General features: G+C 45.6%; 1 protein-coding gene across 4 annotated transcripts; it reads left to right on the plus strand.

Annotated features, from left to right (window-relative positions):
• Window positions 1-50587: 50587 nt before the first annotated feature.
• PELI1 (pellino E3 ubiquitin protein ligase 1) lies at window positions 50588-120391 on the plus strand. Of its 4 annotated transcripts, none has more exons than XM_083175778.1 (7): window positions 50588-51233; window positions 108522-108662; window positions 111805-111934; window positions 113937-114038; window positions 116092-116289; window positions 116371-116559; window positions 117688-120391. In XM_083175778.1, exons 1-7 carry the CDS (start codon window positions 51223-51225, stop codon window positions 118252-118254), a joined length of 1338 nt encoding a protein of 445 aa, XP_083031904.1. In that variant the 5' UTR covers window positions 50588-51222; the 3' UTR covers window positions 118255-120391. The 4 variants fall into 4 exon arrangements, with proteins under 4 accessions (XP_083031904.1, XP_083031905.1, XP_083031908.1 ...); XM_083175779.1 differs by lacking the exon at window positions 50588-51233 and adding an exon at window positions 72755-73536; XM_083175782.1 differs by lacking the exon at window positions 50588-51233 and adding an exon at window positions 76429-76581.
• Window positions 120392-121896: the final 1505 nt, after the last annotated feature.

The following is a 121896-nucleotide window of genomic DNA, read 5'->3' on the forward strand; positions in this document are numbered from 1 at the left end:
GTATGAGGACTGGTGTCTGACGAGTTCACTTGTAACAGAACAACAACAAATATTATTATATAATAGCAACCGGTGGTCGAAGTGGGAATTTTTAAGTGGTGCCGATTTACACCTTATTACATGGATGCAAATTTGCAGCAGCCAGTTAGCATTTTTCCAGACACTCAAAGGGCCAGATGTACTAAGCTTTAAAAGCGATAAAATGTAGATTGATAAACAACCAGCCAATCAGCTCCCAACTACCATGTCACAAATTGTGTCTGGAAAATGACAGGTAGGAGCTGATTGGTTGGTGGTTTATCACTCTCCATTTTAGGCTTACAGATGGGTCTGTTCCCATCTTTGCAGGGGATGACGCTGGCGTCACCAGCCGCCATCCCCCGCCAGCGCCATGGTGATCGTGAGAAGGGGACGCGCGCGCACGAGAGGCGCGCGCGCCCCCTTCCGACGGCGCTTCCAAACGTTTCCCCGGGTCCCCGCCGGCTTGCCGGCGGTAACCCGGGGTCCCCGCCGCCTGCCCGCATCCCCCCTAACCCCCCCCTAACCCCGTCCGTCTCCCTGAGGCGGAGACGGACAGGGTTTCCGCCACGCTAGCGACGGAGACTGAGACGCGCGTGCGCGTGAGACGCACGCGCGTCTCAGTCTCCTCGCTGGCGAGGCTGCTGGCGGGTCGCCAGCGCGTACGTTCTGGCGACCCGCCAGCAAGGATGTGCATAGGCACATACTGTACTTCGGCTTACCCTCAGTGTTTTTCCTGGCACGCATAGCATTTTTTTTGGTGCTCCCATGAAAAGGCCGTCTACCACCCCCAAACGCCTACTTCCTGTCAATCCTCTTGAGTACAGCCAGCAATCAAAAAAAGTAGCAGGACTTTATTGCAGCACAGACTTGCCAATGCGTGCCATGGGCCGTAGGCATGCGCATTCTATCGCTAATCATCCACCATGCGGATTGCAGGCCATGTGGTCAGGTCTGAAATACCCCATGGAACAAGATGTATTAAGCCTTGAAAAGGGAGAGTGATAAACCACCAAACAACCAGCTCCTGTCATTTTTCAAACAAAGCCTGAAACATGACCGTTAGGAGCTGATTGGCTGGTACTTTCAACTTTAGCACTTTTTGGGCGGGATGCAGTAAGGTAAAAATGCGGTAAACCCCCTGTTTCCAGGATACCCTATAGAACCCTATGGGTTTCTCTCGCCGCCTGTCGCAGACCGCAGAGTCTGACTCCCCTCCCCATCCTTCATCAAACTCCTCCTCCACCTAGCATGATGTCACAGACGGATATTCTTCGAGCTACAGGGGGGAGGAGGAAGCGTTGAGGACAGTCAGGGATGCGACGGAGACCCCCCGCACACAACATCACAGGTATCGCGGGGGGCCTCCGTCACTGCTTTGCGATGCTAGGTGCATATGTTAATACATATGTTCTAGCATCGCGGAGGTGGTGCAGCGAGGGGCGGCAATGTATTTTAATACATTGCGCCCTTTAAGGCTTAGCACATCTGACCCATGACCAGATCAAATAAAGGTATTATTTTTTCAAAAATATTAAAACTTTATTGACTAAAACAAAATATGCAAAGGGACAGTCTGACATATTATGATGAAGCACTGCCCAGGCCCCTGTCTTTGCTGCAGACTCACTTGACAGTTAGCAGCTCTTGGTGTTTGATCTTCATTCGCATCAAGTTAATATGGAAATGGACTCCAATAAGAACACCTTAGTGGGATCTATCATGCTATGGTATGAAGGAGAAGGTAGTAGGATGGAAGAAGAAGAATGTAATGAAAATATGGAATTCCAGGATGTAGTTCCTGAAGAAGAACCGCGCGCCAAAACTGGTGCTATAGCGGGATCTATGACTGAAAGAAACACAGAAGGCTGATTAAGCCTGAAGTGACATAAACCACTAAGGGTTCTCACAGGGTACACTCTGCTGTTGGTCACATGGCTATGATAATGAGGATGGGCACAAGGCCTATCAGAACAGGGGGGAGGGTCTAAGCAGGGTAGGAATGATCACGAGTTTAGAGTGATCTGCCCCTGTCCAAGAAGCCCCACCCACCCTTCCCTGTTTTTCTTTTCCTCTTCGGCGGCGGTAAAGAACGGTCATGCTTTAATAACTCTGTGTGTGTGTAGGTAGTGGGGTACACTCTCCCTCGACAACGATTGTCATGGGCCACGCTTCTGCCCGGGGGATGGCCGTCACCACCAGGCCTGGTGGCTGACCAGGGAGAGTGGTCATCCAGCGTTGTATGTATGATTTAGTGATCTTTAACCCCACCTTCCTATAATGACCGTTCTTTGGCGCCGCCACCATTCATAGTCTTAGTTTAATTTGTCAAATAAATTTGACATTCTGTTTTGAAACGCCAGCACTTGTGTCGTGTCTTTATTTTAGGTTAAGTTTTAGATAAGGTTATATATAAGTTGTATTTAAGTGTATCAACAGACAGGTGGGACCAGGGGGATACCCGATGGTGAGTTTATGTATTGGTGAATCCCAAAGTCTGGCACACCGCTACATATTAAGACCATTGGCGGTTCCAGCAAATGAGGAGGAATACCTGAGAGTCACCAAAGAGAGAGGAAAGCTGGATATAGCGATGTCCGGAGCAACTTCTGCAAATCATTATGATCGCTATGCTCCTCATAGGAATACATTGCAGCTGGACTACCTGTCAATGTGGATAATTGATGAGCAAGCAGATAGGGACACCACTGCTATCGATAAGTCTGACAGTGACCCAAAGGGTGACACCAGGATAGGAAACAGTGGCAGCCTGGTGGCCAATGAACAGTTGGAGGAAATGGTCTCTTCTCTTCCCAATGAGGACATGGTAGAGGCACTGGAACAACGTAAGAAAAAACGAAGTGCCAAAAGAAAAAAGAAAAAGGCGGAGCTGAAAGATGTACAGCATCAGAAGAGAGAGGTCAGCGCCAGAATCTGTGTCCAGACTGCTGCACGATTTGGGTGGCAGAGTCTGATAAGATGCATTAAAGATCTGTACAGAATGTCTTCCACCGGTGCATCTGATGCCCATTGCTCACGCATTACCAGTTGCAGACCATCTAACTGCAATGTGATGGTGTGTGGAGCATATTTATGCTAGGGGAGGGTGGAAGGGACTTGCAGAATATCGGGGTCCCTTGACGTGGGCTGCAAGCTTAAATATTTTAATCAAAATATGACAAAACATCCTCTATTCTATTTGCTCCATACACACAGATTTGCAGTATATTAGTCTCTTTTGTATAGTATATGGTATTAATATTGCCATGCAACTAGTACCATGTATAATATGGGTAACACCGAGCATGGGCAGATTTTTTCTGTTTTGTTTAAAAATTATTTGTCTGGTGCTATCATAGCAGCTTTTAGTTATGCTATAACCAGTGCAAGCCCTGTCAGCGCCCCAGGTGACCCCCCACACGCCCACCCGCCCCCCTCCGCTCCCCCTCTCCCATCTGCTCACTCGCTCTGACACTGATCGCCTGGCTCCACAGGGGGGGCGGGGGTGGTGTGAATGCCCCACTGCTCAACTGCTCACCACTCGCTCCGACCTGGTCCATGGGGGGGGGGGGATTTGCTGACACCGATCTCCTGCGGGGGATGCACGTGATGTATGCCGTGATCCATGGGCGGTGGGGGTGTGACTGTCCCACTGCGATTGTAGGGGAGGGGGGGTGGGTAGGAGGCAGTCCCGGTCTCCATGGGGGGACTGTGGGCACCGCTAACCTGGCTCAATGGTGGGTGCAGCGGCTGCCGCTTCCATACAAAGTGCCACCCTCCAGTGGCCGGCTCCCAAGGCAAATTCCTAAGCCTGCCTAGGCCCTGACTATAACAGGCCAAGTTGGGTGTGGCTCACAAGCCAGCCCTGTATACATGTCCGCCTCTATATCTGGGAGAGGAGAACATATAACTGCAATGTAATGGTGGGCCGAGCATATATGATAGTGTAATGGATTTCAGAATTTTGGGGTCGCTTGACGTGGGCTGCAAGCTTAAATGTTTTGATCAAAATATGACAAAATACCCCTCTATTTTATTATATTTTTTACATTCAGTATACACAGATTTACTATATATATTATTGTTAGTGCCCGGGGCACTTAAGACAGGGGTAAGTATGAGAATATCCTATACCAAGCCTCCCTCCCTGGCCTAATGTTAACCCCCCTGCATCTGTATACAGTATCTTAGGCTGTGACTACATGACACTAATGTTGTTAATAACGCACAGCTATCTCCTATCATTCAAAATGAGTGCTATTGTAAAAAATGGGGCAGATGTATTAAGCCTTAACAAGAGGGTGATAAAGGGAGATAAAGAGAGATAAATATCCAGCCAATCACATCCCAACTGCCATGTTACAGGCTATGTTTGAAAAAAGTCAGTAAGGAGCTGATTGGCTGGACGTTTATCTCTCTTTATCACCGTATCATTTATCTCTTGTTAAGGCTTAATACATCTGCCCCATTATGAGATAACTGCATATTACTATAAACATTACAGTGTCCACACACAACAGAATGACCACATCACTAGTCAGAATCTAAACCTATAGGAAAGATCAATAGAAAGGGTCCGTGTGAATGGAAGAAGTACAAGCTGGGTCATACACTGGAGGCAATATTAAACCGGTGAGGAATGCTGGGCAATAGGTATGTGAAGCCTAAACCTCTGCACTTTACTAATGGGTATCCTGACTGAAATTTGCTGCCGCACTGACACCAGTGATCACATGACCTCAAGTACGCTTCTTTGACAATGACCAGTATGTCAGCTGTGAAGAGGAATCAGAATGTTAGAAAAGTATAGCAGCAATAAAGGCAGAGCTTGATTAAGGGTACGAGATATTTTTTCCAGGAACCCCTCTGTCAAGGAACCTCCTGGTCAGAGAACCCTGACATCAAAGGACTCTCCCTCTTGTGCAGCAGCAGAAGGAACAAGCAGGCAGCCAGAATGCATGTAATATAGCACAGAGCTTCCCAACCAGAGGAGAGATGGGGGGGGGAAAGGGCAGTAAGTGATCCAAGCCCCCACCACCACCACCACCAACATACACAGCATGCTAAATTGATGTATCTTCTATATAACCTGTTATCTGATTCAAAGCAATTGGATTGCCAAGTGGGGGCATCACTGACAAGATGTGTTTGTGTGTGGGGGGGGGGGGCTCCATGTCTTAAGTGCCTCCAAGCCTTAATCTGGACCCTCTAAGTAATGTGCTGCCCGACATTATCCTCTGTTTAGGTGTGGACTTCAAAAACACTTTAAAAAAATTGGTAAGCACACGTGAAATCTGTGTTATAGATAAGGAACATGAGCGTTTTAGTTTTCACACAGCATCTCTCCTCTGGACCGTATACCTTCCAGCCAGCTAGAAGTTGCAGGAACCTCTGGAAATCTTTCAGTACAATATCTGTTTCACTTAATACTATCTTTGCTGTTGGACTCTGAACGAAGAAGAAGTTTTGATAAATGGAACCTGTTGATAACCAGAGGATTGAGCAGAGAAATATGAAACATGTTTGGGACTTTTGAAGAAGAAGGGAGATCCAGCAAGTTTACCACAGGATTAATAGGTTGTGAAATCTTGAAAGTCCAAAAATACCTGGAGAAGCGTATATCATGCTCCGCTGCATCACTCCTACCCATCTCTCCTCTGGGCGGGGGGTATGGAGGCCAGCAGGGGGTGTTCGCATGCATCTAGACATTATACTTTTATTTTCATAACCAAAACCCCTGAGTTTTTTTTTTTTAGCACTCCAGGGGTCTAGGAGGTGCAACACTCAGGGGTGCCGAGAGAGGGGGGGAGCAGGTACAATTTACCCGGGCCCGGGCCTGTCAGGGGGGACCTGGTTTGGGCACACAGGTTTTTTTTTTATTTGGTGGTAAGTCCCCCAACATGACCCATTCCATTAGGTACAATGGGGCAGATGTATTAAGCTTGGATAAGAGATAAATTGGAGATAAAGGGGAGATAAAGTGTAAGGAGATAACGCACCAGCCAATCAGCTGTGTTTGAAATATGACAGTTGTGAGTTGATTGGCTGGTGCGTTATCTACTTACACTTTATCTCCAGTTTATCTCTTCTCCAAGCTTAATACATCTTCCCCAAAATGCTCTGTTCCTGGACTTCCCTGCCAGTGGTAGTTACAGAGGTTGGACTCCAGCACAGTCCAAAATTCAAAGAGGGGCAGTCACATCAACTGCCAGTGAGTCCAGGACAGTGATGCTTGGGGTGGCAGTATATGTGACCCCCTCTTTTTGAATATTGGATTTTGCTGCAGGCTCACATCTGTAACTGCCACTGGCAGGGAAGTCCAGGAACAGAGCATTTTGTCACTAATGGAATGGGCCATGTTGGAGGGTATGTGTAAATCCTTTGCAAAGAGCATGTAACCCCTGGAAGAGCATGTTAACCCCTGGCAGAGCATGTAAATCAGGGCAGACAGGTAAATCCCTGGCAGAGAATGTTAAACCCTGGCAGAGCATGTTAACCCCTTAATATGCAATGAGCATTACGGTGTGTGGCATAACGTGTAATGAGCATTATGGCATGTGGTATAATATGTAATGGGTGTGTGACATGTGTAATAGGTGTACATTTTTGTACGTGTATCCACCTTGGAAGCAGTGGCGTAACAACGGGTCCGCAGAGTATGTGGGGAGCTTCGTCCGTGGGGGCCCCAGGAAGTTGTTGTACCGGGGCCCAGGATTTCTCTTGGCGGCCCTGGCAACACTTAATGTCACAAGTTGCGTCGTACAATCCTTGTGACACCACTGTTTATACAGTAAATGTCTTTGTTATACTCAGGGCCATCATCACCATCGCATCACACCACGGGGGAGGGGGGGGAGTGGTGGGTGATGCGGCAAGGGCCGCCGCGTTGCTCCACGGGGGTGGGGGGTGGCGGATGATGCGGCGAGGGCCACAAAGTCACTCCATGGGGAGGCAAATACCTACAGCTGCCTAGTGGTGGCGCCGGCCCTGGTTATATTCCTTTTACAACAAATTTATAATCTGGGTTATTGCCGGGGGAACCCAGGACCAGGTTTGGAGTGAAATATCTACCCCAATACTGACCATGTGTTGGGGTAGACCTATGTGCTACATGGCACAGCTTGTAACAGTCTCCAATAAACCAGGTTGTGTCCCACGTTTTTGGTGTGAAAAGGGTATTAGAGAACAGTGTGCTCCATCACTACCTACTGATCCTTCACTGTGAGAGAGGAGTGTCTCCAGCGCTCCCTCCTGCTCCTTCACTTTGAGAGCGAAGTGTGCTCCAGCACTACCTCCTGCTCCTTCACTGAGACAAGTGGGTACTTGTTTCCTAGCACGGCCACCACGATTTCTAGCCCCTCGTGGGCTTGACAGGTATCCGCGTCCCCTCGCGGGGCTCGCTGCGCTCACCACGCTTCGGGCTCGGTGGCTCGCTACACTCGCCACACTATATATTCTCAGCTCCATGCCGACGTGGATAGTAGGGGAATGAAAAGGTCGGAGGACACGCACCGCCGCCCCTCGTGGGCTCGCTGCGCTCGCCACGCTTCGGGTTCGCGTCAATTGTGGGGGTGGCGGTCACAATGGGGGGCCATTATTTTTTACACACATATGCCGGGGCCATACCCAATGAGAAATGGCCCATATTCGGCCATTTGCAATTTTTTCCTATGTTAAATGCACTCATTTTCAATGTTAAAATATTTTAACATTGAAGCCTATGGACAAATCGCGTCCATCGCATAGGCTTCAATGTTAAAATATTTTAACATTGAAGCCTATGGAGAAATCGGGGGCATCGCGTCGGACGCGCATAGGCTTCAATGTTAAAATATTTTAACATTGAAGCCTATGGGGAAATCGTGGGCATCGTGGGCATCGTGTGCCTTAAAGTTAAGGCACACGATGCCCGCGATTGTGGCCGTGCTAGGAAACAAGTACTGACAAGTGTGCTCCAGTGCTACCTATTGCTCCTATACAGTGAGAGACGAATGTGGTCCAGGACTACCTCCTTCTCCTTCACTGAGATTCAGTTCAAAATTCAAACAGGGGAACCACACCAACTGCCAATGATTCAGTTTGGAATGTCAGTGGAAGTTGGTGTTTCGGGGTTTGAATTTTGCTGCAGCATAAGTCACCAGGAAAATGGTTCAGCGGTCATTTCCCTGGTGTTTTGAAGTGCAGTGAGGAAATCACCGGGAAAATGTCCGCTGCACCATTTTCTTTTTTTTTTAATCAGGTATGTCTTTTATTAGATTTTTTTTTTCCTTTTAACATACATACAGAAACAAAAGAAAAAAGAGATAACAGGCATGACAATGCATTGTAGTACAGTGCTGTAAAATTTCAGTTACATGGTCTTGTAATGTATCTGTTGTATTATACATTTCTCAAACATTCTAGGATAAAATAAAAAGGTGGGACATTGTGCACTTTGTACTTGAATATATCAGTAAAACAATTACAATGAAGAAAGAAGAAGAAAAGAAAGAGAGAAAACAAAAGAAAACAAAAAGAAAAAGGAACATACATTGTAAATTAACCTAACAAATAAATTTATTAAATTTATTAAATTTGTGTCTTGGTCTTTTATTTGGCATACGGCCTGCTACTAAGTGATTTGGTAAGCCAAAGTAGTAAATAGAAAAAAGGATTTTTACAATTGGATGATTGTTTAGCGAGCATAAAGTTAAAAGTTACGGGGAGGTGGGGGGGGGTCAAGGGGGAGCCAATTAAATAACGAGTATCGTAATGGGGCCTCTTAATCATTATCAACCAGATCAGGGGGAGGACCAAGGGCCAGAGCGGAGTCATTCCATCTGTCCCATTTGGCGTGGTATTTTGGGAGGGATTCTCGTTGTTGAAAAAGAAAACGTTCGTGCTCTGATACTTGGTTAACTAGAGCACTCCAGTGTTGAACACTAGGAGCAGACACGGCACACCAGTTACGCGCCACAATTGTCTTAGCCAGAGTAATTAGACATAGTACGTACTTATATATAGCAGGGGAGCATGTTTCATCCAAGTCCAGAGCAAATATACACAGGGGGGGTGTGAATGAAGGGAGAGAGGGTACCGTCAAACGTATATTGTTCCACATTTTTTCCCAGAAGTCCAGCACCCTAGGGCACACCCACAGCATATGCCAGAAGTTGGCGTTCTCTGCACCGCACCTAGGGCAGTTCGAGTTGTCCCTAAGCCCAGCTCTATATAGTAGTGATGGGGTACGGTAGGACCTATGTAAAATGTAGAATGAGATCTGTTGAAATCTCACACATGGAGTCGAGGCTTTAACCGTCTCAAGTATTTGTGTCCATTGTTCGTCGGTAATAGGACCCAGATCCTCCTCCCAACCTCCCCTCAGCCTAACTAATGTTTCGGGGTTCGCCCGAGAGTTTAGGACCGCATAAATTGTTGAAACCCTTTTACGTTGTCCTAGTCCCAGTAGCATTTGTTTAACCGGTGAGTTGGACATAGCTGGCGTGATGCCATGAAACTGAGTCTGTACTGCATGTCTCAACTGAAAATATCTGAAGAAGGCCCTATTCGACACATGAAATTCCGTACTTAATTGTTGAAAGGATTTAAGGGTACCTTCCACAAATAGCTGTTGTATAGAGGTCACCCCCGCCCTCCGCCATATATTATCCTCGGAGATGGTAAGAAGCTCACCAAAGGTAGCATTGTCCCAGAGAGGAGCATCGCCATCTATGTCTTTCCAGTCAAACAGGACGTGGGCCTGTTTCCACACTAGCCTACACTGTCTAAATAGTGGAGGAAGTCCCCTTATTGAGCCACCCGCCAATAGAAAATGCAACGGGAGAAGACCTGCCCCCAAAAGTTCATCGCACATGCTAGGGAAAGTAGGGGCCCCCTTTCCGCTAATCCACTCCGAAATGTGAACTAACTGGGATGCCAAATAGTATAAGCGAAGATTTGGAAGGCCCAGCCCTCCCTCAGCACGGGTTCTAACAAGAGTTTTGAAAGCCACCCTAGGTGCCCCATTTCCCCAGATAAAGGAGATAATCAAACTGTTAATTTTAGTAAAGATTTTTTTAGGTACATATATAGGAGCATGCTGAAGGGCGTAAAGGTATTTAGGCTGGATAGCCATTTTAAGTAGGTTAATACGGCCGGTCACGGACAGGGGAAGTTTTTTCCAGACATGTATTTTATTTTGAAAAGTGCTCGTGATTGGGATTATATTATGGAGTACAAAGTCTTTACTAACAGGGGTAATCCAGATGCCCAGGTATTTAAAGCGGGTAGTCCACTGTAGAGGGGAGCTAACCGGTGGGTGTTCCGGTATTTTACCTGAGAGTGGGAAAATGTTGGATTTGTCCCAGTTGATTAATAAACCTGAGAACACCCCAAAAGTGTTGACTGTGTCAAGTAATGCCGTCAGGGAGGGGCCAGCATCATCCAGAAATAGCAACATATCATCTGCATATAATGCTACAACATCTGGATGCCCCCCTACCCGTATCCCCCTTATCGCAGAGTTATTCCTAATTAGGCAGGCCAGTGGCTCTATTGCAAGAGCAAACAGAGCCGGGGAGAGCGGGCAGCCCTGCCTGGTCCCCCTTCCCAGCTCAAACCCGTCAGACAGACAACCATTAACAGATAGCCGAGCTTTGGGTTCAAAATAGAGCAGGTTCACCCAACTTATGAAATTGGGGCCAAAAGCAAACCTACGCATGACCTCCCACAGGTATGACCATTCGACCGAGTCGAAGGCCTTGGCGGCGTCCAAGGACACCACCACTGCCCCCGACCCGACCACGTCACCTCTCTGCAAATGACAAAAGAGTCTGCGTAAGTTCTGCGTGGTCGATTTATTAGGCATAAAGCCAGTCTGGTCACTGTGAATGATCGATGAAATAAAGGTGTTGAGGCGAAGGGCGAGGATCTTTGCTAGTATTTTAATATCTGAGGTGAGAAGAGATATGGGACGATAGGATTCCGGGGCTGTGGGGTCCTTGCCTGGTTTCGGGATGACTATAATTGTTGCCTCCCTCATAGAGGGGGGGAGAGCTTCCTTCTCGAATAAGGCATTATATAATTTCAGCAGATAGGGAATAAAATGCTCTCTATACTTTTTATAGACTTCAATGGGAATGCCGTCTCCCCCGGGTGCCTTCCTGTTAGGGAAGGACGCCAATGCAGTCTCAATCTCAGTATGAGAAATCGGGGCCTCCAAGGCCGCCACCGAGGAGGATGACAGCCGGGGCAAAGACAGTTTATCCAAATAGCCGCTTAATTGCTCCAAGCTATAGTTGGCTTTGGTGGCATATAATTTTTCATAGTATGTTTTAAATTCCTGAGCTATCTCTGGGGTGGAGTACATAAGTTCACCATCGCTGTTTTTAACACACTGAATGGCGCCTGCTCCTCTCTCATCCCTACTCAGGTACGCCAGGTAGCTGCCCCCCACCTCCGCCTGAGCATACATAGAGTGTTGATTGAATAATAATTTACGCTTGGCCTTGTCTCTTAGATAGGTAGCCCATTGTCTTCTCGAAGTATTCCAAAGTATGCGGTCGGCCGGGGTCCTTGAGATAATATAGCCCTCCTCCCTAGATTTGCATTCTGCCTCCAATCTACGCTCTTCCCGCCTGCTAGTCTTCTTAATGTTGGCAATTTTTTTTATAAAAGTCCCTCTCATATATGCCTTAAAGGCGTCATGTTTTACAGTTGGATCATTATATGATTCATTGCAAGTCTCAAAAGTCTGCCAGTCATCCGTCAAACCCCTGTCGTCCTTCAGTAGTGTCAACCAGAAGGGGTTGAGCCTCCAGCTGCCAGACGGGGAGGTCCCCTGGTTCTCCATCACCACCAGCAACGGTGAGTGGTCGGAGATACCCCTTTGCAGGTAGATAACCTCCAGGACCCCCGGGGATAGGTCAGGGGATATAAGAGCGAGGTCAATTCTGGATAGGGCATTAACACTGGCCGAGTGGCACGAAAAGTGGCGTGTCAGGGGGTTCCGCACTCTCCATATATCTATAAGGCCCACCTCATCTATCAGTCTAGCAAACGGGGTAGGCTGAGCCTGAGGTAAGACACTAGGGGGCGTCAGTTCGTTCCATTTATCTAGCTGCTTATCTAAATAGTTGTTGAAGTCGCCCAAACATAACACTGGGGTGCCAGGGGACAGGGAAACAAATGACATAGCTAATTTCATTACCTCATTGTTGTAGGGGGGCGGTATGTACACCGCAAGGATATTTAATAGCTTGCGGTTAACATAGGCTCTTAAGAAAACGTATCTGCCATACTGATCAATTTGACTGTGAACCAGTTGGAAACTAACGGTTTTTCTAATTAAAACAGAGACCCCTCTAGCATTACTCGAGAAGGTTGAGTGGTACATAAAGCCCACCCACGGTTTCTTTAGTGCTAGGGTTTTGCTACCTGTGATGTGTGTTTCTGAAATACAGGCAATGTCCACTTTGTGGCTTTTAAGCTGATTGAAGACCAAGGCCCGTTTAATACGGTGATTCATCCCCCTTACATTCCAGCTAAGCAACCTCAAGCCGTTCCCGCGATCAGCCATGGATCTAGTTGCAAAAGATTATTATATGCGGTTGCTATAAAAAAAAAAAAAAAAAAAAACGGCCCCCAATCCCGACCCAACAAGGAGACTCCCCGCCCATCCGCCCCCCCACCCAAGCCCACAACACACCTCTCCCCAAACATCAGTATGTTCACATATCTACTCGCAGCATTTATATAGTGACCAAGACACAATAAACCAATTATGCAAAACGAACCCGCAAACCCCCCTCCCTGCATATCTGCCCAACTAGATATACCTCTTCCCTTAAACCAAACTACCTAACACTAAATTTACACAAAGAAAAAAAAAAATTGTGTACTAACAGAAGGAACCCAAGAGGGTATAGGAAACAGTTATTCCTACAAGCTATGTACCTGCATGGGCTCCGCTAGACATTGTGTACTGGTATCGCCGGATACCCTAAGCGCGTACCTCCGCCCAACATACAACGTATATCGATTAAATTTATTTGCAAAGACCCTCCTGTCTACTGTGTCATGTTTAACTAGTAACCATACTGCACAACATTACCACCACAACAGAGCAGGATTACTTGTCAGCGACATCAGATATAGATCCAAGAGTTCAGTCCCGTGGTCTAGGAGTGCGTTCCAGCCACGCTTCGGCCTCTCTGGCCGTATTAAAGAAGTGAGTAGTGTCTGCATGCACCACACGAAGGCGAGCTGGAAATATCATGGAGTACTGGATCTGTCTTTCTCTCAAGCGCTTCTTGATATTAATGAACAGGGATCGTGATTTCTGGACCTCGACTGCAAAATCTGGGTAGACCGATACATTGTGGTTTTCAAATTTTAGTGGGCCTTGTGTCCTGGCCAGGCGTAGCAAGGCGTCCCGATCCTTGTAATTGAGAAAGCGGGCAATAAATGTGCGGGCCGGGGCGCCCGGTGGCGGGGCCCTAGAAGGTAGGCGGTGGGCCCGTTCGACCGAGAACTGTGGGGTAAAGTCCTCACGTCTAAAAAGCTTAAGCAGCCAGGATTCTAGGAACTGTTCCGGAGCAGGTCCCTCGGCCCTCTCGGGAAGACCCACCAGGCGCACATTATTGCATCTGAGACGGCCCTCCATATCAGACAATTTGGCCTTTACAGTGTCCACTTGCGCCGCCAATTCTGCAACCGTGGTTTTAAGGGGGGTGGCAATATCCTCCAAGTCTGATATTCTGTGTTCCGTTTCGCCAACCCTCTCACGAAGTTTCTGCATGTCGTGCCTGATCAGGGTAATATCTGACTGGACTTGTCCTATTTTATCTGTGACCCTGTGTTCGGACGCTGCTATCGCCTCAAGGATTTGTTGGGTGGATTGAGCTGGGGGTGCCACGGAGGCAGAGCCCGTGTCTCCATCGGGTGGGGGCAGGGAGCCCTCAGGTTGCGGCGGGGTGGTAGACTGTGAGCCCCTGGCAAATTTTTCAAGTTTAGAAGCTGCCGAGGTATGCCCCGTCTTGCCCATGTTTAACAGGTATGGCAAAATTGAGCTGTACTGTCTCTTCACCTCTCTGTGCACTATAACCACCCCCGGACTGAAGCTGATTTGTGCAGAGCTGTGTCTCGAGTGGGCAGTGTTGGGAGTCAGAACCCCCAGTCCAGTTCAGCAGCTTGGGTATTGAAAGGGTGTAGGACGGATCCTACACTATGATTAGAGTGCAGTCTGTGACTTGGTAGGCAAAGGGGTGTGTAGTAGGGGACAGAGGGGCAGTTCAGCGTAGTGCTGCAGTAGTACAAGGCGTTTGGTGTTAGCAGGATAAGGATCTCTGCAGCTGTGCTGATGTCTGCTACCTATTGCAGACTGCCTTAAGGAAGTGCAGCCTCTCAGGGTGTCAGGAAATGGCAGCTGTATTAGTCCTCTGAGGCTTCCCCTCCCACTATTGCTCCCAGGTTTCACAGGTAGTATGTGGCATATAAGGGGGGAGCTTCGCCTGTTCTCCCCAGCTCCTCACCCGCCGTCTCACCCCTGGTTTTTGCTCACCGGCTGGCTGGCCTCCGCGTCTCCGTGGGGGGGTCCCCTCCGCCACAGCCACACACCGCGTGTGCAGTCTGATGGTGGCGTCTGTGCAGCGCTACTATCGTGGTCTCTCCTCGGCTGCCCGAATCTCTGCTTGCGCCGTCTGGGGCCCGGCCAGTCCTCCCACCACCACCCGGAGGCTGGAGGTATCTTTCCCGGCGAGGCACACTGTGAAATCACCGCCGCAGGCTGCCGGATCGTCTGCACGCCTGGATCCAAGATGGCGCCGGGGTCAGGGAGACGCCGCCGCGCCCGGCCTGGATATCTCGTACCGGGGTGTCTGTGCAGCACTGGGCCACGTCGGAGCACTAGTAAGTATCCGGAGGGTCTCCCACAGCTGTGCAGGGGGGCAAGGCAGCGCCCAGGATCTCCAAACAGGATTTTTTTTCCAAAATTCTAGCGGAGCTCACAGACCCAGCGTCCGCTCACATGCTAGCCCAAGCCACGCCCCCCCGCTGCACCATTTTCACCGGATTCTAGCATACAGTATGTGCACTAGTTTTTGGCGCAGAAACATTGGAAACTACTAATTGGCTATCCCTCTGCATATTCAGGTTTCTTACCAGAGAATTAATCTTACTATAGTAAAATTTTGAATACCTAGATGTTCTATCAAATCTACATACGTCTGTCCTCTTCTAACCCAATAACTCAGAAAATCTCCGTCATCCTATTCCCAGTCTTTATTGTTTAAACAAAATGACATAAAAACATACAAGTTGATTGCAGATAAGGTCTTTTGTTCTTCTGCAGTCTGCCAGTCCCCCAATCATGCTGTGAGTCCTCAGACCACATCCATTCACTGGCGCTTTTCCAAGTAGGGGATTTCCTGTACCTTGTCTCGGTCCCCTGCAGTTTAATTTCCTCTACTGAATTAGCCTCTATTAATCTGACCTAGAAGCAGGTGTACATGTATTAAGGCCAACTTTTTTTTTTCTAGATTATAAAAAATTCTAGTATATATATATATATTTTAAATCTTGAAGAATTCGCCAAAGTCACATACCGGCTGACGTGACCCCTCTCATTACTGCTACCCTATGTATGGAAGTATTGTGCCTAATACTTTGAATTGTCTCACTGCGGGTCAAGTTTTATTACTTTTATCATGGCCAGGCATCTGTTCGACTTCCTATATTTTCTTTATGTCATGGTGACCTGAGTAAACAAAATGGGGCATATTGCGTAAAAAATTCAGTGTCGTGCTGTGACATGAAGCATTGTGCTGAGAAAGCTGAACTAGAAAAGCCATACACGTGTAATGTAATTGATTTGCTTTAACAAAATAAAGGATGCAGTCAGGAAACACTCCGCTGTCTTTGTTCGTTACCTCACAAGGCCTCCTGCACTTCCTGTTTCTGCTTTCTGAGGTCTGTCTCTTTCTGACCTCATTATGGGGTACATTTACTAAAACTTCTAAAAGTGAAACGTGGTGACGTTGCCTATAACTACCAATCAGATACTGTCTATCATTTCTTCATTGCATCCTAGAAAATCCTAGACAGATTGGTTGCTATGGGTAACATTGTCCCTTTTGATTTTTAGAAGCTTTATTAAATTTACCACTATGTGAACGGACAAAACACAGGTTTCATTGGGTTAGGAAAAGAGTGCTGTATTTTTAGAAATGTTTACACTTTCATTACTCTCATACCCTAAGCTGCCAATTCGGTTAACACCGTGCAGCCAAAAAATAAGGTCCAATTCTACCCTTCGTTGCGAGCAGAGGAAAAGTCATTAGATGGTGAGTTACTATTGAATAATTATTCCTCTATGCGTGCGCTTGCGAGTCACTGCAAAGTAAGGGGATTCTGGTGGTGGAGGGGCATTCGGCAGGACGGTGTTAACCTGGTCGCTAGGGTCCAAATAAATGCAGCCTAGCGAGCAGGTCTGAATGACCCCCTAAGTTCCTTGATTGCTAACCTTGACACTCCACCTGTTGTTGAGCTACGTATCCCAGCATGCTCTGCTTCAGTTTTGCTATTTGTTTGGCCATGCTAAATCTGATGTAGAGCATGCTGGGATGTGTAGTTCAACAACAGCTGGAGTGTCAAGGTTAGCCATCAAGGCCCTAAAGGCCCACATACACTATGCGATTTGGGCACGATTTTGCGAAATCGGCCCAAATCGCACTTGTAGACATCCCATCCGATCCGATGCACGGTCCCGTGCGCATCAGATCTGAGTCGGGAGGTCGGATGGGCTGCACATAAGATTAGCTAAATCTTATGAGCAGCCTGACCCTGGAGCCAATTACTGATTGGCTGAGAGAGGTAGTCATTTGTATGGCCGGGTTTTTTTCTCCAAGTTATCTGCTCCTCCCGGCTCCCACCGCTGTCCGGCAGCCAGCGTCTTCTCCCTGCCCGGCACCCTGCTCCTACTGGCACCGTAACAGCTTCCTCCTGCCCGGCTCCCTACGCAGCCACCCTCTACTCCTTCTGCCTGGCTCTCTATTAGCCGACATCCCCCGCCCACTGACTTCCCCCACACGGCTCCCTCCTGCAGCTCCCCGGGGACTTATCATATGTAAAACTTGGCACATCAAGTGCCTAATCGTGTGTCCCCCTCCCGGGGAGCTGCAGGGGAAATCAGGTCCGACTTGTCCCTACGACAAGTCGGACTAATGTATGGGGGCCTTAAGTGCTACATGCTTGCCTACTTCTGAAAACTAGTTTCAGGGAGATGTTAGTTGGTAGCAGATTTTTGCATTACACACCATTGAGGGGAGCTTGTCTTGACCCAACCAAAGAGTGTGTCTAGCTGTATGGGCGTATATATATTGTAACTATTTGCTGTGATACGTATTTTCTTCTCCCTCAGCACAATACATTCCATATGTCATTTAGGCTGGGTTAATAATGTTTTTTGATTATTGTTAACTGTCACAATCTTCATAAATAAAAAGAGGTTTTTTTTTTGTTTTTTTTTAACTAAATGACCCCTTTTGTGTGTTTAACTAAGGACTTGGTGGGCCAAGTGGTTCTCATCTGCAATCAAATGATATGTTTCTGTGTTTCTATTACTAATAAAACATTCTCACCCGTAAGGGTTGTACATACGGGGAGATTTGGCCAGGCTATTTAGACTAGATCGTCAAAATTGCCTAGGTTTGCCAGAATCGCCCAGTGTGGACACAGAGGGCGATAGCAGTTCGCAGCCATGCATCATTGCTATCCCCCAGCCAAATAGAGAGGCAAGTCGATTTTGACTTTAGACGCCGCACAGTGTATTTGACTGTACACGTGGGCTAGTATCATGGGATGCCAGACAGCTATCTCTCTGTGTGAAAGGGGTGTTAACTACATCACTTAGTCAAAATCTCCCAGCCCGAGCCCGTGTGTACACCCCTTTAGCCACTGTTCATTCTGTAGAGCAGGCATGTCCAAAGTCCAACTGCGGCCCATGATGTCACTTTAAGTGGCCCGCAGCCTCCAGCTGGAAGCAGGCTGAGCATTAGAAGTAGGACGCACAGCGTGGGACTGTAGAGGTGGGACCTACAGCTAGCGCGCATTACCTTGTGTGCAGCTGTGAGAGGGTATCGGCAGCCACTGTTCAGCGTCTTCCTGTGAGTATGTGCCCAACCCCCGTCCCCCGCCCGGGCTTCACTCCATCTTCCATCTGCAATCTCTCCGCCTGCTCGCGATCACAGTATCCCGGGAGGAAGGAGCAGCATGCAGAGCAGACTCAGGAGGGTGACGGCGGGAGCTGGGAGCACAGGCATCTGTCTCCTCTCCTTGTGGTGCCTGCTTGGCCTCTCCATCCTCTGGCTTACAGAAGGGGCCATACAGAGAAGGAGGATCAGGCAGGGGAATATACTGTGAAGGAGCAGGCTGGGGGAAATACACTGAATGGGGGCAGAGTGGGGGACATACAGAGAAGCAGGGAGCAGGCTGGGGGAAGTACCCAATGGGGCAGAGTCGGGGACATACAGAGAAGGGGGGAGCAGGCTGGGGGAAATACACTGAATGGGGTTCATGCAGGCTGGGGGAAATACACTGAATGGGGGCAGAGTGGGGTACATGCAGAGAGAAGGCTGGGGAAAATACACTGAATGGGGGCAGAGTGGGGGACATGCAGAGAAGGGGGGAGGCAGGCTGGGGGAAATACACTGAATGGGGGCAGAGTGAGGGACATGCAGAGAAGGGGGAGCAGGCTGGGGGAAATACACTGAATGGGGGCAGAGTGAGGGACATGCAGAGAAGGGGGAGCAGGCTGGGGTAAATACACTAATTGGGGGCAGAGTGATGGACATGCAGAGAAGGGGGAGCAGGCTGGGGGAAATACACTGAATGGGGGCAGAGTGGGGGACATGCAGAGAAGGGGGGGCAGGCTGGGGAAAATACACTGAATGGGGGCAGAGTGAGGGACATGCAGAGAAGTGGGAGCAGACTGGGGGAAATACACTGAATGGGGGCAGAGTGAGGGACATGCAGAGAAGGGGGAGCAGGCTGGGGGAAATACACTGAATGGGGGCAGAGTGAGGGACATGCAGAGAAGGGGGAGCAGGCTGGGGGAAATACACTAATTGGGGGCAGAGTGATGGACATGCAGAGAAGGGGGAGCAGGCTGGGGGAAATACACTGAATGGGGGCAGAGTGGTGGACATGCAGAGAAGGGGGGAGCAGGCTGGGAGAAATAGAATGAATGAGGGCAGAATGGGGGACATGCAGGAAGCAGGCTGGGGGAAATACACTGAAAGGGGCAGAGTGGAGGACATGCAGAGAATGGGAGGGGGAGCAGGCTGGGGGAAATAGAATGAATGGGGGCAGAGTGAGGGACATGTAGGGAGCAGGCTGGGGGAAATACACTGAAAGGGGGTAGAGTGGGAGACATGCAGAGGAGGGGGGATCAGGCTGGGGAAATAGATGGAATGGGGGCAGTGTGGGGGACATACAGTGAAGGGGGAAGCAGACATGTACTATTTACTGCAGTCAAGATCTCAGTATCAACCTTCACACTAGAGCAGGTAAGACAAGTTATTTGTTTAGTCTTCTGATGTGATTCATGTTTCAGGCTGAATTGTCGGCCCCCACACAATTTCACCTCACCAAATCTGGCCCTCTTTGCAAAAAGTTTGGACACCCCTGCTGTAGAGCATTAGCAAACACTGAGATAACAGTGTCCTCTGCTGCAGGGGGACTACGAGGGGGTTCTTGAGATTCGACAGTACAGACTGCTTTGATATCAATCATAATGACTGCAACAAATGTCTGTCCCTGCAAATTCCTTGGCGGTACCCTGACTACATTAAAAAAAATTGAGAGATCTGATTTATGATGCAGGGCAGCAGGAGATGGGAACATCAACCAGAACTCTCCTGAAGGATACAGGAGGGTAGGCAACTATGATTCTATTTATAATTCTAACGAGTATGTGTATATGCGTATGTATGTGTGTGTGTGCGTATGAATGAGGAGGAGGTTACCTCATTATGAAACCATGAAAATTCTCAAGAGCAGGCAATGAAAATATACTATACATATCCATAATAATGAAAACACCCAAAGGAAGAAAAATCTTACAAACTCATATCACTAGACAGAAAATACCTTTGTTCATCTATAACCCATGGTTGGTCAATATGATCAGAAAAATATGGTTATTATTTCTCTTTTGCTGGAAATAAGTCACATACTAAAGCTGTTTTTACACATTTTCTTTACAGCAGCCTGAGCCACCCTCATAAATTACTTTGAATGTCACGTTTCCACCAAAGAAAAGGCAACGTTCTGGAACCTGATTATATTGGTTGTTTAGTTTCAGAGGTATGTGTCAAAATGTTGCCTACCATTTACAATGCATCACAAATGTGCTTTGGAAAATGTGACTCTCTCAGGGCAGCTGCTGTGTGCCTTGAACATGTGACCTGCTGGGTGGTCTGAAAACTGTGACAGTTATTTGCAGCCTCCCACTAAACAGTATTTTTTCAAAATTCAACTCCTGAAAAGGAGTAACATTTTCCAACAAGCAAACAAGGCACATCAGCTAGCAGACAAAAGAAAAAACAATAAGCAAATAAAGATACCAAAATGAAATACGTCAAATAGACAACTCTATGAAATAGAACACAAAGCTAATTCCATAATCAATAGAGCGCACTGAAATGTTCTAACAATCATTATCCTTAAATGCTCCACTGAGATCAGAGTGTTGGAGATAAAACCGTATTCATAGTTCAAAACAAGCATTATGTAGACGCACCTTATAAATCATTCTATTATTAAGGCAGAACTCTAAAACAGACACATTTTATTCACAAGTGAATCCATCAAATTGAACATGTAGTTAACTGACTGCATAATTATAAAATATAAGACATTGTAATTAACCTCTCAAGTTTGTATTACAATGACTCATTTCTATACACTGTAAAAAGGGGAACAAATAGCGCTACTAATATAATAAGTAATCAGGTCTTCTATTAATGCTAACAAAAGATCATACATACTAACGCAGAACCCATCTACCGCAAATATATTATTGTGGATGGAAAGGTATACAGGGGGACATTTACCAATATGAAAAACCTAGTTTTTCGTATTAGTATTTTCCCTACGACTGCATACGACTGTTTTAGTCGTATGCAAAGTCGTGTTCCGGAGGGGAAATTACAAAGCAGTCAGATACGACTGCTTTGTAACCCACCGATGGTGTAACCATTCGTATTAGCTGGCCATATATACGGCCGCTAATACGAATGTTTCTGGCAGTCTGCACGGATCAGTCAGATCCGTGCAGGCTGCAATGTGTAAATTTTTTTTTTTAAATAAATAAATTTTAAAAAAAAACGGCGTGGGGTCCCCCCCACAGCCGAAACCAGCACCAGGCTGAAAGAGCCGGGGCCGGTAATTAAAAATCAGGGAACCCGACAAATAGGGGTTCCCCGATTTTTAACAACCAGCCCCAGGCTCCAGGTCCGGGGCTGGTTCCCAAAATACGGGGGACAAAATGAGTAGGGGTCCCCCGTATTTCAAGAACCAGCCCCAGGCACAACGAGCCAGCAGGGTAATGCCACAGCCGGGGGGAGACTTTTTATGCAAGTCCCCCCGGCCAAAACATTAACCCTACCGACCAGTCAGCCTGGCCAGGGGCCCTGGGGGAGTGGGGACCCCCCCAATAAAGGGGTCCCCCCCCCCTCCAGGACTTACCTGACCAGGCTGAAGCCTGGTGCTGTCCTCGATGCCCCTGGGCGGTGGGCATCGAGCTGATCTTGGTGTAAAAAAAAAGATTAAACTATTGTCTAATACTGGGGCACTATGAGTCCCAGCAAGCCTCCCCCGCAAGCTGGGACTTGGAGAACCACAAGTCCCAGCCTGCGGGGCATTAAAGGGCCCGCTGGGTCTTGTAGTGCCACAGTATTAAAAATAGTACAATAAAACACACTGACACACACTTAAAATAAAACTTTAATACATACAAAGCTCACACATACTAATACTTACCTATCTTCTTTCCGTAGGTAGCCCTGGTCATGTGTCGTCTTCTGGTCCTGTGTCAGCGTTCTTCTTCATGTCGACGTCGCTGTCGGCGATGGCGTCTGGAGTCCGGAGTCTGACGAAATCCATATGGAAGCTGTGGAAGGAAACCATACTCACCCGTCCCGGGGCGAAGTAGTCCAGGTAAGGGTCTTGGCAAAAAAACAAACTGACACCAAAACGGCAGGATTTCAATCCCGGGTTTGGAGTTTCCAATCCCGGGATTTCGGGATTAGACTTCGCATGCGCAGTCTAATGCCGGGCAGCGTCTGAGCACTCACTCAGACGCTCTCCGGCTTCTCCCGGTACCCGGCAGAGCAGCACTGCGTAGCGTGACCTCTCAGCATGATGAGATCAGAGGTCACGCTGCGCAGGCAGACAGAGGTCACGCCTGGCAGTATGAAGCCGCGCCGCCCGCCCAACTAGCCAGCCAGCCAGCAGCATGAAACGGGATTGAGCTTTTTTCAATCCCGAATGCCCTGTGGTATTACAGCATTAATGGACTGGGCACTGAAAGTGGACTTTACACCAGGGAAAGACTTTGTTTCGGCACAGATGCAGCCAGGACTGTGGCTCTTTCTGGTTGATTCGGCCAGGTGCAAATTCGTACCGGGACCGATATTTTGCGTATGTGCATTCGCAGCAGCATTTCTGCGCATGTGCATACGCTGGGAGCATGTGACCACGGCGCAAAATCTGTTCACCGAGTGCACGGGGTGGAGAGAAGCATGGGGTGCCGGGCAGGTCCATCAGCATATGTGAACACCCAGAGTTTCATGGGCGTTGCTAATGCATTTGTGACGCACACGCAGGGGGCGGACAGCTGACATAACCGGATGTCAGCTGCCCGCCCAATTCCCGAGATTTCTACACGCATATGGTCTGGACCACCCTTACATATGCGTGTGCCTTCAACATCATTTGATGGTCGGCGACCATCGAAAGATGGGGAAGGTTCCCACTGGCATGCGAATGGATGTTTATGTAAATTTGTATATTAATAAACGAAAACTTGATTATTTAAAAACCTTCTTGTAAATGATACGGAACGCTCAAGCTAGCACTATTGGTACTTGTTTCCTAGCACGGCCACACCGATTATGATCTTGGGCATCGCAGGTAAAAAAATTGCGTCGGTCGCATCGCATGCGGGCTAAAAAATCGCATGCGATGCGACCAACGCGATGCCCGCGATTTCCCATAGGGAACAATGTTAAATGCCTCAATTTACCCAAATCAACATAGGGTACAATGGTAAATGGGCCAGAAACCCCCAAAAACACCCCTGAACAGTGAAATGGCCCCCCAAAATTAGTTAACGCCACCCCACGATCAACGTGAACCCGAAGCGTGGCGAGCGCAGTGGTACGCGTCCTCCGACCTTTTCATACCCCCACTATCCACGTCGGCGTGGAGTTGAGAACAGAATAGTGTGGCGAGTGCAGCGAGCCACCGAGCCCGAAGCGTGGCGAGTGCACGCGGATACCTTCACAGGTAAACGCGTCCCTTCGCGGGCTTCACAGGTATCCGCGTCCCCTCGCGGGGCTCGCTGCGCTTGCCACGCTTCGGGCTCGCCACACTATTCTATTCTCAACTCCACGCCGACGTGGATAGTGGGGGTATGAAAAGGTCGGAGGACACGTACCGCCGCCCCTCGTGGGCTCGCTGCGCTCGCCACACTTCAGGTTCACGTTGATCGTGGGGTGGCGTTAACTAATTTTGGGGGGCCATTTCACTGTTCAGGGGTGTTTTGGGGGGTTTCTGGCCCATTTACCATTGTTCCCTATGTTGATTTGGGTAAATTGAGGCATTTAACATTGTTCCCTATGGGAAATCGCGGGCATCGCGTCTGGACCATTTAATGCTTTTTTAGCCGCCTGCGATGCGACCGACGCGATTTTGACTTTTTTCAATGCATTTCAATGGGAAATCGCGGGCATCGCGTCGGTCGCATCGCAGACCACTAAAAATTACCCGCGATGCCCGCGATTGTGGCTGTGCTAGGAAACAAGTACCGCACTATTTACCATCTCAGGAATATGCACTGCATCATTCCCTTATCCTAACATAGAAGTAGGGAACCTTAAACCTTAATGTATTCCGCATACACTTGCCCATCCCTGTTTAGCTTCTCCAGATGAAAGAAGAAGCAAACCAACAATCTGATATTTTTTGTGCATATTCGCAGTAAGGAAATGTCTAAATGAACAAATGGTAGTGCAATCAACAGTACTGTAAATAAGGCCCACAACCAAAGTTGGACTGGCCCACAGGGATACTGGAGAAACTCCTGCTGGGCCCCACTGCCTGAGTTCCCACCTCTCTTCTAGGGATCAGGTTCCAAACTGTGCCCTTATACTTATACCTAGGGGTGTCACTGACCTTGGTGACAACTTGCATTGATAATAAGTGGCATGGCCTCCCCGGGAGGGTGTGGCCTCATTTTACAACCTCTTTTTTTTATCTGGTGGTTTCAGAGATTTGGGGTTGCCCACAGAGATTGTTTGCAGCTCTTAGACAGGAGTTGGTGCTGCACATAATGGTACAGTGCAGGAGCCAGCATTTTGGTGTCACTCCTTGGCGGATGACAGCAGGGAACACAAACATATCTTACATAATTCTGCACTGTTATATGATATTCTACCCAGTGGCGTAACTCCCGGAGGCAATGGAGACTTTTGCCGCCGGGTGTTAGCCATCAGGCACAGAGAGTAGGCGCAAGCAAGACTACCCGGCCCCCGCTGCAGCAAGAAACCCGCCGCTGACACAGCCCCCCCGCCGCTGACACAGCCCCCCGCCGCCGCTCTAGTATGGTCCACTACAGCTGCAGCTCAGATCTCTACAACGGATCCGATCCGCAGCGCAGCGCAGCTTCCCTCTATTGCATGCAGTGCACACTGACAGCTCACGTCAGGTGCCTGCCTGCTGCACAGTTATCCAGGACAGCTGAGCGACGGCTCAGCTGTCCAATGCTATGTGAATCTGCAGCCTGACGGACCCTGATTGGGTGGTGTGCAGGCTGCCCGGAGGAAGGAGGCGGGATCTCTAAGGCAGCAGGGGACCCGCTCTCAGAATTTAGCAGCACAAGTAAGACTGGCTGACTTTTACATTAAGCAATATATATATATATATATATATATATAATATATACATACAAATACACATATACATACATATACACATATACATACACACACACACACACTTGTGTGTATATATATATATATATATATATATACACACATACACACACAATACATGTATAGTATATACAGTATGTGTGTGTATGTATATATATATATATATATATATATATACTGTATCTATATATACATATACACACACAGTATAAATCAAATATAATATAACAGTTTTTATTTTTAGATTGGTATACACAGTAGGATATCTACAAATGCGTTGGGGGTTGGGGGGGGGCACCGCTATCTTTACCGCCTCCGGGTGACTCGTATGAACTTACGCCACTGATTCTACCGTACTTTACTGAAAATTTACATACTTGCCCCCCTCCTCTCTGGGAGAAGCTCAGAGAGGAGATGCTCATCTGAACTTCAGGGGCGGATCCTGATGTATCAAGCCCGGCTCCATTACAGCAAATGGCATCATTTGCGGGTCTAAGAGGAGGGGCTAAACAGGTGAAAAATGACACCATTTACTTAATTTTAGCCTGTCCTCTCCCCATAATGTCACAATTGCCACTATTTATCCAGCAAAGGAGACGGATGCAGGGGGGTGGGGGTCTGAGAACATGCAAGAGACATGCTCAGCTTTCCGGTGGAACCGGGAGAGACACACGATTTTTGGGAGCCTCCCAGCCGTTCCCGTTTCCGGATGGTAGGCAAGTATGCATCACTGTTATTCATTTGATTAATTAACATACACGGATTAAGGGGCCCAGACCAATCACTCTATAAGGTTCCGGTGTATTAGATCTACAATAGCTATGTCTACAATCAAAAGGTCGGCCACTATTGGGTGACAGGTCAAAAGGTCGACAGTCAAAAGGTAAACATGGTTAACATGCTGACAGTAAAAGGACGACATGGTCAAACGTTCAACATGAGTTTTTATGTTTTTTTTGGGGGGGGGGGGGGGTGTATATAAATACAAAGGTTGACATGGACACAGTATAAATGTACCTCCCATGGCTCGCTGCGCTCGTGCATGGTAAAGTATGAAGTCGGTCTTTTCAAAAAAATTATGAAAAACTCATGTTGACCTTTTTCATGTTGACCTTTTGGCTATGTTGACCTTTTGACCCTGTCAAACTTTTGACTGTCGACCAATACTTGTCGACCTTTTGACTGTCCACTTAGAGACTGTACATCTAAGGACTGCCTACCCTCTATAATGGTTAGCCAGTGTCTATGGTGACTGACCACACCCCCTCTGAAGGTTAGTCACACCCTTTAGCATGTCCCAGTCCGATACTTCCCACAGCCACAGGAAAAGGGAACATTTTGAAAATTCCAGGCATTAAAATGCATACCTCCCAACTGTCACGCTTTCCGTGGGAACATCCCGATATTCGGGGACGTTCCCGCGTCCCGCCCGGGGCCGCCATTGTCCCGCGGTGGGGGGGACAGTTGGGAGCCCCCCCAGCTTGCCGAGAATAGATGCTGTGCGCATGCGCACAGCGTGTATTCAGCGCCGACGAGCGGCGAAAACGGGGGCGTGGCCGGAGTTCGCGTCACCCCGTGAGGCAACGCCCCTTTTCTTGAGGCCACGTCCCCTTTTCTTGAGGCCACGTCCCCTTTTCGGGAGCGCGCGCGGCTTCGTCTCACGAACGTCCCGACCTCCCAACTTCAAAAGTTGGGAGGTATGAAATGTATAAGATAATAGGATTTATGACTTTTGTCAGTTAAGGAATTCATAGAAACTGAATGAGCCAAGAGTTCTTCTTTACTTCCAGGAATATTATTTATGACCTTTATTCTGCGTATGATTGCTTGTTTGTACCTTTGCAAAACTTTTAAGAGTTCTACTTAATTGAATGATTTTCTTAGTGTTGCTAATTTGTATAAAACGGTATTTATTTTTACACCAATGCTGATCCTCTGTTTGCAGCCAGGACTGGTAAAATTCCCATGGTCTCTGTTTCCTTGTCTCTCCATGAGTGTTTTAGAAAGTTCTATTTTGGGGAATCTAACGCCTCGGTAAAATGCATTTAAGGCTGTACTAATCAGCAGGTCCCTCTTAAGCACACTTTTACACAGTCATACATCCCACCTCTATACATAACATTAACGTAATGTCTGCAATAAGCATGGAGTGGGTTAAACATCCAAGGCTGTTGTGTGACCTAGGGAAGCATGTGACCCGCTCAAGGACAGCGACCCCACCCTGATGGGTGGGTAGTCATTGCAGTAGGCCGAGCGGATACCGCTTGTTAGGGTAGGCTGGATTACGTATGCAGATTGTGTGGGTGGAGCTTAGTTAATTAGCCGTTCTTTCTGGGCCACCATCCATTAATTAATTAATTATTAAAAATAAATTAATCTAGCTTAAAAGTGCTAAAATAAAGCAGCTACAAATTTCTGCCAAACCTAAGTCTCCGAGTCTTAATTTCAGGTTTAGTTTGTAAGTTTTGAAATGTGAATGTATATACATGCTAGAGGTCACACACATCAGATGCTAGGATGTTTAAGGCAGCCGTTGTATTGACTTTATAGTAGAACACATTTTTATGTAAAGTAATGAAGATTATGCACCAAAATGTGATCCAGAAAACTATCCAGCAGACATTCCGTTCCCATGGGAAACTGTATACACAAATAAGATGAAATGTGATCTCTGATACACATCTTTTTGTCATTTAACCACTCCACTTCTGACACTGACTGTCCCTTAATATTTGGTTACTGCTCCAGCCACAGTCCAGAGCTGCAAACTGTTTAGGGCAAAGTCTACATTTCAGTGGTGAAAGAAGAGTAAAGGCAAATGTGAACTTTATTGATCTGACTTGCGGTTATGCGAATTTGCAGATGGAGTGATTATCGATTGACTGCACATGTTTATGGATAATAGCACATGCCCGAGCCCAAAATAGCGACAGAAATAGTAAATGGATTGCAATCCCCTCGTCATTTGTCTAACAAGAAGCCGGCGTTTGGGGGTGATAACCGTACATTTTCTGAGAGTGTCAGAAAAACGCAGGCGTGCCCAGACATTTCCAGTAAGGGTCCGTGATGTCAGCGCCGGCATGAATCAGTCTGTCTCTGTCAAAGTAAATGTCTGAAAGTATTGTTTGTCCATAGGAAATGCACTGGATCATAAATGAGTAATCACCAACATGTGGTATGACTCTCATAGTAGTTATGGATTCAGATAAAGGAATACATTAGTTGGAAGATTCACTCACTTCACCCCTGCCCGCTTACCAAAACCAGAAGGGAACGTTTGGTGGCCAATACTAGGATCAGTGTGAAGCAAATCATTTCTTTCCCCATGGGGCAATAATGGTGATGAACTAGGGGATACATGCCCCGGGTGCTGGATTAGAGCGGGCATCAAGATGGGCATACAGTGGTGGGGCAGACTAGAGAGGGTAGAGGCCAGGGCCAGATTAAGAGGGGATGGGACGGGGGTGGGGTGGGTTATTACCCCTGGGTCTTTCTTTCTCAGGAGGCCCCCAGCCAGAAATCCCCTCACACTATTTGCCGATGTCCAGTCTGGCGATTGTGACCAGGCTCTGTGCCTGCACTGCTGGGCTAATCAGCAGGAAGCGAGCATAGATGGACCAAGATCATCCCGCACCAGGGCCAGATTAACAATGCGGAGCTGCAGGCGTGGAGGCCCATACAAATAGACCCATCATCATGGCAGCGTGGTGATCACCAGCTGGCCACATGTTGGATCATAAATCATAAGTATTACAATTGCATTTCTATTTTTTACCACACGATTATGCAATTTATGTAGTTGTATAAAGTTAGGGAGACATTGGGGCTTATGGTGTATGGGTTCTACAGGCCTGCATGGCATTGGATTCACCTCCTCCTCCACTTCTCATAGTAGGCCCTTGGTCATGTCTAGCTCCAGGCCCTGTCCCGCACAATAAAGTTTTTTTTCCCTATCTGACAAGAGCGCAAAAAAAACAACCCAGTATGTGGGGAGCCAGCTGCTGCTGCTGCTGCCTTAAGGAGGAGCAAAGAGAACATCCAGATAACTGGTGGTAGGAAGAGGAGTAACACAAACACAGGCAGCTTCTGCATAGATATGGGGGGGGGGGGGGAGACTCCTGTTTCTGCAGTTATACGGTAGAGGGGGGGACAGACTGCTGTAGAGACCCCGGGACAGGGTGGGGGGCACAGGCTGAGACATTGGCGGGGGTGGCACCATGTTGCTGCCTTGCTCCTGGTGACAAAATCCTACTTTTGGCCCTAGAGTCACTGATAATTGGCACAATAGTCCTGCCCACATGTTAGGGACACTGCCTCAAAGAGAGAGACGTTTAGAAGTTGTGAGGTATGATACCTATGTTTACCCAAGTGTTCACCATCATCTTGTACCGGAATAGCAGCTGTGCAGTCAGGGAACGTGCTCAAATGAAATATCATGTCAAAAGCTGCCCAAATGAAATCTAGAATAATGATGCGCTTACCTGTGCATTAGAATCCAGGTCAGGAACACAGTATGTGCCCCAAGGATGCGCATGACAGAGGAAAATATGCAGCAACCAGACATGAAGAGCGGTATTCAATGCCGCTGGCGAGGGGGATTGTACGGTGAGGATGGGTTTTCCTTGCCGAAAATAAGATATCCTCGTCGTCAAACCCCCTCTGTATTCCATGTAAGGGCCGAATCCTCGTTGTGAGAGGACGGCGAGGATCCCCTTCAATGGCAAGGTTTGTCGCAAATGCAGCAAGTTCGCCGCAATTTGTGGGGAGCCTCGCCATTTTAATGGCGAGGTGAACCTCGCCTCAACCTCTATTCATTGAATAACCTGACGGTGAGCTATCAGCACTTCGGTGTGCCAGTAGCTCGCCGTCAGGTTATTGAATACCGCTCAAAGTTGCCTTTAAAAAGAAAGGAGAAAAACCGTGTGTCCCATTTTGTAAAAGCTACCTCGGGTGCCGAACGGGGTCCCGACAGTCGGGATCCCGACAGGCATTCACCCGACGTCGGGATCCCAACTGTCAAAACACCGACAGCCAGGTTCCCGATGGCCACCCGCTATTTTTCCCTCCTGGGGGTCCATGACCCCCATAGAGGGAGAATAGAATAGGTGGCTCGCATAGCGTAGCGAGCCACCGTGCCCACAAGGGGCTTAGTTGCGCTCACCATGCTGTCTGGGTACGGCCAGTCGGGATCCCGACATCGGGATAATGACTGTCGGGAACCCGAGTGTCGAACCCCTATACCACACCTGCTACCTCACCCCTTTTCTATATTCTTCTTCTCTCCAAATACTATACGGATGCTTGCTGGATAGCTGTCTACTGTAATAACCAAGGGCTTGGCTGCTGTAATGCTAGATCATGTAGTCGACAGCAAACCAGTTTCTCAGGAGCAAACAGGAGAATACCACCAGATTTATCAAGACTGTGGAACCTTGTCTTGTATAGCCTAAAGGTAGTTTCTGTTATACCTCTAGTAGTTATTGGGGCCTGATTATATTTGCGTTGTGCATGAGTCCGCACTAGTGGTGTCATTAGCCAGTAATAACACTTAATTCCTGAGGCAGCTGAAGAGACAATGGGATAATACAGTATTAGTCATTACAAAGTCACATGTGAACCAAGGCAAACAAGACTCATGTCATCAGTTATATTTGTTATATCCAGAAGCCATCTCTGACATTTCTGCAAACGTAAACATACTAGTATGAGTCTGCATCGTGACATTGCCCAGGTTACATAAGGTGCCCATACACTCGTGCAATTTGTTTACTTTTCATCCGATTCCGAGGGACTGGACTGAGAAATTGGATGTCACGTGTTTCAGCTCATATTACGATTGCAAGAGCTGTACTATAGAGTTATTGGAGGCCTTGCTGGGATCGCATATGATACATTGTATGCTAAAGGCCAGCATACAATGTATTTTTTTTGCGATACTACCAGGCGGCTCAGGAGAAATCTTATGTGACTTCCCTATCTAAGAAGATGTATAAGTGTATAGGGGTCGGGCAATGGGGAGAGAGATGACAGGCTGCTTCCGCCGCAGCACAACCTCAACCATAAAATCGTAGGGTTCTTGCATAAAATTATTTTCACACAGTCATGTGGATCCATAGATCTACTGGACCAAGATAAAAATTCACTCTAAATAAAAAAAAAAAAGCTCTTAAAATTTTTTTCCTTAAATTTACATTTATTCAAAATACCAATAATAAAAATAAAAATAAAAACATATACAAAAACACAAAAATAATAAAATACAAAATGACACAAAAAAATTATAATTATTTGAGCACAGCCGATAAAATAAAATAAAAATTCTTAAAATAATAATAAAAAAAAAACAACTAAAAACATAAATGATCTAACAGAATAGTTTTAATTTGGGGGATCTAGAGTGCACCCCACCCGAGTTTCTTTTTTCTTCTTTTTTTCTAAATATGCCCCACCCAGCTACCATGCCCCCTCCCAGCTGGCCTGTCGGTGTCCCTGCCTGTACCTGCACTACCTGGTCTGAGAATCTAGTTCAAACATCCATGAGAACAATAGGTTCAGTGGAGCCTTTGCAGAATTAGAAGCTGGTGCTCCTCATGGTCTTATTGCAGTATCTTACAAACTAAACCTAAATGCTTAGCATTCGCAAACAAGAGCAGAGTTTGCACAACTACTGTAGCGCACAATTTTCATCCCTTTTTATAAGCATCAACAATTCCTGGATGTGGTTTCAGCAATCACCCTTATCGCAAACACTTTAGATAGATTTTGCTAGTGGAGAACAGAGGATAGTACAGATGGTTTAGACCAGTGGTTCTCAACCTCGGTCCTCAAGTACCCCCAACAGTTCAGGTTTTCCACATCACTCGTCGTACAGGTGTACTCCTAATTCACTGACACATTTTTAAAGATCCACAGGTGGAGCTAATTATTTTACTTGTGATTCTGGACCTTATTCTGGTTGACTCGCACGGCTGCTCACCCCCCCTCGCATGCCACCATCCCCCGCACGGCTGCGAATGGATGATTTACATAATCATCCATTCACAGCCTTGGGTGCGGGAGAGAAATCATTCGATGGCCGGTGACCATCGGATGATTTCTCCAGCACTCGCTGATCTGAGACAGCTCTGTGGAGGGTGGTACTGAGCTGCTGGAGGAGCAGCAGCAGGAAAGGTCCCACCGGCGCCGGGGAGAGCAGGTGGAAGGAATCAGAACGCACCTGCCAACTTGCCAAGTTATTCAGGTGAGTGAACCCCCCCCAGGCTGGTCATCGGACTCTCCCCCCCACCTCCTCCCCCGGCTGGTCATCGGACTCACACCCCCCCGGCTGGTCATCAGCCCCCCCCCACCTCCAGCTGGTCATCGGACTCCCCCCCCACGGCTGGTCATCTCGGACTCACCCTCCACCCCCCGCTGGTCATCAGACTCTCCCCCCCACCTCCACCCCCGGCTGGTCATTGGGCTCCCCCCCTGGCTGGTAATCGGACTCACCCCCCCTCCACCCCCCGGTTGGTCATCAGCCTCCCCCGCCCCCCCCGGCTGGTCATCGGAGTGCCACCCTCCCCCGCTAGTCATTGGACACACACACACACACCCCCCGTTGGTCATCAGACTCCCGCCAGTAAACTTGGTCCCCCCCAGCTGGTCATCATTATCAGCGCCCGCCGCAGCAATTCTCGGGCAGCTAGCAGTAGCCGTGAATTAACCCCCCCCCCCCCCCCGAGCGAGTCTGCGGTAATCTTCGGGAGCCCGCACCGGCCCTGGGTGTCACAGATCTCAGAGTGCCCTGTGCAGGAAGCGGACGGGCAGCTGACATCCGCTGACATCAGCTGCCCGCACCCGCGTCACCGGGTCATTACCATGGGAACGCCCAGCGTTTTCATGGGAATGCCCATGAAACACTAAAATTCGGTCCTCTGTGCGAACGGGTCCTCTATGTGGAGACCTGGAAAATATGAACTGTTAGGGGTACTTGAATGCCGAGGTTGAGAACCACTGGTTTAGACAAATATGCAGTATGTAAGTAATATAAAAAGTTTGTAAGGAAAAGCTATAGCAGCCCCCGAGATGGACACTGCTGGTGATACCGCATCCTGTAGGGCTTGATAAATAGGGAGAATGTTTATGAGGAAGACATCCTTGTTGTACTTAATGCAGGTGGTGGCTGTGGAACGTCTAAGATGCCACCTCTGCACTTTCAGTGAGCAGTAGGTTAAAGTTCCGCCTAGGGGGTCGACAAGAATTACACCGCCCCTGGTAACAGTTCAACGTTCAAAGTTTTGGGCAGCACAGCCCACAGGATAATACATTAAAATAATCTTTTATATAATAGGGCGACACCGCAGGGAGCCATCGGTAAGACCAATATACAGATAAATCCCTTTGTGGTGCTCACTCCAAAGATGGTCTTCATCGATAGGGATATGGAGACAAATCCAAAGAAACAAAAAAATTGTATACGAGATCCAACATTATATATCAATTATAATATTATTTATGCAGCAGGAAAACACGTATACCCCAGGTGTCACACCACCCAAGGGTGCCTATGACAGAGTCTGTACTTACAGTCAAACTAGTATTTCAAGAACACTCTGAAAAAAAACAATAAAACAGCATAATTCTGCTAACAATGACTATGATAAAATTACACTCAGCATTTAAAGGGTGTAACCCATATACAATTTGTCTTTGTTACTTCAGTTTTGTTTCTTCATTTGATGAGGACAATCTTTGGAATGAGCGCCACAAAGGGATTTATCTGTATTTTGTAGACATGGCAGCAGCTGCCGCACCCATTTCACACTCTGGGCGAGATGTACTAAGATTGAAAAGTGATAAAATGTACCAATTGTCTCCTAACTGTCATTTCCAAGACTGGGTTTTAAAAATGACAGTTAGGAGTTGATTGGTTGATGGTTTGTCACTCTCCATTTTATCACTTAGTACATCTGGCCCTCAGTCAGCTCTTCACACTTCAGTCTCCTGCATCTATTGTCCATTGTTGGCTGGGTTGCAGATGGTGTAGACTTGGGCCCAAAGAGTGGGCGGAGCTACAAATCCAAGGGGCCCACCATAGATTTCTCCATAAGCCCAGTCCGAGCCTGATTGTTTGCACGCATGGGAATTTGATGTTGCGCATGTGCAATAATTAACAAGCTGGCTGTATTTTATGCACTGTATTATATGAATGGCCATTGGTTTGTTTTCCATCGATGGTTGCCATCTATTGAAAACATTGAAAAAAAAATCTGCTGTATGAATCCATTGATATTATAGCATTGATGGTTCCTGCTATCAGTATTTGGGGTTTATTACTAGGATGGGAGTTCTATTGAAGATGGGATGTTGCTATAGGCAACCAATGAGATTCTATCTACATACCCTCCAACTGTACCGAATTTGCAGTTTTTAACAGTCTGTACCGGCAAATATAGATTGTACCGAATGTACCGTTGTTTTCCCCATTGATTGCGGCGGTCAGTCACTCACTGTGCGCATCATTTTCCTCCCGGCTCCTAGGCTCCGCTCTGTGTCTCTGCTGCCTGGTGCGTCGGCTCTTCCCTCTCCCCCTCACCTGTTCCCAAGAGTGCATTGCGGGCATGACGTCACGCGCCAGGACCGCGCATCCTGCGCACTCAGGGGAAAGCAGAGTCGTCTCAGCCCTCAGTCTCCACATGCGCAGACAACACTTGTGGGCGCGAATCTCCCTGAGGGCTGAGCGGTGGCCTGCCAGCCCCGGCGCGCGTGATGAGGGGATCTTCGCATCGGAGCCTGCTGCCTGCCTGAACTTCAGCACATCACTCTAGCACTGTAGTACAGTGCAGCAAGTTGGTGGCTCAGGCTGCACTGACTTTGAATAATAAAATCTCCTCACTTGACTCTGTTATACTCTATCCATCGTGTGACATGTGCACCTGCTGCAGCTCATGTCCCATGGTGGCTTGGTGGGCTGCTGGCGTATTAAATAAGTATATTAAATATACTTATTTATTAAAGAACTGCATCAGTTGCTGGGCCGGGGGGCAGGGTGCCTGGGGACTTGACCACGCCCACTTTACCCAAGGCCATGCCCACTTTACCCATGGCCACGCCTCTTCCTAAATGTGTACCGATTTCCGCCCTTCAAATGTTGGAGGGTTTGTAGCTATTATCTTCTAGAAAGTGCTAAATTAATAAGAAGTAGATAATTGGTCACTATGGGCAACATCCCATAGAACTCCCATCTTAGTAAATAAACCCCCTTGAGTTCCATGCATGCATGGCAGCAGTCAGTGACGTAACTTCAAATATTGCGCCCCCCGCCAAAGGTTTCTAGTGCTCAACCCTCCCCCTCCCCGCCCACCACCCGCCACCCATATACTAACTTACTCAGAGTCCGGCTGTCAGCGATGCGGGCAGCGGGTGGGAGCCGGGATGTCATCAGTGCGGGTGGGAGCTGGGATGCCTGTCGGCGCTGCGGTGGCCCCGGCTCATTCTGATATGAAGAACGGACCATCACAAAATGTCCGCCCCCATACAGCAGACAGTTTCAGAGAACTGTCTGCTATATGGGGGCGGACATTTTATGATGGTCCCTCTCCATAGGCTCAGAATAAAGTCAGGACGGGAGCCGGGACCACCGCAGCGCTGATAGGTAAAGCTGCTGGGCATGGGGGGTGGGTGGCATTACAATAGCACCGCAGCCCTCCGGTGCCCGCACTTACACTCCGCTTCCCCGTGACCGCGGGGGCTGCGGTGCTATTGTTACGCCACTGGCAGCAGTTATAGGAATTAATAGGCATATTTCAAAAGTACCATACAGGCAAGTGCTTTGCAAGTGAAACTTACCTCCCATAAAGACATAAACATGATATGTTATTTCACACAGTTGATGCTTTGTCAGAATTCACGTATTTTGGGCAGTACGGATGGTGTAATGGTTAGCTTTACTGCCTCACATCACTAAGGTCATAGGTTCCATTCCCACCATGGCCCTAACTGTGCGGAGTTTGTATATTCTCCTCGTACTTGCGTGGGTTTACTTCGGGTACTCCGGTTTCCTCCCGCAATCCAAAAATATACTGGTAGGCTAATTGTCTCCCAACAAATTAACCCTAGAAGGTCTGTGTGTGCATGTACATGTGGTAGGGAATATAGATTGTAAGCTCCACTGGGGCAGGGACTGATGTGAATGGTCAAATATTCTCTGTAAAGCGCTGCGCAGAGGCAGAACTCTGGGAGGCAATGGAGTCATCTGCCGCCGGGCTCCTGCTCCCAAGGGGGCACCTCTCCTCCCCTTCAAGTATGAATCAGCTAATTGAAAGCAGTTAATATCTTTAATGTTGCTGATTGGGTTCTAACATAATCTGTATTAGATCCCATGACCTGTTCTAATGGGCACAGACATCTTACTGATTGAGGTATTTGGGGGGGCACCAATATTTATCTTGCCTCCGGGCAACTCAGATGAATTTACACCACTGGCGCTGCGGAATATGTACGCGCTATATAAATGAATATTTTGTGCATTAAAAATTATATAATTTATTTATAATGAATAGCGATATATATGAATATACAGTTGGTATATTTTGTATTTTTGTTTTTATTTTATTCATTATTTGTGTAACATACAATTCATTATTTGTGTAACATACAAGGTCAGATAAATTATACTGCTATATAATGTTCAAACACGTGACAACGCTACAGTACACACGGTGTTCGTTCTCTGCAAACTATATATTATATACTATGTAGCCAATAGGATCACATGTAGGACAATGACAGGTTTATAAGTAGCAATCTCCTATTGCAGAAGAAAAGGAAACTTATTCATTATGAAAACATTTATTTTACAGGACATGAATAATCCACCTGTTTATCCTGTGGGTGTTTTACTTATCATAACACAGACATTGTTATCTTTTCTTTAGACCTGTGACTTGATAAAGATTTTTTTAATATGATTCTTTATAGTTTCCGAAACACTTCAAAGTCACTGGAAGGAGATGGGGAATTGTGCAGAGGGGTTGCACCATTTTGCCTATTCCAAAGGTGGCCATACGTCAGAAGGATCCGCTTACAATCATGATTGTGTCCAACTTTCCCTTCAACTTCCCAGCAGTCCTTGATGGTTTTTGGACACACAGGGGGGTATGCAATCTCCCGACGCTATTTCCAAGGGGAGAAATAGGGCCCCGCTGTCTTTAGCTACAGCATTGAAGAGGGATCACGGCAGAACAAGCCCGACTTTAGAAGCTGTCGGGCCTGTTCTGCCGATAATGGCCGTGGATTGTCGCGATACCGGCAGCAGATCTACAATCCACTGCCGTTTTCATGGCCATGCCTCCCTTTCGCTAATCGGCAAGCGGGACATTGAATCCCGCCTGCTGATTTGCTGTTGGGCAAACCACAAATGGGCCAGGATCGACAGCCGTGATCCTGGATTGCATACACCCCACAATGTACTCACAATTCGTCATATAATCTGTCATACAATTCAGCTGCTGCATAGGACCAGTCTTCTCACAATTTATTGTATGCACCTAAACCGCCTGATAACTGCCATTTAAATTACGCTGGTTGTATGAGCCGTCGTACGACGGATTGCATGTGCCTAAAAGCACATGCAATCGGCTCCCAATCCCAACTGATTGGACGTGCAGCATGTCCGATCAGAGGACCAATCCTCCAACCTGCGCGGACCGTGCATTGCACGATTGTGTGCACACGATGTGAACACAATCTGCATACAATCCACCATGCAATCCCTTGAGATTGTATGATTGGATTCAATGTCTTTCAGGTGTATTTGGCTTTGAGATTTCAGCTGAACGTGAGCGCGTATCGGCATCGTATCGGGATAGAAAGCTTAAAAACATGTTCTATCTCCATACGATGTACATGCAATCCCGATTCGATTTTGACTATATAGTCAAAATCAATTATCAAATTGTACCGTGTGTACACAGCATAAGATAGACGATAGATATGCCCTCATTCTGTTTTTGCTACAAGCTGCGCCATCTTAGATGTCCATGAAGAGAGATCCAGGTGGGTGTGATGGGCAGGGCTGGTGCTAGGGTGTTTGGCGCCTTCCTGCAAACTACAAATTTTGCACCCAAATACAAATTTGGGTGCTTTCATCCTACCCGCAGGGCATGACTACGACTAGCCATGGAAAGCTGCGGCCTGTTCGCGGGAGCATACGCACCATGTGATCCTAAGGAGAACGGGTGCATGTGCATAAACATAGCCATACACACACACTAATCACAGCAAGCAAATTGAATCTGCCGTGATTAGCCTTTAACAGATGATGTGAGGGACAGGCAGAGGGTGACAACAGGGACATGCAGGGGGTGACCGTGAGAATTACGGGGTGACAAGAAGGTGACAGACAGTGATGCCTGGCGAGACCCAGTGGGAGAAAGGAAGTGAGGGGTAGAGGGTGACAAGGAGAGTTTGAAGAAAAGAGAGAGGGTGGTGGGGAATGGGTGAGAGTCAGTAGGTGACAAGGAGAGGAGGAAGGTGGGGGAGAGGCAGTAGGAGATGAATAGAGGGGGATGCCAGAGAAAGTGAGTAAGTGGCAGGGAGAAGGTGACAGGGAGAGGCAGTGAGAGATGGACAGAGAGAAAGACAGTGGGTGACAGAGGGAAGTAGAGGTAGAGGACCATGCGGGTTGATGAGACAGAGAGTGGGAGTAAGAGCTGCTTGTTAAAGCTAGACAAGCATATGCTGCAGCAGCTATGGGTGCTTCAAATAGGGCTGAGAAGGGAATGAGCTCTTCATGCTGCCAGCACCACTGCCTGTCATCATACAGTTAGACAGGTGCAGGCTGCGGTAGTCGGCAGCAACATGTACAGTAGCATTGCAGGGAGAGCGCCTTTACAGTATGTCCTGGGCAAGGAAAATCAACTCATTATGGCCCTGGTGGGGGAGGATTTAAGAGAGGTGCTGAGAAGGTCGCAGACAAAAAACAAAACAGAGCATAGGTCAAGGCTTAAGGGGGCAAGTACCCCCAGGCCCCTCTCTGTCATGGGACTGGGACCCCCCAGCCAGAGCTGCTTCTTCCCATCTTCAGCTGATGTCTGGGCCAGTGACTGTAAATAGGCTCCTTGCCTGAGCTGCTGGACTAATCAGCAGGATGCAGGCATAGAGGGAGACGTGGGCTAGGCAGGGAGTATGTAGTACCCCACTCCAGGGTACCTCTGGTGTGCCCCTGTGCCCCAAAGGACCTAAAAATTGGCAGCCAACGCTGCCTAAGAAGACCCCTGTCCACTGTCCAGGACAGGAAGGGTTAAACAGCCAAAGCAGGAGCTAGGACCCTGCTGTATTTGTCCCTACCTGCATTCCTGAGGGGGGAGCACTCTAGTGAGGAGCATCAGCAGAGTGTGACAGGAAGAGAGAGGTCAGAGGTGATCCCAGCAGCTTGGAAGGAAGAGAAAGGTCTGGCACGTGCAGGAGCTGAGAGACTGAGTGCAGACTAAAAGACCCATGCAGCAGAGAGACGGGACCCGCTGACAGTGACCTCTGGCACCTGGGCAGGAGAGAGTAATACAGCAGCCGGGAGAGACTAGAGAGGAGCCGCTCACAGCCGCAGCACATGGCAGTGATTGACAGCTGCACAGAGAGAGGAGACAGGGATCAAAGGAGCTGCCGCCCAGAGCAGGGAAAGACAGCTACCGCTGGGGAGTGATGTCCAGCCAGTGCTGGCCACACAGAGAATGCAAGAGGGAGGCCCTGCTGGGTGCCAGCTGTGAAGCCAGGGAGAATGCTGCCAGAGGAGGTTGCCAGCGCCGGAGGAGGAGCCAGGCCAGGAGCCGCACAGCGGGAGTCGCTTCCGGCCGGAGCCGGCACCTGCAGCTGCTATTAAGGTACCGGGGTGCCCTATGCCCCAACGATTGGTCTGCACCACGCCAGAGACTATCCCTTAAGTCGATCCCACAGATTGCTCCTTAGTACAGAGCATCATTAGCCTCAGTCTGACCCACGCTATACTGTCACAGCAATCCCCAGTTACCCCCCGTTACCAGTGAGGAGAGCCACTGGAGAGGCCCCTCCATACCCAGGCCACCTATCTAATAACGCGGGTACTATCCCCTGCCACAGGTTCTTCCGAGAAGAAGCCGTGAAGATCTGAAGTCGGGAAGTCCAGAGTCCAGGTACACCATCGCACCACACCCCTGCAGCTGCTTTGTCACACGTGGCGTCCACGAACAGGATCGGAAACATGTCGGAAACCGGCACTCCACCACCGTCCCCCCGCAGACGTCTTCCGCTACTACCAGAAGACAGAGAACCGCCGAAGACAGCGGCGGCACAGATCACGATGCCCTACTACTTCGGAGCCACGTGGCTACTCACATTCTCGGGAGATACGCGGACGAAAGGCACAAGCACTTTTAAGGCATTCAAGGACCGCATGAATTCGACGTTCACCCTATACCAACTGAACGAAGAACAAAGCAAAGAAATATTGCAGGCGCAACTGAGAGGGTCCGCCCTGAGAGAAGTCAAATCATGGTCAGAAGGCGACAAGGAGACGGCGGACAAGATATTGAAAAAACTGGCAAAGATCTTCGATGCCAAAACCGTGCCAATGCTGAAGAGCAGGTTATATGCCAGGAAGCAGAAACAGGGGGAATCACTGCGTGATTTCGCACTGGCATTACACGAGGCCATGAAGGCAGTACAAGCCGCAGACCCGAGAGAAGTACCACTAGCGGAGGAAATGCTGATAGACCTCTTCGTAGAAGGGGCAAGAGAAGAGACCACCCGCGCCCAGCTCCGAATGATAAAGCGGCAAGAACAAGGCTGCACATTTGAGGAGCTAAAGGAATCAGCACTACAGGTGTTGGAAAAAGTCCAGAATGAAGAGCCAGAAGAAGGAGCTACGGCAGAAGAAGAAGAGACGGAGGATCACTGGGAAGCCAAACGCCAGGGACCTGGTAGTGTAAAGAAGAGAACAGTACTTCAAGAGGCGCAATCACCAGTAGGCCCAGACCCATTGTCCGCCATTAACAGTAAGCTCACAGAACTGGCCTTAGATCTCGCCCGAATGGGGCAAAGACTGGAACAGAGCGAATCCAGACACCACAAATGGCGTCCACGAAGGGAGAGAGGAGGCCGACCTCGGAGGAGTATGTATAGAGAAACGGGAAGACGCTCTACCGGTCAATTCGACGAGGAGGACCGACCCTCGGGAAGAGACCCACTACTAGGTCAGCGAGAACTCATGCAAAGTCAGACCACGGCAAGAATACCACCTGACACTGAGGAGTGGCAAGTCAGAACAAGAAACTTGACCGGCCAAGTATCGTGGTTCAGTGTAGCACGTGGCTATGGCTTCATAAGGGCAGACAATAGGAGAACCGTATACGTGCACTATACCGGTATCCAGAAGACCCCTAGGAACAAATACTTCCGAAGCCTGGAAAAAGGAGAATGGGTCGAATTCGAAGTGACCAATGGAAGGAGAGGTGTTAAGGCAACCAACGTAACAGGCCCCGGTGGTGCTGCAGTAAGAGGCAGCAGATATGCAACTATCCACAGTCAACATCGACGCTTCATGCACCAGCCATATGGTCAGCACCACCTGAAGAGGAGAAGGTCGCAGGATGTTTGTGGCGAGATTGACCGGCCCATCAGTAATCACCCCCGGCCTGACCAGATGCCACGATCACCAGAACCTAAAGGCTCAATGAGAAAGGGACGGCTGGAGATCAATGAGAGAACAGACGTACGGAGTAAGAATGAGGCAGTGCAACAGTGCCATGAAAATGCCATTAGACTGCAGTGTCATCCAGAACCCACTAGGCCACCGTCTCAACCTAATGGCTCTGTGGAAACCTCAAGGAAAGCGGAGAAGGCCGAAGCTCAGCCTAAAGAAGTGAGGCCAGGAACCGACCATGAGTACACCCCAAGAATGGTAAATTCGGGTGACCAGACAGCAAGCCTCCAGCAGACAGATGCCAGTAACGCTGAACGGAAGAGATGCCTCGAAGTTGTGGCCCACATGACCGTGGCAAAGAAAATGGAGCCATTGGAACTTGAAAGCCCAAAGGCAACTATACCACCGCCCAAAGCAAAGGCCACTATGGAAATCGCAAAGACAGCTGAGAAGGCCGAGACCTGTTTCACCGAAGTGAGGCCTGTGACAAACAGTGAATATGTGACCATCTCTGGAGAAGAGTTTGTCTTCAGGATACAGCAGGCGATACAGAGGTCCAAGAGGCGAGACCAAGAGGCGAGACGTGTTTAATGCCAGTCGCACTGTGAGAGTGGGCGACATCCATGCTCATCATTGAAGCACCTGGACCGTAGAGGGATGGAGGTCCTGTGGCGGAGGGATGGTTGACCCAGGGAGATCACTTTAGATAGCCAGGTGGCAGCAGAAAGGTATTAACGTGTATTTGTCATGTAATGTATAATTGTTTGCATCTGTTTTCTTTCATTGGTTCAATGTGGTGTCATGGACATTGAAAGGACTTAATGCCCCTGTTGTTTGCCTGAGGACAGGCAAATTTCCAGCGGGGTGGCATGTAGTACCCCACTCCAGGGTACCTCTGGTGTGCCCCTGTGCCCCAAAGGACCTAAAAATTGGCAGCCAACGCTGCCTAAGAAGACCCCTGTCCACTGTCCAGGACAGGAAGGGTTAAACAGCCAAAGCAGGAGCTAGGACCCTGCTGTATTTGTCCCTACCTGCATTCCTGAGGGGGGAGCACTCTAGTGAGGAGCATCAGCAGAGTGTGACAGGAAGAGAGAGGTCAGAGGTGATCCCAGCAGCTTGGAAGGAAGAGAAAGGTCTGGCACGTGCAGGAGCTGAGAGACTGAGTGCAGACTAAAAGACCCATGCAGCAGAGAGACGGGACCCGCTGACAGTGACCTCTGGCACCTGGGCAGGAGAGAGTAATACAGCAGCCGGGAGAGACTAGAGAGGAGCCGCTCACAGCCGCAGCACATGGCAGTGATTGACAGCTGCACAGAGAGAGGAGACAGGGATCAAAGGAGCTGCCGCCCAGAGCAGGGAAAGACAGCTACCGCTGGGGAGTGATGTCCAGCCAGTGCTGGCCACACAGAGAATGCAAGAGGGAGGCCCTGCTGGGTGCCAGCTGTGAAGCCAGGGAGAATGCTGCCAGAGGAGGTTGCCAGCACCGGAGGAGGAGCCAGGCCAGGAGCCGCACAGCGGGAGTCGCTTCCGGCCGGAGCCGGCACCTGCAGCTGCTATTAAGGTACCGGGGTGCCCTATGCCCCAACGATTGGTCTGCACCACGCCAGAGACTATCCCTTAAGTCGATCCCACAGATTGCTCCTTAGTACAGAGCATCATTAGCCTCAGTCTGACCCACGCTATACTGTCACAGCAATCCCCAGTTACCCCCCGTTACCAGTGAGGAGAGCCACTGGAGAGGCCCCTCCATACCCAGGCCACCTATCTAATAACGCGGGTACTATCCCCTGCCACAGGTTCTTCCGAGAAGAAGCCGTGAAGATCTGAAGTCGGGAAGTCCAGAGTCCAGGTACACCATCGCACCACACCCCTGCAGCTGCTTTGTCACAAGTACTCACAAATGTGCACCTCTAGAGCAGAGCCAAACAGATTACCACTGCCGCTCGATGAAAGAAAATATATTCTCTTCTCCAGAGGTGCACAGTTATGGTTACCCCACTGTATACCGACACCTCGGGTCTCTGCCTTGGTCATATTAATCATAAGAGATGTAACGGGATGCAGGGGAGCTACTAAACTACGGGAGGGGGTATTGGGCTATGCGGGCACTTCTGTAGGAGGCGGGGTGTTGGATAGTATCGTTCTCTACAGGCACAACCTCTGTTAGGCAAGAAAGGCATCCACTGGGTCTCTTGGGGCACGCAGCAAAACTGCAGCGCTAGGGGCAGATTGGGCCCCCTGAGATCAGGGTACAGTTTTCAATTGTTAAATGGTATTTATGGCGCAGCCTTGGCCACACCCACTGATGAAGTCCGCTACAGTGACTAAACGCGGTGGGCATTGACATTTGTGAGCTGTGATATATATACGTTTGTGAAGTCCTCCTTCCATACGAGACCCCAACAGATGGCTTGTGCATCTTTCATCTGCCAATTCTTTGGTGACTGTGCAGTGGCTCTGTGCTTAAGCCGGGTTTCTCCTGTCCTCATGCTGGCACGCCGTTATCTGATTACTATCCTGTATGTGAGCTATTTTATTACTATATAAACATCTTTTATTTTGCTCAATTATGCGCTCTCCTTGTATGCTACCTGATATATATGTATATATTTTTATATATATATATATATATATATACATACACACAGCGTTTGATTTGTTCTCACCTGCACCTTGAAAAAGGGTCTTGCCAGCCCTGAACAGTGTTTGACTGGGACATGAAGGGCACATTGGCAAATGCAGTGATAGGGGCCCTTGTTTAGGGGTGTGGCTAATTTCCAGAGTGGGTGTGGCCAGCTGCCACAGAAGTTTAGCTATCCCTTACAGAGGGCTATATCAATGTATATATAGTAAATACTGCTACAGTAGTGCATGCATGATAATGTACCAGATTAATAAAGGCAGTGTACTGTATAAATTACACCATAGCCCCAAGAGGAATAGGTCCCCCAGACAGTGGGGCCCACTGGGGAGTTTCCCTTGTTCCCCTGTGGGCCAGTCCAACCCATGGCCCCAAAACGTTGGTTTTGCCAGTTTGTGACCACACTATTTTTTGAATGACCTCTGAGTGCCGCTGTTTGCTTTTATCTATGGGTTTGTTTGTTTGTTTGTCTGTGTGTGTGTGTTTGGGAGGGGTTGGGGGGCACCAATATTTATCTAGCCTCCAGCCAACAGGGACGAACTTATGCCACCGGCATAGGTGCCGAAACCGTGGGTGCTCCGGGGCCCGAGCATCCACAGAAAGTGAGGAGCACCCACGGCACGGGCCACGGCAGCGGGGTCCCAGCAGCGGATATGCCGTCAGTAGCGGGGGTCCCTGCGGTGGATGGGAACTAGTGGCGGTATTAATACCGCCACTAGTTCCCATCTTCCTTAGGGACCCTGCTGCTTACGGCATATCCGCTGCTGGGACCCTGCTGCGGCGATGCCGCTGCCAGGATCCCCGACAAGAGTAGCGGGTGAGTCCCGGGGGGGGGGGGGGGTAATAGTCTGGGGGTGGGTGGTAGTGTGGAGGGGGGGTCGGGGGGAGAGAGCACCCACCGAAAAAAAATGTTAATCGGCGCCCCTGGCCACCGGCACTATCTTTTGGGCTGGACCCCATAAGCACTTGCTGCCCCACAAATTCACATGGGTCTTGTAACATAAACTTCAGAGGCATTGGGCTAGGGTAGTGCAAATTGTATGGGACCATCAGATGTCAGCCAGATAAAATAGTTTGAGTATGTTATAATACAAGAAGACGAAGAAGGATTCTTCTGAGACTTCTCCGAAGACAGCCGGGGGCCTGCAGGCTGCATGTGTTATCACTTGTTCTGGAATGTACTGAACAAAATCATAATGTTTCAAAATATCTGTCCTAAAAGTAACGCCAGATGCATTTGTATCTACTGTACTATACATAAATTCTCCAATAACAAAGTGCATTACTTTGTTAGTACGGATAAGTCAGTTGAGTAGAAGTCACCATCACTATAATCAGAATATCTGAAATGATTTTGTTTCCAGTATTTTAGCAGCTCTCTATAAACATTAAGCCCCAGCCTGCCCTGTGTGAGCAACAGACGTGTTTAGATGATGACTTAATATTATTAAAAACAGGCTGGGCAAGTCTTCATTTTTTGCGATAGTTATATGAGGATCTGGAAAAACCTGACCTAGCAACATCACAAAATGCCTCTACAGTTATTGGTGCATGACTGTTCTTTCCAGGCAGATCCTATAGCACCACCAGAAAAAAGTAACATAATCCAAAATAAACCCTTCATATAATAATCAGAAAGAACAATAGCTGAAGTGCAATAGTAGGAAAAAGCAGAGTATTTGAAATGCTAGATCAGGCGTGGCCAACCTGTGGCTCTTGAGCCACATGCGGCCAGTGCCGGTACAAGGCACCGTAGCGCCCCAGCGCCCCAGGCAGGGGGGGACGGGACGCTCCGGTGCTCAACCGCGCCCCCCCCCCCCCCCCACGGCCACAGTACAGGGGTGGGGTGCCGTTGATTGCGGTGGCAGGCTGCCGCGGCGTTCCGGGGCGGGACTTGGCAGGGGGTATAGGGTGATGCCCGGTGTGATGTGGCGGCAGGCCACCGCGTCATTTCCCGGGGGGGGGGGGGGGGGGGGGGAGGCCGCTGGTGCCACTCACCTCTCTGCTCCAGTCCCTGCTGCACACTGGTGCCCTCCAGTGGCCGGCGCCCTAGGCAAATGCCTAGAACTGCCTAATGGTGGTGCCGGCCCTGCATGTGGCTCCTTTCTTAGGGGCCCATTTATCATGCTATATATGCTGCTAAATCCCCGAAAACACCTGTTTTCGGGGGATAGCTGCAAATGTTAAGTATCCCCCAAATGTATGTAGGAGGGACCACAGCAGGAATCTTCGATCCCTGCTGCGATCCCTCCTGTACCGCCGTCAGGCAGCCCGGCTTCGCGTCCCTGGCTATCGCCATTCTGAGATGGCGATAGCCCATTGTAGCCTATGGGCTCCTGATCACACTGCTGCCGGTGGGGGGGCAGCGCTAACTGCGCATGCACAGACTCCCTGGCTTCCGGCTGAGCGCATCGCATCCGGCTGAGCGCATCGCAGGGACAGGGCTCCGAAAGTAGGTGATGATACATCCCACCGTTAGAATCGCATTTTACAATGCAATCCTGGGTGGTAATATTTCTGACCAGAATGCATTGTAAATGCGATCATTGATAAATGGGCCCCTTAATGTGATGTGACTTACGCACCTGTGGCACTGCTGCTTGACTCCTGACTGTGCGCTACTTTGCTGTGTGCCTGTCATGTCATAGGAAGAGCATGCTCTACCCAGTGTCAGGAACCGGGAATGGATTCCACAAGGGGTGAGAGGCTAGGTGCGGCGGCTGGACAGCTGAGCGGGTGCGGCAGCTGGACGTCATAGCAGTCGGTGTAGAGGCTGTCTACTTACCTTTTGTGAGTCATTTTTTTCAACACTGAAATAAGTGAAATCAAAACACAAATTTAAAAAAAAATACAGCAAAGTAAGAAAGGTAAAAGAGTTTTTTTTATTTTGGATAGATTATGTAAATTGTGCATTGTGAATGTGCTTGTCTCACCCACAGCCTAACTAAAAACTGAGGTTTGACACAGAGTCATGCTCCTACAACTGTCATTCCAAAGGTGTGAACACAAAAATTTAGCATGGTATCGGCTCTTTTGTCTTACCATAACATATTTTCTTGCTCATTGCCTCTGATTGGTTGGCCACCCCTGTGCTAGATCTAATATATAAAAGTGAAAATTTTTCCTTCTGTCCTTCAGTCTTTCTGTACAAATCCACAGTTTACAAGCGAAGATCAGGAAATTTTACATATAAGCGTAGTAACACACAGCCGAGGCAACTAAAAACGCTTAAAATCAAAATGTATTTGTTTATTTTTAATTAATTAAAAACTAACTTTTTACTGTACGCTCATTGTGGGGCCTCGCAGCATATGGGTAGGGTCTCGGAGCGAGCGTTTTGTGTTGTAATGTTTTGTCATGATCTTAATGTTTATTATGGAAGAGAGCTTTAGTAGGCTTTGCCAGCATTCTCAGCTCTCTGACTATACCAATTTACGCTTTGCGATTGAAGTTTGTATGTAAACAAATTTTGTTTGTTGCCAATATTACTTCAGAAATTATTTTCTGTTGTTAAATTTTACATACAAGAATGCATTTGTTTTGTTTTTTTTATTTAGAAACATGTTAGCAGTTGTGCAACTTTTTATTTCATTCCCCAAATTAGCTTCCTTAACCCTTTCAGGTCCAATGTCTAGTCAGGCTCAACAGCCCTAGCGCTAGTAGCAGATCCGATGGTGAGCCACTTTAAAATAAGAATATTAACATCGTTCAACATTCAATGTAGGCCATTTTTGAATAATAATAAAAAAAATGACAATTAATTTAAACATTTTAAACCAGACTGAATTGTCAGATCAACTGCTTTCCCGGCGATGCGGCAGTACGCAGCAGCAATCTATCAAGGCCAGTGTTCTCCATTCAGAACACGTGCCATGACCGGTGATCTCACTAGATTTATCCAGCATGTTGGATATTAATCGCTAGACAATAGTGATTCACGGGGGCCTGTCATCACTATCGCTATGCCCCTACACATGGAGCGATGTAGGGGCATTTTCTAAATGATCTAGTGAGATCGCTTAGAAAATGTTCTAAAATCCACCCTTTGTAAGCCCCATTTCCGCGGCATATTCTTTTAAAGTTGCTATATTTTTCAGCACACATGTACAATCTTTAAGCATTAACATATTGTACCAGTGTTGGTGCTAAAACAGGGATCTACTAAAGGAGACTTATCCTCAAATCAAGTTTACAATCTACAACATATATAGACCGACCAAGTCTACTAAGGTGAACGTGCATCTGGTGGGGTATAAATAGCCTTCCTCACTCAAAGCCAGTGTCGTAGCTAAGGCTCCGCAGCCCTAGTGTTGGTGGGGGGGGGGGAGCCGGTGCCACAGGGGTGCAGGTGTTGGAGAGGTGCACTCAGCAACCATCTCCATTGCAACCCCAGCAGCAGCCCGCAGGCTGTTTGTCCCCCTGCAGCCACCATCCCCCGGTATAGGTGGTCCCCAGCGCAATCCCGCGATGTCACACCCTGAGTGACAGTGCAGTTAGCCCCTTAGTAGTTAGCCCCTCAGCTCGCCCGCCCGTTACCAGTAGTGTAAGTGCTGTGTGTCCATGTCCCCAGCGCTGTCAGTGTCCCAGCGCTGTAGTGTGCCCGTGCTGTGCCTGTTAGCATCCCTCCTGTAATGAGGAGAGCCGCGCTGTTTGTGCAGCCGCTCTGAGAAGACGGAGCCTGCTGCTGGGGGAGCTGTCAATCACCGCCCGATGGTGTCTCCCGCATATTTCATTGCTTGCCTTACAGAACTCTCCAACTCTACGGCTGTGCAGACTTCAAGCCAGCAGAGACCTCCACAGAGCATTGCCTGCTGTATATCTCTAAAGCTGCAGGAGCAGATAAGTACAATAACTGCACCAATACACCTGCTGAAGTTTGCCTGTGTACACCCCCCCCCCCCAACCTATAACCCCTAACCATACACACACCCCGCAGGCTGTAACCCTAACCATACACACACCCCACAGCCTATGACACTAACCCTACACACAACTCCTGCAGCCTATATCCCTAAACTTACACACAAACCCTGCAGCCTATAACCGTAACCATATGGTGTAAGTGTAAGGTACATTATGGTGTGGGGTGTATAGTGTGAGTGGCATTACAGTGTGTATCATATAGTATAAGTGACATTAAGGAGTGCCGGACGGGGTCCCGACAGTTGGGGTCCCGACAGGCATTCACCCAACATTGGGATCCCGACTGTCAAAACACCGACAGCCGGGTTCCCGACGGCCGTCGGCTACTTTCCCTCGTGGGGGTCCTCGACCCCCATAGAGGGAGAATAGAATTGGTGGCTCGCATAACGAGCCACCGTGCCCGCAGCGGGGCTTAGTTGCGCTCACCATGCTATATGGGTCCGGCCAGTCGGGATAATGACTGTCGGGATACCGACTGTCGGACTCCTATACCACACCCGATATTAAGATGTATTGCATAATGTATAAGGGCCAGTACGTGGAGTGGTACCAGAAAATATTTTGAGTGGGGGGAGCAAAATTTATAGTTACGCCACTGCACAAAGCACAGTTAGAGAAAATGAGGCATAGTTAGGGGAAAATGAAAGGAACAGGGGAGGCGATCTGTGGGGAAAAGACAGGACAAAACATTGTGAGGAACAAATGTGAAACAAGATGATTCAGAAAGAAGATGGGAATGTTACTATTGTGAGTCATTTGGTGATGTTGTCATCTTCGTGTCATCGGATCTCACACACAAGTTCTTGTTTTCTGGATAAGAAATGTGGTTGCGGAACTCCTTTGTCCCCGGAATACTTTGTTACTGACATACTTCCCCCACAACATGATCAGAACAGTCCTAAATACTGGTTTCAGGCATCTGCGGATAGTGTAAATCATTCCTCTGTCTATACTATAATTCTGACTCTGTGATAAATATTTGGTATAACCAGTGGCGTCGAGAAGGGGGGGGGGACTTTTTACCTGTGCCTGGGTCTGCTGGGGCCCCGGGTCCTGCTTCCCTCTCCCTCCTTGTAGGGAGCTGGGCAGTGGGGAGTGAGATGACAGGATGTTTCCGCAGCACAGCCTCTTTCCCCTGCTCAGCACACGCTGCCCTATGCCGTGTGCTGATCTGGGGAGAAAGACAACTGCAGCAGCAGCTTGTCATCTCTCTCCCTGAGCGGGTTTCCCACCTGCTGGACGGTCGGGCACCCACAAATGCAATTGTTTTTTTAAACAGGGGTGCGGCTATTCCCTTCCCTTGGCCACACCCCTCCTCCGGACTGCACCTCTTTTTTAACAGGGCCCAGCTGAGTAGTCTGCATCTTACCAGGGGCAAATTGTCATTGGCAGAAATTAATGGACACAAGTGAGAAGAGATGCGGGTAGAAGAGGGCTGTGAGAACAGAAGGAAAGAGGGCCCTGCTCCAAGGAGCTTACAGTACAGTCAGGAGTAGACTTTGAATTATATATAAATTGAAACCTAAACCTACCTAGAACTTTACACCACATCTATTCTCCTTTGCCCTTCCTCTGTCGATTTGTGTTTTCTTTTTGGAGTTGTCTATTTTGTTTGTATTTTAAGAAGCCTGATCTCATCGTGCTGAGTATTACACATGATTTCATTGGTCTGCAGTGAACTGAACAGAGACAGCACACACCCTATGGAATAACAAATCATCTTTATACAAGGTCACCCAGGTCCAGGATTTAAGAGCAGACGGCACTTTGTTATATCCAGAGAAATCCTGAAGAACATGGCGTATTTGTAAGTTTGGGGGAAGGGGGGGGGGGGGGGGTTACATTGAAATTGAAATTTGTTTTGAAGTTAGGATATTATACAACTGTATAGGAAGAAACTCATTGAATAAATCTTCTTATAAAATGTGGATTATTTAGTGATGGTTGTAATAAATATATAAATATATATATATATATATACATTTAGCGTGGCTGTAGCAAAGTACAATCAAACAGCGGCACTCGATGGGGTTTTTCAAAAACGTGTATTACCACTCTCCAACGTTTCGGGGACTAGCCCCTTTGTCAAAGTGCAGGAACAACAACATTGCGACAACATGACTAACTTATATAGGGCGAATTTACCGTGAGGCGTCTCCAATCAGTCGCCGGGGAGCCCGCTGCCGGAAACCGCTGTGGCCGGAAGGCGGAAGCCAGATGTCGGATCTCACACTCATCTGCGTGTCAGCGTCATAGAGCTGAACCGCAAGCTGTAATGTTGTACAAGTGGTTCTACGGAAGCGGCTGTCCGGCGGTGTTGAAGAGCCTAGTGTCAAAAAGGGACATTAAAATATTCACATTAAAGAACATTAAAAAACATTGTGAAATAATGAAAACAGTGCAGATATTAAAACTTCTGTTAAAATCGCATCATGATTTTTCAGCCTGCGTCAGAAGTGAAGATAAAACAGCCGCTACTGGCTGATATGTCTATAAGGTGTCTATATAAAACGTTGTGTAGGGCATGGGGTCTAGGTCAGCTCTGGAGTGTTCAATATGATGCAAGATTGAAGTGATGTTAGTCAAATGTAGTATCTCAGTTTCCTGAGTGCGTCTATGTGTAAGTTCTAACTGTTTTCTATATGTGCAGACAGTGTGTGATCACAAATTCACTCTATATAAGTTAGACATGTTGTCTCATATGTTGTTGTTCCTGCACCTTGACAAAGGGGCTAGTCCCCAAAACTTTGGAGAGTGGTAATACACGTTTTTGAAAAACCCATCGAGTGCCGCTGTTTGATTGTACTTTGCTACAGCCACGTTATCTATTGGATCCAGAGGGCACCTCGGAATTTGCTATATAGAGTTGGAGTGCCGAGCCACTAAAAAAACGTATATATATATATACATCTGTGCTTTTTATGTTTTTGATCAGATAGAAATTTTCTTGTTTTCTGATACAGAGACATATTGGCTTTCATATAGATACATTATTGAGTCTGTTTGATCCGCATATTCATGCATTCCGTTCACGGATCAATCTATTATATGTCATTTGTTATTTGTTATTGTTTTGTTCTGTTGCCCAGCAACGCACCTCCCTCAGGTAGCTTAACAGTGCATCCCGGTCCCGGCGGCCATCTTGTGACTGGCGTGATGTGTAGTGCTGGGCTGATTGGCGGAAGTGCTGCTGTAAAGCTAATACTTCCGGCTGCCGGTACATTGCACGCCCGCCGGCCAGGTTACCTACGGGACATGATGGATGCAATTGTAGCTATCAGCTGGACCCGAGGGACGCCCACAGCCGGGTGCACATTTCTGGTGCTACCTGGCAACCCCAAAACCGTTGGAATTAATGACCTTTTTATTGCAGTCTGCTGAGTGCCCCTTCTCTCTTATCTCTCTCTCTCTCTCTCTCTCTCTCTCTCTCTATATATATATAGTTAATATAATCAGGATTATGTTATGAATCTTTTCCAGTTGGGCCCATTTTCTGACCAATAATATACTTTCAGTTTTCCTGTTGTATAAAAGTCATTTGTTACGTTCCTCCTGAAAGAAAGTGAATCATCTTTAATGTCACTGCGACTTCTCTGCATTTTGTGGCCATCAGCATTAGTGCTAACGTTAGACAGGGAGAACGGACTGAGAACAGTACAGTGCATAGTTTCTGCTGTCATTAAAGGTGTTAATGGGGTCACCAAATGATCCAAAATCCAACACTTCTTAAATGACAGCATGATAGGCCTGTACTGCCTCTCTGTTCACTACATTTGTATTGGGCTGATCTACCCATACCCAGTGTGTGGCCATACCCATCAGGGGGCCCTTTGCATAGGCTGAGTTCAATGAGAAGGTGAGGTCATCAGATGGTCATCAGATGATGCTCCTAAACCCACCTAGTCTGCTACCTTCTGTGTTTGTGCATGTGTGAGAAAGAGATATTCATTGTTTTAACAAAGGAACAAAATGGCAAACCCAGATTAAAAAAATATAGGATATGACAAAGCATATATAAAAATATACGGTACTTGCTTCCTAGAACGGCGCCCAGCAGCGGCGTAGCTAGGATTTTTGCGCCCCCCCGCCGTTATAGGAGGCGCCGCCCCCCCCCCTAGTTCTTCCAACCGCCCACGTAGAGTTAAACACCCCATTTCCCCCCCCCCCCCCCTTACCCCTCTGCCGCCGCCGCATTCCCGCAGCGCAGATCTCCTCCAGGCTCCGGACCGTCTCCTCCTGACGTACAGTGCTAATGAAATAATACCATCACAAAATGGCTGCCCCCTAATAGCAGACAGATTTTAAGGATGCTAGAGGAGGCCGCCGCCTCCTCTAGCATCCCTACAAAAACTGTCTGCTGTTAGGGGGCAGCCATATTCTGAGGGGCAGTTTTCAATAGCACTATACGTCAGGAGGAGACGGTCCGGAGCCTAAAGGAGATCTGCGCTGCGGAATGCGGCGGCGGCACAAGGAGGGGTAAGGGGGGTTATTAACTGTACGAGGGCGGGCGGATGGGAGGGCGAGGGGAAGGGGAGGGGCCGCGCTGTCTGCCCACATGTCCCGGCCAGCCACACACAGCGTAACATAGCCCTGCAGCGGAGACCGGCGCCCACAGTTACTCAGCGCCTCCCCGCCATGGCTATAGTTACGCCACTGGCGCCCAGATTTCCTACGTACGCAAACGTAGGGAAATCGCATCGCATGGGCCATTTTAGTGCCGTGTGATGCAATTTTTTTATGTCATTTATTCACTGCTCTGTGTTCCCCAGGGTATCGCATCGCACCTCCCGCAAAATCACATGCGATCGCATGCGATTTTATAGGGTGTGCGATGCCATTACATTAGCGATACAATAATATGATTGTATGTCCTAAAAAGAGATTTTACACCCCCCCCCCCAACTATCCAGTCCACCCCGAAATGTGGCGAGCGCAGCGGAATACATGTAAAGTAATCCACGGCCCCTCGTGGGGCGCGCTGCGCTCGCCACACTATATAACATAACGCTATATGACATCGCGTTCTGCCACCCCTCGCTGCGCTCGCCACGTTTCGGGGTGGCGTGGATAGTTGCGATATTGCAGGTGGTGCGATGCGATCCCCTGGGGCACACAGAGCAGTGAATAAATTACATTAAAAAATCGCATCGCACGGCACTAAAATGGCCCATGCGATGCAATGCGATTTCCCTACGCAGAATAGCCCACTAAGCAAATTTCCTGGACAGGTGTGGGCTATTCCCTCGGTATTTCATCACCAATTAAGCAGGTAAAAGGTCTGGAGTTGATTCCAGGTGTGACATTTGCATTTGGAATCTGTTGCTGTCTACTCTCAATATGAGATCCAAAGAGCTGTCACTATCGGTTAAGCACACCATCATTAGGCTTGCTTAACTGGTGCATTCTTTCTTTCTTTTGGTTGACTTCAACACTCAGTATCACATTGACATTGCAGCAAGGTAAACAAAACATACAGGAAGTTAAAAACAATATGCATGATGCCGTAATACATAAATTACAATATACACATAGAATCAGAACAATAATATCTTATCTCATATATTCACACAGCGCTTTATACCAGAGGAGAAGGACACTTCATCATCTACATCACAGGATCGACACAATGTCGACACTCCAGTGTGGCTAACATCAATATAGACTACTTACAGTATACTGATAACACTAAAATAGAAACATACTATTTTGCCAGATATTGTATAGAAAGTGGCAATTAAATGACACCATTAGGACCCCCACACAACCTCCAGTAGCATACATATCTAATTGCATTCCATCAGGACCGTCTAGTAATCTGATGGGACTGCCATGCTATGGAATTCTATCCTTATGTATCCTTTCTATTATCCCTATAGATTGTAAGCTTGCGAGCAGGGCCCACCTACCTCCATGTCGGTTTTTATCTACCCAGTTTGTTTAATCACTGTTGTTTCCAATTGTAAAGTGCAATGGAATATGCTGCGCTATATAACAAACTGTAAATAAATAAATAAAACAAATAAATGAACCATTAAATGAAACACTGTAGACTCGCTGTCTCATTTAGACCACCTGGGGCTAAAGCGCCCAGATGGTGGATCCACCTTGAGTCACACTGCAGTAATTTAGGTGCATGATCCCCCTGGCATAAACTGGGAGGTATGTGGCGTAACATGGATAAGTTATGCCCAACCTCAACAAAATGCCGGGCAAGGCGCTGGTGACTGGTTCTTCTACATAGCTATTTTAATGGTGGATCTGTGATTGGTCATTCGTTCCCGCATGCTCTCTGTTTTCCCTACATAGCTAAGGCTAAAAGGGCAGGTAATTAAGTATACTATAAACGTAGTCTGACATGTTACTCGATGTTTGATGTCAATTTTGTTACCACTGCGTGGATGATTAAAGCTAGATGCAGCAACTAAAGATCTACAGGTCAATGTATACATTTAAAACAGCCTGGTCTAGAAGATAAAAAATTGCATGACCCAATCCCTGATTGTCTTTCATCCAGTGTAACGGCATGACCTTAGTATTGGTTAATCCTAATGACGGGTCAGATTGCACTATGGGCCATAAAGCTTTAGTGACTTGATGAATCTCGTTGCTATGCACATTATAATGTGTTACCCATGTAATTTTGTATCTTCCTTAGTTCTACTAGGCTTATACTCCAAAAGCTTAACTCTGGATACCGCCATAGCTCCTTCTTTAACCCCTTCCTGACAGAGCCAGTTTTTGCGTTCCTGACAGAGCCATTTTTTTCAAATCTGACATGTTTCACTTAAGTGGGGATAACTTTTTTTTGCTTTTACTTATCCCAGTGATTTTGAGATTGTTTTCTCGTGACACATTGTACTTCAAGTTAGTGGTAAATTTGGGTTGATACAGTCTGTGTTTTTTTGTGAAAAATACCAAAATGTCGTGAAAAAATGGAAAATTTAGCAATTTGCAAAATGTCACATTTTCTGCTTGTGAGACAAATAAACATACCACTCAAAATAGTTAATAACTAACAAAGACCATATGTCTACTTTATGTTGCAATCATTATTTCAACCTCCTTTTCATTTTTTTGGACACTAGGAGGCTTCAAATATGAATAGCAAATTCTCAAATTTTCAAGAAAATTTCAAACTCTGATTTTTTTAGGGACCAGGTCAGTTATGATGTGACTTTGAGTGACTTGTATGTGAGACACCCCCATAAATGATGCCATTTCAAAAACTGCACCCCTCACAGTATTCAAAACAGCATTTTGGAAGTTTGTTAACCCTTTAGGTGTTTCACAGGAATTAAAAGAAAGTGTAGGTGAAATTTCAAAATTTCATTTTTTTTGCAGATTTGCAATTTTAATACATTTTTCTAAGGAACACAGTACATTTTACTAGAGAAATGTGACTAAAAATTGATTCCCCCAATTCTTTGGTTTTCATAAATATCCTATATGTGGCCCTAGTGTGCACGGTGACCAAACCACAGGCTTCATAATAGAAGGAGCACCTACTTGATTTTGGAGCCTCCTTTTTATGAGATTATTTTTTAGGCACAATGTAGGTTTCTAGGCACCATAAGATGCTAAAAGTTAGGTACCCCCCCACAAGTGACCCCATTTTGCAAACTACACCCTTCAGGGAATTCATCTAGGGGTATAGTGTACATTTCAAACCCCCAGGGGTTTCACCAATTGTGGTACAACTGGGCAGTGAAAATGAAAAAAATTAATTTTTCATTTTCACAGCTCAGTTGTATCAAAATTGGTGAAACCCCGGGGGGTTTGAAATGTACACTATACCCCTAGATGAATTCCCTGAAGGGTGTAGTTTGCAAAATGGGGTCACTTGTGGGGGGGTTCCACTGTATGGGTGTTTCGGGGGTCATTCAACCAGAATCTGTGCTGCAAAATCCAAAAATCACTCCTTCCCTTCTGAGTCCTGCCATGCACCCAACTGGTATTTTTTGGTCACACATGAGGCATTGCCGTACTCGGGAGAAATTGGGGCACAGATTTTGGGGTGCTTTGTCTCCTTCATTCCTTGTGAAAATGAAAAATTTTGAGCCAGATCTGCATTTTTGTGTAAAAAAATGTAATTTTTTACAGAAAAATGCAGTTCTGGCTCAAAATTTTTTATTTTCACAAGGAATGAAGGAGACAAAGCACCCCAAAATCTGTGCCCCAATTTCTCCCGAGTACGGCAATGCCTCACGTGTGACCAAAAAATACCAGTTGGGTGCATGGCAGGACTCAGAAGGGAAGGAGTGATTTTTGGTGGTGGAATGAATGGTGGGTGCTATGTCGCATTAGCAAGACCCCCGAAGCACCAATACAGTGGAACCCCCCCACAAGTGACCCCATTTTAGTCACCAGCTTTGGGAGGGGGGCTGGCGCTGCGGCTGGCGGGGGGGTGGGAGGGGTGCTGGCGCTGCGGCAGCCGGGTGGGTGGGAGGGAGGGGGGCTGCCGGGTGGGAGGGGGGGGGGGCTGGCGATCGGTGGTAATCGGTGCGGTATATACACACACACACACACACATATATATATATATATATGTGTGTATATATATATATATATATATACATATATATACACACACATATATATATATATATGTGTGTGTATATATATATATATATATATATTTTTTTTTTCAGTGCATATATTGAATTTTTTACTTTTTCTGCAGCTTGATGCTGCTGCTGCTGCTGCGGGGGGGAGGGGGGAGGAGGGCAGCGCTGCGTGCGCTCCAGACGCTCCGGGGGAGCCGGGGGTGCTGCTGCTGCTGCCGGGTGAGTGCCCGGCGGGTTCGAGGGGGGGGCTGCACATCGGTGGTGATCGGTGCTGTACTTGACAGCACCGATCACCACCGATCCCTGTGTTACCGAGCGGCTTAGCCGCCGGTAACACAGGAAACGCTGTGAATGGCTGTTCAGATTTGAACAGCCAATCACAGCGATCGCCGACCGGGGGGGGCACCCCTGCCCCCCCTGGGCGGCGAGGGGGGATGTCTGCTGTCAGGGACAGCAGACATCACCTAACTGTCACTGCGTCTCTAGACGCAGTGACAGTTAGAAGTCATGACGTACATGTACGTCAAATGTCGGGAAGTACTTCCCGACCATGACGTACATGTACGTCAAATGTCGGGAAGGGGTTAAATTTAAAAAGTAACTGGTGATCCTAGCCCCGTGTTTCAAATGTATTAATCATGGTATCAATGTGACGCTCGGCAGCATCCGTCTCACTACAGATTGTTTTTGCATGCACAAAGTGATGTCACTAATTTACCTTTAATAATGGATACTTCAACATCCAAAAAATGTATGGTTTTGGCATTAAAGGGAAAAAATAAACTTAATTGGATTATCAGTTTTATTATGAGCCGCCATAAATTGAATGAACTGCTGCTTGGAACCCTGCCAAAAATGTCATCAATGTCGAGTGAAAACATTATGATATGACATAATATTGTGGAAAAAAATATTACACTCCTCAACCGTCATGTAGATGTAGGCGTACGATGGGGTCACATTGGACCCCATTGCACAGCCCAATGTTCGGAGGTAAAAGCTCCCATGATACAGGAAATATCGCGTTAAGACAAGCTCTAATAACTCCAAAACCACACTTGGTTGAGGTCCGCTGTAAAGAGGGTTATCAACAATTAGGGACCGAACAGCAGCCAATCCATCATTATTTGGAATAACAGTATATAGGCTTAAAATGTCTATACTATAAAAGAAGCAGTCAGGAGGTGAATCTTTAATTAACAGCATGGAATTAAGAAAACGTATTGTATCCTTAATATGACCTAAACTGTTGACAATACAATGCTGCAAAAGTTTATCCAAATAGGTTGAGACCACCTGAAACAGTAATCCTCTTGCTTCTATAATAAGTCGCCCAGGGGGGTCCACAAGGCTCTTGTGGACCTTGGGCAATGCATACAGCAAGAGGACAACTGTGCACTCTGGTATTAGAGCATTGCATAACTCTAATGAAATTAAAACCAATATTTACCGCAGTTTTCAATATATTTGACATTTCTTTACTGAATACCAAGGTAGGGTCTCTATCAAGTAGTCTGTATACTGCAGAATCTGACAATTGCTGTTCTATTTCCTTTTTATATGTTGATAGATTTTGAATTACAATTGCCCATCCTAATCTGCGGGGTGAATTACTATATCGGTATATGATGATAAATATTTAAGTGCCTTAAACTCGTTAACATTGAGTTTCCTTCATTTGGAGTGTACAGTTGAGGATGATAACATGCGACCAAATGTTTTTAAGGATGCATTATTTGTTACAGGTTCAATTGTGCTGCGCTTGGTCAATTTATGGACTTGAGGTGGTATATCATCAGGCCTGTCAATAGCGCGCATATCAGATTTTTTATGACCATGAAACAGTCATGCTGCTTAAGTTGGCGTTGTAGCTTAAATTTTTCAATCTCACACTTCATACTATCGGGAGGAAGTGGCAACCCCCTTCCCAGACTCTGCATCTCAGTAGTCATCAGTTCATGTGTGGAGAGATTGAAGATTAGGGGTGACATTCTATGTGTAGCGGTAAAAAACGCATGATTTTTATCGCACCTAATCGCACTTTTGAAAATCGCAAGATTGGGCCGTTTTTCGCATATTTTATGAGATGCGAAAAACGGCCCAAATAGTGCGACTAGGTGCGATTTTATGCGATTTCTTTAGTCCTGAAAATGTGCGATTTTCAGGTCTGAAAATCGCACATTTGCAGGAAATCGGAATTTAAAAAAAAAAACAACTGCGCGGGGTCCCCCGCCAGAGCATAACCAGCCCCGGGCTCATTGAGCAGGTGCTGGTGACATAAAATCACGATCCCCGACAAATAGGGGTCCCCTTGATTTAATGAAACCAGCACCAGGCTCAAGGTACGGCGCTGGTTCCCAAAATACGGGGGACAAAATGACTAGGGGTCCCCCGCATTTCAAGAACCAGCACCAGACCCAACCAGCCAACAGGGTAATGCCACAGCCGGGGGACACTTATTATATAAGGTCCCGCGGCCAAAGCATTATCCCCCTGGCTGGTCAGCATGTGCAGGGGTCCTGGGGAAGTGGGGACCCCCCCAAAGAAGGGGTACCTTGAGCCTGGTGCTGGTTTCATTAAATCAAGGGGACCCCTATTTGTCGGGGACCGTGATTTTATGTCACCAGCACCGGCTTAATGAGCCCGGGGCTGGTTATGCTCTGGCGGGGGACCCCGCGCAGTTTTTTTTTATTTTAAACTGTTTAACCCTTTTTTTCCACCAGAACCATGCACAGATCTCAATGATCTGTGCAGGGTTCTGGCTAATTCGCCCATAAGAACCTGGTCTGATTTTTTTAGACACATTTATACAAATCGCATACCATTAAACATGCGATTTGTATACTTTTCAATGTGAAAACATCTGGATGCGATGTGCTGCGAGAAACAGCCATCACATTTCCAGAATGTCCAATTTGTTGGGCAAAATCGCACTTTTTCACATTTTCGCAGCTCATTAAATATGCGAAAATGAAAAAACATGCGATTTCGGCCATTTTTGCGAAAAAAATCTCTAAACAAAAAAAAAATCTCACTCCATAGAATGTCACCCCTAGGTCTTCCGGGTTAGTGGCGGCTGCACCACTTTTCCGCGACTGCGTCCTCTGACCACCTCATCTTGTATGTTTTCTTTTGGCTTATTTGCTTTTACACCGCTCTGTCTGCCAGTCACTTGATTGTTCTTGTAGTCATTATTGACCTTGTCCATTTTCTTCTTTTTGAATGCAATAAGATATTTCTTGTAAGTAGCCATTTGGGTCTCAAGTCTCTCTAGACAGTTCACAGTTGTGTTGGCCCCCAAAAATGGTAAATGCAATTCTCAAAAGCAGTGATATTGTCATGAGCAATCCCCAGCTCTCTTGCAGATTCCTCCACCACCAACAGCACCAGATCTAGGCTGCATTTGTTCAACACTGTGATCCACTGATTACAGAATGCAGTGTTGAACCTGCCTATGGTGGTAGCATTTCGAACCCAGGAACCTCTGGGGATATGTTTCGTTTTATAGTACTCAATGTTATACTGTGGTACCAAAAGTCCATGTCTCTCTGTTTTGACCACAATAGATCCTTATATGGTAGCGATGGAGCCTCCTGCCATTTTTCCTCAAACAATATGTTATCGGCTTCCGATAATGAAAATGTAAGTATTTGCCCTTGCGTTAATAACACAATGTTTTCTGGCACCATAATGTTCTCATCCACTAAGCCAATTGATTCAGCCATAGTGCACAGGTAAAATCCCGATGGAAGCACGTAATATAATGAAGATTAATCAATATTCGGGTGCTGGAACCCAGCTATCAGCCTGCTTGCCATGCAAGGTGAAACCAGTCCATATACATATGATAGGCAGAACTTCCATCTTCACAGCATTAAACTCAGGTGCCTTCCAGAACTCCTTACGGGGTCCACAATAAACATACAGTCACAGCGGCACTCACAATTATGCACATAGTACAATCAAGAGGAAGAAGAAGAATGTCTCTAATGGTGCACTGAAGAATAATAACAACAATTTTAAAAATGAACTTTTATTAAGATTTTGTAAAAAATGCTGCGAAATATAAAAGACAGGGTATCTGATTAAGCTGAGACAAGGTATGATTTAAAAGGATAATAATCCTGTGGTGGCAAGGCTTAAGTGTCATCCTATTTCTTGACTATATGAATATTGCTATGGTGCGCCTATTTCTGAGGGGGATAAGCAGTTTGAACGATTTCAAATAATATGAAGTAGAATATTAATCATCAGCACTGATACTGTTGCCGTGGGATGCTACAGTACATGTGTAAATCCATGCCAGTGGGTCCATAACAGTGTATCAAAATGTGTAAGGTTGGAATTCTCCTATTTCAATATTCAGATAATCACCTGTAATAGGTGTGTTGATAGGGTTACCAGCAAAATAAGCAAATGTTATTATGAGGGGAGAGTCTCTCCAATATCTGAGCAGACACTAGTGCAGGACAACAATGTGTTCTCAGCTACCACTTATGATATAGTGCTTGGTGTGGATTCATTTCACTTCGTGATATACAGAAATCTATTGCTCCTAAAACTTTAGAGAATATTGCGGGTGGGACTGGTTCTGCCCGCGTGTGCCGTCAGGCGCAGTGGTTGTGATGCTGCTGCCAAGCAGCAACCCGCTACTAAGCCCCGCTGTCAGTCACTCATCCAGAATGGATGGTAACCGCTGCCATGAGTCTGACTGAGCGGTCCAAGCAGTCTGCAGTGACAGTGCAGAGTGCCCTCAAATTTAAGCTAGACATATACAAAATACATTTCAAGCGGGTGCACACTGGAAGCCTCACACACAACGGAGAGCAGCCTGCGTATGCTTCGCAGTGAGCTTCCTTAGGGCCAAAATTATGCGCATGTGCTGCCCACAGTGCGAACCCCTGTGGTGAGTATCACACACGGGTAGGGAAGTAAGGGGGTGTGCAGGCTCCCACCCCTTCTTCAGCAAAGATAGCAGGAGAGTGCTGACAGTTCTGTGTGGCAGGGGGGCAGGGCTGCCGGCGTAACGAGAAAAGGGTAGGGGCAAAGCTATGAGGGTAACATGCTGTTTGGGTGTGGCTAGCATGATTGCATCATAATGGCCACACCCCCCACAGGCATTGAACAGAGGTGGGTGGGGCTACAATGACGGGACTTGTGTAATTTGGTCCCATGGGTCCTGGGAAGACTGGCGGCAATGTGGGGACTTGCCCCCTCTCCATGGGTCGGGAGGTGAACCAGATTTTAGGAAGCCTCCCAGCCATTCCTGAAGGGTATGCAACCCTGCCTTTATGCTTGCCCATTTTTTTATGCCTCCAACACCTCAACTTTGAGAACTGAGTGATCACTCGCTGCCTAATTTTCCCCATTTCTGGCAGCTTATTGTTATGGCTGGTATCATTATAACTGTATCACACAGAACATCATTGTGACCAATACAGAGACAGTTGGAGAGAGTTGTAGGACAGAGAGGGTAACCACGGGGATATGCACTCATTAGATCTAGGTCGACAGTGAAAAGGTCAACTATTGGTCAAAAGGTCGACATGGTCAAAATGTGTATTGGCAAAATGTCAACATGGTCAAAAGGTCGACATGAAAATGGTCAACATGAGTTTTTCATGAATTTTTGGGGGTAAAAACTGACCTGTTCATGCGAGGGGACGTGGTACACTTAGCTCTGTTTTTTTTCACCTTGTCGACTGTCGACTTTTTGATCACATCAACATTTTCACTGTCGACCTTTTGGCCCTGTCGACCAGTAGTAGTCGGCATTATGGGGGAAATGTTCTAAGGCAAATACGCCTAAAAAATTTGTATTTGTATAGTGAAATACGCATTTATTAGGCGTATTCGTATTTTTGGCATTTACTATGCCAAAAATATACATATTCGTATTTATGGCACATTCATATTTGTATTTACAAATACACATGTATACGCCATCGCTAAATACGAATAGGAAGCACCATTCAAAAGAATGGTGATTCCTAATTTACTAAGCGGCCGTATTGAATATACGTCCGCTAATTAGCGTAAATCAGCCGTAATAGCCAGCCAAATACGATAGGAAAATAGACTTTAATTGACTTAAATCAGTCAGATCTGTGCAGGCTTCACTGTAAATAACGGGAGCGTACATCAACTCACTATTGGTAAGCTGAGACACACATATCTGGGTTTCTTTAACAACGGGATACTTTAACAACGGGATATCGTACCCCTACTCACGATGAAACGTAGATTTCCAAGCACATAAAGGTATCTTTCTGATATTTTTCTCATAAAAAAATCGATTTATTAAATTACAAACTCCAAGATGAATACATAAAAGATACACTATTAGTCAGACTCAAACTGGATGGCAGTGGTGCAGTGCAGTCTACACACAAAATTTTCAGAATTCCGGACCTGAAAAACGTATGGACAAGCAGGCACCCACTTACCTTCCTGTCTTGAATTCTGATGTGTAAGTGTCCAATATAAAAGCAAATGAAAAAGCACTAATCCAGGCACAACATGTTTCGAGACTAAAGTCTCTTCTTCAGGTCCCTGGATAGTGCTGTAGATGACATCCGTTTAAGTACCTTCAGATAGTCCAACTTCCGGTCCGCTACTTCCGGTTTCGGAAGCACCTCAATCTTCCATATACTCTAGTAAAACGCTGTTGTCAAAAATAGATATATTGCACATCTATCCCCGCTCCTTGGTGGCTCAACGTTCCTGTATCCCAGGACAGTTTGACAAGCCTTTACAATGGTATGCCGCACGAGCGGTAACGGGACTTCCGCCCGCTGTACGTCACTTCCGCCGGGTTAAGCCGCGTGTATCTGGCGTCCCTCTGACTCCCGCGATTTTCTTTGCGTGCGCTCCGTGACTGTCAACCAATGTGGGCTGTCCTAACACCTCCGTTTGAGCTAACACTTCAAACCAATGTTCCGGGGTTTGTTCTTAGTATTGTGCATTGAGCTTCCCATTTTTTTCCCCTTCCACCTCCTCCACCTTTCGTATATATGGGTTTAGAGTTCTTTGATGGTATTTAGAAAACTTCCCACATAAGTCCCCTTACAGTATTCAGTCTATATCTACAATAAACAGATAAAAGGAGGTTAGGATCCGTGCAAACGTGGGCATAAAGTCAAACATAAAACATTTACATAAAATGACATATGAATGTTATAAAAATTCAATAATGGTTTCAAAAAATTTCTAAAACATCCAGCCATCGACATTTCATCTTGAATAGATAACATAAGCTCCGTAAAAAGTGGGTAAAAACATTTATGTGACTTGATTGAGAAAATATTTTGCATAATATCTCCCTGCAAGGAATGATTTTATGCTCAAAGAAACCATTTTAATTCAAAGTCCTGGTTCAGACCTAAAGGAGTAAGAGTTTTAAACTTAAAGATCAGCTTCATTTCTGTCCTGGCCAATGTCTGCTCGACATTTCTATTTCTCCAGTTTCCTATAATCTTTTGTATCCCTAGGAATCTTTTTATCGATTTAGTTGAACACTGATGTTGGACTTTAAAATGGTGTGAAAGATGATGAGAATCTAAACCTTTCTTGATATTTCGTAAGTGCTCAGAAATTCTTACTTTGAGCGGTCGGGTGGTCCTTCCGATATAGAATAACCCACACTGGCATTCAACTGCGTATATAACATTAGAAGTATCACAGGTGATAAAGTCCTTTATTTTGAAGGATGTGTTGTTGATGGTAAGTTCTGTGGTTTTGGATGTTTCAACTAAAACGCTTCTACATCCCAGGCACGAACCGCACCTGTGGAATCCCTTCGTGCGTATTGAATTCCTTTTTTCTTCCGGCAAACTACTTCTGACCAAATGATTTTTCAAATTTAAGGATTTTCTATAAATAAATTTTGGTCGATCCGGAATCAAGTTTTTTAAGACCGGATCTTCTTGTAGGAGATGCCAGTGTTTCCTCACCACTTTTTCGAAGTCTTTATGATTTTTATCATATTGAGTAAAAAAGGCAAACTGAAAGGAATTGATGTCACTATCCTTTCTGATTTTTGTTTTATTTCTGAGTAAGGTTTTCCGATCTTTTTGTTGTATATCCTCTATCGTTTGATTAATGTCCTCCTCACGGTATCCTTTACTCAGAAATTCATCTTTCAATTTCTCATTCTGAATTTTTAAAATTTCAGGGTCGCTACAATTTCTTTTTAAACGTAAAAATTGGCTTTTTGGTACACCCTTCAGCCATGGGAGGTGATGCTGACTATCGGATGGGATAAAGGTATTGACGTCTGTGGCTTTGTGGAATGTTCTGGTGTGCACTACCCCTTCTTTGATATAGATTGTTAGATCAAGAAAGTTCACTTCCTCTTTACTCAGGGTGAATAAAAATCTAATGTTATGCACATTCTGACTTAGGGATTCTGTGAATTCTCATAATTCTCCTTCATCCCCCTCCCAAATCAATAGCACGTCATCTATGTATCGACTCCATTTAAGAAGTTTCCCATTCCATGCCGTACTCTCATATATGAAGTCTTCCTCCCAGCGAGCCATAAATAAATTGGCGTAGCTAGGGGCAAATTTCGACCCCATAGCTGTGCCTCTTAATTGTAGGAAGTATTTACCCTCAAAATAAAAGTAATTGTTATGCAAAATAAAAGAAATGGCGTCTAAGATGAAGTCTTTCTTCGCTGCTGGGTACTCTGATTTTTCCAAGAAAAAACTGGTGGCTTGCAGCCCATCTTCATGAGATATGCATGTATAAAGCGAGGTAACATCGCCAGTACCCCACCACTTGCACTCATTCCATGTGACATCTTGTATTGATCTCAAGATATCCCCAGTGTCTTTCGTATATGATCGTGTTTGTATCACTAGAGGTTGAAGGTAAGAATCTACCAGCACCGACAGATTGGACGTCAAAGAGCTACTACCAGCAATGATGGGTCAGCCTGGCGGTTTCTCTGTGTTTTTGTGGAGTTTCGGCAAAATATATATTGTAGGTATCACCTCTTCTTCAATTTTCACATAGTCGTACTCCTTTTTTGTGATGCCATTATTAAGTAGATGTTTTTCAATTAATTTATGGAATTCTCCTTTGATTCTGACAGATCTCCTATAAAATCCAGTAAAAGAGACAAGTATCAACGACATACAACCAGGGTAGAGGAAGAATGCCCATCTACATCATCGAGTCATTTTTTAGACCAAAGAAGAAAAAGATCAGAAACGAGAAGGAAAAGAGCCTATTAAATGTCGAATTAACTACTTACCATCAACCCTGGAATCGCAACAAAAGAGGGAGGAGAGGGGGTAGAATCTCCAAAAAGAACCATTTGAAATTAAAAAGGATGAAGAAAAGGAACCAATTAAAGGAGAATATCCAATCCTCCAATATTGTATTCAACCTTAGTAAACGGATTCTGTCAGAAACAGAATTGAAGGTTCTTAATAAAGGTCTTAAATATGCTCCGAGCTCAAGTTCTGACCACTTTGATAAATTTATTGATGTCCAAAAATGTACCCGTCAATTAACCTTAAAAAAGTTTTTTGCCATGAAGGAAGCCAAACCGACACAAGATGCCTCAGAAGATGATGAACAAGAACAGAAGAATAATAAAATCCGGAAAAAATCTAAGTTCTATCCAATGCATATAAGAGGAAATTTTATAGAAACTTTTAATAAATTGGTAACTACTGATCTGGAGAAAATTGGTAATCGGAAGAATGTTTATGCCCATAATCGTGACAACCTATCAAAAAAAGAAAAAGATGCCCTTGAGTCACTTGGAAAAGATAAGAACATTGTTATTAAACCGTGTGACAAGGGGGGAGGGATAGCCATTCTGGACAGACAGCAATATGTGGAAGAAATTAATAGGCAGCTTGATGATCAAGATACTTATCGGAAACTTAATCAAGATCCCTCTGTCAGAATCAAAGGAGAATTCCATAAATTAATTGAAAAACATCTACTTAATAATGGCATCACAAAAAAGGAGTACGACTATGTGAAAATTGAAGAAGAGGTGATACCTACAATATATATTTTGCCGAAACTCCACAAAAACACAGAGAAACCGCCAGGCCGACCCATCATTGCTGGTAGTAGCTCTTTGACGTCCAATCTGTCGGCGCTGGTAGATTCTTACCTTCAACCTCTAGTGATACAAACACTATCATATACGAAAGACACTGGGGATATCTTGAGATCAATACAAGATGTCACATGGAATGAGTGCAAGTGGTGGGGTACTGGCGATGTTACCTCGCTTTATACATGCATATCTCATGAAGATGGGCTGCAAGCCACCAGTTTTTTCTTGGAAAAATCAGAGTACCCAGCAGCGAAGAAAGACTTCATCTTAGACGCCATTTCTTTTATTTTGCATAACAATTACTTTTATTTTGAGGGTAAATACTTCCTACAATTAAGAGGCACAGCTATGGGGTTGAAATTTGCCCCTAGCTATGCCAATTTATTTATGGCTCGCTGGGAGGAAGACTTCATATATGAGAGTACGGCATGGAATGGGAAACTTCTTAAATGGAGTCGATACATAGATGACGTGCTATTGATTTAGGAGGGGGATGAAGGAGAATTACGAGAATTCACAGAATCCCTAAGTCAGAATGTGCATAACATTAGATTTTTATTCACCCTGAGTAAAGAGGAAGTGAACTTTCTTGATCTAACAATCTATATCAAAGAAGGGGTAGTGCACACCAGAACATTCCACAAAGCCACAGACGTCAATACCTTTATCCCATCCGATAGTCAGCATCACCTCCCATGGCTGAAGGGTGTACCAAAAAGCCAATTTTTACGTTTAAAAAGAAATTGTAGCGACCCTGAAATTTTAAAAATTCAGAATGAGAAATTGAAAGATGAATTTCTGAGTAAAGGATACCGTGAGGAGGACATTAATCAAACGATAGAGGATATACAACAAAAAGATCGGAAAACCTTACTCAGAAATAAAACAAAAATCAAAAAGGATAGTGACATCAATTCCTTTCAGTTTGCCTTTTTTACTCAATATGATAAAAATCATAAAGACTTCGAAAAAGTGGTGAGGAAACACTGGCATCTCCTACAAGAAGATCCGGTCTTAAAAAACTTGATTCCGGATCGACCAAAATTTATTTATAGAAAATCCTTAAATTTGAAAAATCATTTGGTCAGAAGTAGTTAGCCGGAAGAAAAAAGGAATTCAATACGCACGAAGGGATTCCACAGGTGCGGTTCGTGCCTGGGATGTAGAAGCGTTTTAGTTGAAACATCCAAAACCACAGAACTTACCATCAACAACACATCCTTCAAAATAAAGGACTTTATCACCTGTGATACTTCGAATGTTATATACGCAGTTGAATGCCAGTGTGGGTTATTCTATATCGGAAGGACCACCCGACCGCTCAAAGTAAGAATTTCTGAGCACTTACGAAATATCAAGAAAGGTTTAGATTCTCATCATCTTTCACACCATTTTAAAGTCCAACATCAGTGTTCAACTAAATCGATAAAAAGATTCCTAGGGATACAAAAGATTATAGGAAACTGGAGAAATAGAAATGTCGAGCAGACATTGGCCAGGACAGAAATGAAGCTGATCTTTAAGTTTAAAACTCTTACTCCTTTAGGTCTGAACCAGGACTTTGAATTAAAATGGTTTCTTTGAGCATAAAATCATTCCTTGCAGGGAGATATTATCCAAAATATTTTCTCAATCTAGTCACATAAATGTTTTTACCCACTTTTTACGGAGCTTATGTTATCTATTCAAGATGAAATGTCGATGGCTGGATGTTTCAGAAATTTTTTGAAACCATTATTGAATTTTTATAACATTCATATGTCATTTTATGTAAATGTTTTATGTTTGACTTTATGCCCACGTTTGCACGGATCCTAACCTCCTTTTATCTGTTTATTGTAGATATAGACTGAATACTGTAAGGGGACTTATGTGGGAAGTTTTCTAAATACCATCAAAGAACTCTAAACCCATATATACGAAAGGTGGAGGAGGTGGAAGGGGAAAAAAATGGGAAGCTCAATGCACAATACTAAGAAGAAACCCCGGAACATTGGTTTGAAGTGTTAGCTCAAACGGAGGTGTTAGTACAGCCCACATTGGTTGACAGTCACGGAGCGCACGCAAAGAAAATCGCGGGAGTCAGAGGGACGCCAGATACACGCGGCTTAACCCGGCGGAAGTGACGTCCAGCGGGCGGAAGTCCCGTTACCGCTCGTGCGGCATACCATTGTAAAGGCTTGTCAAACTGTCCTGGGATACAGGAACGTTGAGCCACCAAGGAGCGGGGATAGATGTGCAATATATCTATTTTTGACAACAGCGTTTTACTAGAGTATATGGAAGATTGAGGTGCTTCCGAAACCGGAAGTAGCGGACCGGAAGTTGGACTATCTGAAGGTACTTAAACGGATGTCATCTACAGCACTATCCAGGGACCTGAAGAAGAGACTTTAGTCTCGAAACATGTTGTGCCTGGATTAGTGCTTTTTCATTTGCTTTTATATTGGACACTTACACATCAGAATTCAAGACAGGAAGGTAAGTGGGTGCCTGCTTGTCCATACGTTTTTCAGGTCCGGAATTCTGAAAATTTTGTGTGTAGACTGCACTGCACCACTGCCATCCAGTTTGAGTCTGACTAATAGTGTATCTTTTATGTATTCATCTTGGAGTTTGTAATTTAATAAATCGATTTTTTTATGAGAAAAATATCAGAAAGATACCTTTATGTGCTTGGAAATCTACGTTTCATCGTGAGTAGGGGTACGATATCCCGTTGTTAAAGTATCCCGTTGTTAAAGAAACCCAGATATGTGTGTCTCAGCTTACCAATAGTGAGTTGATGTACGCTCCCGTGATATGCACACAGAATAAATATCAACTTTGAATAGTATACAAACATTTTTCACACATTGGATGCTTTCATGTTTTTTAATTTCATATTATCCACGAGGACTATCTAAAGTAAGAAGAAAGAAACAGGAAGAACCAACGTGAAAAGAGAAAGAAAAAGAAAAGGAGAGTATTCACATTCACCCTTTTTTTTTTTTTTTTATATGTCTGTAAACAGGGCGCCAAGCTGGGAGTAATAACCAATTTTTTTCTGCATTCAATACTGGGGCTATAAAGGAATTATCCCTTTTGCTCCTAGCAGGCGACCTTAGTATTAGCGACGAGGGATTCATCTACACTTCTTTAGGTTCACTGTAAATAAAAATGGTGTGGGGTTCCCCCCACGGCCGTAACCAACATCAGTCTCAAAGAGCCGGAGCTGGTTTTAAAAAATCAGAAAACCAATGAAATAAGGGCTCCGCTGACTTTTTAAAACCAGCCTCAGGCCCCTCAAAATACAGGGGATAAAATTAAAAGGGTCCCCCGTATTTTAAGAACCAGCCACAGGCCCAACCAGCCAGCAGGGTAATGCCACAGCCTGGGGAGACTTTTTATACAAGTCTCCCCGGCCAAAGCATTCATCCCTACCGACCAGTCAGCCTGGGCAGGGGTCCTGGGGGGGGGGGCCTAACAAAGGGGTCCCCCCCTCCAGAACTTACCTGCTCAGGCTGAGGCCTGGTGCTGTCCCTGGTACCCCTGTGCCTTGGGTACTGGACTGATTAAAGTGTAAAAAATAGAATTATAAACTATTGTCTAATACTGTGGAACTATGAGTCCCAACAAGCCTCCCCCACATGCTGGGACTTGAAGATCCACAAGTCCCAGCATGCGGGGCATTAAGGGGCCCGCTGGAACTTGCATACCCTCCAACTGTACCGATTTAGCCGGTACAGTACCGTTTTTAAATGGTCTGTACCGGCTAAATCTAACTGTACCGAATGTACCGATTTCTGAGGTGGCTTCTGGAACTCTGGGAAATGTAGTCTTCACCTGCCAACTGCCCTTTGTGTAGTATGAGGCTTAGACTACATTTCCCAGGTTGCACTGCAGGGGGCCTCAGCCGGACTCCAGTCCTCACCTTGATTAGAGATTTCTCCCTGGAACCCCTGCACCTCCTCTCCGTTCCCAGGGGATTGCAAAGCCAGTGCACCCCAGGCCCACAGTGCACAGGGGCGCCCCCTGATACCGTATTTGAGCTTATGGGCGGGTGGCTGAGGACGAGGAGGCCCCGGGGGGCACAGAAAGCAGGGTGAGTGCTACTATGATACCTGGGGCAGGGTTGCCGACCCTCCCGCATTTAGCGGGAGTATCCCGTTTTTTGCTCCTTCCTCCCGGTCTCCCGGTAATGTGAGGTATCCTCCCGGTTTTTTAGCCCGACTGGCAAAAAAAAAAAAAAGTGACTGCGCATGCGCTAATTACAAAGTGCCGAGGCAGACGCCGCGGCTGTGCGGCCGGGGATCTGTCAGCAGTGGCTATACTGCCTACAGCGGTAGCGCAGCAGGGGGCAGCCATCGGAGCAGGAGCAGCAGAGGGAGCGGCACAAGCAGCAGAAGGCAGCGCCGCAGATGAGATGGTAATATAGCGGCTGGCTGCTTTGTGCCTCCCTCCTGCTTCTCTCCCTCTGCTCCCATTTTTTCTTTAATAGGGTTCCTTCTTTTAAACAGTACTACGGTACCATCTAAAAATGTAATTTAGATAGCTCCGCCCATGACCACGCCCCATTTTTGTGCCGTAAATGGGGCAGGTTCATGGGCAGAGCTATCCAAATTACATTTGAGAGCTCCCACGCCCCCTAATTAGCTGCCCTCTCCCTGGTCTCCCCCGCAAAGGGGAGATGAAAAGTTGGCAAGTATGACCTGGGGCCCCGGGTATATGATCTTCTTAAATGACACCAATACACCTTCGGAAAGGGGATTTGGCCACACCTCCCTTTTCCACTGAACACTCCCATTTGTCCACGCCCCCTTTCCGAATGTGCACCGATTTCGTCCCTCCAGATGTTGGAGGGTATGAACTTGTAGTTCCACAGTAACAGAAATAGTTAAAAAACACACTGACACCCAAGAAAAATAAAGATTTATTACATCCAAAGCCCACACATACTGATACTGATGTTATATCAGTACTGCTATTCATATATTACTAGATTTTTGTTCCAACCAGCCAGATCTGAAGATAAATCTGTATGGGGCTGAGCACCTTAAGGTTGGGACACAGCGCTGCTGCTGCTGCTGTGGTGACAGAACTACATGTCCCGTGATGCTTTGCTCCGGACGTACGTCGTGTCCGCTTCTGTGTTTATGGCCGTGCGTGCTGATGTCACCGGTGAGCGATTCTCTCTACCTCTTGCAGCAGCAGAAATACAGTATCTCCGCCGCTGTTGCTGCCACTGGTGGTGGAAGTGTAACAGCCGGAACCGAGCTCAGTGCGCCCCACCGTCTCCTGCCTGGTCCTGTGGTGGGGAGGACGCCGCCATATTTGTCGCTGGCATTACTATAACCATTACAATTCTTATCCCTGAGAAGGAACACGGAGCAGCTTCCATCGCGATCGTGACAGCACCGGGTCGGGGACTTGTACTGTCAGCCACAGAGAGAAAGGGTCGATACACTCAGCTCCATCGCACTGTAAGTAATGGCGAGTAACCCCTCTTTAGGGGTGGGGGCAGGAGGGGGTGAGGGTCCATCCTTCTGCCTATCATGTTTTGATGCACGCACCCAGTCTCTGACCGGGCCACTTACCCCCACAGGGCCACCCCCACATCTTACCCCATTAGGGACCAGGTATTGTTCTAAGCTGCTTCGTGTGATCTCTGCAAGCTGCTGTGCCTGGGGAGTGACGCCCTGTGGCCCCTGCACATTTGGGGTGGAGGTGGCCCCTGAGTCCTGGTCACCTTGAGATGATCCATCTGTGTCTCGTATTAGGCTGATGGATGTCCATGTGAGGGCCTCTTGTTTGTGGGGCCACCCTTCATTACATCCATGGCTGGGCCAGCAATGGTCTTACAGTGCACATGCACTATATATACACACACATACACACTGGCAGATGAGAAGACTACAGTATGTACTGTTTTGACACCATGCTGTATTATAGGTGACCAGTGGCTATCAGCACAGACAATGCAGTGGGTATGTTTGCACATTTGCAGCTCTGTTTCCTTCTGTGGCACCGCATGGTTATGATCTGGCGTGTGGTATTCTTTCCTGATGTCACTGTGGTCCAAATCCAATATGTATTTGCAGCTCGTTGTCTCAGGAGATCTCTCATACAAAGGTTACGCTCTGAATCATTTGTGTGCTGTATCTGCACGTCCAGTGACTTGTCTGGGCTGGGGGAGCCTGTTGGTTATTCTGAGTATCATCATTTTTCCGAAATGCTCAATTCATTAAAGCTTACTCATATTGTGGGTACAGAATAAAGAGGAGGCCTGTCACACATTGCTGCTTCCTGGCAGATAAAGGGTTTGTTTCTGCTTTGTCGATTAATTCCATGTCCCACTATGCCCCCTCCGGAGGGGCTTGCATCTGTCTTCCTTGGCAGCACCACAAGTCTTTGTCATGAAGGCTGTTGCCTTGGGATCCTGCCTTTCGAGATTTTATGGACGTAGCCCTCCCCTATCATTTCATTTTACTACGGTCTTCCTTTTCCAGTGTGTTGGAGGCTTCCTTCCCATTGTTAATACCCAGCTTATAGGTTTCCTGATATTTAATTACATACCCAGCAAATATTTGGGAACCTGTGTTGTCACTAAATTTAATTTTAAAGACTGATGTTCTTTTGTAGGTCACACTTATTCCTGTGGTGATTAGGAAATACAAAAGTAGAGTAGTGTTGCTCAAAATTGTTATTGTTGTGTTTTAATTTTAAGGTCAACAAAGATCCTTCTATTTAAAGCATGTTACACACTGGATGTTATATCCGTAATTATATGGATGATATTGATATCAGTAATGATTATTTATTAACAGTTTCCCAGTGGAGCTTACAATCTATATTCCCTACCACATGTACATGCACACACAGACATTCTAGGGTTAATTTGTGGGGAGCCAATTAGCCTACCAGTATATTCTTGGATTGTGGGTGGAAACCCGGAGGAACCCCACGCATGTACGGGGAGAATATACAAACTCCGCACAGTTAGAGCCACGGTGGGAATTGAAACCATGACCTCAGCGCTGTGAGGCAGTAATGCTAACCATTACACCATCCATACAGTTCAAATTGCTCAGTGTATACCCACTATATGGTTAACAGGTGCCGGATGACTTACGGGCAGTTGATATTCCGACAGACATCAGAATTCTGACTTGTCAGGAGTCTGACAGAATCCCGACTTGCACGGGCTGCTTTCCATCATGGGTGTCCATGACCCCCATAGAAAGAGAATAGAATAGGTGGTGAGCCCGCAAGGGGCTTGAATGCGCTTGCCCCCCTCTTGGTCTCCTGACAGTCAGGATTCTGATGCTGGAGAAACGACCATTGGAATCCCAATTGTTGGTAAGTTATACCATACCCATGGTTAACTATGCACGCTCCTGCATGTCATTAATGCCCCCCTCCCCCGGGTGCCGGATGACGCTCCGACAGGGGGGATCCTGACAGTCAGTATCCCGACGTTGGGGTCCGACAGAGGGGATCCTGAGTCACAGGGTCTATTCTCCCTTGTGGGGGTCCACAACCCCCATAGAGGGAGAATAGAACCTGTAGCGAGCCACCGGGGCCACAGTGCGATGCAAGCAGTGAGCCCGCAAGGAGCTTCTTTGCACTCGCCCCCTGTCGGAGCACCGGCAGTGGGGATCCCGACCTCGGGATACTGACTGTCAAGATCCCCACTGTTGGAGGCGCATACCACACACCCTGCCCCTGGGTGATGTCACTGACCAATGTCACAAATGATATTGAACAGCGTGTATGCATGAAATCATTCTCCTGCGGCACCGCTAATATAGTTAACCATATCGGCGGTGCCGTGGATCGATAAAAATGTGTATCCAGCGCAATGTTTCAATCTTATCCTTGTACTACAGATCCATACTCCTAGATCCATCCCTTTTTGGCATTAAAGTGTCTAAATCTGGTTTTCATGTTTTTAAAGGGGCCTACACATGTAGCACTTTGCTGAGCATTCTGTGCGATGCTGGATAGCTCAGCAAGATCGCTCAGCACACAGCAACTTAATATTATGTGACTTTTACCTGTAAAATTTTGTACATGGAACACCAAAAATATAATGAGCCTATATAGAGAAGGGAATTTTTTTTTTTTTTGTAATGTACAATTAATATGCTGTTTGGGGTATAAGCTTCTCTCTCTTTTTTTTATATTAAAATGATTGCTTTGTTTTTCATATAGTTTACAAATACATATAGTTGGCTCTAGTACGTTTCCTCTAAATTTTAAAATATAATCAGTTTACGTACAATATTGGAGGTCCACTGACAGCCTCAGTACTTCAATATCTCATTCCTTTTTATTGCAGTTATATACATACAGTAATATGATCCAAGCTGCTATACCACAAATCTGTCTGTATAGGATTGCTCTAACTATGTTTTGGGCACTATTAAGGAGTATGTGATTTGTAATGCAGAAATCTAAAAGTTTAACAATCTACTGTTTTGCCTCACAGGACAAAACGAGAAACCCCACAAAGAAGATAAGAAAAAGTAATTAGCTCTATCTTCAGTTACAAATCATTGCACATGGTGTTAATTGTTCATCAAAGACTACTAAACAAACATTGACCCTGAATTATCCCAAAAATAATTCTGGTAAATGGTTGTGTACATTTGCACTTACTGACAAATGTTCACTTGCCTTTGTGACAAATTCTATATTGCCTTCAGCATTTTAAGAGCACCTCTTGTACTTACTTACCTTACTCTTACATGAGGAGTTGAAATATATATGAACAGAAAGAGGATACTTATCATATGATCTGTGATTTCAGGACAGCGGAGAACGTACAAAAAATACAGACAGCGCACTTGTGTTTAATAATTAATCACAACATCTTTTTCACAACTCCTTATTTCTATTCCTGGGAGCAGCCTCCTATACATCAAAAATGCTCAATATCGGTTTCAAACAATTGATTATTATGGGTATGGATTTTTAAGGGGCCTACACACGGGGAGATGAGCAATGCTCATATCGCCTGGCGCATAGCGATGTGACACTGAGCAATCTGTCCGGGCAATCAAGTGAGATTGCTTAGAAAATGCCCAGGGATTGTAATGTTTGTAGGCCTCATTGGTATTGAAGATAACAATATATCGGTGTGGACAAGTCTATCTTGCATCTATAGCATTTTAAGAGCACCATACTCCATAAAATATAATGGGTCCCTGTAAGTGCACTTTTTAAGTCTGTTATGCTCTATGTTTCAGAAAAGCTTTAGAACTGATAATGAACGCACTGCTGCTCAAAGTGTGGTCAAAGTTCAAGATTTTATCTGCACTTTAAGCTACAATTGTCTCCCATCAGATATGCCCCCCCTCCCTCCCTCCCCTAATTACGCCTATTATTTATTGTGCAACATAGACCACTGTCTCACTGAAGCATCCATGTTGTACTGCTGCGATTTGGATAAATCGGTCACACACTGCCTTTTTTTTTTTTTTTTTTTACATTTTATTGAGTGCCATATGTGGCACTCAAGATGCGCAGAAGTCTTGAGGTAGATTCACTGCCTGTGTTACCAACTTTAGCCTGACCTTATACTTATGGGTGGTTTTATAATCCTTGTGTTCACCAGAAGGACCAAATATAGAATGAGCAGCAGTTTGGGTTCACAGAACTTTGTAAGAATAGTTTTTAGTTTTTTTTTTGTCTGTGTGGATTAAACATTTCTTTATCATAGCGATCCATTGAGCTGACTTCCACACCATAAAAGTGGTTGTAAACCTGTTTGTGAGCACACGTCTTTAGAGTTCACTATTGACTTTCTTTTTTCATCTTGTAAAAAGTTGCAAGATAATCGCCTTCTTTTGGGCACATCAGTGTGCCTGTATATTCATATTGGCATATATTTGGTCTTCACTTTTGCAGACAGATATGCTGAGATCCATATTCAATTGTCATAGTAGTGTGCCTGATTTCCTGCCAAAAACCATAGGTGATCATGAGGCAAAAAAATTGATCCTTTTTTTTATTTTTTTTTACTCATTAAGGTTAGGTTTACGCGCAGGTAGTGGCTAAACCCCACAAAACTGATGGGCGGGCCTCAAAGTTAGTACCTGGTGCTGCATGCGCATCCAAACGGAGCAACAATTGAATTGTAATATTCGGTGCCATCTAGTGGAAGCTCGGAGGCAAAACAATTGCATTTTCCCCACTAGAATCCTGGATTATTGGCAAAATAAATGAATTTGGAATGATGAAAAATACTAATGTCTTAAGTGTGTGTGTGTGTGTGTGTGTGTGTGTGTGTGCGGGGGGGGGGGGGTACCACATCATTTTTTTTTTTTTATTGATGTTGGAACTTGCACAGGCTGACTTTGAGAAATGGCCTCGGTGAAGTGTGAGAAAACACTCGACAGCGAAGGGGTTAACGTACTGAGGCACAAAGCCATTTTGTCTTCAGCTGTTTTTAATTTGTCCATATGAACTTCATGGTGCTCAGTCATGCTTATATTTTGCTTTTTTGTCTCCTATTTTGCAAGAAAGTCTATCAGGCTGTATACTACACAAGTTTGTATTTTGTAGAGCCAAGTCAATCAGTACAAAATCAACTTTTATAATATTTGTAAAAACTACCCTAGAAGAATTTTGACCAAGCGCTTTCCTTTGTACCATGCAATCAGTGCCGGCATGAAATCCACAAGACCCATGAAGGTGTTCTGTGGTATCTGGCATCAAGAAGTTTGCAGCAGATCCTTTAAGTCCTTCAAGGTAAGGCCCCCGTGGCTCAATGCAGTATATCCCAGTACATCTCAACTGAGTTCTATGGAATTTAGAGGCCAAGTCACCTTAACACTGTTAGGTTCTCTAAACCATTCCTGATTTTATTATTTTCTTTTTTTCCAGTGTGACAAGGTGCATTGTCATTCTGAGAACGTTGTCATAAAGGAGTGTATTTGATCTGTAGTGTGTAGTCAGTTGGATCTTGTCAATGTAACGGTATCCGGACTATTTGTAGACAACAAGTAGATAGACTGCCATTAGGTCGACAGTCAAAAGGTCGACATGGTTTTTTGAGCCGACATGTGCCGACAGGCGGTATTTCATACCCCCTACTATCCACTAGGGCGTGGTGATAGAATAAAATAGTGTGCCGAGCGCAGCGAGGCACCGTGCCCGAAGCATCGCGAGCAAAGCGAGCGATGCGAGGGGCTGCGGTTCACTTCAAACTGTGTCCATGTCGACATTTCGGCCAAAAAACAGTGAAAAAAAACCATGTCGACCTAGACACTGTCGACCTAGACACTGTCGACCTAATGGTATGTCGACCTAAAAGCATGTCGACCTATTGAGTTGTCGAACTAATGGTGTCGACCTACTTGTTGTCTACAAATGGTCCCACATCCCAATGTAACATCCACATAAATGCCAGGAACCAAGGTTTCCTAATAGAACATTGTCCAAAGCATCACACTGCCTCCACTAGCTTTCCTTCCTCCCATAGGGGGTTACTCGAGTTCACTCGGAAAGGCACAATCACTCTCCTATGGACAAAACCATGTGCACTGCAGGTGGGGCTGATGTAACATGTGCAGAGAGAGTTAGATTTGGATGTTTTATTGTTTCTGTGCAGGGTAAATACTAGCTGCATTATTTTTACACTGCAATATAGATATCAGTTTGAAGTACAAACCACACCTAAATCTAACTCTCTCTGCGCATGTTACATCTACCCCACCTGCAGTGCATATGGTGCTGCCATAAGAGAGTGATTGTGCCCTTGCGAGTGAACTAGAATAACCCCCACAGTGCAGTAGTTCCCGAACTCTATGCTGTGGCATCCTGGGTTTCACTATGTACACTAATTTGGCCTGACATGAAAGAGTGCGATTCATTCAACCTTCCATTTCAACGTGAAAAATAGATGCCACAAAAAGTGATTTGGGCCGCTGTGTGCAGACTATTCAGTTGATTCATGGGTGCCCTAAAATGCACTTCTTTGGGTGTCCATTGTTTTATCACGCCCTGCAGTGCCAGGTTCAGCTGCGTAAAATGGATTCCGGCGTCGGTATTTCAACCGCCGGGATTTTGACCGCATCTCTGGTCAACAACCCTTATACATGTATTACTATGGTTCTTTCAGATTTATATAACAAACAGATACAACTCACTAAAGATTTACAGCAGCCTCAAAGACCAGGTAACAAGATGATTTTACATCACCACTGCTCAAAGCGTACACTCTGTAATGAAGTCAAACACCATTCCATGTGCTAAAGATTCCAATAAATTGTATGTAAATTCTGAAACAATTGTATCTTTTCTGTCTATATTGGTGATAAAAATTATACAACTAAACCAAGAACAGCGTGAGAAACATTTTTTTTTTGTTGTTCTTTTATACAGTAAGTGCTTGTTTTAAGCTAGCTCTAGATTTAATAGTTTATTATTATTAATAGTTGCAGACCTGTATGTGAACAAGATACTGATATAATGTACTATTTCTTTATGCTAAGACCTGAATTATTTCATTGTATATTTGTGCAAAAATGAAAACCTTATTCTCACACACACAAATGTTTTTGCAGCCACTAGAGGGCACCTAACAAAGCTATTCAAATGTAGCTCTGTTCGGGTGCTGCTGGTGGTGAGCTGAAGACAGCAAAAAGTCACCCATCACAGCGTTCAAACTGGATTTTTCCACGCCCATTAGTTTGATCAGATTTTGCCAATATGAGTGGCTAAACCTGACCTTAATCTGTGCTGATATTTTCCGACCGGAAAAATATGGCACTCACCTATTCAATGCCACCGTTAAGGACAGCAATGAAGGGTGCCTGATCCGATTTAAAAAGTCAGATCTGTTTTGTCGGAAATCCTCAGACTTTCTGACACTCGACAGCCTGATCATTGAACTCCAGCTGTCGAGTTACAGTTGAGAGAAACTAAAACGGCCCAGGAATCCTGGATTGAATACCCCCTAAATGTACGCTTCTTTCGGGATGCTGGTGTCCTGATTACGTACATAGGGGCAAAATTTCTGTTTTGATTTGTCAAGCACCCCTACATTCTTCTTATGTAGATATAAATTTTGAGTTTAACCTCTGTTCTAGCTTTTTTGTTTGGGATGCAGTCAGAGTGTAAAAGCTCACTATAGGGCCGAAGTCAGACGCAAATGCCTTTATAGCCGCAATTATGGGGCTGATTCAGATTAAATCGAATTCGCAGCCCACGCGATTATCGAATAAATGTGCACAGTCTGTCTGCGCATGAAGCCAGCTGCCCGTTCGCAAGGTGATTGGCAGGCGGCGGCAATTTGTGGGTGGAACGCCATCATTTCCTGGCAGTGCCCTGGAAACCTCAGGTGGCACCCTGAGGTTGGGTGGACCACTGACATCCTCAGTGGATGCCGGACGGGATCCCGACTGTAAAAACGCTGACAGACTGGTACCCGACGGCCACCCGCTATTTTCCCTTGTGGGGGTCCACGACCCCCATAGAGGGAGAATAGAATCGGTGGCGAGCATAGCGAGCCACTGTGCCCACAAGGGGCTTTGTTGCGCTCGCCATGCTGTCTGAGTCCGGGGAGTCGGGATCCCGACATCGGTCTAATGACTGTCGGGATCCTGACTGTCGGGACCCTTTACCACACCCTCCGCAGCAGCCTCCTTCTCTCCACTGCCATTGAGGCACCATGTGAGGTGAGGCTCCCCTCAGCGACATGGCAAGAAGCCGGGTCGCTGACGTCACATGGGGGCAGGGTATAGCTGCGGCGCATCACCGGGGGGGCAGGGGAGGAGGCATCGCTTGGAGCTGACGCTGCCTCCTCCATATAGTGTAAACAGGACACGGGTTAGAAACCTTGGTCCGACCCGAGTAAAACTCTTCTAACCCGGGTCGACCCGGCAACTACTCTGGTCGGACCCGGCTTATTTGTCCGGTATGAAAGGGGTATTGAATCTCGCAGTGAACTCCTTTCTTTTCTTTTCTAAAGTTTGCTTATCAGGCTTTTGGACTTTTACTATATTTTTACTCTTATCGTTACCTGGTAGTTTTCATAGGTCTGGTTATGACCCTGGAGTTCGAGTTCTTTATTTAATACAAGGTATATTGCAGGCATGAATGTTACTATGACGCAATAACATTTACACATTGGCAATAATGCTCCGAAATCTAACACCTGACATCTTTTATTGGAGTTCAGCTGAACATATTGACCTGTCATGTACTTAAAAAGACAGATGACTTCATCTAGTACAACTTTTTACAGCCAGAAATTTAGGTCGTAATGTTACTTGTCCAATGACGCCATTTGAAACTTGGCTGTCCGTGAATACGTGGGCGTAGCAAGTCCCTTGCAATTTAGAAGCCTTTTAACACTGGAACAAGGTTTTGGCAGCAACATTGTTAAATGTGCACTCTTTATTGAGTGTTTGGACTGGAAATTGTACGTTTTTGTTTTAGGTGCTTGACTAAAACAATCAATGCATGTGCTAAATTTGGTTAACGTAAGAGATCTCTGCATGATAGGCCCTCAGCACTGGAAATATAACGACAGGGCTGATCTCAAGTGATCTTATTAACCCTACAAGTCCTTTCTAGCTCCAGTTTCCTACAACCTTTTTGGTTTTAGCCTTGTGAACCTAAGCCACCTCACTAATCAAAAGCACAGAATGGTTCAGGTAACGAGTTCTGTGTCCCCTGGGACAAGGCAATCAAGCAGAGATCTTGGTAATCGGCCCTTCTGCTGTTACTGACGCCACGTGCCAATGGGAAACACACTTTCTGCTGCATACTGACTGAAGTTGAATTATTATTCTCTTGGATAACTTTTTCCAATATATGTTTCCTACGTACTGTTGGCATTTTTTTTCCCCCTTAGATTCCAGTTAGCTGGTTATTGAGTTGTAGAAGTTTTATTTGTTTTTTATTCCATCGCTATTTGGCTTTAACGTCAAATTGCTTTAGGGCCGTTAAGGCCCTCATAGAAAGGACCTTATTCACGTTCATTCGCATGGGGACCGATGTTTTGTTTCTGCATTTGTGCATACACAGGGTGCGAATTGTTGGCTCGCTGGGTGCAGGTGAATGGATGTTTTACATGAACATCCATTTGCAGAATGTAGGGGGTACACCCACATCATTTGATGGTCGGAGTCCATTAAATGATGTGGAACATGCACGCATATGTAAGGGTGCTCTTATGCCCCATTAGCAGATGTGAATGCCCAGCATTTCATGGGGGTTCCCTTGAACTATGGGCGTTCTCATGCTAATGAGGCCTTGACGTGGGCGCAGAGGACAGCCAGTTGACATCACCGGGTGTTAGCTGGCCGCCCACTTCCTTTTGAACGTATACGCATATGTAAGGGTGCCTCAGAGCACCCATTAGGGATGCCAATCCCGGGATTGAAAAATGCTAATTCCCGGAATTGGCATCCCTATAGGCATGTCCCATACACATCCCCACACCGGCCGACCCGCACATTTACTTACATTAGCGGGCGGGCGGCCGGGAGTGGGTTTGGAGGTGCCTCCGGGCAAGTGCTCCTCCTCCTTAGCAGACAGCAGGCGGAGGTGAAGAGGTGGGCGGGCGGAGGAGAGTGGAAGGCGGTGGGCACAGGAGCAGAGGCTGCATCAGAGTGGGCGGTGATGGTGTGGCCTGCGCAGCGTGATCTCTACTGTCACGCTACGCAGGCCGCACGCTGGGGTCAGGATTCTGGAACAGCCCTGCAGCGTCTGAGCGAGTGCTCAGACGCTGCCCGGCATTAGACTGCGCATGTGCAGTCTAATCCCGAAATCCTGGGATTGAAATCCCAGACTTTTTGGGGCCAAATCCCGGGATCCCGCCGATCCCGGGATTGGCCACCCTAGCGGCCATGGTGAATAGATGGATGGATTCGCCCATGGGAATGCCCAGCGTTTCATGGACGTTCTCATGGTAATTCCCGAATGACACGGGTGCTGGGGTCGGGCAGATGACATCACCAGATGTCACCTGCCTGTCCTTTTCCCATACAAGTAACACTCAAAACAAAGGCACCAGAGAGTGACACTGTTTTGCGTGTACGCTCCACATCATTCGATGGTCGGAAACCTACAAAGGATTTGGTCCACCCACCAAAGGCTGCGAGTGGACATTTATGCCAAGCACCCATTCACATGGGCGTTTGGCATATGTGGTGGGTCGCAGCGTGTGAGAGGTGAGGCGGGCAGCACTGCGGGTGGCGTTACATCCACACGCAGCACTGCAAAATTTGCATGGTGGTGCGTGGCCCAGAATAAGGTCCGAGGTAACATATTCTGAGGTTTGTTTGTTTTTAAAAATCCGTGAGTGACGTCAGCGTCAGTCCCTGCTCATGTCGGCATGAAATATTTTATTTGTCTATCCCATGCAAGATAGGTGGTCCTGCTATCAGGAGGAAATCCCTAGTGATGTCTCACGTTAACGTCACTGGTATTTCCTCTGACCGTACGGAAATGCTCTGTCTCTTTCCTATTGTACAAACAGCCCTCAGATTTGACAGATGTTGTACACATTGTGGGGCCACAAACAAAACTGTTAATAGCATCTGTTGCAGAGCTCAGTGAAAGCTGCGTACTACATGATCTGCAATAACTTCCAGTGGCAGATGTGACCTCTGGGAGCCCTAATGTGCCCAAGAAGTTGAGGGTCCGCAGATGACCATGCACGTATGCTGATGCAGTCCCATTCATTCCCATCACACTTTACATAGTTCGATGTTACTCCTTTGTGCAGCCAGATGGCTGGTTGTTTTGTTGACCAAAGTTACTATACTGGTGAGAAACGTAAGAGGACTGTGTTTGCTTCAGATTTGAATAGGACCTTGTGACAAGTCTGATTAGTTATAATGGAAAATTTGATATAAGATCGCGAGAGATCCTTCCAGTTATTCCCAGTGTAAATGCACCATGGTTTAAAGTTCTGCAACTGATGTTTGCAGTTACCCTGATACGGGATGCGGTCATTTGGTCTACAGCATTATGGTCAACACCATTAGGTCGACATGGTTCTAGGTCGACGGGTCGTTAGTTCGACATTGTCTAGGTCGACAGTTAAAAGTTCGACATGGAGTTTTTCACTGTTTTTTGAGCCAACATGTGCCGACAGGCGGTATTTCATGCCCTACCATTCCCTAGGGTGTGGTGGGAGAATAAAATAGTGTGACGAGCGTAGCTAGGCTCCGTACCCGTCGCATTGCGAGCGCAGCGGTGCAGTTTAATCTGTGTCCATGTCGACTGTGTTGACATTCAGGTAAAAAAAAACAGTGAAAAACCCCATGTCCAACTTTTTTTACTGTTCTATACAATGTCAAACTAAGGACCTGTCGACCATAATACTGTAGACCAGGCATGTTCAAACTATGGCCCTCCAGATGTTGTGAAACTACAAGTCCCATCCTGCCTTGCCACCGTTTTGCTATTCGGTAATGCTAAAATGATTGCAAAGCATGCTGGGATGTGTACTTTCACAACAGCTGGAGGGCCATAGTTTGGACATGCCTGCTGTAGACCAAATGATCCCAACCCCCTGATACTGATCCCACACACTTGTGGCAACTACTACTGCTCTTTGCACGGAGATTGTTTGTTTTATTGGATATGGGTCATTGGATCGTCCCAATTTAGGTCAACCCATGAAATAGGGCAATGGCTTTCCCATTGTATTTTACCGGTCTGATAGCCACATTGGATTTGAACTGGTCCGAACGGAAGTTTTGTCGGACAGGATGAGCATGACTCTCGGTTACACTGTGGTTTTGAATGACCGAACTTGTTTGACCAGTTTACCTTTCTCTACAAACATTGTAATTGGCACGGAACTACAGAAACTTGGGAAGACGTCTGTAATAAGATATGCATATTGCTGACAAACAGCCTAAATCCTGGTGACGTAGATGGTGTTTTTTTTTATTGTTTTAATTGGGTCTAATGTTGTTTTCATGACCCTGTCCTTCATCGCAGATACTTTATTTGTCTCCGCAGAAGACTTCTTCTTTCCTGTTCCTTTATCCCAGTCTTTCCGTCCATGAGAAGTTTTATTATTTACAGCCTTTTTCCTGTAATCGTTGTGAGCCGGCCACCAGTTCTGGGGCTGCAGCTTTCAGCCCTGAGTCTAGCCGTGCGAACTAACAGCCCGTCTCCTGAACTGTCATGTCCTCCCTTTCACGCTATTGAGAGCTTTGCTGGTTACCATAGAAGCAGACATTTTGTGCACTTTTGGTTAAACCAGTAGACTGTGTGAGATATCAGCGGGACTGGCGGAGACGGCAATAAGAAGTAAGCATTTTTTTTATTGCATTGCTAAGTAACAAGGCAACAGAATGTAATTGAATGTGGCCACTCTCATCCGCTGTTTGTCCTGTTTGAATTCTTGCAGTCTTGTTAAAGTTTGTGGACAGTACTGTCCATCAATGATACGCGTTTCATCTCGCTTTTAACTAAACGTTTATGGCTAGCCACTAATGCTCAGTCTGCCATAGACCGTGTCGGATTGGAACATGAAGGGCCCAATAGGGTAATGCAGTGGTTGGGGCGTGTCCAGTTTAGAGGGAGGTGTTACCAGCAGCAGCAAAGGCTTGGCTTACTATTAGAGATTGCATTATGTAAGCCCCTAGAGATAGATCTATAGATGGATATAAATAACAACTACTAGTGCAGGAATGATACTGTATCCTATTAATACACTGTACAAATACACCACAGTCCTGGCCAGCATAATGTAACGTACTGTATGTATAATTGAAGTGCACACTGTGGAATCTGATCCCTAGTAGAGGTTGATTTCCCCCTGTACCCCGGAAGGCCAGTCCAACCTAGGTCACAGTTATACAGTTTCACATAGGCAGTTGAAGTAAAACTGCAAATAGTAGCGTTTGCATTTTAAAAGTGAAGGAACCTTAATGTCCTGGAGGCAAGGTTGGACTACACTCGCCCAGTCGCTGTCACACAGGTCACCTGCACTACTTCCCTGGTCGCACAAGCCTGACTTCTTGTCAGCCAAGTAGATTTAAAGGGGCGTGCTCTCTTCTCCGCCATTAACTTTCCAGTTCTCTATGAATTGCGTTGTTGTTGTTTCCAGCCTCCACCAAGTATGGGCACAGTATGCTCTCCATGTACTGAGGCAGAAGATTTGCTGATCCGTAACGGGTTCACAGTGCCTGTGTACTGCCCTTTGTCTAGTCTGTGTGCAATTTCATTTCCATTTGTACTTTTAAACTTTAGAATATGAACTTTATGTAATTTTTAATAGCACTCAATGATCCCGTTAGGAAACCTTAAGTAAAATGTAATCTTGACTGTAGCAGTTAGATTTGCAGAATTGTGGTCTGTATGAAATAGGATGCACAGGATTCAAGTGTGTGAAATATGGCCAGGAATCCATTTGTGCTAATGTGATGTGATGTGGTAGGGAAGCCACAAGTGTGTTCAAAAAATAATTTAAACTTTGGGCGCCCCCTCCCTTCATATAACCAGTAGATCTAATACAATTTAAACGGAACTTGTGTATTTTCATGGTGCCCGATATATCGGATGCGATATTGACCGATATATATCGATGCGATCCGAATCAATTTTTCACCTGTTCATAACACCACTATCCACTACCCCTGGAGTTGATTTTATATAGTGTGGCGAGCGCAGCGAACCACCGAGCCCAAAGCGTGGCGAGCGTACGCGGATTACTGCGCTCGCCACACTATATAAAATCACAGGTCAAAAATCGGATCGCATTGATATATATCGGGCGCCGTGAGAATACACAAGTACCATTCAAACTGTGTTGCAGTCAACCGGAGTTAAGCATTTTAGGGGCAATTGATTTTGTTCAGTATGTGGTTGCCTGCACCATTTGGATCCTAGAATTTCCTGCCCCTGCACAGACAAAGTTGTGATATTTAGTTACCCCCCAGTATTGTAGTTAATTATTACTGGTAATGTAGTGCCAGCATATTTCATTGCGTTTTGCAAATGGGAATTAAATCGTAATAGCAGGTAGAAAGCGATAAGATTGCCCTGCTCCTAAGCTTGCAGTATATCCACACAATACGAAAGCTAATCTGTATTTGCTGTGGGTTACACACACTTTTTTTATTTTATTTGCTTAAATGTATAACATAAGTCATGTTTAGTGCTTCTGCAAAGACTGTTATTTTGCATAAATGTAACTGGTGGTTATTTTATTTCTGGAGCTGATGTGTGGAAATTTCTACCAACTCATGTCACATCCCTATATTTATGCAGCACAGGGTGAGATGGCAAGATGATTCTGATTAGGGATTTACACTTGGCTTCCTCCAGTTCAGCACAAGGTGTTATCCTTTAATAGCTATAGCTCCTGGTGCCTTCCACATGACATATCTCCGCTCAGGTGTCACGTCCCTCTACAGATTCATGCTGCTTAGTAACTAGGTCAAAGAATTTGCAAAACAGCCTCATATTCAAGGCAGTTGTTCATATTTCAGGATTAGAAAGGCAATGATGAGAAATGACTGGATGCTTTTAATATGTCTAGTTTGTTAGTTTGTAATTTTTCAACGATAAATAACAAGATGAAGAAATGTTAAAGGTATATGTTGATATTTATTGTATGTATATGTTATAAATACCAATAAAGAAGATTTAAAAAAAAAAAAAAAGAAAGGCAATGATGTTGTATTGGCTTCTGTGCACGGCATATTTCCAACGTTTAATCAATGTGCAGATATCTTCCTGGGGAGCAGGGGCTACTGTGTCATGGGAAGGAGTTGGCTACGGTGTACCGGATTCTCCTTGGTTTGGATCATTAGGTCACCAGCATGTTGGTCGACATGACTCGAGGTGGACATGCAGGAAGGTTGACATGGGTTAAGAAGACAGGGTCAATAGTTCAACATGGTTTAGGACTACATGGGGTTTTTCACATTTTTTGTTCTGAATGTCGACATAGACACTGTAACGTAGCACCGCTCGCCATGCTTCGGGCACGATGGTAGGGCATGAAATACCACCTGTTGGCAAACGTCGGCTCAAAAAATGTAAAAAAAAAATAACATGTCGACCTTTTGGCCCTTTCGACCTTCCTGTGTGTCGACCTAATGGGTGTCGACCAACATGATGGGGACCCAATGACCGCATCTCCTCAGTAAACATCCTAAAGGACTACTGCAGCTCTTTTGCAGAAGCAACGGACTAGAAGCGGCTATAATTTCACACGTCATTGGCAGATCGAGAAACCGAGATCAAGAGGATCAGTGAGGATGTTGATGCATTTTGGAATAGTTTTTGGAACCATGGGAACAGTTTAGTTTGATTTTGATAAATTGTTATAGATTTCTGTTTAACAGTTTTCAGGAGGAAATTGAAACCGCTAAGCCTTGTATATAAATTTGATATGTCACAGTACTAGTGACCACTGCGTGGTGCTTTGTGTCCTTAAATCCTGTGATTGTTTCATACAATGTTTTGCTCATACAGGTAAGAACGCAGCCAGACCAGAAACCATATGCAGGTGCACCTACGGTACCCAGCAGGTGCCAATCTGTGTCTTTCTTGTACGGGGCTTGTGCACATATTTGCAGTGTTGCGTCCCATGATTGGACTGCCCATGAAAGTATATGACATGTTGGGGTACTGCTTACTGTCACCTTGCAGCTCCGCCCCCTCGTTACAACTTTCCTTCTCTTTAGTCTTAACCAGAAACGGCCACATAAATGCTCATCCTCCAAACATTTATAATTATACCATGAAGCTTCCTATTGACTTCTGAAACCACAAAATAAGAAGCCCTAGTATTCCATTTGGGTATATTTAGTAACTTTCGTGTAATAAACTGCTATAAATTGTCATGTGGTTGGTGCACACTCCTAATTTATGGAACCTGCTTTTATCCCTGTGCAGATTCAGGAAGAAGTCTGGAGAGGGAGAAATAAACAAACTGATGATACCCCTTTCACACTGCCCTCCTGACCATTACCCAGCATTTTTGAGTGCCGGATCATTTTGCCAGTTGCAGTCTGACCCCAATTCACCAGAAATTAATTATCAGGTTAAAGCTTTTCAACCCGGGAATTTGCTGAAAGCCTGGGTTTTCCTTTTGGTGTAAAAGTGTCAACCTGGATTTTAACCCCCAGTTCACCGACCCTGGTCAAGAGCAGGGTCAGGGACCTGGAATTTAGGACCCAGGTTGACCGTTTCACACCAAAGAAAAACTCAGGTTTTTCAGCAAATTTCTGGGTTGAAAAGCTGTAACCTAGTAATTTGCTTCTTGGTGTGAAAGGAGTATAAGTGGGTATGATGCAGGGGTGGCCAAACCTGTCCTCAAGATCTACCAACAGTTCATGTATTTCAGATAACCTGTAGATCTATAGTAGGAATGAATGCAGCAGGTTTGAAAATGTGACAGTTGACTACAGCTGTGCAGCAGCAAGGTGATCTGGAAAACATGGACCGTTGTTAGATATCGAGGACTGGTTTGGCCACACTTGGTATAAGTGTTTGTAAGGGACAAGAGAGTGGTGGGGTTGTTCTGTAGGTGGGAGGGGTATGGTGTAAGGGGCTAGTGGAGGCAAGCAACTCCAGACAATGGTTCTAGTTTACTGTATGAAAATAGTGGCAGCATATTCCATGGAGCTGTACAATTGGGTATGTGGCTGTCCTGGAAGGGGCAAATACAGGATTTTCAGAGATGGGTTTACCTTCAGGACTGTATTTACCTACAATATATATGCTTTTGTGCATTTGCAGATATAACGAAGGCGTTTTTTGTAGATTATGCGTAACCTTTGTACCACTGATGTACAGATTTGAAGAGAGCACAATAGAACACATATTGTATATACACAAAGGGGCGAGATGTTTGGGTGTGAGAGATGTGCTGCAGACACACAATATACCTCTACTTTCAGCAGGGCAGGAAGAGAATCTCTGCTCTCTCCATTCTGCTGAATGCATCTGAAAGTCTATGGAAAAACCTGCAGGCCACTCACTGTTACATTGTAATGCTTTCTGTGCTCAAATTAAATAGAGCAGGAGGCACTTAATACCAGGTAAACATCGGCACGGTATCTGGTTGTTACGTTGTCAAGAGGAAGGTCAACATGCTTTGGGTCGATGACTGAAGGTCGACACCTTTACAAGGTTGACATGGGATTAGATAGACCGGATCATTAGTTTGACATGGCCATGGTTTTCCCTTGTTTTTTTTTTTTTTTTGAGCCGGCATTTTATGCCCTACCATCAACTAGGTCGTGGTGGGAGAATAAACTAGTGTGCCCGAAGCATGGGAAGCCACGCGAGGGGACGTGGTGCAACGTTACAGTGTCCATGTAAAAAAAACAACACCACGTGGCCTTGTTTACCTAATGCTTGTATCGACCTAATGACCCTGTTGACCTAACCTCATGTCGGCCTTGTGAGGTGTCTACCTTGACCCATGTCAACCTTCAGAGATTGATCAAATGTGTGTCGACCTTCATCTTGTTAACTCTATGACCCATACCCATCAGGCTGTTGTTCAGAAGTGAATTTGAACACTACAGCGTCCATATTAATCTGTGTGTACCCGTGATTGCACGCCACCAGCATTCGATTGTCCCATCTGATGTGAGTGACAGTGTATTGTGTGACTGTACACCACATCGTGCAGTGGGTACATCCGTGTGATACATTGTACCATTGATCTGTCTAATGTGTACCCAGCATGACACACCACTAAACTGTTTTGAATGTTTTCTGTTGCAGATGGGAACAGGAAACTGTTTAATACAGCGCATCTTGTCTGGGTACAGCTGGGGTCCGCGCTTCTCAAACAGAGTTAGCTACTGTTTACTCTGGATCAAATTCCAATGCTCTGACACTATTTGCGTTTTTACCACTCTAGTGCCATCAGAAAGAGTGTGGTGTTTATTCGAGCACCCTGCAGCTTTCAAAACCCATGCAGTTCCTCTTTTCTGCTTGTGCTGTTGCTGTCTGATCTGGTGCTTCTAGTACAGTCTGATCTGTATCTCAATACAGACCTGACTCCAGAAACCCCACAGCAGACAGTGACACCCCAAGCGAGAATGAGGAACTGCAATGATGATTCTGAAAGGTGCAGGGTGCTTGAATGAAGCTGTGTAAAAACCATCACTATAGGTGTGTAGGCATGGTGCAATTTGGTTGCTCAGCACTTGTTTTTGGCTTAATATCTCTCAGCAACCATATTGCTCAGTGTGCCGTTTTCACCAGCGACCAGCGGTTTTTAGCCCTAATGTAAGGAACATGCTCCTGCACCCATTAATGGCTGGCTGCGGGAGCGAGCTCCTAGCGATTTATCGCCCACTACAGAAAAAACACTAGCGATATTGTCGCTCAGCTACCATTTAGCAATAATGGCTAAAATCGGCCCATGTGTACAGGAGCAAATTATGGGGCGATGGAGGGGGTTGTGTTTTTGGATGATGGCTGGGCTTCCAACAATGTCCATCCCTACAGTTCTTTGGGAAGGTCTGTGGGTGGAGATAGGGCTTTGGCAGGTAACATTGGGGGTGATGCTATGCACTGTATCCTGGTGGGGGAGGGGTCAAGGAAAAAAACCATTGCATGAAACACACACACACACACACACACACACACACACGACTTTAGTCCTGTCAATGTAGTCACAGCAGGATGAAAACAGAAGCGACATTTGTGCTCTACATCTGTAACTTGCAGCCTTATAAATCCCTTATTTGTCTGTTGAATTGGAGCATGGTAAATGTCAGTGCAAAGCACTATAATAATGCATTGACTGGTTTGTAGCTTGGTACTATTTATCCCCTGTTGAATGCAGCCGTGTGTATTCCCCTGCTGTCATTGGCAGACACACTGTACACACGGTGCAATACGGTCACTATGTAATTTTGGCTTAATTTGTCTCCGTAATAAACTGGTCAGTGTATCGTTTCCATCAGCGACCAACGATTTTTGGCTGAAAATTGCAAGCTATTCTGTCTCTACCTCATTTTGGCTAGAAATCATTGGTCGCTGGTACACAGTGCATTTTGGGTCCTGCAACCTGCCACCATTAAGGTCTGGTAACCATTTAGCCAGCGATTTAATGTCTTAAATCACACCGTGTGTACAGGGCCCTGTTAAATATCCATTTATCAGCCGAGCTCAAAGTCAGGATACAGATGTTCTATAAATTGAATGGTAAACTGCCGTCCGTTCAATGCAAGAAGATGAAGCAGTGAGGAAATGGAAGCACCAGGCTGTGCCCTCTCCTGATATCTGACCCGAATGGCAGGGAAGTAAGTATTGCATGTCAGGGATGAGCTTGTGTTGCAGGCCCTGCTATCCATCAGCACTCCCTGCTGTCTGCCTGTGCTATGTAGGAGGGGTGTGAAGCTGTTGGCAAAGTCGTGCATCCTTTCACTTCCTTTACAAGCCAGTAATCCAATGTGTGGAAGCTCGGGAGCTATGAGTCAGATCCCAGGCTGCGCGATTGGTTGCAGTATGGTGTTTACCTGTTTTGCATAGCACCTTCCCACCCGTCTGAGTCAGCATGCATCACGAAACACAGAAGTAAAAGAGAGCAGGCAATCAGGATATTGTGCATGCCAGCAAAAGTTGCTAAAGGATATTGCCACATTTGCTCTAGATGTCTGTCTAACCACCAAAGCGTCATCGTATACTGGGTGCTATAAAGGTAGGTGACTAGGCTTTTGTCTTTGTCAATGTGTTGGGTTGGTTTCTGTGTTTGCAATCTATACTGTACATTGTGAGGACTGGAGCTGTGTAGTGCTGAGGGCTTTGAGAAGACACTGAGGCGGTAGGGGGACAGGTGAGCTGCTTCTTACACGCCCCATATAATGTAGGCTAGGACTCTGTTTCCCTTAGATCATATTTTCATTTAAACAGCTACTTCTATTAACCGTTATATTCCACTGTGCTTATAAACTCTATTCAGTCAGTCACACGACACACATTAGTGTTAATTTGTGTTAGAAGCCAATACTAACACCCATATGTTTCTGGGGTGGGGAAAATAGCGAAGCGCAAGGTGGAAACCACGAGGAGAACATACAAACTCCACACAGATGAACCAGAACTGTGATTTGAACTCATAGGTTCGGTGCTGTGAGGTATTAATGCTTATCACTACGCCACCCATGCCTGAATCCAAAGTGTGCTTTACTATATGTGGGTTATGTCTAAACAGGTCTATAAAACAAACTACTCATCGCTCAACATTTCAAAATTGCATTTGTTTGAGCAACATATAATTGTATCATCCTTTCTTCTAAACTGTTTGTGTGTTGACCTGGTTAACCCTTCTGGCTATGTAGGAGAGCCTTTGTAGTGGGTGATCTGAATTCCTGTAAGCCAGTCAGGAAGTGTGTTTTCCTCTTATTGTATCCCCAATATAATGTTGCTGACAGACAAGAGGTTAATTGGGTATTCATGTCTGCTTGGACAAACCAAGTTCACGCAGACCACTTGCTTCCAGAAAACCCACATGGCACTTTAACCCTGACTATTAAACTTGTGTGTGTGTGTGTGTGTGTGTGTATAGCACTTTGTGTTGTAAGCAGTATGGGTTAATTCAGTGACGGCTAACCTTGACACTCCAGCTGTTGTTCAACTACACATCCCAGCATGCCCTGCTACAGTTTTTCTATTTGGCCATGCTAAAACTGATGCAGGGCATGCTGGGATGTGTAGTTGAACAACAGCTGGAGTGTCAAGGTTAGCCATCACTGGGATAATTTGGGCAAACAGGTGATTACCAATAAGATCTTGTTTTCTGGCTTCTGTTTCAGCCTATGTGGACAGGTTTCTGTACACGAGGAAACCTCAATCCCCATGTCAGTGTGATTCCTGAGTGCCAAAGCAGCGAGCAACACTGCTCCCTGCTTAGGCCCCCCCCCCTTCCCACGCTGCAGTTGCTCTGATGTATATTGCTGCATTAAATCCATACATTGCTGAGTATTTTATTTCTTATATATTCTTTTTGCGTTGTTGTTGTTGTTGTTGTTTGTACTCTCATCCAGAAGCTTCTCGTATACACAGGAAATCCCCAGGTGAGCCTTGTGTGACGTTTCTCCATACACACATACCGTACACCAGGAATAGAAGCACTAGAGAAGATCTGACAACATGTGACCCTCGAGCTGTAGGGAAAGTACACTTCCCAGCATGCCTTGCCACAGTTTAAGCATTCCATAATGGCAAAACTGTTGCAGGGCATGCTGGAATCAGCCGGGAAGCCACAGATTGCCCAGTAGTACACTTGGTAGTATTTATTTATTAGCAGTTTCTTATATAGCGCACACAGATTCCGCGGCGCTTTACAGAGAATATTTGCACATTCACATCAGTCCCTGCCCCAGTGGAGCTTACAATCTATATTCCCTACCACATGTACACACAGACATTCTAGGGTTAATTTGTTAGGAGCTAATTAGCCTACCAGTATATTTTTGGATTGTGGGAGGAAACCGGAGTACCCAGAGGAAACCCACGCAAATACGGGGAGAATATACAAACTCGCACAGTTAGGGCCATGGTGGGTATTGAACCCATGACCTCAGTGCTGTGAGGCAGGTATTCACCCCAATGCTGTATTTTTAGTGTTGTCAAGAGTCTGTAAGTGTCAGCTGCCTAAAATCATATCCACTGGCCATAGTGGTGCAAATTCATATCAAAGTGCTTCTGCCTTGTTTGCCACTGGTCACAAATCCAGAAGCTCAAATACTTCATATTAAGTATACTGCAATATCAAATGCTACATACCTTTGTCACACGTATGCTGTACTTCACTGAGGACAGAACTTGCAACAGGTTCCAGTCCAATAGCTCACTAATCTGCGCGCATTTCTATAAAAGTTTAAAGGTGCCCATACACTAGTCCCATTTGGGCCGATTTCAACCGATTCCGAAGTATTGGGCCAAAAATCGTCCCAAATCGGATGTGTTTGACATCCCCCTCTGATCCTTTGCACAGCCCCGTGCGCATAGGAGCTGGACCGTAGGTCAGACCTGCTGCACGTCCGATAACCGACTCTGACCCCTTCCGCCGGCGGTGAAGGGGGTCACAAGTGATCCTGCCCCCCCCCCCGGGAAGGTCAGGGGGGTTTGTGTGGCCATACACTGCTGTGATACAGCGCAGAAGTGTATGACCACTTTAAGCCTGTTGATATTGGCGCATTCTCCAGATATTGTGTATATAACTGAACTAACTGCTCTTTTAGTTAAAAACAATGGCAATTGCGGTGCGATGTTGATGACTTTTCAGAGGTTTCAGCTGTGGTCATTTGTTGTCATTATTTGTGCTGATTTTTTTTGGAGGGCAGTAATGTTAAGTAGATTATGATGTTTCATGTACAGTGTGTGTGTGTGTGTGTGTGTGTGTGTGTGTGTGTGTGTGTGTGTGTGTATATATACATAATATAATTTTATATATGTGTGGAAGAATGCTGCTTAAAGAACAAAAGCCCGTGGTATACCATTATGTGGTTCCAATCTTTCAGCACAGTCTGGCCAGTAGCCCTGAGCAAGAAGTTCTCACGGACAAAAAATGCGATTTTGTGGCCGTAAGCCACTAGTAGTAGTACTATAAGTAGGCTTGCCATATTATGCTTTTAGTTCTGGACACCTATGATTTACACAGGTCTGTGGCTGATTTAAAACCAGGGGAACGGCAGCATTGAGTTCAGCCAGCCACAGAAGCTGTGTAAATCATAGGTGTCTCAAATGAAAGGGATTTTCTAGTAAGTCACACTGTAGTGTTAGCCAGTGAGTGGCCCAGTGTTAGTATGTGCTGTTTACTTACATCAGCCGTGTACACGCATATAAATGGTATTAGAAGTGATAGACTACAGATATTCTTTACATTGATAATTGCTAAGCAGGAGCCGTTAGGTGCACCTTATTTATCACCGAGGAGACCCTCCTGTTGTGACACCCTGACATAGGAACATGGCACTACTTTCAGATGTGGAGAAGCAGCCCGGTCTGTCATTTGTGGCAGCGGATGCAGGCTGTGATTTGTTTCTATGTTTTGTAGCGCTCAGCAATGCTACACAACACCTGACCCTGAGGACAGCCTGTGTCACGGCCAAATGTCATTAGAGAAGATTTGTGGTGCGCTACAAACATGCAAGGGCGGTATTTGGGTATATGCTACCGTGCGGCTACTGGATACATCTATTGGCAGGTGTAAGATATTTGTCAGGGGTTGTACCACTTATGATTTCAGAAATACATTTGTAGCTCATCCACCTCAGGCATAAATCAAATGGTACAGCCCCACAGGCGATATAAGGCATATAGCTGTTGCTGGTCACGGCAAACTGGAAACCCCGGATGGCACAAAACTGCTCCAACTTTTAAGTAGGTTCCAAAATAAGAAAATGCTGAAATCTGCTGGATCAATTCAACCATTTCAGCGATGTTAAGTGAGACATTGATTATGTTCTGCAGTTACACACTTGCATGTTCTACTTGTTCTAAGTGTGGGCTTATCTTTTGGTTCTGGAAAATTGTGCCAGCTGCTTTAAATATCCATCTTATTAACATGTTAAATGTTCCAGTCAGCCCACACACAGCTCTGACTGTTACTGCAATGTACTGTGGAGGCTTTGTGAGGGGAGAATCAGCTGTTCTCTACGTCTTTCAAGTATGGGGATGATTACTAAGGAGCAAATGATGTGAGTCTCCCGACAGCTGAGTTTGCCTCCTACCAGTGAGCAGTGATTTGCGGTATTACTCATGATGCTGAGTGAACTCTGAGCTAAGGGTAATTAAGGCATCACCATCAGTGATCTGCCTTATAAAAAAGTTCTTTGTATGAAACTTGTTGGGCATGCTTTTTTTCCTCTTGTGAAAGGTCATGTCATTTTGGTCATTGTTCTTGAAGAAGGAATAATACATTTAATACCCATTTCAGATATTGGGCCAGATTCTCTAAGCTTCAAAAGTGATAAAATTGAGAGTGATAAACAGCCAGCCAATCAGCTCCTGTCTGACATTTTTCAAACACAGCCTGTGGCATGGCAGGTAGGAGCTGATTGGCTGGCTGTTTATCACTCTCCATTTTATCACTTATGAAGCTTAGAGAATCTGGCCTCTAGTCTTTAAACCCAGGATATTGGCGGAGTTGCGGCCTGTCCTGAGTCTTAGTGTGCGAACGGAGTCTGATGTCCTGTTTCTGCAAACCTGTTATTCCCGGTGCTGCCTATGGTGTGAACCAAGGTGGGGGAGAGGGTTTAGAAAAACTTGATTGGCTGTTTGGGGCACTTGCAGGTGACCTCATCTGCAGGCGCCAGAGCACAATGAGGAATGATTCACACGGAATACCAGGGCAGTAGCTGGTTCAGGGTGAACCGGTTTAATCCAGGAATTTCCTGGACCCAAAGTGTAGTGTGAAAGGAGGTCCCTAGTTGAGACATGGGTTGTAGAGGTGTCAGTGGCCCGAGCCCTTCTCTGAAAGGGTTTAGGAACTTTTTTGCCTGGCGTGTATGCACAGCGATGAAGGGGAAAATTACTGGGCTGAAAGTCGCTCAGTGCATACACATGTTCCCCGTGGTGGACGGCTTTCCTTAGCAAGATGCTATGGAAAGCCACCCAACCCGTTGCTTATCTGCTGGTAATACCAAATTAGCAACGGCGGCTGGTGATGATGTGGGAGCGCGCATCAGCGCTCATCGCTGACCCGTACGCACTGGGCGGCTTTCAAACTGAAAGAAGCTCAGATTGTTAAACTGAGCTGCTTTCAACTCAAAATTGCCCAGTGTGTATGGGCCTTTAGTGTAGTAAGATCCTGGGCACCAGAAAAGTGCTATTGAATGCATTGTACAATAAGTCTGTGCGATACTCCAGGGTCACTATAGAGCAGTAACCTTGACATTCCAGCTGTTGTTGAACTACACATCCCAGCATGCCCTGCATCAGTTTTAGCATGGCCAAATAGCAAAACTGTAGCAGGGCATGCTGGGATGTGTAGTTCAACAACAGCTGGAGCGTCAGCCATCACTGCTATAGAGCTTTTAGCCTACTTCATAGGAGAAAGTGACCAATCATTGGTTCCCTCTGACTTAGAGCAGCATGCTGTAGTAGTGCTCGCAGGCTAAGGATAATTGTCCTGGTTTGTGCAGGTAGCGGCTGACCTGGAGATAGGTGCCACAGCCAAAGCAACCTGTCAGCCGGCACTTTTAAAAGCCCATGAACTGCTTCGTGTAGTAGCCTTGTGTGACATCAGTTCTCTGCTGCATTGCTGGGAACCCGATCGCTCTCTAGCTTACACTCTGATGTGTACAGTGTCTCTCCATTCCCTTATCCTCACTGTAAGCCTGTGAGGCGATCTATTTATATGCTTGCATTAAAAATCCGGCATCAGGAGATGTGACTCGTTACTCATTCTGCCAATATTGTTCATTGTTCATCTTACTCAAACAATGATTTGAACATTGCAGTGTAATCCTCTAGTTACTCCGCGGTGCCGTCACCGCCATCACCAGCCAACATGATTTTACAATGTGTCCATGACTTCTGATCACATGTGGAATTGGTATAGATTTGATAAGTCGACATTGACAAAAAAAATAGACATGAGTTCACTTTTTTTATTTTATTTTTTATTTTATTATTCTTTAGTTGTATCAAAGCATATTGGGCACACACGCTACTCTAATTGTGGATCCATGTTGACAGGTGTGGACATGGACATACAAAACTAAATAAAACTTGTATTGACCTATTCACTGTCGACCTATACTGTAGACCAGCGGTTCTAAAACTGTGGGTCCTGACCCCAAAGTGGGTCCCGATATTCTCAGCATGGGGTCGCGACTCCATGTTGCTGACCATCAGGTTGATGACTTCTCTAATCTCTGTCAGTGAGTCAAAGAGTCTGAAATATCTGTTGAATTGTCTGTTATTTTAGACTCCTCCCATCATTCCGTGCCTCTACAATGCTGCCATGTATGTGCTGTCTGCTGACCACCCATGTGATGTGATGACCTTCTGCAGTCACTTGATGGGGTCCCGTAATAATTTTTATTGTCTAATGGGGTCCCAGAGCAAAATAGTTTGAGGACCCCTGCTGTAGACCTTTCCTTCCTCACCCGTTTCATTAGGGTATATTCTATTTAGGATTCCCTCCACCCCTACCTTTATTGCTGTCTTTCAACTTCACCAGTACACTGCAGTAATGGTGCCCCATACACTACTGCGATGAATAGCAGCAGTGTATGGGCTGCCTGGGCCCTCCCAGCAGGGTCGCATGCCATACATTGCATGCTGGCCTTTTCACATGCGATGTATCGCAGCAGTGTATGGGCCGCCTGAGCCCTCCCGGCAGGATCGCATGCTGGCCTTTTCACATGCGATGTATCGCAGCAGTATATGGGCCGCCTGAGCTCTCCCGGCACGGTCGCATGCTTGCTTTTTCACATGCGATGTATCGCAGCAGTATATGGGCCGCCTGAGCTCTCCCGGCAGGATCGCATGCTTGCTTTTTCACATGCGATGTATCGCAGCAGTGTATGGGCCGCCTGAGCCCTCCCGGCAGGATCGCATGCTGGCCTTTTCACATGCGATGTATCGCATGAGTGTATGGGCCACCTGGGCTCTCCCCAGCAGGGTCGCATGCCATACATTGCATGCTGGCCTGTTCACATGCGATGTATCGCATGCATCCGCCGCCAGAAGGGGGGCTGAGTCGGAGGTCGGACAGGCAGCAGGTCCAACCTCCATCTCAGGCCTGAGGCACACGGCAGCCGTGCATCGGACCCGACAGGGACGTCAAACACCTCCGATTTGGTACGATTTCTCGGCCCGATCTGTTGAGATCGGGTAAAATCGGGCAAATGTTTTGATCTTGGAGGAATCACAGATCATATACGTACATTAAAGCCGTTCCATAAACTTCAGAAACTCGTTAGGACTGGCTGTACACTTCAATCTGCAACCTTTAAAACCAGAGGGATATTTAGTATAAAATAAAAAGCAAAGTCCGTTTCACAGGTGAACATCGGTGCCCTGTGAGTTGGTGAAGTCTCCTTACAGACCAGGTTAGCTATGTCTTGGCTATCCCCGGAGGTGTGACATAAGCGAAAAGTGACCAGTTTGATCGGTCAAACAGGACTTTTTGCATTGTGCCAACCAATTACTGTGGCCGGCTCTAGCTCCTCTGGGTGATATTCGGTCATCTATTTAAAGTTAGGGGAGATTGTGAGGGTGGGGGCGTTTGTTTGGTATCGATTACCCCCCCCCCCCTTCCCCAATTGTTCAAGGTTCGCTGGGCACCATCTACAATTTTCACACCCCACAAATTTGCAAGCTAATTGCTGGCAGTACATGCTTGGACTTGTGGTTCACGTCAACTGTAAAACCAGTTTGCACACTTCTGCTCTACTATGTGTCTAACCGTTTATGAATATAACATCATTGTATCTATGTGAAGTAAAAATGCTTGTAATTCAGACGTATTTGGGTCTGTCAGTGGCCTTTCTTTTGACATTAGTGACCCACGTGAGGTTATGCAGAGGAATGGAAATCTTTGTCATCAGCCACGGAGCCAAAGTAAATATATTTTGTTTGTGGCTGGAGAATATAATTTTGATGTTGTTTAAACGAATGCGATGGGGTGTGTCCCAATTGTCTGCTGGCCAGATGATGATACTCAAGAAAATATGTCAAAGATATACACAGCATGTTTTCCTATATAAAATGTTCATGCCTAACTGCTTGTCTCTGAATCCTTACTGAATGCCTGTCTGATAGGCACTTGCCCAAACCAAATGGCTCTACTTGTATGACTTTGAAACTTGTGACCGGTTCAAATTCAATGAGGATCCACCACCGTAAGGTGATAACAAATTCAGAGTAGAGAGAGATTCTTTCAGCTACACTTATTTGTTTTGTCTGTGATCAGATGATTCAACCAACATATTTCTATTATGACAATGGCATGGTTTCCTCTGAGTTTATTGACGGTATCGCCTGTCCAGCAGCTTGGCAGTCCCCGTTCATAGTAATAAATGAAAATTGGCAAATAAAGTTTCTTTTATTTAGGATATGTTCCTGCTAGCTAGAGCTCAAAATCGATCTAATACCCCTTTCACACCGGCCACTCGGCAATTACCCTGCATTTTTAAGTGCCGGGTAATTTTGCCGGGTGCCAGCCGGACCCCATTAACACCACCGGCAAGTTACCAGGTTAAAGTTTTTCAACCCGGTAATTTGCCGGAAAACTCTGGTTTTTCGGTGGTGTGAAAGGGTCAACACGGGTCTTAAATCCAGGCACTCCGACCCTGATCAAGAGCAGGGCCATAGTGCCGGGACTTAAGACCCGTGTTGACCCTTTCACCGGGTTTTCCGGCAAATTAACGGGTTGAAAAGCTTTAACCCGGTAATTTGCCGGTGGTGTGAATGGAAAATTGTAGCAAAATATTGTAGTGTTCATTCTAGCACCCGCCATATTTGACAACCCATGCAGTTCCTCTTCCCTGCCTGGGGTCGCTGTCTGCTGTGGTGTTTCTAGCACAGTGTGGTCTGTATATCAGCACTGATATACAAACCAGACCTGTGCTAGAAACACCACAGCAGACCGCGACACCCCAGGCAGGGAAGAGGAACTGCATGGGTTTTCAAATATGGCGGGTGCTAGAATGAACACCATTATTGGTTCTGTGCCCTACTAGAAGATATGTGTGTACCGTGCTGAAGGTTGCCCTTGTATAGGATCCTCCATCGATGGACCTATAGCTGGCAGAATGTTACAGGCAATACATTAAAGTGTATAATTGTTTCCACTTCAGTCGGATACTAAAAAAAGTGAATGTATAATAGGTTTGAGAGGTGTTTGTGTATATTGGCCTTAAAGTTGCATTGGCATCATTGAAACATCACAGTAGATCCACAGAGATATTTCTTGGCTCACTGAAATATCTGGTTGTGGTCTAGCAGCCATGGATTATGTGTGAATCATCGGCTGATTTTCATTTATAATTTAATCGCCTCAAATTGGCCTTTTAATATGATGTTGCATTTATAGAAGGAACGTTAGACCTAACATGGTAATGTTTACACAGCATAGCACATGCAAAGGTTTTGCAATGAATACAGTCAAAATACAGTACATGTCCTATGCATATATAGGAGAGGCTTTCTGGTAGTCTTGCACCTGATCAGACTCCTGCTGGAAAATAGAACACTGTATCTTCCAGACATAACGAGTTTACCTTCTAGGAATTACTGCCGTTAGGGACGTCTCTTCCCTTCGTCGCTCTTCATCTCCGTTATGATCAATGAAATAGAACAAATGCAGCCTTTATCAACTGTTGGCGCTAATGCACAGACATAACTGTGCATTGTTGGCTAGACTAGACTAGAGCATTGTTCAATTGCTCTTTACACCTGGATCCTGTATAGAACATACCCTGCAGGTTGCTATAAATTAATGAAGTAAGGAAACCTTCCAAGTCTTTAACGTTTGATTGATGTCTTGCAATGACTGACTGTTTTATGTTGCCTGGAATACCATCAACAAGCAGAAGATCTTGATTGTCTTAATTCAGGTACCAACATATCCTGGGGGCCAGGTTGCCATGGCGATCAGATTCTGCTTCCTGGAGACCAGATTTTGCAAGGTGCATCTTGTCACCTGGCATTCCCCTGGCCAGGGCAGAGTGGTGCGGTAATGGCAACCGCTGGGCAGAGCGGTGGACAACACACCCGTACCAGAGCAGGTCTGCGGCTATTTCAAAACTCAAGGCGGCTCGTGATCCAGTAGGAACTCACCATTCGACAGCCAGTCAGCAGCGGCAGTGGTAGTTCCTAATTGGCTGTCGGACCATAAGCTACGATTGGCTCGTGAGCTTTGAAATAGCAGATGACCTGCTCTGATACAGCAGGGTGGGTTGACCCACCACTCTTCCCGGCTGTTGCCGTTACCGCGCATGGTAACGGTGAGGAGGGGTAAGCCCTGGCAGAGAGCATGTAGGTAAGTGGCCCTTTGTGTCGGGCTCCTGCACTTTCATCCTGACTCCTAGATAAAAAAAATTGTGAAGCTCTCTGATTTTAATTCATACAGCCTATCCATTCACTAAACAGAGTGTCTCCTGTGTTTTGAACTGAAGTCTTTTGATTTTATAGGTAGAATAAACCAAATTCCTTCAATTCTGTGTATGAGAGTATTAAATAGGTACAATGGCCACAGTCCTAATTTGCTATCCACCTCTACGTATTAAGGGCCTGTAACTTTGTTAATTGCCAGCTGTTTTCAGCGACAAGCCGTTGTGAAACCTTCTTGTACAATATTGTTCCAGCTAATGATGTTCTTTCCAGCATTGTGCTTGTTCCCTTACTGAATTCACAGGTATATAATTGAATCACAAATCACATCCTCCGTTCATTTTTACGAACATGTCATTTGTAATGAAGCAGCAGGGTGCGACGTCAGGTCTGAATCATAGTTCACAGGAGCATATAATGATAGTGCAATGACTCCCACTTCTGTATCGCACTTTATACCACAGACTCCTTTTGATTTATTTCAACCAACTTCGCTTGTGTCTCCCGTGTCCTGCTGCCCATGGTTACTGTTGCTATGTTCTGCAAGTTGGTTTGACACAGCACTGAGGAAATATGAGCCCAGAATTTCCTTTGCCAGATTAATTTGCTGCTGTCCTTACTTTCTAATTTACCCTTTGTTAAGCTGTAGGTTGCGTAGGCTCTTTTTACCTTATGTTTAAAATATTTTACAGTCCATGCGTTTGGCGGCTTTCCTTCCTGCTCCAGCAGGTATTTCCTTTTACACATGTGTGGACATGTGCATGGTAACCACTGAACCCTTTGATTTGTCTACGCGGGTACATATACTTAACGCATGGCAGGGATTTTTTAGAAGCTGAGTATAGAATACAGTGTTGTTGATATAGCGAGAAACTCTATTTAGTTACTCACGACACTGGCAGCCACATATCCTGCCTGACGGAACACTGATGCGTGGGTACAAACTCCTATATATCGGTGTCACACCTGATAGGTCAGCTGGGTAATCTAGATAATTATATGCTTTAAGGACCTCTAAATGCTAAAGTGCCTGTACATGCAGAATGTTTATCTGTGATTTTTCAACCATTTTAGGCATTGGTGGATGTTTATAAAGTCCAGAGTAGGATTAAAGACCACAGGGACAGTTATATTCCTGAAGGCGGATACACACTGAAAGATTTGAGGCAAAATGTGGGCGTTCCCGATCGATCGGAACGACCAATCGTTCAAATCGTTCCATGTATCTTTCATGATGCGCGCACCCGCCGATCTTTAAGATCGGTCTATGATCTTTTAAGCATGCAGGAAGGTCATAGACCAATCTTTGGTGAAGTGTTTCGGGGGTATGCAAAAAATGAACAATTTGAAACCATGGGTAACGATGTCTGATCATTTCCAACATTGTTCTGTGTGTATGCACCTTAAGCATTGCAATAATGATTCTTGTCCATAACGGACTTGTGGAACAGAGTTGGGGGGGGGGGGGCTGTTTATACAAACAGGAAGCTGCAAGTATTTAGAGAATGAATGTCTGTACCCTCAGTCCTCATAAAGTAAAAAAAAATATTAAAATATTTGCATATGTTATTGGCATGGCACAGCTTGTCGCATTTACAGTACTATGTATGTATGTGTCCTTTTTACCTGTGGATGAGATGCAGTTTGAGACACATACAGATGTTAATCTCCTATTGATACTAGAACTAGAACCCTGCATCTCTCAAATCTCCTGTAGTTCCTCTTTCCTGCCTGGGGTGTCGCTGTCTGCTATGGTGCTTCTAGTACAGCCTGGTTTGTATTGAGATACAGGCGACAATGTAATAAAGGCATCACAGCAGACAGTGACACCCCAGGCAGGAACGAGGAACTGCATGGGTTTTGCAAGGTGCTAGAATGAACACTATACTGCACAGTCCGTCCTCAAGGGACATAGGTCACTATGCAATTCAGGTGTTAAAGTGTGCAGTCCATCTTCATGGGACAAATGTCACCATGCGATTTGTTTGTTATAGCGTGTAGTCTGTCCTCATTGGTCACCATGCAATGCATCTGTAATACTGTGCAGTCTGTCCTTATAGTACATAGGTCACCATTACATTTCTCTGTTACAGAACGCAGGCTGTTGTCATGGACATAGGTCACCATGCGATTCCTATTTTGAAGATCTCTGGTCTGGTTGTCCTTTTGTGATGATTTTTCTCTGAAACAATTGGTCATTTGTGTGCGTTTTTTGTGTTTCCATCATCTACTTTATATGGACTGTCTATGATTTGAGAGCATTACTAGACACTAATAATTGAGGGGGTTGAGCAAGGTTCTGCTTTTATCAATCCTATGCCATAGGTGTCTATTGGGAGATTGACAGGCGGTGTGTTACCCGTAGCACATCATGTACAATGTATGGTCTATTCTAAGAATACCGCTCATTTAGGAGCTGTCACATTTCAAAATGTAATTTTCACGCTTCCATTTATAATTTAGATTTCATTACAATTCACCTAGACAGAACATCTGAGCTGGTCTTCATTTGAAATCCCCTCCTTTCTGAGCACAGAAGAAATGTCTTCATTGAAATAAGGGATTAACTCTTTGAGTGCCAACATCTCTGTGAGATGTGCAAAAGATCCACAAAAAATGCCAGCGTCGCTCACATTTCTTATATAAATAAAGTTATATGTTGTGGGGGGAAAAAAAAAAATATTTCCTATATAAGGTCAACATTACAGGTCGTTATGATGAATAAAAATGTTTACTTGCCAATTTTCATATCTATTTAGACAAATTTGCTTGGCACTCAAAGGGCCATATTCAATGAGGCTGACGAGGGAGTTAAACAGCGAGGATCGCCAAAAACAGCCCTTGTCGTTTAACCCCCGTGCCGGCTGTTAACCGCATTCAACGTTCTGGGGAATACGGAACCACCCCCCCCTGCTGTTTAGCGGGCGCACGTGCCGTTTCCAAGTCGCTGTATAAACCAAGCGAGGTGGAAACGGCCTGTGCGATTGAATAGTGAGAGCGAGCAGTCAGCCCTGCTCGCTGTCACAGCTCGCAAATAGCATTAAATTACTGCCCAAGGGGTTAAATTATGACATAGAACATCTATTTCTTTATAGATCTCTACTTCTAAGAATACAGGATTTTATTGCTGAAGAGCCTGTAAGTGAATTCCGATACACATATAGGGCCAGTGTATTACACCATACGGTAAAGCACACACAAAGCTTTCACCTGCAGTTTCCCTCTGAGTAAAACCAACTGTGTATCTTTTAGTAATGACTGAATTGCAGTCACTAGAACATCTGGCTTTTCACATTTTCCTGTGCTGTGAAGTTGTCACAAAATCCTAATATGTGATAATACTAATCTTGATATGCAACAGAATGAAATTGTAATTTATTAAACAAACAAATTGGCCACCATGAAGTGTTGTGAGATGCTGATAATCTGGATGTGTTACTGCCTCAGGGTAAAAGCCTAGCATTTGGTTTGCAATCACCCCTGAGACATCTTTGCTGTATGGTAAGGACTGTATTAAACTCATTTCTGAAAAATTGGAAAGCCATCGTTCTCTAGTGAGGGATTATTTAGTTTCTAAACTCAAAACACTTAGGACCGTTGTCCGGGTTCCCAGGAGTGGAAACTGAGCAGATTTAACCCAAGGAATCATAGGAGATTCATATATAAATGAATGGATCTACGGGGGCCATATAATAGTTTTTGGGCATGTGCAGTGTCCATCTAAAGTGACGCAAGAAATTAATTTGTGTCAATGGGCATGAGTACCGCCGGAACCCATTATTTCTGAAATGCGTAAAATCACAGTTTTTCACAAGCGGTGCATTATCGGGAGTAATAGGGTACCGTCCACTAAGTTATTGCTGATAATGAGGTTCTAGAAACTACTGAAGAGTTGGGTGTATTTACCTGGGTGTTTTTTTCTGCTCTTGTTTGTTCTTGAATATAAATTGGCAAAGTAAAATCTGCTTGTTTATTTGTCGCATGAGGTTATGCTCCAGATTTGTATTTTTTGGGTGTGGAAAAATATGAACATATAGGGGTGTAAATTCTGCAGTACCAAACCAGAGTGGGCATTAAGCCAACAAAACAGATTGACGGGAGAACATGGTTTTGTATGCGCAACTAACTCAATCAAGTTACCCCCGTATTTAGAGAATCCAGGAAAATCTGTTGAATGGCACAGACAAACATTATCGGGTATATCGCACAATAGACCTTACAAGCGAGCGGTACCTTGCTGTGCTCCAATATGGTCAAGACACTGAAGCTGTTTACACTCATGTGAAAGTCTTACACACACACTTTTAAATTGGTTAGAATATATATATTTCATTTCCCCTCTTATTATAGGTCACTTTTATTTCACCTTCACTGATCCTTTTATGAAAGTGTTTTCTTATCATTTTTAATCCTTTTGTCTCTCTCTTTTTTTTTTTCCCAGACAAAATAATGAAAAAAGCGCACCGAAGCTCATGATCAGACTGAGTGGGTTAAATCCAACGGCCACGCTAATGTTTTCTCCTGATCAAGAAAACCACCCCGCTAAAGCACCTGTGAAATATGGGGAGCTCATTGTACTGGGGTGAGTGCTGTCTTTTTATTTATTATTCCTATAAGGTGCGCCCAAATGAAATGGAGACATTTGCTGTAGCGCAGTGGGTTAATGTGTTTGCCGATAGATGGCGTGGTGATTTTCCCAGCTGTGCATGTGTAATGAACGGCTTCACCTCAGTTTATTCATTCCTGTAAAGTTGTTTTGTGCGGTCGGTTTGCGTGATGGATTCCTCCAGATCAGCGCAAAGAGAAACTGAAGGCGGGCATGCTTCAGAAATCTATCGCAGGATGAGGGCGGTGTACCGTATTCTGGTGGTGTCAGCCTTATAAACAGGAAGTGAAAGCATTGAGGACTTACCACGGCCCGGGCAGGCACACATTGTCACCAACCCTGCCATAATTTTGGCTGCGTATGTCTCCGTGTGACTCCCATGTCTACGGCCCCTTTTTAAAAAATCACTTCAAGGTCAACAGTTCACCTGTGACAAGTGCACAGTGGAAAACTGGATCCGTCAGCAACTCGGGAGTTTATACACTGAAGCCATCACTCCCTTCTTGCGCGCTGGTATCATTGCATCAATGGCAATTATGTGCAGTTGTAATGTTACACATGTACTGTAATTAAATATTCTTTAATTAAAATATTCTTTACATACAATCATAGTTTCCTTTTTCATTTGGGCACACCTAGTATTATCACAGCTTTACCATTTTACATTTTGGTTGTACAAGATAAATGCAAAAGGCTGGCGGACTAGTGAAATGGCCTCCCATCCGAGTGGGTGGAGACAGAAGAGAAATGTAAACATTTATGGGATAAACGAAAGGATAGCATTACAAAGAAATCGGGATCATATCGTGTTTGCGGTAACGATATGGTTAAAATTGGGGCAGACTGGATGGGCCAGATGGTTCTTATCTGACATCACATATCTATGTTTTTATTAGAGGGGGTGATGCCAATGTATTTTTTACTGAGTGGAACAAAATTCCAATTTTGACTGTACAGTCGCAATAGGAAGCAATGTTAGCACAAATCTTACAGCTTGTGATGTCGATGCTCGCCATGGGATTGGCATTGCAAGAAAACTTAGACTCTGCAGGCAAGCCAATTTTGACTACCCGTATATACTCGAGTATAAGTTGACCCGAATATAAGCCGAGGGACCTAATTTTACAACAAAAAAACTGGGAAAACTTATTGACTCAAGTGGGACCCTCGAGTATATATGGTTATATTGTGTACAGTCTTATGTACTAGTATAGTCAAAATCATCCATGGACAAAATCTCAAGTAAATATAGTCAATATTGTCAAGGTCAAAATTGTACATAACCAAAATCTCAAAATCAAATGAAGACATATAAGAACCTCCCAGGGATTATGTGGAATCGTGAAGTGAAAAAATTAGGTACTTGAAGTATTATAGCGGTGCCCCCGATTTCCATAGCGCGATGTTTTAATCGAATCGCATCGCATGCCATGCAACCGATGGCATGCGATGCGACGCGATTTTTGGCCCCTATACGATGAAAGATTGTATAAGCACCCTAAAGGGTGCTTTTAAGCACCGTAATGGGTGCTTACAATGTTAAATGCACCCCCACGCCACCCCCCACTATAAACGTGAACCCGAAGCGTGGATAGTGGGGGTATGAAAAGGTCGGAGGACGCGTACCGCCACCCTTGCGGGCTCGCCGCGCTTCGGGTTCACGTTTATATTGGGGAGGTGGCGTGGGGGTGCATTTAACATTGTAAGCACCCATTAGGGTGCTTATACAATGTTTAATCGCATCGCATTGTATGCCACATACAATGCCATACAATTTTAAAATTGTATGGCATTGTACAATATCGCGCGATATCGCATCGCATACCATCGTATGCCTTATGGTATGCGATGCAATGGGCGCCGCCAAAATACACAAGTACCAAAATTATTCCCGTTACTTTCTAATCCTTGTCTCGAGTCCTGTGCCATTGGGCTGGACCAATAAGCATTTGCTGTAAGTCTGTCCAAGCTGCGAGAAATATAGTGATGTTTGGCAGGGGTCTAATTTTCTGGGACTCTTTCATGTACCACTCAGTACATTACCGATTATATCGATCTAATAGAAATACAGAGTCACCACTTTTAAGCATAAGGCCATGGGTCAGAAGCCATAAGCTTCAAAAGTGATAAAAGGGAGAGTGATAAACAGCCAGCCAATCAGCTTTTACCTGCTATGGCACAGGCTGTGTTTAAAAAATGTCAGGCAGGAGCTGATTGGCTGGTTGTTTATCACTCTCCATTTTTATCACTTTTGAAGCTTAGTGCATCTGGCCCCATATCTTTAGCCAGGTTGTGGGGTCTGGTGAGTAGCACAGGTCATTACTATTAATATCAAGATGTCTAAGGTATACAGCTTTTAAATACTAATGACTATGGGTAACTTATCAAGGAAATTCCCTGTTCTGCTGTTGCCTGGGGCAGGGGAATGCGTAAACCCGGCATGCTACAAATCCTCTTCGCCAATTGCAACAATCAAAAATGTTTGGGTTTGGTAAGTGTGGGATTTTCAACATGTCTGCTATATGCAGAATTCCCTGGCAGACCACAGGTGATATCCATTATTTGTGGGTTGTGTTGTTTTTGTTTTTTTGTTTTCAATTATCGGATTGTCAATGAATTGTCTCCTAAATATACAGGCCCCACAAGTCCCCCTCTTCTCATAGCCCCACACTACTTAGCACACAAAGTGAGTCAAAGCTAATATTTAATATGACAAAAGTACATTCATATATTGGAAAACCAATCTACCAGAACATCATGAATTATGAGGTTTTTTTTATACGTTTTTGGGTTTTTAATGCGGTTTTCCAATAATAAATCAGGCCATGTAATCCACCTATTGGAGGCAACCATAGTGTTTATAGAACAAAAGCATTGATGTAGTACTCTGCTTTTCCAGTCGCTCGGAGCCAATGTTCTCAAGAATATGGGCTAAGCTAGCAAAATGGCCGCCTTGCCGGTAAATGCATAATGAGAAATTCATTTTTAACAGATTATTTTCAGATTACTTTTGCAATGGCCGAGTGTGTTTTATTGCCGTGTGTGTTCTTGTTTGTCATTACCAAGCAAAGTCCGTGTTATGTAAATCATCTCGGAATTGTTCTTGAAATCCTTTTAGATACAATGGCTCCCTGCCAAACGGAGACAGAGGCAGAAGAAAAAGCAGGTTTGCTTTATTGAAAAGACTCAAAGCAAATGGGGTGAAGCCAAGTACTGTTCACATTGCCTGTACCCCGCAGGCAGCAAAGGTAAATGGACTGACTGTTCTAAGTCTTTCTAAGGATTAGTTTGATCTTTTATATGTCGGTTACAAGATTTGTTGCTTCAAAATATCTGCTGCACTGTGCACTAGTGGGTATAGCCTCCTGTATTTTGTGCCCTTGTAGCCTTGACTAGTTTTATATATGCTGCTGAATGTAAACATGCCATTCGGTTCTGTGACACACTTGTGTGTTGTGGCTTGTTTGAATTTTCATTCTCAATGATGTGTATATATTTAAAATACCTATGTATGCAGGGCCTGGTTCAGGGATGGATACAGTACACACACAGCAGCTGAGCATTTGGATGGAGTTGCTGTCTGGAAAGATGCTAATGTTGCAGGTGGCAACCTGTGTTAATTGTCGGCATCTGCCAGCCCCTGCATTTGGCGGCCTTCCTGCCGCCCCCCCCCCCCCCCTGCATTTGGCGGCCTTCCTGCCGCCCCCCCCCCCCCCCCCCCCCTGCATTTGGCGGCCCCCCTGCCGGGCCCCCCCCTGCATTTGGCGGCCTTCCTGCCGGGCCCCCCCCTGCATTTGGCGGCCTTCCTGCCGGGCCCCCCCCCCTGCATTTGGCGGCCTTCCTGCCGGGCCCCCCCCTGCATTTGGCGGCCTTCCTGCCGGGCCCCCCCCCCCTGCATTTGGCGGCCTTCCTGCCGGGCCCCCCCCCCCCTGCATTTGGCGGCCTTCCTGCCGGCCCCCCCCCCCCCCTCTGCATTTGGCGGCCTTCCTGCCGGGCCCCCCCCCCCTGCATTTGGCGGCCTTCCTGCCGGGCCCCCCCCCCCCCTGCATTTGGCGGCCTTCCTGCCGGGCCCCCCCCCCTGCATTAGGCGGCCTTCCTGCCGGGCCCCCCCCCTGCATTTGGCGGCCTTCCTGCCGGGCCCCCCTGCATTTGGCGGCCTTCCTGCCGGGCCCCCCTGCATTAGGCGGCCTTCCTGCGGGGCCCCCCTGCATTCGGCCGCTGTGGAATGCACCGTCCTTCGCACTCGTGCACAAACCGTTGGGTTTACAATCCTGCTCATTATCTGGCTCACCGTTACCTACTGTAGTAGGACAAGTGTATGTCATCAGGAAAAACATTTTGCGTTGCCTATGAATTAATATTTTTGGAACTGGCAGATCGTAGACCCATAACAGTAGGCATTTCAGGAATAAACTGTGTTCACCCCTTTTAATTATCAACCATGTGAACCATTATGTATACCCACATCTTCCCATCTCAGGTATCCCATACTCCATACACGGTATCCTGCAAATGATGAGTGAGACGCTTTGGTGTGTGGTTCAGGTTACTGGGTCTGGCCAGCACTTAAATGTATTATGCGTGTAAGCTGCAAGACCTACTCTGTGACTTCTCCCCTCAGTGAAGCCGCAGCCGATAGCCCTTGAGCCTCATGAGGTCCTTTTGCATGTGACCCCATTCCCCTGCTGGCCAGGTTGGCGATCGGAACGTGCAGCAGGTCCAACCTCCACTTCCGATCCATTCCGCCCAGGACAGTGCATTGGATCTGATGTCAAACTGCCATCCGATTTGGCCACGTTTCACCTAATTTCTCTGCCTGAACTGTCGGAATGGGGTGAAAAGTGGCCAAATCGGGCTAGTGTATGGCCAGCTTTTAGTTGGCTTTTTCATACTTCTATAGTGCTACGCACAATAAGTTCTTGCAGCAATGCATATAGCACCAAAATTGCCTAGATCGCAGTAGTGTATGCCCAACGTAAAACCAGTATGTTCTGCCAAAACCACATGTAGTCTGACTCTGAAATCTAGAACTGCTACTTGTGACCATTTTCATCTGTATTTTGTAACGCTTAGAAAAGTTTGGTTCCTTGTGTTCCTCTGTTCACTAACGCTGCAAATGTGTGTAAAATAGTTTTTCTTGTGAAAAGCCGTTGTATCCGGTCATGTTGTTTCTCTATGAGCGGCTGCTGCAGCAGCAGTACCATCTTTAATGTATGGGTGTCTGATCGCTGGCATATGTCTGTTTTTCAGGCAATAAGTAACAAGGACCAGCACAGCATATCCTACACTTTGTCACGGGCACAAACGGTGGTGGTAGAGTACACTCATGACAGCAACACGGACATGTTCCAGGTAAGCTTTTCCTGGCCAAAGCGTAATAATGGCTTTCTGTTTGATGATGTGACCAGAGAAAGTGTGGAGCCTCCACTCTTCTCAGAGATCGAAATTCCGTAATACCTACCTCAAGCTGTAAATCCAAAGCAGAAGCACAGTGGTTGCTGGCGCTGGTCCCCACTTCTCATCTGTGTGTATCTAGCAAAGTGAATGCAGATGGAAGTCCGTCCTATTCTAATCAAGACGTTTCCAGTTGCAGGACGGCCAATATCACATAATTGACCATGCGGAGTTGAACTAATGAATATGTTTATTGTACATTTGGCCACAATTCTGTGAGTTGGTCAGCGGAGTATGCATTCCAGTGCAGAGCCAATTAAATATAGCAAACCCTAGCTTGAAGTGTATGTGTACTTATTAATGAGATAATTAGACAGCTCTTCTGACAGCCACTTCTTCCATTAATGGGAGATGGGCTAATGCAGTGCTGGCAGGCAAATAAATGCTGGCCAGGTACTAGTATACAGCTGTATAGTATAGTATACTATGTGTAACCCTTTGAGTGCCAGCATCTCTGAGATATCTTTAAATTTCCACTAAAAATGCCAACACCGTTCACATTTGTTGTATAAATTCAATAAAATATGTTGTGTAAAACAAAAAATTCTATTTCCTATAGTAGGTAAACATTACTGGTTATTGAGATGAATACAAATGTTTGCTTGGCAATTTTCACACCTATTTTGACAAATTCACACTAAGTGACATTTGTCCACCATATTTATTTATTACCAGTTTCTTGTATAGCGCACACATATTACGCAGCACTTCACAGAGAATATTTGAACATTCACATCAGTCCATGCCCCAGTGGAGCTTACAATCTATATTCCCTACCACATGTACACGCAAACACAGACATTCTAGGGTTAATTTTGTTGGGAGCCAATTAACCTACCAGTATAGTTTTTGGATTGTGGGAGGAAACCGGAGTACCCATAGTAAACCCGCGCAAGTACAGCGAGAATATACAAACTCCGCACAGATAGAGCCATGGTGGAAATCGAAACCCATGACCTCAGCCCTGTGAGGCAGTAATGCTAACCATTGCACCATCCATACTGCCCCATATTGCACTTGATAGGCCGATTACGGTCTACCAGTTTTTATGCTTTATATTGCCGATTTTCCGACCTATACCGGTTGTGTAATGGGAAGTTTCAGATGCTGCTCCTCCCTCTATCATGTAGAACAGGAGGGAACTTTCCCCTGACTTATCACTGCCCCTTAGCTGCATTTTGCATCCAGTTGAGAAGCCCTCACGTCCACCAAGACCTTGGGCCTTTGTATAGGTACCACCTGTCGTAATACACAGATTACTTGGGTGGACCGCCCATTAGCTTGCATAACCTGGAGCCAAATGTATTTAGCCTTAAAAAGTGATGTTGAGAATGATAAAGTACCAGCCAATCAACTGCCGTGTTACAGGCTAGGTTTGAGAAATGACAGGAGCTGATTGGCTGGTACTTTATCACAATCCACTTTATCACTTGATAAGGTCAATACAGGGATGAGCAACCTTTTGACCCTCCTGCTGCTGTTAAACTACACATCCCAGCATGCCCTGCAACAGTTTTATCATGGATAAATGGCAAAACTGTAGCAGGACTTACTGGGATGTGTAGTTTAAAACCAACTGGAGTGCCAAAGGTTTCCCATCATTGGCTTAATACATTTGGCCCCTGGTGCAGTATTTGTAAGACTACTGCCTGAGTCTGGTTGTTGTTAACTAGTGACACATCTGACATGCAGCCGAGACCGGTTGAGTCCAGTTATGTTTGTGTAAGTGTGAAGAATTCACACGGAGTTGGGTAAAACTAGATTCATTCCCACATCCGTATAAGTATGAAAGTTTACGTTGGGAGATTGTAGACGTCCTTGTTTATCCTGCAGAGAATCCTTGTGTGTAATGTTTAGCCTAGATCGTACCCGTGATGTCTTGACAAGACGTTCGCTGCACACTGCTCTGTCTCTGTACAATGATACCATCTCTCTCCTAATGCGTTCCCAGATAGGAAGGTCGACAGAAAGCCCTATTGATTTTGTAGTAACTGACACAGTTCCGGGAAGCCAGAGCAACTCCGATACGCAGTCTGTGCAGAGCACCATCTCCAGATTTGCCTGCAGAATCATATGTGAAAGAAACCCTCCCTTCACCGCAAGAATATATGCCGCAGGCTTCGACTCATCAAAGAATATATTTCTTGGGGTAAAGTAAAGTATTAATGTACTCGGTGATCATCTGTAATGCATGCTCGATTGCTCATGCCTTCTCACTGACCCTTAATAGGAGAAAGCTGCTAAATGGAAAACATTAGACGGTCAGATGGACGGGCTAACCACCAACGGAGTCCTGGTCATGCATCCACGCAACGGATTCACAGAGGACTCCAAGCCCGGGGTGTGGCGAGAGATTTCAGTGTGCGGCAACGTGTTCAGCCTGCGAGAAACCCGCTCCGCCCAACAGAGAGGAAAGATGGTGAGTTCTGCCCTGTCGCCGCCTCACTGCTAATCTGCTGTCCGTTCTCTGCGTTCGCCTCGTCATGCTCCACGTGACTCTGAAAGAAAATGTTTATTTGATTACTTTTTTATATATATATATTTTTTTAAGTAAACTGTTTTCTCATGCTTTTAAATGTATTTATAGCAGTTTTCAAGTGAATTCATCTTGTTAAATCCAGAACATGCTGTTCCTCTATGAAAAAATGTAAATTCAGGGTGATGATTCATCTTAACATGTTTTCCTTGATGCAACTGTGCTGTTCCGTGACAGATTGAGTTGCAAAGACCTGGCAGTTGAAATCCGCTCTGTTTAACCGCTTTGCTGCCGTTTGTGACATCGGTGGGGAAACATGACGTTCGTGCCATATAAATAGTCACAAGTGTCACCATGACATTTATCCTAGGTACATGTGCGGCACAGCAATGCTAAAGTATCACTACATCAACATAATTTCTATGCGGTACAGTGCTGGCTCGATGTATTGTGACGTCACTGCATCAGCCGTGGAATCATCCATTGGGCGCACGGTGCATCCGATGAGAGTATTCAATGTCTGACAGTCCTGTGACTGACTGAGCATTAAACTATACAACGGTTGCGTAGATTGGTCCAAAGTAACAATATCGTTTGCTATATAGCATTGTGTGCACCCATATTAAGGTAGTTTCCCATTATCTATTGAATAATGGCTGTATTAGTTTGAATAAGAATAAAATGTCACACCGTAATTATTTTGTAATCTAAATGTATTCTAGATCTTTTGTGTGTGGCTTTACAAAAAAGTGCATGAGATTATAATGTAGATGGATAGGCTTTAAAGCAGGCATGTCCAACGTTGGCCCTCCAGATGTTTTGAAACTACACATCCCAGCATGCTTTGCAATAGTTTTAGCATTCTGTAATTGCAAAACTGTGGCAAAGCATGCTGGGATGTGTAGTTTCAAAACATCTGGAGGGCCAACGTTGGACATGCCTGCTTTAAAGCCTCCATCGGCATGTACTTATCTGTCCATACGTACTAAAGAATGTTATCAAATGCAGTCTTCCCCGTTAGCTGGACACCGTGTATTGGACACTAATAATCAGAATCCTTTTATGTTACAGGTGGAAAACGAAAGCAATGAACTTCAGGACGGTTCCCTTATTGATCTTTGCGGTGCAACTTTGTTATGGCGTACTGCCGAAGGGCTTTCCAGAACTCCAACTGTGAAACATTTGGAAGCACTCAGACAGGAAATCAATGCAGCAAGACCTCAGTGTCCTGTTGGCTTTAACACACTGGCTTTCCCGAGCATGAAAAGGAAGGAGGTTGTTGATGAGAAACAGCCTTGGGTCTATCTGAACTGTGGCCACGTGCATGGCTACCACAACTGGGGAAACAAAGAGGAGCGAGACGGGAAGGACCGGGAGTGCCCAATGTGTCGCTCTGTGGGACCGTACGTCCCCCTTTGGCTAGGATGCGAAGCTGGATTTTATGTTGACGCAGGGCCCCCAACGCATGCCTTCAGCCCCTGCGGACACGTGTGCTCAGAAAAAACAACTTCCTACTGGTCACAGATTCCACTTCCTCATGGTACTCACACTTTTCACGCAGCGTGCCCATTTTGTGCACACCAGCTGGCAGGAGAACAAGGCTACATCAGACTCATTTTCCAAGGACCTGTAGACTAGCGGCCTTTTCAGGGCTTGCACTGACCACACCAAACTAAGATGGGTTCGGTTGGCTTCCGAGCCGTCTTCTACAAGTCATCGGCACCCCTCCCGGCAAGTGTAAGGGAATCGAGAAAGTCCCCACACATGTGAGAGGGGGACTTTTTGTGCAAGAAGACATTTCAAATAGGATTATGCAGATATGATTTAAATGCCTTCATTATTATTTCTGAATGACCCACCTCAGTATTAAATTATTTTGTGAAACTGGGGAGAATACAGTCAGCGCAAACTACATTAGTTTACAGTTTAAAAAAACACATTGTAATATATATAGCATACAACATTTTTCTATTTAACTTTAGTACGGAAAATGCCCAGTGACTTGATATATTTGTTCTGCATATTGACCCGTTTACTTTGAAAGCTGAAAGTAGCCCGGGCACAAAAAACCCATACGGACGATGTTTCTTTCATTCGGTTTGCTTTTATTATTGAGTCGTTGGACATTTTGCTATTGAATCATGTAACATTGTAACACGTTAAGTGCTCACCAGAGGGTTCTGTAAATATGCAGTTCAATCATGTCCTCCTTGTTTTTCGTCTTAACAAATGTTAGTCATTTTGCATACATGTGCAACATTTCAGGGTTTTATTTATCACGATTAATTTTATTTCATATTTGTTTTTACTCCTGAAGTATTTGTGACATTATATATCCTTTTTTTTTTCCTTATTAAGCATTTGCTGATACTCACAATGAGGCCAGAACGGATTTTACAATCAGATTTTCTTGGGTACATGAAATATTTTTACTGGATTTTAAATACTTTTTTGATTAAATGTTTTTCATATGAACGTCTTTCAGCAGGTTGTATTTTTTTTTTTTTTTTGTCTTTTTTTGTTATATTTTCTTTTCCCTCCATGTTTTATGATTGTAGCATAGCCTTAGCTTTAATACTCCTTGTCTGGAGAGGTGAAAAACATGATCGGTAAAGTGTTCTTGCAATTTTGGAACAAAATAGACGCAAGCATCATGTGTATTTTTTATTTTATATGCCACCATAGGTTTATTTTTGTTTTTCGCACACACTCAGGAAAACTAAGAACATGGGTAGCTAACCTATTTATTTAGTTTTTTTCTTCTGTCAGAATCTGCCTTTTCAGTGTGAAACCTGAAATATAATTATGGAAAATATAAAGTCTACCCACCTCCTACACACATAGGGTGGCCATTTTGTAAACCATTTATCTGTTGATTTGCTAGGGACCTCTAACATCAGTGACGTTTGTGTTCTAGAGGTGCCACCAGTTCCATTTTCTATAGGTTGCCCACATAAGAAATAAGAAGTGAGGAACATTTTTGTATGCATTGACTCGTCTACAAAATGGCCACCACCCCTGTGTGTGTGTTTGTGATTGGTACATTTAAAGCTTGCTTAATGCACCCAAGAGCTACTTTGTGTTCAGACATGTAAATAAAACCTGCAAATGATTTGTTATATATATGTAAAGAGTCCATACTGTAAAATTTTAATATGATTTTAATCCTAATTTATTCTCTTGGAGGAGGAGTCCTGGCTTACCGTTGTGTTTGGGAGAAGTTACTAGCAGAGGCGTCTATTCATGTTTTATGGGATTTGGGGGCTCAGTGGATTAGTGGGAACCATTCATTATTTTACAAAAATTCTATATGAAAAAGGGAAAAAAAAAAGTTCAAAATTGTCTGCTATGCATTTACTTACTGCATAAAAGATTGTGATTGTATTTGTCAATGAATTCATTTTCTCTTGCTTGCTGTGGCGGCTGTAGCAATTTATTTGGATATGTATGTTTAAAATATGCAACTTCTGGTCAGCATTAGTATGCCTATTTGTTTCCGGGTTTACACCTGCAGCCTGTACAATGGTGAATGTGTATCTTCATTTAAAGATATATCAGGAATATCTTCTGTATTAGGTGGAACATTTTTTTTTTTTCACACATTTATAAAGCATTCCTTCTAAAAGATCTGTTTTTAGAGCTAAGCCATAATTGGTGCCCTTTTTGTGCAGACAAGCATACTATGTATGAAATTGACATCTAAAATATCTAAATGGGGCAGTTACCAATAAATCTTAAGTATATTTGCATATTAAATGAATTCTGTGAAACTTGACATTCTCCTTATTAAGTGTCCGTCTGTTAAATGTTTTGGCACCTACTAGTGGTGGATACCTAGTGATGCGGGAGCGCTGCAAGGTCACATAAAGGATACCTTTAAATTTGTGCGCCAGCTTGCACCTGTGCCTCACAATGCTTAGGAAAGCTGAAATCATATGTATTTTATTTGAACACGTTAACGCATTGACCTATAGATTTAGCACTACAGTCTGCTGATAATGTAATGAACTGTGTTGTAATGGTCTCCGATCTAGAGGTCTCCTTTGCTTTGTTTAATGTTGGTAGTCATTAATCCACCAGTAAGGAATTGGGGAAGGCATCACTGTTTCCAGGCATGGCTGCCTGTTTACATTCACTTTGATTAACATGGCTGTTGTGGACCGCGCATTACTGGAATGGTCTGTGGATAGATGAAAAGAATATGTAGCTTTGACATAAATAACAAACATTGTTACCTAGAAGAGTGTCCTCCCATAGACTACACTACCTAAGTACTACGTGGAGGCGAGCAACTCAGCTCTTTCTCATGAGCGGCTCTGCCCGGCTTGGCTCATGGAAAAGAGCCGGGTCTTTTGAACTGCTCGCTTTAATAATAGTGGCACATAAGTGCCTATGTGCCGCTATTATTACTATGTGGGAGGCTGCTGTACAAGCACGGGGAGTCGAAGACAGGGTGCAGTGCACCACACGGAGCGAGACTGTTCTTCACGGTAAGTGATTGGAAGAACAGTCTTGCTCCAGGAGCCGCTGCTCACCTATTCAGTTCTTCACGGAGTCAGTAAACAGTGAGCTGCTCAGCAGCGGTTCTTCCTGTGAGACTGTCTTCACTGAGTGTGATTGGAAGAACTGTCTCGCTCCAGGAACCGCCGCTTGTTCACTGGCTGCCTGAGGACATGTGACTCAGAGTTAGTCAGTAAACACCAGTCAGAGAGCGAACGGCGGTTCCTGGAGTGAGTCCCTTCTTCCAATACACCCAGTGAAGAACAGTCTCACAGTAGAGCCGCCACTCACTTCAAATACCTCACCTTTTAGTAGAGCCGGGTCAAAGAACCGGCTCAGCAGTGAGCTACTCATCTCTACTATGTAGTATAGGTGTCACTGTCATGCATAAGGATAGATGTGTTAGCCATGAGGATTCCCTCAAGCAGTGGTTCACAAATAGTGGGGCAGATGGATTAAGCCTTAAAAAAAGAGAGATAAATGCAGGGGTGATAAAGAGAGATAAACGTCCAGCCAATCCGCTCCAAACTGTCAGGTCATAGACTATATTTGAAAAATGACATCCGTTTATCTCTTTTTAAGGCTTAATACATCTGACCCACTGTTTTCAATGTACCTTATTCAGTCTGATTTATACAATCTGTGCACAAGCTGAGATATCCCTGGACTGTTGGAGTACCTTGGTGGGCAGCATATGGGATATTGTATTGTGGGTTGTGCCACCAGTTATACAGGAAAATATTAAAGCCCCCTTATTTGAGAAACATGTAACTGGATATC

This window comes from Crinia signifera, chromosome 3 (genome assembly GCF_055691185.1).
Source record: "Crinia signifera chromosome 3, ASM5569118v1, whole genome shotgun sequence".
In the NCBI taxonomy this organism is placed as follows: domain Eukaryota; kingdom Metazoa; phylum Chordata; class Amphibia; order Anura; family Myobatrachidae; genus Crinia; species Crinia signifera.

Excerpts from the sequence above, each read along its gene's own strand:
- PELI1 (XM_083175778.1), top strand. Across the intron at positions 114,039-116,091 it reads GCAACACGGACATGTTCCAG|ATAGGAAGGTCGACAGAAAG; the intron begins GTAAGCTTTTCC and ends ATGCGTTCCCAG. Across the intron at positions 116,560-117,687 it reads CCCAACAGAGAGGAAAGATG|GTGGAAAACGAAAGCAATGA; the intron begins GTGAGTTCTGCC and ends TTTATGTTACAG.